Source organism: Plecotus auritus, assembly GCF_963455305.1.
Source record: "Plecotus auritus genome assembly, chromosome: 3".
Classification (NCBI taxonomy): domain Eukaryota; kingdom Metazoa; phylum Chordata; class Mammalia; order Chiroptera; family Vespertilionidae; genus Plecotus; species Plecotus auritus.
Window position 1 is genome coordinate 60,731,164 of NC_137772.1, and position 144,179 is coordinate 60,875,342.

A 144,179-nucleotide genomic window follows, 5' to 3' on the forward strand; every position below is an offset into this window, starting at 1 on the left:
ATTCATAATACAATGGAGATAATAGGACCTACATTATCAAAAAAGAAATAAATAAGTTAACATATGCTAAGTGCATAGCATAATACCTGACAGAATAATGAATCAATAAATAGTAAGTATAATTATTATTATACCCCCTTGAAGGTTATTTGGCCAAACATTTAAAATAAGCTTCCCTCTGTTACCAAGATTTCACTTTTTTTTTTCCTGAAAAACTAACATCCAGTCAAACTCAAGATCTCACCTTTGATTGATGGTCAGTCCTACAGGATAGAAGTTTATGATTGAAGCTGAGTCAGTGTGTTAATCATGATTTTTATTTTCTATATTTTAAGATGCTTTTGAGTTGGGGAGAAGGAGTCCTTGTGGATCTCATGAGGGACTGCCCCTCCCAGAGTTAGCTAATTCCTAGCACCTTTGATGTGCAAACCAACCAATTCAAAACACATAACTCTAACCATCTCTTTTGTTAACTCTCAAATGTCAAGCCAATATTTGCCCTGTCCTAAATCACCCCTGGGCCAAGTACAGGACAACTAGACCACTTCTGTAGCCTCAAGCCCACTGAAATTATTCAAAGTAGTCAATCCTAAACTATTTTCCTTGTTATGCCTTACCTTTCTTGCAGAAAGCGTGATGAAGGCTTGTGGCCATGCTTTTCTCTCACCCTTCCTGCCTCCAGGACAGACCTGGGTACTTCTCTATGTGGCTCTGTGGGCCATGCTTCCTGTTTCTAGGAAACTGTGAGTAAAAGCTTTTTCCTTCCTGTTGTCTCCTGATCTACGGGCCTCACCACACCTAATGATTAAAACAAACCCAGGCTCAGTCGGTGTGGCTCAGGGGTTGAGCATCGATCGATGAACCAAGAGGTCATGGTTCAATTCCTGGTCAGGGTACATGCCTGGGTTGCAGGCTTGATCCCCAATGTGGGGCATGCAGGAGGCAGCCAATCAATGATTCTATCATCATTGATGTTTCTATTTCTCTCTTCCTCTCCCTTCCTCTCTGAAGTCATTAAAATATATTTACAAAACAAATAAATAAATAATCTAGAATAAATTTTAATACTTAGCAAATTGGACCTGTGCCATATAATTTTTTTTTGGTTGATTACCCTCTTAAATGTGCATAGACCAAGTTGTCACCCTCAGAGTGGCACTGTATTTTTTACTAATAGACCCCTCCACATCTCCATCCAAATCTACTTGGTACTGGGTGTGAATATCCAGAATAACTAGTGAATTGACTTGGCTTCCCAAGGATAACTTCTAATTTTGAATACATCATCATGGAAAGTGGGGTGAGGTTCAGACCTACTTCTGGATTGCAGAAATAGGGTATTCGCTTCAGAGAATTTTTGAAAACAAGACCTCAATTATCTTACAACGATCCCTATATTTTCTTGGAGTCAATAACAATGCAGAACAAGCAGCATATAAAGAAGAAGAAGCCTGGCCACTGTTTTAAATACTAGGCCCAGGAGAGCAAAATTCATGTTTCCCTCATTTCCTGGGAAGAATTCATTTATCATTGCTTTCTGTGCTTTGATGATATTGAAAGTTCCTTTCAGTTCTTAAGTGATATGACTTTATGCCTATTGCCATCATTTTATTTTCTCACTAATTTTTATATAGTTCACAGAGATACCATTAGGACAAATGAATTGTTATTGTTAGCTAACAGATGAGACTGAACAAAACATGTGTATTTGTTCACAAAAAAATAACTGTGGTGTTCAAAAACGTAAAGCTTTGTTTCTGCCTATATCACTGACTCACCTAGGAAGTCTTCTTGGCCAAAATAAAAGTTCCGTGCAATCACTTAAAAAATTGCTCTCTCCAGAGGGACAAATCCCCCCATCCTCCATAGCCATTGAGGATGGTAAAATAGAGCACAGAATTTTAGTGGCTCTGAAATCCTCTCTTTCTTGATTTATTCTGGACATTGACCAGAATAACCTGCTGGGAGACCCCAATAAAAAGACTGCCTTTACAAACACTTTACCTTTTCCTTCATATATAATTGAGGTTGAGCTTGTCAATAAAGCTTTCCAAAGGCCATTCACCACAATACTCTTAGACAAGTATTTACATTCTTTCCTCCTCCCCTATCAAAAGCAAGACTATTTTTCGATACCTTAAAAAAAATGAATAGGAGTAGAAGGCAATTGGAAGTAGAGCTTAGCTTTTCTATCCTGGTATGGTTTTAAAAGATTCCCGCTCTAACAGAAATACATCTTGGACAATAAGAGCTTGTTCATGTTTTCCGCCTACTGCCGCTTTGTGATGTGGTCTATAGTAGTTTCTAAAATGGGGTCCTAAAGTTCTTTTGCTCCTTGCTTCTCCTGCTGCGGCTATTCTGTTGAGTATTCCAGGGTGCTTTTCTTGTTCTTTTTACTTTATTTTATTCTTTGTTCTTATTGGGTTTCTGTGCATGTGTTCACATTTATGAAAACGATCCTTTGTAGACATCTATAAAAAAATAAAAAGTGGCCCTAGATGGATTTGCTCAGTGGATAGAGCATCCGCCTGCAGACTGAAGGGTCCTGAGTTTGGTTCCAGCCAAGGGCACATGCTGGGTTGCAGGCTCAATCCTGATTGTGCAGGAGGCAGCCGATGATTCTCTCCCATCATTGATGTTTCTATCTCTCTCTCGCTCTCCCTTCCTCTCTGAAATCAATAAAAATATATTTTAAAAATAAATAAAATAAAAAGTGAAGTAAAATAAAACAGCTATACTAACAAGCACATTCCTGTCCTTGTCTTGTCAGTCATTATCATCGTTTCTCACTGCATGCTCAATCATCAGATACAGAAAGTAGCTCATAGTAATATTTACTTTATTTTACTTCACAACTTATGCAAATAAAGATTAATTGTACCCAGACTATGTAGATTATTTTTAATTAGCAGAGTCACTGTGTTTAGAGGTAGCAAAATGATTAATCCATCATAAAATTTTAAGTTCTTCACCCCTCAACATTTCAATTGAAGATGCTTTTATTCATTTGAACAACTCATCATTGCAGTAAAAGACAAAAAGGCAACTAATGTGAACTAACACCCCATATTTGCATTAGCATCAGTCAATGAAAGAAAACAACATAACCTATTTTAATTACATTCAAGGTGTTTGTCCTATTAAACTGAAAATTAAACATGCAAAAATGGATTTCATGATGATATATTCCTTTCCAGCATATTAGAAAAAGAAAGAAAATTATTGTAGATATAAAACAATGTGTGGTGAGCCCTTCTTGTAAACTCTTGCATGGTGGTTTCCCAGGAAACCACAAGTCTGCAGATGTACAAACTAAAATGCAGATGTGTGCATTTCAAAGAACTAAATCCGGTTTTCATTCCTAATGAAGCCAATTCATTGTCAGTGTTTTACACAGAATACTATGTTCCTCCAAATTGGGGTAAAAATCTGATCTCCTAAGCATGAACACTGAATACTATTTGAAGATTAACATTTATTTATTCAATCAAATTTGATTTTTCAACCCATACAATATATGATCTCCACAGACTGGCAACCAGTGAACCGGTAGGTAACCTTGTTCTTTGGTATCTCCCCAGGGGCCCTGCTGAATCATCACCTTGCAGGTTGTGTGCCAACTCTGGAACAAACACAAATATATATTTCCTCTCCAAATGCCCCACTTCTGCCAGGAAACTAACAGATGTACCAACAAATGTTGCAAGTCTGCGGGTTAAACGTGGAGCTCATTGAATTTCTATTGCATTTCTCCAACACAAGTGCATTTGGAGCAAAGAAGGAAATTAAAATGAAGTCAGGTGTCATTCAAGAAAATTACAGTCCCACAGAGGATAGTTTTGAGTTGCAGCTTTGAGTTGCCATGCTGTGCCTTTCACAGCTGCCTACAGTTCTTGTCATTAATAATCAGTAAATAAGATCTGCAGGTGGGCCTGGAAGGCACCCAAGCCAAGAAGATGATAGTTAGGGCTTCTGTCTCTAAGATGGGTGGCCAGGCTCATTTGCACAACCCAGCTTATGTTTCCACACAAAAGTGCAACCCTACTTAGCATAGCTTCAGGGAAGCTGCCACAATATAGGGAACGCTAATTACTGTAACCAACTGGCAACGATGCATCCAAAATTAAATGGCCTGTGACTGAGCAGATGAACAATTTTTATGGCCCAAAGATCAGGGAACAGGGATAGTTTGTTAAATTAACTGACAGCCTCTTTGGTCTAAGTAGGTGAGTTGAAGTCATTTGAAAGCTGTGTTTGCATGTAGTTACATACCAGAGTCTCTCCTGCGTAAGTACAGTTCCCCCTGCAGTTTTATGTGGGAGTGTGGCTACATTTAGTGCATAAAATTCAAAAAGTTCCCCAGTTCAATTCATAAATGACCAGGAGAAGCTATTCTGAATCCCTGTGGGATTGATTTTTCATACACGCAAGTTTGATCTTCTTAAATTTACCTGAAACTAATTTAAATAGGTGCATAGAGAGGTTTTTAGTAAACCAACAGAACCCTGCATGAACAAAAGCCTTTAACTTGTAATTTCCAACATTGATCACACTTAGAAACCAAGCCTTTTCACTAACCCATCAGAAGTTGCTGTTATTATAAGTTCATTCCCAACTCTTAATGAATTTGTAAGTCTTTCCCCAAAAATAAATCATATAGAGATGCGAGCACAGCCTTGAAATTTTCCAAAGCATTGGTTTCAGCAAACAATACTTTTCCCTACCACAATTTAAGCCATTATCAACATTTTGAACTGTGTAATTATTCGTTCCTGAGGAGGTGGAGTGGAGAGTGGAAGGGAAGACTGTCCTGTGTATTGTAAGATGTTTATCAACACCCCCCACCTCTACCTACTAGATGCCACTAGCAACCCCTTCCCCCAAATTGTGACAATCAAAAATATTTTCAGGCACTGTGAAATGAGACCTGGAGAACACAATCACCCCCTGGTCGAGAATCACTGGCCAACAGTTTAACAAACATTTATTGAATAGTTATACCAGACTCTTGTGTGAGGCAGCATAGGTAAGAGTTAGGTTGAGAAATAACCTGTGTCAAAACATGACATAGATGTGACCTGGAGGAGAGTATAGTTTAACAAGGGAGCACATAAACAGAACATTTCAACAACATATGACAAAGGCTAAAATAGAAGTGTGTTCAGAGGGCTCTGGAAATACAAGAAGAGAGGCGACTTGACTCCTGATGGTTCTGGTGATATTTCTTAGAGGAAATTGAGCTGGGGCTTGAAGAATGTGTTAAAGATGGCCAGATAAAGAAAGCTAGAGAGAGCATTTCAGAGGGCCCTGCTTGAGGGAAAACATAGAGGTGTGAAACAGCAGGGTATATGTGAGGAACTGACATTCAGTTCTAAGCAGTTCTATTCATTGATACTAGTTTTAAAAGCACATTAAAGATAAAAGAAAATAAAGAATATTGAGAGATAGGAGTGGAGTATATCATGTTTTTTTAAATATGTTTTTATTGATTTTAGAGAGAGAGGAAGGGAGAGGGAGAGAAAGATAGAAACATCAATGCATCAACTTTGATCGGCTGCCTCCTGCACGCCCCCTGCTGGGGATCAAACCCACAACCCAGGCATGTGACCTGACTGGGAACAGAACTGGGGACCACTGAGCCACACTGGCTGGGCTCATGTTACAAATAAGTACTTCCTAATCACTAATTCAATAAATATTAGCTTACTGTCTACCAGAAATTAAAAAATATATATGAGACTCCTTGCCATCTAGATGCTCAGCATCTGGTGAGACAGGAGAAATATAGGTATGACTCAGATATGTTCTAAACTGCATATCCTATCTAATAAAGAGGGAATATGCTAATTGACCATCACTCCATCACAAAGATGGCTGCACCCACAGCTGAGGCCAAGTTCTCTTAAGGAGCCTAAACGAGCAATCAGCAGGGACCTGAGGCCATGCCCTCCCCAGCCCCCTTGGGGCTTGACAGGGGACCTCAGGCCACGCCCCCTCTCTGTCAGGGTTTGACAGGAGACCTCAGGCTGTGGCCCCCACCTGGCAGGGCTAGACAGGGGACCTCAGGCCGTGCCCCCCCGCCCTGCCGTCAGGCTGGGGGACCTCAGGCCAAGCCTCCTGCCTTGGCACCAGGCTGGGGGACCTCAGGCCACGCCCTTCACCCAGCAGGGCTTGACGGGGACTTCAGGCCTCACCCCCTGCCCTGGTGCCAGGCCGGGGACCTCAGGCTGCAACCCCCGCCCCAGAGCCAGGACAGGGGACCTGAGGCCATGCCCCCTGCTTGGCGGGGCTTGACGGGGGACCTCAAGTTGCACTTCCCATCCTGGTGCTGGGTTAGGGGACCTCAGGCTGCTCCCCCCACCCCAGCACCAGGCCGGGGGACCTCAGGCTGAGCCCCCCACAAGGTGGGGCTTGACAGTGGACTTTAGGCCGTGACCCCCACCCAGGCACCAGGCCGGGGGACCTCAGGCTGCACCTCCCGCCCCAGGGGACCTGAGGTTGTGCCCCCCTGCCTGGCGGGGCTTGACAGGGGACCTCAGGCCATGCTCCCCACCCAGCGGGGCTTGACGGGGGACCTCAAGATGCACCCTCAGTGCTGGATTGGGGGAACTCAGGCCATGCCCCCTGCCCAGTGGGGCTTGACGGGGGACCTGAGGCTGCGCCCCCCTGCCTGGTGGGGCTTGACAGGGGACCTCAGGCCATGCCCCCCACCTGGCGGGGCTTGACAGGGAATCTCAAGCACGCCCTCCACCCCATCTGAGGGACCTCAGGCCACGTCCCCCATCCTGGCGCCAGGCCAGGGGACCTGAGGCTACGCCCCTGCCCGGTGGAGCTTGACAAGGGTGGGACTGGCCGGGTCTGGATCTAGCCCAATGCGGGGGGGCGGTTGGGTCTGGGTCTCATGCGATTTTGAGGTGCATGTGGGGGGGCGGGGACTTGACTCTGGGTCCCGTGGTGTGCCCCAGACTCTGACAGGAGGAAAGTTTTTATATACATTTTACTAATTTCCTTTCATCTCTGACACTTCTATAATAGAGAAAGGGCAAATAGGAATATTAAATTATTTCCTCTAATTAATCCCCTTTTAATGTGCACGAATTTCGTGCACCGGGCCACTAGTTAGAGTATAACTCTGTGTGTTACTACAGACTCTAGAATCTTCCCTTCATATATTGAATTTCACTAGGAAACATTCGAATTGCCAGATTTCTATGATAGCCTTATAGAGGAATGTGAAGAAGTTGAAGACATACAGCCTACAAGAAACTTAATCATTTGGTTGAGAAGATCAAACTCATAAAATGATCATGAATCATGCAAATTATGAAAAATGCCAAAAAGGTACAGACTGTTAGAGAAGCAGAAGAGGCAGAAATAATTGTAGACTTCCATGGTCAGGCAAGAACTAGAGAAAGATATGGAACTTATTCTGATCTTAAAATATGGTACTATTAAAATAGTAGAATGGGAAAAACATTTTAGAGAATGGGGAAAATGGCAAGTATAATGACACAGATGTTGGCCTATGCCTAGCATTGTGAAGACAGTGAGGAGACATACCTGGGAAAAGCAATGGTTCCTGCAGGAAGAAAGAGTTGCAACCAGAGATTAGCAAGATGTGGAGGACCTTCAAGCTGGACAAATGGGGCGGGGGATAGGGATGAGGTTAGACAATGCTTGATATGCATATCTACCATTGAGAGATGGATAGAATGTTGATAAGAGTTAGGGGAAAATACTTAGACAATGGCAAAGAGGTGGAAAATTACATGCAGTGTGTATCCCATATGGCTGCAAATTTCTCTCGGATTTAGTTGGTCTTAGGTGGTGGATGAAGGGGATGTCCCACTTGCCCACAGTTTTTTTGTATTTCAGATAAACATCATTTCTTTTTGAGCATTGTGTTAACATACTGATTACCATAAACAATTAAAAGAAGGTTTGCATTTTGTTAAAAAATATTAAAAGCCATGCTTCACTATGTATTATACCTCTGCAACTAAATGCCAAACCTCCAGGAAACAAGTTCTGCCATTCTCCTCCACTCATTCTGACTTCAATAAAATGACATCCACTTTTCTCAGCCCCACAGAATAGGCAGTGAATAATGCCTCCCAACCACAGAAGCCTCTGCCCCACGCCCCTTAGGGACTCTGTTGCCTGCAGCCAACAGACTTAGGTGCATTCCTGCCTAGAGCAGGTAATAATCCAACCATGCTAGTTAGCATCCTGCAAGTTAACTCCTTCTCTCCCAGAGGCAGGTTGGGAGGGAACCTCTTCCTGTTTTCCTTACATGCACTTCAGAAGCACATAATTTTGAATATAAGAGATAAGAGATTGGATATAAATGCTGCCTTCCTATGACTCTTTGACCCCAGCACAGAGGCCAGAATTCATAATATATAACTGACTGAAAATACAAGAAAATACATTTCTTCCTGTGGTTCTCAAATTTGAGAGTACATAATAATCAGGTAGAGACCTGCTGCCTAGAAATTGTGATTCAGTAAATATGGGGTTGGAAACAAATATCTGCTTTTACTCAGATGGTTCTGATATAGGAATACATTTTTAACAACCATTTTTAGAGAAGCATGAAGTAGAGTTTTTTAAAGAATATTTCAGATATCTTTCTGAAAGTTAAGACCAGTTGTTCTTAACTTTGACTTTTTATTCGGTCCATATAAACAAATACATTTATTAGACAAAAGGCAACCCTGCTGTCTCTGAAGTGTTTGGATGATAACGCAAATGTATCCGTAGTCAATACTTTTTTTTTTTTTTAAATACACTTCATTGATTTTTCACAGAGAGGAAAGGAGAAGGAGAGAGCCAGAAACATCGATGAGAGAGAAACATCGATTCAGCTGCCTCTTGCACACTCCCCACTGGGGATGTGCTTGCAACCAAGGTACATGCCCCTGACCGGAATTGAACCTGGGATCCCTGAGTCCACAGGCCGATACTCCATCCACTGAGCCAAACCGGTTAGGGTCGTAGTCAATACTTTTTAAAAAATATTTTTTAATTGATTTCAGAGAGGAAGGAAGAGGGAGAGAGAGATAGAAACATCCATGATGAGAGAGAATCATGGATTGGCTGCCTCCTGCAAGTCCCCCACTGGAGATTGAGCCCACAACTTGGGCATGTGCCCTTGACCGGAATCGAACCTGGGATCTTTCAGTTTGCAAGCCAATGCTCTATCCACTGAGCCAAACCAGCTAGGGCAGTAGTCAATACTTTAAAGTCACTTGAGGTGTCCCACAAGGAAATCTGCTACCTCAAATCACAAAGCTCAGAATCAAATCTTCCATTCCTACATTAGTCACGTTTTTCAAGAGATACAAGGGACTTCAAGGAAGTTTCTTATGTCAAACTCACGGCTGGCAGGCCGCATGCCTCATTTATTAAACTTCTCCACATTCCCCTATAAAGCTGTCATAGAAATCTGGCAATTCTAATGTTTCCTAGTGAAATTCAATACATGAAAGGAAGATTCTAGAGGCTAGAGTAACACAGAGGGTTATATTGTCAAGGAATCTGCTTTCACTGAATAGAAAATCCTCAAAATCCTTTAAAATGGGTTGAGTGTCATAGTAGGTGAACTGAAGATCTGATGAGAGCTCCCATAAAACTTGCTGAAACATTGGCCAAGGTAGGCCAAATATCTGCCTCACTCCTGCACTTGAAAGCATCAGAGATGTGGGAAGGAAAAAGGGAAAACTTTATCAAAATTAAAGACTTATGCTCTTAAAAGATACTGTTAAGAAACCAAAAAGAGAAGTCACAAATGGGGGGAAAATATTTACAAAGCATAAGTGTGACCAAAAAGTTGTATCTAGAAAAGAACTCTTACAACTAAAAAAGAAAACAAGCATCTAATTTTTAAAATGGGAAAAATATTTGAACAGACACTTCACCAAACAAGATATATGATGGCGAATAAGCAAGAAAAGAACCTTTAGAGAAATGCAAATTAATGCCATAATAGATTCCACTACCCACCTATTAGACTGACTAAACTTATAAAAGCCTAACCATACCAACTATTGGAGAGGAACCTGTAGCAACTGTGGTTCCCACACACTGCTGGTGGGAATGTGAAATGATAAACACTGTGGACAACATTTTGGCAATCTCTTAAACATACTAACAAACTAGAGTGTGTCAATTGCAAGAGGATTGCAATGTCATATAAGACCCTAGAAACTCAAAATGGAGCCTCTTTCTCTCTTTTTGAAGCAAGAAGGATAATCTGCTGTCTTTTTTCCTTCCTGGGCAGGTGAAATACAGTAAGTCAACCAGCAGAGAGGCCTGCCTTCTAATCTATGTCTCAGGATTGACTGCAAGGCCAATGCCCCAGTGCTTAGCCTTGCAGATTTCATGTCACTGCTCCTGGTACTGAGCACGCCTGTCACTCGTAGCAGCATGCCAGAGGAGGCTGTCAGTAGCAGCTGTTTCCCAGCTGCTTACAGCAGAGCTACATTGCTTCAGGCTGAGCTTCCGTGCTTTGTCCAACCACCTGGTCTGATTTCTTTCACCTATCCTCTATAAATCTAATGATGATCATTTAAGTTTTGATGCCAGTGGGAGTAGCGTAATGTCTGATATTCTCTTTCAGAGTTGAATTAGTTTCGTGGCCCCCAGAGCGGTGCCAGTCCTTCCTCTTGGCCTAAACTTGCCTTAAGATTAAGTCATGCAGCCCAGGAGGCATGCATGGCTCCTAATTTTGCATTCTGGGATTACTCCAGAATTTATGGAATTGAGCCCTTGGATTCACTTAGGGGACATTCCTATTTATTCACTTTGCTCTTCAAAAGGTACACATCATTTTTTCCTAAAATGACCAGAGTCCTGATGAGAGTGAATGTTACAATCCCATTGATCCTTATCCTCACCTACCAAAACCCCTTAGTAAATCCAGCCATTCTTCTAAGCCCATATGAAGTCATTCCTGCTCCAGGAAATCTTTCAGTATTCTAGCTTATTCCTGGCTGCATGCAGCATGTATAATATTCTGTCTTTTTATTCCACAATCCAATCTATTTTATACACGTTTGATAGGTCAGATTTTCTGAAGCATAACTCTGACCACACACCCCGTTGGTTAGAAATTTCCATTGGCTACCAAGAGCTCACAAAACAACGTCCAAAGTCCCGGGGAAGTCCATCACTGGCCTCAGCCCATCTGACCGGTCTTTCTCCTGCTGCCCTTACCCAGTTTATGCTCCACCTAAACTGAACTATGGGCTGTTCTTTAAAGCTTTCCTATTTCCATGATGTAACTTATGCTACCATCTCCACTGAGAATGTCCTTCCTCCTACTCCATATGACTACACATGACAAGCTCAAATCATGTTTTTCTATGAGGTCTTCTGTTTTATGCCCATTTTAAAAAAATATTTCCATCTACCAATTCCCATTGCCACTTATCTGAATCTCTTTTAACACTCTTGCCATTTCATTTCTTTTTAGGAGCTGTGTGTAAGTATTGCCCCCCTTTCCCCTACTGAACTACAAGTATTTTAAGAATAGCAGGGTCCATATTCCATTTATCTTTGTTCATAGTGTCTTTAATACAGTAAGAGATCAATAAACAATTCTTTCCAATACAAGCTCTATCTTGTCCTCCAAATGAGACAACTGGGCCAGAATTTGTGATAATTTGAGTCTTTGCTAATTCTGTGTCCTAGGGCAGTCACTTAGCATCAGTTTTCTCAGATGGGAAATAATAGCATCTTTCCAGTCTGCTCACTGGGTCATAATGATGAGCTAATCAGATAATGTGTTGGTAGAGCTTTAAAAACTGCAAAATTCTACACACGGTTTACATTCCCCAAAGTCAGCATCTGGCATGTACTTCTCCAGTGCATACATGTTTATACACTGCATCTAAAATTTTGGACATATAGAACCATTACAAAATTAGGGTAACTCAGTGGTATCACATCAGTACCTATAAGTCCAGAGAAGCTTGGGAACGTGCCCCTAAATAGTTAAAGAGACACAACTATAAGAATGCCTAACTCTCAGTCTTGGCCCATATCTGTTAAGCAGTGCATAGTAGACACTCAGAAATACTTGGGAAACCAAATAGATCCTGTAACATTTTGACTTAAAGTTTAAAAGGCAATATAGATTGAGATTCCCCTTAAAATTTACCTGACTGAGAAAATAATATTGGAACAGTAGTTAGGAGCATGCATCTGTGTCTCACCACACAATAACTATTCTTGATCAAGGTCTCAAAACCTTTCTGAGGCTCTGCCAAGTGTAAACTTTAGGTGGATGGGGACTTTGTGTCTATGTTATTCATTGCTGTGTACCCAAGCCTAGATCCATGCCTGCTACCTAGTATGTGCTCAGTCTGTATTTGTAAATGAATGAGTGAACCCCAGATTTCTCAAAAGTAAAAAGTAACATCTCATAGGGTCACATTACTGTGGATTAAGTGGACGGAAGCCCTAAAGCTCTTAAGACAGGAATCCAGTAAGTGGAATCCAGTAAACTGGCCATTATTACTATCCTGAAAACAAGTCATCATTTCTTTCAACTGGGGAAGGAGAGGGCTCCAAAAGACTGGGTTCTTTAATCTGAACACCCAGTCTTGGTTACTAGGGATTGCAAATCTAGTGAGAATTAAAAACATATTCTATCAAATGTTGATTGCCCGGAAATGCCTCTACCAAACTAAGCATTATCACTGAAGATCTGAACTTGGAACAACTAAAGATAAACAGAGCTACAGAACAAAAACACTAAACTAGAGAATAAAACAGCTCCCTGATGCCATATGCTAACACTACATGTTAATTTTTTTATGAACCAAAGAAACACCTTTTTTCTACCAAATACCTCAAAAATTAAATATAGACCCAAACATATAAATAAGGCAGTAGTAGGGCATGTAGGTTAGTCATATACTTTTTATATTAAAGGAATATTTTATTAAATGACACATTTATACCCCAGCTGACTACCAGTAATGAAATCAAATGTGCATGTTAAGTCACTTTTTCACAAATATTCACACATAGAAAATGAAAACATAGTTAATGAGCTAGTTAGGTCAAATGACAGCAACAATGCATCACACAGAGGGATAACCAATATTCAAATAATATAATACAATCTAACTAACAATAATATTGACCTTGACATAATTTAATGTATCCTTGAGGATCCCAGAGGCATTTCAAGATCCTTCAGAGTCACAGAATCATCAAGATTTTCAATTATAATTGTGTAGTATTGTTAATGGCTATCCAAGCTTTCTGGTTATTTGCATTCTTTATAATAGATACCTACTATACAAGTATATAAAAGCAGTATATGAAGGGGGCTGTGCATATACACATATAGCATAAATTCAGTATGAATATAGAATGTATACATTTCCTTAATGCCTTGCTTTACTTTTCCAGAACATTGCTTCCATGTTTCCATAAAAAGCACAACATATCCTAAATAAAACATTTTCACCATTTTAAAAAAGGGCTTTAGACAGTACTTTAAATTTTTTTCAGTTAGCATATGCTTTGACTCCTAAAAACTTTTGCTTTTGCATTTTTAAGAGTTTATTTTAAAACAAAAATGTTTTATCCCTTGCAGGTCCATTCAAATTATGGTTAAAATGACAAAATAATGACAGAGCTACTCAAACATGAATGAAGTCAAAATTTATTTTTAACAGCATCTTGTTATTATTTAACAAGGTTTCATTTCTGTTGATTCCCTGTCCACCTTCTGCTTTGGTTTCTCATCTATCTATATATATATATAAAAGCCTAAGTGACCATTACGACTGGATGACTGGAAGACCGGCCGGTAGTTATGACACTCAATGCAGGACCTGCCCCTTGGTGGTCAGTGCACTCCCATAGCCAACTTCCTGTGGCCAGTTAACCTCCCATGGTCCCTCCCTGAGCCGGCCCTAATCGGCCCCAATGGGCCCTGATAGGGACTGGGCAAGAAGGCCCTGATTGGCCCTGATCGCCAACCAGGCCGAGGGACCGCACCTATGCATGAATTCGTGCACTGGGCCTCTAGTATCTATATAAGCATGCTAAACCTGAACCCTCTTATTTCATTAATCATTTAGGTATAAATTTTAAATCAAGAGATAAGAGTCATTCATGGAAATGTTAGCATATGGAAGTATACCAAGATATATTCTGTTTTTCCAAAATAAATTCCTGCAAAAACAACAACAAACACATCTGCCCAAGCAGATGTGACTCAGTGATTGAGCATTGGCCCATGAACTATGAGGTCACCAGATTGATTCCTGGTCAGGGCACATGACTGGGTTGTAGGTTCAATCTCCAAGAGGGGGTGTGCAGGAGACAGCCGATTGATGTTTCTTTCTCATCGATGTTTCTATCTATTCCTCTTCCTCTCTCTCTAAAAATCAATAAAAAATATATATTTTAAAAAATCACCTGATTTTAATTGTCAGTTTTTTCCATAAGTTATTCATGAAAAATATAAACAGTTTAGAAAGTGTTCATCCTTCCAGGCAGAAAGTGTCTATGTTAAGATCACAATACTTATGAAATTCAGTAATTGCCTATTTATTCTACTACCACCACCCCTTGCTGCCCAAGCTAGGAATTCTGGAATATTCCTGCCTCCCACTCACCCATCAGATAGCCAAAGTCTTGTACCTATCTTAATAACAGAAGGCTCTCACTCACTCAGCCAGTTCCTCTCTACACACATGGTTTCCACTGTTCTGAGGGCCATTACTGTCCCCTTTGGCTGCTGAATATCCTAACTTCCTTTCCCAGGATGGAAAAACTTAGCTGATCCTTACCCTGAGGGAGTTTTCTCCTTAGGGTCTCCACAGCATAGTGTAGGCCTCCCAGCTAGCCCAGAATAAGCACCCCATAAGAGGTGGCTGCCATGGCTCTGTTATCTGACTGTATTTGACCAAGTTTTAAATGGACCTCTAGCCCCAGAGTGATTCAAGCCCCTTGAGGATAGACACCATGTCTTGCTCAGTTTAATATCCTCCAGGCATAATACATGGTTTTTTGAAACATAGAGTATTCTTGACAAATGATTGTTGAATGAACAGCCACTGAAACACGAGTTAGAAAATCCATTCATGGCATTTAATAGCTATGTAGTTTTGCTACCTCTCTGAAGCTCAATTTTCTAACTATAAAGCAAGAAGAATGGCAGGCTATCTAGACTGTTATGAGAAACACATAGTATGCGCTCCAGAGGTGTCTGCTGGGCTGGACCACTATTCCCTGGATTGCTTTTTACAGCTCTGCTTGAGGCACATGTCTGAGAAAGGGATTATCATAAAAGGCAGACCCTTTCCTTTTGCTTCCCTCAGTTTTTGCAAAGCCAGAGCAATAAGGTTGATATTATTTTTGAAAACATATCATGTTTAACTATATGCATTATATAGGGGTAAGAAGAAGAGGGAATGAGAACAGAGAAGGAAAGCATTCATCAAAGCCTCTTTGGTTAGTAACACCTTCTTGCTTAGGGTGGGTGGGTCAGGGAGGATAAGAAGATTCATTTGTCCCAATAAAAGTCTTACCTTTATGACCTGACTAAAATATTGCCTTTTAACATTATCTCGGAGAGAATGTAAATACTTCATGATAGACACACTGATGATATTAAAAGGAGACATCCATCATTCAGCCTAAATATGTATATTAGGATACTAGTTCTCAAGCTTTTTAATGTAAGCCTCAGTTAAAAAAATACTATTTTACATTATAACCCAGCATAAAGCAATATTTATCATTACCACAGTAATGTATTGTGTATTTGTGTGCAATTGAGAGTTTCCTAGAGTGTTGGCTGCAACCAGGACAGATGGAGGTAAAGGTGAGAAGACCAGATAAGTAGAGAAAGTCTGTATAAATTACCCAGGCCCTGTGGGCTAGAAGGGGCAAACACAAATTCTAAATAAAGATTTTCATCCAATTTGCCCTGGCTGGAGGGAGAGCAAGCTAAAGGAGTATTTCACACCTTGGTTGTCCTGCTCTTCACCCACTAATCGGTTTTATGGCATTAATGGGGGATGCGACCCATGTATTGAAAACAAAACAAAATTTTATAAGATAACACTGTCTATAGTGCCAGGAGATACTATTCCATGATGAATCCTGTAATTATTTTGGGTAACGTGAAAGTATATTGTATTGTATTTTTGTGCAAAATAAATGTGTTAAATGTGAATTTTTAAAATACAGAATATTTGTGAAACTATATTGGCATTTTCTCATTTTTATATACTGAAAAATATTAAAAAGAAATAAAAACAAACAAAAGCAAAGTGGCCCAGCCTCTTGACCTCTAGGAGGTCCTTCTTATACCCAATGACTTTAAACAAAGAAACTAAATCGTCCTCTGAAAATTAAACTTGCACAATTGACATGTCCACTAGAAGAAGGTAGATGGCCTCTGAGGCCCAGAAGAGCAAAGGTTGACTATAGCTAATTAGCAGTAATGGCACATTTACAGAACAAAATGAGGAAAGTGGGGAGCTACCAAGCCACAGAGACTCAGCAGCAGTATATTAGTATATGTGCATGCACACCCACCCCTTATTTTCTTTAAAGATACACATATTGCTGCAGGTTGAGTTCTCTGGGAAGAAGACTAAAACAGAGTTGAATATGCAGGAGATTTGTCAGGAGTTGCCCTTGTGATTAATACCTGTAGAAGGGAAAGGAGAGAGATAGGACTGGGCAAAGGAAAAAGTCGAGCTGGGATGCAGGCCCATCAACACCTCAGTAGATTCCAAGCTCTAGAGCTAAATGACCCAGCAGGGTTGTGCTTCATTGATCAGGCTTTTACATCCCTACCTTCATCATTTATCAGACGTAGGCCAACCTAGGAAGGATACAACCTAGGTTGAGACAGTTCTCTCTCTATAGCTGAGGCAAACCCTGAAGGGGTTATTGATCACAATGGCAGAGTAAAAGAGAGATCTCAACAACCTTGAACAGGCAACAAAATGCTTCAGCCAAAAAGAAACCCCCTTACTTCTACTTGCATCTTATTTGCCAAATTGGAACCAGAGCTTCACCACAGACCAGAGGGACAGGCAGGACAAAACAACCAGGTGCTCAGGGGGCAGGAAGTTGGACATCATTGTAAACTGTATTTATGACTACTATTATAGGTTGAATTGTGTCTTTCCCCCAAATTGATATTGAAGTCCTAACCTCCATTATCTAAGAATGTGACCTTTTTCAGAAATGAGGTCACTGCATATGTAATTAGTTAAGATGAGGTAGGGCACACCCCTAATCAAAGTGAAGTCATCCTTATAAAAAGTAGAACTCTGGATACAGACATGTATGCAAGGAGAGTGCCCACCATGTGAAGAGGAGGGCAGAGGTCAGAGTGATGCTTCTATAATCCAAGAAACGCCAAAGATGGCCATCAAACTACCAGATGTTCAGCAAGAAACACAGACCAGACTCTTCCTCACAGCTCTCAGAAGGAACTAACCCTGCTGACACCTTGATTTCAGACTTTCAGCCCCCAGAAGTGTGAGACAATAAATTTCTATTGTTTAAGCCACCCAATTTTTGGTAATTTGTCATGGCAGCCCTTGCACACAAATACAACTCCCATTGAATTCCATCTCAGTGAATAGTAATACTTGTCCACGGCAAGAAAAAAGGTGTCAGTTACTCTGCTAATTTTTAGTGAATTAGAGCCTGTTTGCTCATGCCCTTGTCCTCATTGAATATTATCTTCCCTAGTCACAAAGGTTGAACTGCGATAAAGCAGCATGCCTTCACTCTTAAGCCATGCTAAAGAAAGAGAGGACTCTAGATAAAGTGTTCCCAGATAACTATGATTTATATTATAACCATTGTATTACCACAACTTTAAGATTGTTTTGTGGCCTGGCTAGCGTGGCATAGTGGTTGTGTGTTGACCTATGAACCAGGAAGTCACAGTTTGATTCCAGGTTGGGGCCCAGGCCCAGGTTGTGGGCTTGATCCCCCATGTGGGGCATGCAGGAGGCAAACAATCAATGATTCTCTCTCATCATTGATGTTTCTATCTCTCTCTCCCTCTCCCTTCCTCTCTGAAATTAATATATATATATTTTAAAAGATTGTTTTGTGTATGTGACAGTTCTAAAATGATCACATAACTTCATGCCTTGTTTGAATGGTAATCAGACCCAGCTAATTAGAAGGAGTCCACTGGCCTTGTGGAGGTCTCTTCAAGTTTCTGGGAGTAGAAGGGCAGTGCTCTAAGAGAGAAGAATGAAGACAGTAGAAGTAATTGATGGAATAAGGGTGAAGGAAAGGCTTTTATACTATGATCCCCACAGATGTTTCTGAGAAAATATCATTCACTCTGCACTTTTCCCTCTAAGTTGAATTTAAATACTGTATAGCAGAAGGGGCCATTCCCCTGGCATATCCCCCAGGCTCTTGCCCATTGCCTTGCTATTCTGGATAGATCTGCCTATTTCTTGCATAGAAACATAAATTTGTTTAATGGTTTGAAAACATTCTTATGTAAGAATACACACACACACACACACACACACACACACACACACACACACTTGTTCTTTCAGATCCAAAAAAACAATTGCTCAAATAAACTAATATACATTCTAAAATGGTGATATGGAAAGAGAGATAGAAAGAGATAGAGAGAGCCTTCGCCGCCAAGTCTGATCTGCTCGCCTCTCCCACTGGTTCTCTCCCCCGCCGCGGCCTGCTGAGCTCACCCCCGCCCCACCCGCAGATATGTCCGAGGTCAAGAGCGGCGGCCTGAGTACGCCTCCTTCTTCGCGGTCATGGGCGCCTCGGCCGCCATGATCTTCAGCGCCTTGGGTGCTGCCTATGGTACCGCCAAGAGTGGCACCGGCATCGCGGCCATGTCTGTCATGCAACCAGAGCTGATCATGGAGTCCATCATCCCAGTGGTCATGGCTGGCATCATTGCCATCTATGGCCTGGTGGTGGCAGTCCTTATTGCCAACTCCCTGAATGAAGGCATCAGTCTCTACAGGAGTTTCCTCCAACTGGGTGCTGGCTTGAGTGTGGGCCTCAGTGGGCTGGCAGCTGGCTTTGCCATTGGCATTGTGGGGTGACGCCGGCATGCGGGGCACTGCCCAGCAGCCCCGACTATTCGTGGGCATGATCTTGATCCTCATTTTCGCCGAGGTGCTGGGTCTTTATGGTCTCATCGTCGCCCTCATCCTCTCCACAAAGTAGCTCCTCTAAGCCCACCAGCCACAGGATATGCTGTAAAGACCACCCCCTCCACATTCCAGAATGAACAGCCTGATACACGTGCACGGGGCAGCTGCCCCCTCTACCCGCAAGTAGTTGGTCTTGTAAATGCGCAGTGTCCTAGTGCCCATCGTCTGTTGCCCCCACCCGCCCCGTGCCGTGGACATCTGGGCCCACTCATTATCACCCATCCAGGTCCCCCGACCAGTAAGGATGGTGGCTTCTAGCCACCCCCACCCATTTACCTGCCCTAGAGTGCTCTGTGTATGGGGATGAATTCGAGTTGTCGTTTTCACTGGATGTTTATAAAGATTTGATCTGTTCGCACGTCTGTGGAGCAGCCCTGCAGTTTCCCAACTATAATAATCTTTAGAGTGTCGCTTTGTGGGGTTACCGTGTGCCCTGAGATTTTTTTGTATGGAACCACTGTCCTCCAGCCCTAGCTGCGGGGCCAGGAGCTGGGCCTGCCAGGCCCAGAGCCTGTCCAATAAAATTCTCGGATGTGAAAATAAAAAAAAAAGAAAGAGATAGAGACATAGAGTTAAAGAAAGACTAGAGTGCCAATCAGTTAGCCATTACCTGGTAAGGTTCACTGTGTGCTCTGCACCGTGCCACATGTGCCTAATGGACCTTCAGTCTAGTTAGGGAAAGATTTTTTTTTAAATGTAAAGTCTAATTGAGGCATCTGTGCCTCTGTGCCTCGATGAGGTAGGTGCTCTCTATTCCTGCAGGAATTATCTCACTATATAATTGGTGACTTAATAATACATTTGCCTTCCTGCACTTAGACTGAAAACTTTACCAGGATAGAGCTGAACCTGCCTTTCAACTTTTTAGCATTTGTCATAGTGCTTGACCCACAGTAGATGTTAAATAAGAGTTTATTGGAGAAATGCATTAGATAAAAAAGGGTTAATATAGATCATAAATGATAAAAAATTTGAAAGGCCAGGAGATTATGAGGAAGCTAGAGGAGACAGGAAAAGCATCATGAAAGAAATGACAATTGAGACTTAGTCATAATGAATGCTGTGCGGGGGAAAAAGAGAGAAAAATCATAGATCAAAAAGTTGAGGCTAGTGATGTGGGGAAATGAAGCCATATCTTAAATAACACTTGTAATAATAAATGACTCTGTTAAAACAATGACTGGGGATGTTGAGTGTGCAAAGGAGGTGTTGATGCCTTACCTACAAAAGGCAAAGCAACTAAGCAAGACTCCTGCCATCTACTGAAGATGCCATTGCCAAGTGCAAGATGCTTTTGTGGGAGACATGCCTTCAGATAGAATTACGAGTATTTATAGGGCTTCAGTAAATAGGATGAAAACAGGGTCCTGGCTTGGGGTTCCTATGGGATGCTCTCACCTTGGAAAGTCTGCTCATACCTAAATTAGGGCAGGAAGAAAAGGAATGTGCGCTATCAAAGACAAAAGCAGCCAGTAACTCAGAGCTGGGTTCCCTATGCTGCTCTTTGGCAAATCTCATAACCTATTTGTCTTTGTGGTTCCTATTAAGATAGTCCAGGAGATGATATTTCCTTCATTCATTTTCTAGCAATCAAGAAATATTTGTGAAGTACCACTGTCTTGGATGGTACTAAAACATCTTTTTAAAATTACCTAATGTAAAACAATCACCTGATTTGCAACATTTTTAAATATTTAAAATTGTAACTTGTTTTGTCACAATCGCAAGGGATAACTAACAATAAGAGCACCCAGAAGAGAAATTACTGTAGAAATAGGCATTTTATGGTGGATTGGAAGGGTTGGGTCATTTATAAAGTGGCTCATTAATCATAGAGTCTGGCATATCATTGGTAGTCAATAAAATATTTGTTGAATGAACAAACACAGGCAGGGACCTTGTCAGATTTACAGGTGTATATTCAACCCTTAGACCATTGCCTGGCACATAAAAACATTTATATTTCTGTGGAATAATAAGTAACTCATTATATCGTATTCACTTCTTCAGCAGCACTTACATTGTCATTTCCTACAAACTTGACGTGCAGATTCAGTATTAAAACCTCAACTGCTGCCCTGGCCAGTGTAGCTCAATTGGTTGGGCATCCGCCTGTGCACCAAAAGGTTGCTGTTTCAATTCCTTGTAAGGGCACATGCCCGGGTTTCAGGCTTGATCCCAGTAGGGGCCTGCCGGAGGCAGCCCATCGATCTTCCACTTTCACATGAATCTTTCTCTTTCTCTTTCCCTTCTTCCCTCTCTAAAAATCAATAAAAACATTAAAACAAACAAACAACAAAAGGTCGGGATTTGGTTCCAAGCCAGTGCAGCATAATAACTTTTCTACTAGAGTGTAAGCTGCATGAAACAAAACTTTGAGTTAGTTGTTCCTTACTGTCTTTAATAATAATACATTAAATAAATGGCTGCTAACTTCCAGCAGTCTATTCTTAAAAAATGTGCAAAGAAAAGCCAAGTTCCTCTGCTGTAATAACAAACATATTTTCAGACATGTTAGCTCATTTCCAGCCTGTGAGAAAATGGTACCATGTGAAGAAGACATCCATGCAACTGGGCCAGCACCTCTGATTAATTTTTAATACAACTTTTATGAGTTTTCTCAGTGTTAACCACAATCCAAGTGGGGGGGTATAAATTTTAAACAAAACAAAACAAAAAGATTGTCTTTCAGGAATGAAAAATAAATGTAACCTGAAATCAATATTTATGAAGTTGTGATTAATTGACTGATGACCAAATGATTACAAAACGTCTGTCTGAAACATCTACTCAAATTTATTAGCTTTGACCAAAAAAAATTAAAAAACAATCTGAACTGGGTCAATGAAAGAATAATGCATTCCTAATCAATTTTTAATAGCACTTAAGACTTTATATTTTTTTAAACTTGCTTTTAAATAATTTATCATAAAAATGATTCTGATTTAAACAAGGGGTAAAAGGTGTTCCATAGCTATTTGATGGTTTTCTTAGGAAATAAATTCAATTATGACTGACTTTTTATTACTGAATTACTTTATTAATAAAAATACATCTTGCACTTACTCAAAGGCATTGGGCCAACAATCTCAGAGTGTCCAAGTGAGATCTAGGATTTAGCTCCAATTCTACCATTACCTGCTGGTTTATTTTATTTGTGCCTCAATTTCCTCACCTGTGAAATGAAAGACCTACATTAAAAAAAACAACAACCCTAAGATCCTTTCTAGTTCTAAAAGTTTAGAGCTAAGGATTAAGGTTTTACCCCATCCCAGGTGCTTCGGCTGATAGAATCCTCAGGTCACAAGACTGTGCCCTCATGCTACTAAGAAGTTTAGAAAGAAATGAAGCAGAAAGTCAATAAGCCTGGCAACATTATTTAACAATTTTGGTCAAATGATGACTGTTTAACAGTAATTGTAAAAATATGTAGTAATAATAATAATAATAATAATAATGTTTTTTATAGAGCAGAGGGAAGACATAGTTCCTGGTCTTAACCATCTACATTATTAAAAGCAAAGCCTTGGAATTGGCTTGGTTTCAATCTGGACCCAGAGAGAGAGAGTCCTAATCATCTGGTGTTGCTAACAGTATTATTTAGATGTGTGTGTGTGTGTGTGTGTGTGTGTGTGTGTGTGTACTCATCCACAAAGCATTAGTGAACAAAGGAAGTATGATCCTATTTGTGCTTATGCACACAATAATATACGAATTAAAATGTTTGTAAGGATATGCTCTAGAATGTTAACAGTGATTACTACACAGGATAGAGAGGTGAGGCATGAGTGTAGAGGAACTTCCTCTTATTATTTTACATATATATTTAAATGGCTTAATTTTCTTACAATTAGCCTTATTATTTTTATATTTAGCAAAAAGCAATACAGTGTTCCATTATGAAGTGAAAAACAAGTAAAGACAATATTTAAAACAGTGTAGGTCTATTTTTTTAGAGGTAGTTTGTAGCTAAAGAAAATGTGGTTTGTAGAATAGTCATTTAATACCAGATACTAGATAAATCAGATACAAATCTGTGACCTCAAGAAACAATCTGTTGTAAGGGCAAACACATAAACAACCAGCTATAATGCAATGTGACCAGCACAAAAATAGGTATATGGACAGAGCACTGAAACAGCACTGAGAAGCTGTAACAATGATAGTAAACATGGAAAAAGATGTTGGAAATATTCTCCATCCTAACATTCTACTTAACACGTATGCTATGATTTTTAAAATTTATCTTTGTGACTGAGGGTAAACACCAGGATGACTAACAAGAAATGAACTTGTCCCAGTAGCAATGGAAAAGTCTTCTTTTAAAAACTTGTATTCAACACACCTTTCTGCTGCATTGTTTCCAGGGATGGGTACCAGGGGCAGAACGTTCTGAGTCCTACATCCCACTCAGAGGATGGGAATGAAAGCCCTAAAATACCACCTTAGATATCAGAAAGGTGAGAACTGGGAATGAGCAAGATGAGAATATGGAAGAACACAGAAATATGGGGAAAGGAACTAAGTAAGATGGGGAAACTGGAATGACAGTGGGTAATGATCTGCAGCTTTCTCATTCTGAAGCGTGAGGTCTGAAGCCAGGAATGGGAAAGATGCAATAGCAAACATGTGAATTACAGTCCCCATATAAATATGACTTCAAACAGCCAGGAAATAGGCAAACAGTGCTAGGCACTCTGAAAAAGTGACCATTAAACAGACAATCAATATGACTGTTTTGCCCAGTTCCCCAACTCCAAGTACATGGTAGTCTTCAATTCCTAGAAAATGAAGTTAGAGTTGTTTGGAAGAATTCTCACTGTCACCTGTGAGCCTATTTTGAACTGGACTTGGGCTTCTTCAAGTGAATGACTAGCTGCTTCAATCTCATTATTGTTCTTTTATAGACCTGAGAGCAAGCATACATTGACATCATTTCACACACACACACACACACACACACACACACACACACACAGTTTACCAGTGAGGAAACTAAGAAGCAGAGGTTAAATAAATTGTCTGCAGCCGGTAGAGCCAGGAAAATGTTCCTGCAAGGATTTATACCCTCACAGTCCAGATCCAGAGCCTCTTTCTTTTAACCACTAGGCTGCTTCTTGTCACTTACACTGTCTTTTTCAGGAATATTAGTCAAAGATATTCCATTGGATTTATTTCTAAATCGCTCTACTCATGGATTGTTTTTGTTTGCATAAATTGATCCCATTGGCTCTTCCTCACTTAAAGTTGCAGTTAAATTCCAAATCTGTTACAGTCAAGATACATTTGGGAACGATCAGAGTTTTTCTTTTTCATTGGAAGGAAATGGGAACTTACAACCTCCTTTGTAGTTCAACAGCTCCTTTTATTTCCAACTGTGCACCTGAAATGAAGTCTTTAAACAAGTGCTTTTGGGGAGTGTGCATGGCACACACGATTTGCAGCCTTCTCACCTTGCGGATGTACTAGGTGTACCGGTTAATAATGCGGATTTTTTCAACAGATGGAGTTACACATATGTTGATATATATGCGATTTGATATGTATGCTATTTTGTTGTATTGACAACAAGCTTCAAAACTTCACATGTCAGATTTTCTGAAGGTGTTAACACCGTAGATATTTTTACGCTTAAAAATGTCGAATTTTGTGCCCCCCCCCCCAAAAAAAAGAGCATTTGCAGGACGTTTTAATTCATTACTTTATTTTGAAGAAAAGTGCTGCTGAAAGTTATCGTACACTTCGGGAAGCTTATGGTGAACATGCTCCATCTCAAGATACTTGTGAATGCTGGTTTAAACGCTTTAAAAGTGATGATTTCGATGTGAAAGACAAAGAACATCCAGGTCAACCGAAAAAGTTTGAAGACCAACAATTACAAGCATTATTGGACGAAAATGCGTGTCAAACTCAAAAACAACTTGCAGAAAGATTAAACATTGCTCGGCAAACAATTTCTGATCATTTACAAGCAATGGGAAAGATTTTAAAGGAAGGAAAATGGGTGCCACATCAACTGAACTAAAGACAAATGGAAAACCGAAAAGTCATCAGTAAAATGTTGCTTCAACTGCATGAAAGGAAGTCTTTTTTTTGCATCAAATTGTGACTGGTGATGAAAAGTGGATTTATTTTGAGAATCCCAAACGCACAAAATCATGGGTTGATCCAGGTCAACCATCAACATTGACTGCAAGGAAAATCGCTTCGGAAAAAGACAATGTCCTGCGTTTGGTGGGATCAGGAAGATGTGGTGTCTTATGAGCTTCTAAAACCAGGTGAAACCATTAATACTGATCACTACTGACAACAAATAATAAATTTGAACCACGGTCAGAAGACACAGCAAAGTAATTTTGCTTCATGATGACACACCATCACACACTTCAAACCAGTAAAAGACACGTTAAAAGATCTTGCCTGGGAAGTATTAACCCACCTGTTATTGGTTAACAGTTAATCATCATTTTTAACCGGTTAAAGATTAATCTCCATTATTAACCGGTTAATGATTAATCTGCCTTTTTAATCCATTAATAGTTAATCCACATTTTAACAGATTAATAATTAATCTGCATTACTAACCGGTTAGTAATTAATCCACAATACTAACCAGTTAATGATGCAGATTAAATATTAACCAGTTAATGATGCAGATTAACTGTTAACCGATAAATAATGCGGATTTTGTAATCAAAGAAAACATGATAATTTCAAGAGAAAGATCAAAAGTGCTTTATTCAAGGTAATGTCCATCGCTAGCTACACATTTCCCCATTTTCAGGTAATTTGTGGATACCGTCCCAAAAGCCCAAAAGAACTTTTCTTGTTTTGAGGCAGACCATTTAGAGACCCAATTTTCCACTTCATGTATGTTTTGAAGTGCTGCTCAGAAAGTGGGTATGCCACTGATCAGAACAAGTGGTAATCTGGAGGAGCAAGGTCTGGTGAATACAGCGGTGGGTTAATATTTCCCAGGCAAGATCTTTTAAAGTGTCTTTAGCTCCGATCCTTAAACTTCATTTTAGATAAAAACCAGGGGCCCGCTGTGAAAGGTGTCTTCAGGGAAAGCCGCGATTCAATGTCTCCACAACAGTCCCAGAAACAGATAAAGAGGCAATCACAGTTGGTTGTTTTTAAGTGACATCACAGCATTTACGAATTACAAAGAGAGCTGAGAGTGGCAGAAAGTTGTTTTGAACAATTAAAACGTAGAGATCGCCTTTTCTCTTCCTGTTTTGACTGCACCGTGTATTTGCAGGCTGGTTAGGGTTTTTCTTTAGATGGAAAACTCTCCCCCCTTCCCCTCCCTCCGGTGAAGACTAGGGAATTGAATAGCTTTTCTCTTCCTCTCCTCTCACCACGATTACTCTTTCACTTAAACTTTCAAGATCCTCCATACGTGTAGTAAAACGGCTTCCTTTCCATTCTCAGGAATCTTGCAGTTCCCACACAGGGGAAAGCTTTTATTATATATATATTTTTAATGAAAGGAATGAAGAGGGAGGAAGGGGAAAGCCTTGGCGACCGCGTTTGCGAAGCGCGTTTCCTCTGTCTCCTCTCCGGCGGGCTGTGGCCCTGCCCGGCTGCCGTAGCGGCCTCGCACCGCCCCTGCTGCCGCCGGGCTCTGCGGTCGGCGGGACTTCCGTGTTGGCGGGATTCTGAACGCTGCCATGGCTCAGACCGTGCAGAACGTTACACTGTCCCTCACTCTGCCCATCACGTGCCACATTTGCTTGGGGAAGGTAATGGGTGATTCCGGGCACAGCTCCGAAACGGGTTGGGGCTGAAGTCGCTCGCGGGAGCCCGGCGCGGTCTCCGAGTGCTGCGGGGACGGGGCGTGAGGCGCCGAGCTGGATGCGGACGCCCACCCGTGTTCTCCGCCGGCGCCTGGAGGCCGCCTCCCCGGGGACGCAGGGAGCGCGCGGTGACGAATGGGTTCATTCGTGCACCTTTCGGAGGAGAAGGAGGATGACAGCGGCCTGGGGTCGGGAAGGAGGGCGGCGAGGGCTCCACCACCGCCGGCGGCCTCACAGGCCGACGACGCCGGCTGGAAGGAGGCTGGATCGGAAACGGGGCGAGCAGTGCTCCGCGCCCCTAACAGCCGGTCGAGCGCTTGGTGAAGTCTGGGAAAGGACATTCCTGGAGCCCTCCCCTTAAGGCTCCTCCGCCCCCTACACAGCGAGTGTTCATGCTCTTGGCCTACGGTGCTCCTTGGGGAGTCGTCCGTTTCCAAGGTCCTTCTTTGGCTTACCCGGCCTGGAGCGCCCTTCGCTCTGGGTTCAGCACTGGAGCAGTAAATAGCACGTGCCCCGCGTGGTGTTTAGAATGAGAGGTATGGTCTTTCATTCCCAGAAGGGGTTCGTCAGGACATACAATCCCCACTCTTTGTGATGCAAGCGGTGCCTGCAGTGTTTATAAAGCAAGGCGGAGAAAGTAAATCTGAATTCGATATTGGGTTTTGAATGTTCTGATGCATTCATCTATTTCCGTTTGTGCCTCCTCCTGTTTTTAAAAGAGCATCTCTTCACCGTGTAGGTAGATCCAGAAGGGAGAAGATACTGTGAACAATTAGATTTATTTTCCCAACCGAACTGTTTTCACGTCTGTGGTGTGTGTATGTACATGTGTGTGTTTACCCCCGAGTGCAGACTGAACCTACAGGTGCAGGATTAGAATTGAGAAGTATAATCTCATAGAGCAGATAGATATTTGAGTGCTAGCCAATATGATCATCTGCTTTAGGTGTTTGGGGTTCTGCGTGAATTTACTGAGTTCAAGAAGTAGTAGGAAGTCAGGCTGGGAGGCAACTAGTAACCCTTGATGCCAATCAGAATGAAATGCCAACAAAGTAGCAAATGTGCTGTGAGAGCATATAAGGGATGTCTTGATCGCTTCTGATTGGAGAGATGAAGGATGCTGTCTTGGAGGGTGGTATTTGAACTGGTATTTGCTACCAGTGCCTAGTACATGACTGGGAGGAGGAGGAGATGGTGTTTCTAATTTGATAAGTCTGCATTTGGACCTTGACATGAAGTTCCCACAAGTACGTGTTAAATTCTGAGTGGATTTCCTCCAACAGTAGTCTTAAAGGCTGATAAAAATACCCTTGGGATATATGTTTTACTTGGTCTTAGTTGTATGGTTATATCTAGTTTCCATTAGTTTATAGGCTATCTTTTGCAGTTGTGTTGAAAATGTGTTCTGCTTGGCTGCTACCTATGCTTCTTTCTGTGTTCAACAAAAATTATGCCTAATAGAACATAGTGATTTGCAGATTACAGGTTGCTTTTGCATGTGTTTGTTTCATTTACTCCTCTCACCAGGGCTGTGAGCTAGAGTGGACTGGTTTCCCTGTTTTTAAAAATAAGAAAATTAAGGCTTAGAGTCTCTGGGATTTGAACCTCTATTGCTGCCATTTGTCTTGAGTAGATTACTTCCTAAAAACTCACTTTAGCTCATCCATGACAACAGAAACTTTTGGTACCTCTTATTTCCCTGTATTAGTTAAGCTGTATTCTAAAATTACATCTATATATATGTGTGTGTGTGTGTATATATATATATATATATATATATATATATATATATATGAATATATATGCCAAAGCAACGGAACAACCAGTTGACCAGTCGCTATGATGCGCAGTGATCACCAGGGGGCAGACACTCAACGCATGAGCTGCCCCCTGGTGTCATTGCACTCCCACAGCCAGCTTCCCGTGGTCCCTCCCTCCCAGCCCGCTGCCTGATGACCCCAATGGGGGCTGGACAGCCAGCCTCCTGTTGTCCCTCCCCCCTGCCAGCCAACCTTCCTCGGCCCCTCCCTCCCCAGCCACTGGCCAACCTCCTGCGGCCCTGATCATCCTATCGCTGGCCAGGCCAAGGGACCCCACCCCTACACGAATTTGTGCACTAGGCCTTTAGTTTGGTAATAAAAGATTCATGATTTGTAAACAGGCATTTTCTTTTTTTCTGTCTACTATGGAGGCAAAAAAGTGTAGTGATTGAGGGCCTGAGTTCTATGTTCAGATTGCATGAGTTCTAATCTAGGCTCTTCCACTTATTAGTTATATGATCTTATATAGGACAAGTTGCTTAATCTCTTTCAGAGCAGTTACCTTATCTGTAAAATGGGAATGGTAATAGTATCAACACTCATGCTTGTGGTTATTGGAGAGGATTACATATAGTAATTCATATGAGGTGCTTAGCATAAAGTCTGTTGCATATTAATTAATATTCAATAAATGTTCATCTTTACTATGGCACAGAGGCAGGCCATCAAACTAAGGAAACCAGCCTTTTCTAGTAACTGGTTCTTCCCAGTTGCTTTGTGAGGTTAGCACTCACTAGATGATTTGCATTTCCAACAGAGTGGTACCTGTTTGTTCTGGAAATTGCCTCAGGATGTTCAGGGGTTTTAACTGGTTCCATAGCCTTTTGTATAGTTGAAGCAAATCTGATCTGCTTTTGCTACTCACCCTCCCATTCACACCCCTACTTGTGGGTTACTGGAGGCGACCTGGCCTGGAGTAGCACCTTATTCCCAGTGTCACTCCATCTTCCCTGACACTGCATCTCTAGCTGCCTCTGAGATCTGCCTTCAGGTCTGTCTTTTCCAGCTCTCTTCCAGATAAGCATTGTGCTACCCTCACCATTTGTCCCAAAATCTTGCCATTAGCAACCTTCTCTTTTGATTGTTCAACAGAATTAAGGGGCCATTATTTTTTGAGTGTCACTGAGGGGGGGGGGGGGAGGGCGGAGAAGGTGCATATTACCTTAAAGGAGATGGGGGTGTGGGAGACCTTAAATCTGAAGAGATAATATAGATGCTAATTGGGATGGGGGTGGGGAAGAATGTCCTGGAAAGCAGTAGTGGAGATAGCCTAAGTATGCAGGTGGGCAATGCATTGTCTTTTGAATACAAATGTAGTACTCAAAATTGGAAAGTTTAGACATTTTGCATTTACTACTTCTGTCTCTACCTTATTCTTAAAGGTGAATTCTCTCTGCCCAATAATGTTTAGCAACCCTGCCAATATTGTAAGTAAGAGCTCTATGTGTCTTGAGGAAGTTAGGTACCATCCTGTGGGATGATTTATGTATAACATATTTTCTTGCCTATTTCTCCTTAATTTTTTACCATGCCTTGAACTAGTGGACTGGCAGAAATATAGGAATGATCTAGCCCAGGATATCTGTTAAGTGACATCTGGATACTGCCACCAGAATGCTAAGACCAGATTATCTCTAGATAATTCCAGATATTTCTCTCTTCAGTTAGAATTCAAACTGTGAAGCCAAATCGTTGTTGCATGTAATATTTTTATTGACCTGACTTTGTGTTTTGCCACCAGGGACAGGCAAATGTGGCCCACAATTGTATTAGTAAAAGGTGAAAATTTACACCTTTATAGGGTTAATCATTCTGCACCTAGGACTGTCTCCCCTCAGGCCCATTCCAGTGGAATAGCCCACTTTCTTACCTTGGTTTATGTGTCTTCCTTCTCTTCCTCACTAGCTTCAGGGGCATTACCCTAGGATATCACTTCAATATGCGTACTGTACATGTGTTTGGAATTGTGCATTGTAACTTACCCTTGCCATTGTCATCTTGCGTTTTTATTTCGTACTAAGAGGCCTGGTGCATGAAATTCGTGCGGGGGGGGGGGGGGGTGTCCCTCAGCCCAGCCTGCACCCTCTCCAATCTGGGACCCCCCGAGGGATCTCCGACTGCCCGTTTAGGCCCGATCCTAGTAGGGCCTAAACGGGCAGTCAGACATCCCTCTCACAATCCAGGACTGCTGGCTCCCAACTGCTCACCTGCCTGCCTTCCTGATTGCCCCTAACCACTTCTGCCTGCCAGCCTGATTGATGCCTAACTGCTCCCCTGCCAGCCTGGTCACCCCTAACTGACTTCCCCGCAGGCCTGGTCACCCCTAACTGCCCTCCCCTGCAGGCCTGGTCACCCCCAACTGCTCTCCCCTGTAGGCCTGGGTCCCCCACAGCTGCCCTTCTCTGCAGGCCCAGTCGCCCCCAACTTCCCTCCTCTGCTGGCGTGGTCACCCCTAACTGCCCTCCCCTGCAGGCTTGATCACCCCCAACTTCCCTCCCTTGCAGGCCTGGTTCCTCCCAACTGCCCTCCCCTGCTGGCCTGATCGCCCACAACTGCCCTCCCCTGCTGGCCTGGTCACCCCTAACTGCCCTCCCCTGCCAGCCAGGTCACCCCCAACTGCCCTCCCCTGCTGGCCTGGTCACCCCTAACTGCCCTCCCCTGCCAGCCAGGTCACCCCTAACTGTCCTCCCCTGCAGGCCTGGTCACCCCCAACTGCCCTCTCCTGCTGGCCCAGTCACCCCTAACTTCCCTCCCTTCAGCCTGGTCGCTCCTAACTGCCCTCCCCTGCTGGCCTGATCTCCCACAACTGCCCTCCCCTGCCGGCCATCTTGTGTCCACATGGGGGCAGCCATCTTGTGTGTTGGAGTGATGATCACTTTGCATATTACCTCTTTATTAATAGGAGGAAGAGTACTGTTTTATTGCCAGAGACTTCATTTGAGATTAAATTAGATATAAACCTTAATAACATAGGCAAATTTTGACTATTTATGTATCTTGGGAAGATCTTATTAAAAAGCATTATCATGTGTTTTGGTGTTGTATATACAGAATCTGGATTGTGGTAGATGTGTGGACAGGAATTGAGGGAGGGATAGATTCTTTGTATTTTGCTCCTGTAGGTTATAGTCAAGTAAGCAGGGTACTATAATTTGGTTTAGTAATTCTTTCTCCTATATAGGTTTCTATACATCTAAGGTAAATTTAAATTCAGAAGTCATCATCTAATAATTACTTAGTCCAAATAAATGAATTAGTCAACTGTTTAAAAATCCAACACAATGACAGTGACAGTACTGTTTCTGGTGAGACAAGGAAAGATTTCAATCAAAAGACAAAGTGTAGAAAAACAAGCAAGAATTTACTGACCACAGTAAAAACATACTGGGACAGTGAAACAAGGACCATTGCCCCCTGGTTGCCTGTCTCACACGGTTCTTTACAGGTTAGGCGATATGTGCCTGTGGAGAAGGACAAGGGGACAAAGAGAAGGGAATGAATGGCACTGGGCCTTGCTCCCTGGAGGGAGAGCACCCTGGGACCTTCACTCTCAGGGGTTTTAAAGGCTGGGTGTTTAGGGGAGGTGTTAGGAGAGAATGGATAGAATATTCATCAGCTTTATGCTGATGTACCAAAATGAGATTTATTCTCTTAATTTTTCTGTCCTTGGGTGTGGTTGGCAAATGGCACTAACTGGATTTCTGTGATTTGTCTCCCTGAGTAGTGTAATTTAAACTATTTACCCTCTGGTTGGGGAGTAGTGCAGACCATTTACTCTTAAGTATCCTGTGTTTAGGAAAAATAGGATTTACTAGGTGGCTTCAAACTGCTATTTAGCTATCCATCTTAGTTTCCCTCTTCCACTTGTCCTGAAATTTTCCTGGCTTCTTCCTATTCTGTAACGGTACCAGATATTGAACAGTGAAAATGATTCTCCTGTAGGTGACATTGCTAAAGACTCTTAGCAGATAGTTAAGTAGTTTGACTGGTTGTTCTTGTGTATATTTTGATAAATTAAATGGAAAAATTAAAATTTTGCTTTTTCATAGTTTCACAGTGGCCATTGACCTTTGCTTCTTGAAATGCTTTTAGGGGCATTATCTCAGCCTTTCATTTTAATATATAAAAATTCATGTTTATTTTAGAGTATTTGAGGCATTGTATCAGGTGCTGTAGGTGAATACAAGGATGAGCAGGACATTGCCACTACTGCCAAAGATCCTGAAATCTAATATGGAATGAGGATGTAAACAATTTTCTAAGTACAGCACAACACAGAAAGAAGTGAACATTAAATCAGTACATAAGGGGGACCCTTATGAGGATCAGAAAAAGACTCAGGCACTTCTAAAAAGGATTAGTGAAGGCCTTGCAGAAGAAATAGCAGTTGATTTTCATATTCAAAGATGGGAGGGATTTTATTTTGATTGGGGAAACTGAAGACCAACAGGACACATCAAGATAAGAAATGAAAGCAAAATAAGTAGGGAGCCTCCACTATTGGTATTCTTTTTGGTGAACATTAAGTAGACCATGTGATGAATTGTAGGTTATGTCAAATATTAAAATAGCAAATCAAGGGAAATAGCTGTTAAAGAACCAGACAGATTATGTTGCTCTTGAATGCTATACTTAAAACTACGAGCAGAAAAAAACCATTGCTGTTTTGCAAAAGAACAGTGAAAGTTGCTGATCCATATTTTAGGAAGGTAGCTCTGGCATCAGTATGAAAGGTGGCCAGAAGTGAACATTTGGAAGCAAGGAAGCTTGGGAAGGGGTTACTACAATAGATCAGGGTAAAGAATGTGAACCTGAATTCATTATTAAGGTGATGATGGGAAAGAAGGGATAGATGATAGGCAAATAACATCTAGAGGCAGATTTAGTATATTTTAACTATTCTGAGATGTACTTTTATCCACCTGATTGTATCTTACAAGTGATGCCATCTTATAGTAATTAGCAGCATTTTTCCTTTATTTTGCTTATTGGTACATCTTAAAAACTCTGGCTTCTTAGACTTGATAAATGATACCAGGATTTGGTGACAGATTGGATGTTGAGGAGAAGTAAAAAGAGTGAGTCAGAGACAGCTCTGAGTATTCTAGCCCAAGTGGTGGTAGCAGAGGAGGGGGGTGAGGCAGGGTCCCCTTAACTTAGACAAGAGGGAATGTAAGAGGAGCGATTAGTGAAGGCCTTGCAAAGGAGATAGCATTTGACTTTCTCACCTTTTACATAGGAGTGTAGGAGCAGAGATTATGAGGAGGCCAAGTTTGGTTTTGGACATATTATGGTTGAGGCAGCTACAAGAACCTTACATGGAGTTGTCTTCTGGGCAAATGGATATAGCAATATTGTTACCTTTTCGTTCCTTCTTTTTTGTTTGTTTGTTTTGTTTGTTTGAGGTATTGCTAACACCTGAATGAAAAGTGTACTAGGTTAAACTACAGTTTCAGAGGCAGAAAGATGCCCCTTTTAACTAAAGGGCTTACCCAAGGTCAAATAGCTCGGAGACAGAACTGGAGTTAGCCCCAGGTTTATTTCTCAAGCTCTGCCACTTTACTGGGGTCTAGTTACAGAGGATTCTCAGAAGTTGTCACCATAGAAAATATGTTAACACTACCTGATACATGAGATTAAGAGAGAAATAGGACTATGTCAGATAAGATGGTTCAAGACAAAACAGAGAACGTAGCTTTACCACCTCTAGTATTTTGACTATAAGCATTTCAGTCTCTGATCCTCTTCCCATCATACCTACTCTCTAGCAGTATTTCAGCTTTACCCAGACCCATCCATTGACTTTATAATTCTCTCACTTTTTCACTGTCTTTACCATTCAAGAACTCATTTCCCTTATTAACCATGGTCATTTATTATCATCAGTCCCTTGTCTCTCTCTTTCTTCTTGGCAAAACTTCAACTCATTTACTTCCTGCCTGAACCTGAGTAGCTATAAGTTGGCAAGAAAATACACACCTATGTTAATTCATCTTTACAGTTAAAACCACAAATAGGAACTCAGTAGTGTTTGGCAATCCTGCTACATGTACCTAGTAAATTTACTTTCTCACTTTTAAAAATAACTGCTTTATTTTTCTATTTTCTCAAGTTGATGTCCTCCGTTTCTCACTTTCAGCAGGTAATCTCACCTCATATTTAATGACAAAATATAAGCAATTAGAACAGTTGCAGCATGAGTTCTGTAATCTTCTATCCATAGATTTTCCAAATGTTTTGTGTTAGTTCTCATACCCTAGGTCTTCCCTTTTCTTACAATGGAAGACAGATTCTCACTCCTATATAAGCCAAAATCTCCCCCTTGTGCTTTGGGTCTCATTCTTCTTACTTTTTAGGAACTTTGCTATCTGTGGCTCAGATCCCTCTCCCATGGGTAAAGAAAGGACTTAGTCCCACAAAGACTGCCCTCCACTTCTTCACAAGCCAGTCACAGTACAGAATGTTACCAGTACTTCTGAATGACTATAAATCAGAGCTTCCCATGACCCCCTCCATGGGTTTGATTAATCTGCTAGAACAGCTCACAGAACTCAAGAAAACCCTTTTCCCTGCTAGATTATCGATTTATTGCAAGGGATATTAAAGGATACAAATCAATGGCCAGATGAAGAGATATACAGGCTGAGGTCTGAAACAAAGGAGCTTCTGTCTGTCTTCTGGGAGCATGGGAACTCTCATGATGGCATGTGGAAGCACTCTGGTTCTCTGAAAAGGGGTTGGACAGGCCATTCTTTTGGGTATTTTAATTGAATTTATTGGGGTGACATTGGTTAATACAATTATAAAATTATATAGGTTTCATGTGTACAATTCTGTAACACATCTTTTGTATATTGTATAGTGTGTTCACCACCTCAAGTCAAGTCTCCTTCCATCTGTCCTTTTGTGTTTTTATGGAGGCTTAATTACTAGTCATGATTGACTGAGTCATTGGCCATTTTTGACTTACCAGCCTCAAGCCCTTTCCCTTCTCTGGAAAATAGGGGATAGGACTAAAAGTTCCATTCCTCTGTCCTCAAAGTTGGCTCCTACCAGCAACCAGCACCCACCTTTGGTTCAAAAAACACCTCATTAACATAATAAGAAATACCTTTGTTGCTCTCATCACTTAGAAAATTCCTAGGGGTTTGGGAGCTGTGGGCCAGGAGCTATGGATGAAGACCAAATATCTGAGAAATATATTTAGATTATCTGAATAACCAAAAATATATATTTCTAATAAATCACAACACCACACTCACTCCCAGATAAGCATTTACTCCTTGCTGTTGGTAGAGTATTCTGAAGGAAGAGTTTGAGTGCTTCATGGTCATTTATTTATTTTAATTAGTCCAATCAAATCAGTTGAACTGAATGAATTAGAATTGGTTTCTCTAAGAGGAAGCTTAAATCCATGGTGAAGATCTTCTCTTTAGTTTTCTTATGCTAGTGTTCATAATTAAGGGAGCATCTAAATTTTGGAAGCCAAACTAGAACCAGAAAGCACTTTGTAGTGAGACTTCAATTGATTTCCTGCCTGGCACAGATCACCATACATCCTGTGAATTCTCTTAGGATACGGACCCCTTTAAAATTGACACTCATATTCTGAATATTTATATATTGAGGTGGATAAGCAGTTTCTCTTTGGAAGGTGGTTTGTGGTGGTCTGTCCCTTCTTTCTTCCTCTACTTCCTCTGTTTTTCCTTGATCCTCCGGTCCCTAATGCTGGAGGACTCTACAATAGTATTGTTAATATTATTAGAACAAGAAAATATTGAAAATGGCTATAAAGTGTTTTGAGTCCTGCGGTAAAAGTGCCATGTAAATCAAGTGACAATCTAAGCATTTCTTTTTTGTTTTTATTGTTAAATTTGTGCTGGTTGAAGAATATTAAATCATTATTCCCTCTATCAAGTTCCCCAACTTGAGTTGAATGCCAAATACTATCTTAATAGCAATTACTTCATCCATCAAAACCTTTGTTGAGTACCTACTTGTATTAGGCTGTCTTTTAGACAGTAGGGATTTGGGAACGAATGAAACTAAGGAAGTTCTTGCTCTGATGGAGCCTCCATTCTAAAAGGGGAGATAGACAATAAATATGTAAACAAATATGTAATATCAGGTAGAAAAACTAAAGCAATTTCTCTCTTTTATCTTCCCTCTGGGGAGATAAATAATAAATATGTGAACAACCAAAGCATGATGTCAGATACAACTAAAGCAACTTTTCTCTCTATTTTCCCTCTGATAAAACAATTAAACACAGCCAAACTGCCTGGTTAACCCTAAGCAAAGCCACATGGGTTTCCTTATCTATAAAGTATATTTACTCTTTACCTCACAGGGTTGTTTAAAACAAAGCAAAACAAAAAGAGAGAGAAAGAGAAAATGTATGAGAAAGCCCTTTGTAAAATATATGACTATATAAATAAATGTAAAGGATTATTATATGTACTTGTTTAAGTGGAGTCAGAGATTTGTGTATTAGATGTATGCCAATATCTGTCATCATTGTTTGCTGTTTAGGTTATAAGCCACCTGAGAGTGGTACTCATGTTTTTTAGGGTTATTTTTTTTTTTTAATATATTTTATTGATATTTTACAGAGAGGAAGGGAGAGGGATAGAAAGCTAGAAACATCTATCAGCTGCCTCCTGCACACCTCCCACTGGGGATGTGCCCGCAACCAAGGTACATGCCCTTGACCGGAATCGAACCCGGAACCCTTCAGTCCGCAGGCCGACGCTCTATCCACTGAGCCAAACCGGTTTCGGCTTTTAGGGTTGTTTTAGCTTTCATGCCTTTGGTTTGGGAGACTTTCCAGTAAGATGCCAATGCTTAATTGTTAGTTGCTGTTGCTCTCTAATATAGTAGAATCGATTGAGGGAAGTATTCAAGTATCAGATGGGTGTTTGGACTAAATGATCTTTAAAGAACCTTCTATTCCTCATTTCATAATTCTAAAACAGAATAGTTGAAGGAAAATTGTCACAGCCTTTAGTGGAACAAAATGCATTTTCTTTTTGGACATGAGTGTGATTTGGAACAAAATAAAACCATTTCATAATACAGAATAGGACAAAAGTAGGTTTACAATTGTGAGTATGAGAATCTATATTATTATTTATTAATTATCGTATTTTCCAAATGAACAACTGTAAACATACTTTTGCCCCACCCTATATGTCAGATGTTTCAAATATCTCAGCTAGTATCTCTGTTAAACATAGATAAGAAACAATGTGGTAATAGAAGTAGCTACTCTGCTGTACTCTAGAGAAGCAATTTGATTGCTCTTAACCAAATCTATTGGGATTCTAGTTATGACTATTGCCCTGTACTAAAAGTAATGTTTCTTTTTTTTCAAAGGTACGCCAGCCTGTCATATGCATCAACAACCATGTATTTTGTTCAATTTGTATCGATTTGTGGTTGAAGAATAATAGCCAGTGTCCAGCTTGCAGAGTCCCCATCACTCCTGAAAATCCTTGCAAAGAGATTATCGGTAAGGGCCTATTTTCTGAGCACATAGAAATGGATTTGAAACAATCTCTAAGTAGTGTCTATTTGGAGGAAGACCAAAATAGACAACTTTCAATGATGTTATTTTGCCAATATCATACTGAATGGATTGGTCATTTGTATAATCTATAAGTGGAGCAACTGAAGAGCACAAAGCATTATGAGAAATCTTAGAACTTCATGGAACTTACATTCTGATAGGGGTTGTGCATGTAGACCAAAATATTAATAGTTTAAAGCAGCACATGAGAAAGGCCAGGAAAAGTCCTGGAGTGTTCAGGCAAGAAAGTTCACCTAGCAACATTGAGAAAGATTTCAAGAAGCAGGTGGCCTTTATGTTGGGATTTAAGGATTGATAAAATTTCACCTTGTAAAGATTAGAGAAGGTATTTTACGCAGAGGGAATAGCATGAACTAAAGTTTAAAGGTAGGAAAACAAAAAGCATGTTTTTGAAAATTAACAGTAGTTTGGGATTGACTACTGAAATAAGACTAAAAAGGTAAATTGAGACTTTAGTGACAAATTAAGTTAGGAACTTGCTCTCTGGGTAAGAAGAAGGGTGAAGTATGTATGATGGTTTTGAGCAAAGAAGTTGCATGATCCAAGTGCTTGAGGAAAATTACTCAGGTGATCATGTAGGTTGGGCTGTAGGGGAGAGACAGGATGTGAGATGGTCAGGTAGGAGGTTCTTGCCCAGGTGAGGGAGAATGTGAATCTGGATTAAGGGTAAAAAAGAACATTCAGTTCTGTACTAGTGCAGGTAAGAGGGAGGATAAAACTTGAACTAGAAGCCCTAACCGGTTTGGCTCAGTGGATAGAGCGTCAGCCTGCAGACTGAAGGATCCTAGGTTCGATTCTGGTCAAGGGCATGTACCTTGGTTGCGGGCACATCCCCAATAGGGGGTGTGCAGGAGGCAGCTGATCGATGTTTCTGATTCTATTCCTCTCCCTTCCTCTCTGTAAAAAAGTCAATAAAACATATTAAAAAAAAATTTGAACTAGAATACCCTTGAAAAATAAATCATTTAAAGAGTTGGATTTTTATTCTGCTTATATAAGTTATTTCTGTTAGATTGTAGAAATTAAAATGATTTTTATTTGTTTTTGCTTCAGGAAAAATTGAAAGTGAATATATCATTATCTTTGTGTGGGAGACACCTTTCAGAAACCTTAAGAAGTCATTGTGTTAGTCCCAAATTAGTGAAAATAGACTTAAATAAGATTTTTACAATGGAAATGGAAAAGAAGATATAAGCTAGAATACAAAAACTAGTAGGACTTTGGAACTAAGAGATCTGAAAGAGGAATCGGAGATGGCTTCAAGGTTTCTTCCTTGGATACCTGGGTGAAGTCTGATAGAGGAATATTTCTCTGCTGTGCTGCATACTGTAGTATTAACCTTTCTGCCTCTAGTTTTTTACCTGTACTGAACTTCACCAAGGAGTCAAGTTTTTTCTTGCAAAATATGAGGTTAGATTATTAAAATAATTTAAATGTTTTTTTTCTAGCAGCTTCTCTTCATGTCTCTTCTCCTGGCTTCTTTCATTCATATGTAAGAAATATTTCATAAATTCTCTCAAGTAAAATAGTTCTATAGCATTTGGATAAAATATCCTGAAAAAGAACATCTGTAAAATGCCTTTGCTATCATGATGCTAAGAACAAAGAAGATAACCACAGCTTAAGTGAAAAGCTCTTGGGAAGAATTTATTTAGAATGTATTTGTAACGAGTCATTATTAGCATACAATAATGCTATGATTTATTATACATTGTAACTAGGTTGTTAAAATCAGTGAAATGGCACATTATTCTTTTTAGGGTGTTACCAGTGATTAGGTATGTTGGAATGAATAAATTGATTATATAATATACATTATAATGTATATGTATTATATATTATATATTATATATGGATAATATATGTATAATTATATATTAAGTATATAGATAACATTATATAATTTATTGGTTAAATATAAGTATAATCATTGATTTATCATTATTTAAGAATTGTCTGGTAGTACAAATGTGATAATTAATAAAATATAGCATTTACCTTTAATGAGTTTACTATAATAAGATACTCAGATAAATGAACTCAACTTAAGTTTTTTCTTATGGGTTTTCATTTTTTTTGCATTTAACTTTTTTTTTTAATCTTTATTGTTGAGAGTATCACAGATGTCCCCCGTTTTATCCCCATTGCCCCCCTCCACCCAGTTCCCACCCCACCCCAGGCCATCACCACCCTATTTTCTATGTCCATAGGTAATGCATATATGCATATAAGGTCTTTGATTGATCTCTTCCCGTCCCTCCCACCTCCACCCCCTTTTCTCTGAGATTCTTCAGTATGTTCCATGTTTCTATTTTATTAATTAATTTTGTTCATTAGAATTCTTATTTATTTTGAGTTTTAGATTCAATTGTTGATAGATATGAATTTATTGCCATTTTGTTGTTCATATTTTTATCTCTTCTTCTTCTTCTCCTTCTACCTCTTCCTCTTCTTCTTCTTCCTTTTCTTAAAGAAAACCCTTCAACATTTCATATAATGCTAGTTTGGTGGTGCTGAACTCCTTTAGCTTTTTCCTGTCTTTGAAGCTCTTTATCTGGCCTTCATTTCTAAATGATAGCTTTGCTGGATAGAGTAATCTTGGTTGTAGATCCTTGCTGTTCATCACTTTGAATATTTCTTGCCACTCCTTTCTGGCCTGCAAAGTTTCTTTTGAGAAATCAGCTGACAGTTGACAGAGCACTCCCTTGGAGGTAACTAACTGCTTTTAAGATTCTCTTTAATTTTTTTAAAAAATATATTTTATTGATTTTTTACAGAGAGGAAGGGAGAGGGATAGAGAGTTAGAAACATCAATGAGAGAGAAACATCGATCAGCTGCCTCCTGCACACCCCCCACTGGGGATGTGCCCGCAACCAAGGTACATGCCCTTGACCGGAATCGAACCTGGGACCTTTCAGTCCGCAGGCCGACGCTCTATCTACTGAGCCAAACCGGTTTCAGCAAGATTCTCTTTAATTTTTGGCATTTTAATTATGATGTGTCTTGGTGTGGGCCTCTTTGGGTTCCTCTTGTTTGAGACTCTGCACTTCCTGGACTTGTAAGTCTGTTTCTTTCACCAGGTAGGGGAAGTTTTCTGTCATTATTTCTTCAAATAGGTTTTCAATATCTTGCTCTCTTTCTTCTCCTCTGGCACCCCCATAATGTGTATGTTGGTACACTTGAAGTTGTCCCAGAGGCTCCTTATACTATCTTCATATTTTTGGATTCTTTTTTCTTTTTGCTCTTCTGGTTGGGTGTTTTTTGTTTCCTCATATTCCAAATCCTTGATTTGATTCTCAGCATCTTCTACTTTACTGTTGAATCCCTGTAAATTATTCTTTATTTCAGTTAGTGTATGCTTAATTTCTGAATGGTCCTTTTTCATGTGTTTGAAATTCTCATTAAGATTCTTGTAAGTTTTGCCCTAACCAGTTTGGCTCAGTGGATAGAGCATTGGCCTGCGGACTCAAGGGGCCCAGGTTCGATTCTAGTCAAGGCCATGTACCTTGGTTGCGGGCACATACCCAGTAGTGAGTGTACAGGAGGCAGCTGATCAATGTTTCTTTCTCATCGATGTTTCTAATTCTCTATCCCTGTCCCTTCCTCTCTGTAAAAAATCAATAAAGTATATTTTTAAAAAAAGAAAAAAGATTCTTGTAAGTTTCAGTAAGTCCCTTGAAGCTCTCATTAAGATCCTTGAGCAACCTTATAACCATTGTTTTGAACTCTGTATCCAGTAGTTTGCTTGCTTCCATTTCTTTCATTTGTGACATGTTTCTTTGTTTCCACATTTTGGCTACTTTCCTGTGTTTATTTCTATGTATTAGGTAGATCTGGTATGTCTCCTGGACTTGTCTCAATACACTTTCTTTACTTCTGTAGTTGCAGAACTTCCATTCAGCCAGATTTCAAGCAGTTCTGAATGATGGTTGTTCTGTATTTTAGTGGTAATTTTCATGTGGTTGTGGGAGGCGGCAAGTATCGGTGTTTACCTACACTGCCATTTTGTTTCTCTCTTAAGGTATTATTTGATATTTATCTTTTCTCCAGTTTAAGATAGAGAAAAGGCCAAGATGGCAGCCCCAAATATGTATATAAGTAAAAGTTAACTAGGAAACTATATAAAACAATAAGAAAAAGGTTCATTTTCATTCTGCCCAAATTAGAGTGAAAAGTTAGGTATGTTTTTTTTTCACGTAGGAGGGACAAGTGAAAGTGAACCTATGCTAAGCCATACAGTCCGGAAGCACCTTCGGAAAACTAGACTTGAGTTACTCCACAAAGAATATGAGGTAAATAATAATTAAAATTTAAAATGATGATAGCATTGAATTCAAGGTAAAACTGAGCTATCTTGGGCCCTGGACTTCTTAGAGTAAACATCCAATGAAATCTTATTTAAATGCCAATTTAAAAATGTCTTATTCGATGAGTTCTTTTTTCCTTTCCTATTTCAAATCGAGGAAAGGAATAGATAGAAGCATTTCCTTTGTTTTAATTTAAAATCTGTCCTCAGCAGACACATCATTTTGTAAGTATTTGCTCTCTAAGAAATTGGAAAATAAAAGAAACCCTCTTATGAAAGTCAGTCTTCCAACCCCCACAAGGCATTATGCATGCTCTGGCAATTCTATAGTCCTCATTCTGTTTTTGTTTCTTCCAATAAATTCACTGGTATGTTCATTCATATATGTGTGTTTCTGCTTATATTTGTTTATTCATTAATATATTAATTCAAACTAAGTGATTTTCTTATTTTATAATGCTATTTAACATGAAATGTATTGTGATTTAAAATATTAAATAGTACTGTGTTAATTCTAAAATGTATTCTCACATACTTAATGAATATTTATCATACTTAGGTACTCATCAAATTAATCCTCTAGGAGATCACTGGCATATTGAGCTACTTGGAGTTTATTTTCTAACAGCAGAATTTCTCATGGTCTTAGTTTAAGAAGGGTACCTGTTTTAGATGAATAAATGGTATTACAGAAAAGAGTTCTAGTCCAAATGTTTAACAATTGGATTTAAGATTATAAGCAGTTCCAGATGTTGAAATCTAATACTTAGTCACAGTGGTTATTGAAGAACCAGAATGTAGAAAATAAAAATTAACTACAGATTTTATTCTGAAATGGAAAGTGGGAGGAAATAGCTTATGGTTTCAACTCCTACTTCAAATACAGAAGCAAAAATACAATCATCAAACAAAACTATAATAGATCACCTTCATCAATACTGTATTTTTTTTAATTTCCCTTAGTAAAGCAATTAAACATGCCTTAGAATTTTCTTCTGAGAAATCTATTTCCTTGTTGAATTCATGTGACTTTTGTTTCCTGGATATCTTAAATAAAATAAAAGATTTGACATTTTTATTTTTTAAAACCACAAACTATCATTGAATCTAAATGAAATCAGTGGAAATACCAGTTGTTGTTGTTTTTTATTGGAATGCCAGTTTTTATCTAAGTCGAAATACATTTTGAGAATTTCAGCTGTAATATTCTGCATCCATAATTATTCTGATACATAAAGAATTCGTGTATCTACAGAATTCTGAGTATAAAGTGTAAAAACCCATTGGCCTCAAGTTAGTATATGTATGTGCTAATGGCTATGCAATGCTTTTTCAGGATGAAATAGATTGTCTGCAGAAAGAGGTAGAAGAGCTTAAGAATAAAAATCTCAGCTTGGAGTCACAGATCAAGACTATTCTAGATCCTTTAACCTTGATGCAGGGCAATCAAAATGAAGACAAACATCCAGTTGCAGATAATTCAAGTAAAATTGACCCAGAAACTGTAGCAGAGTGGAAGAAAAAACTTAGAACAGCTAATGAAATCTATGAAAAAGTGAAAGATGATGTGGATAAGTTAAAGGAGGTAAGTTGTGATTTTTTAAAAATTTTAATATATGTAGCTTTTAAATTTCTATTATAGTTTTCATTTAAATTCTATAATATTGTAAGTACCTTCAGAAGTATAAATAGTAAAATGTTATCTTGACTCATCATTAGATGGTTTGTGGGGAAAGGACAAAAATCCCTGAATTAGCATTAATAAGGAATAGGAAAACTTTTTCTCTTAAAATGTTATTAGCTGCCAAGAAATATAAGGTGGTTCCATTTGTGACTATAATTGGAGACTCTAGTGCTTTTATATGAGTTTGCATCTTCTTGTAGGAGAGTGACATCAGTTTAAAGGATGTGTTTCTATTTCCCCTCTTTGTGGTTTACTTTAACTTTTTTAAAGCTTATGTCAGTGACTGCCCTGTATGCATAAAAACAAACACATATCCATTCCCCTACCTATAAAATGAAAGACTTGGATTATATCTTTTCTAGCACTACCATTCTCTGATATTTAATATTGTAAATAGTTAAAGGCATAATGACTAATATCAAGAGAGCTCTGAGTAGCCTCTTTAGACTACTTTATGCAAAAGAATATTGTGCCTTATGAGGCAGGTTCATTTTTTTCAAATTATCATTCCATCCATCTAACAAGATAGAGAAAGCATAGGTGAAAAAGCCAAACCTCTAGGATTTTCCAGTCTAGGAAAGGAGATGAGATGCATGCAGTCATCACTAGAGATTATAATCAAGTGCTGTTGAGCTTTGTTGGTCAAAGGGACTATCCTTTAGCTTGACTTCAAGTTTATCCACAGTGGAGTCCTTTGTGCTGAATGGAGATGGTTTTGTGATATCCAGATCCATAGCCACCCATTTAAAGTATCTACATTCCCTTAAAATACTGTTACTGTGCTGAATTACCAAATCCCACTTCCTAAAATCATCAATGGGCTCTATATGATATTTTAAAGTAGTACCACATACCCGTCCTCAGATCCTTAGTGAGGTTAAGTAGCAGAAAAATATCTGCAGCTTAGTGTAAATACTAAGCTATTTTCACACACACACCACACACACACACACACACACACACACACACACACACACACACACACACAGACACACACACACACACGAAATTTTATTTGGGTTCAGCAAAGGCCCAAATAAGAGAAAGAAGAGAACTCAATGCTTTTAGAGAAAAAAATAAACTACTACATAATGGCACTGAGTTTATTATAAGCTTAGGAGAAGTGTGTAGTTTCTTTGGAATTGATAGCTAACATTATTAGCATGTTGATTTGTCTAAGAAGAGGACACAAAAAGGAAAGACAACTGGGAAGTTAGACTATTTATCAATCTACCATGTCTCCTTTAACTTCCCTTCCTCTTCTTGAGCCATCAGTAAGTTCTGTATGATCTCATTTATATTTATTAAACTTTATTTAAGTTTTTGGCAATCAGTGTTTCTTAGATCATGAGGCTTGGTATGAAAAGTTTACTCGGGGCTCCTAAGCTTGGTGTAGGGCCGTGGTCAGCAAACTGCGGCTCACGAGCCACATGTGGCTCTTTGGCCCCTTGAGTGTGGCTCTTCCACAAAATACCACGGCCTGGGCGAGTCTATTTTGAAGAAGTGGCGTTAGAAGAAGTTTAAGTTTAAAAAATGTGGCTCTCAAAAGAAATTTCAATCGTTGTACTATTGATATTTGGCTCTGTTGACTAATGAGTTTGCCGACCAATGGTGTAGGGGATGTATGTAAAAGAAATTTACATAAAACACAGTTTTTCTTTGCTTTTTAAAGGCCACATGTTAATTCAATACTCAAAGCTATCCTGAGACCTCAGAATTATGTGGGATATTTAGTAAGCCCATTTTGGATGCTTAGTGATGGTATTAGGTAGTACTAGGCAATAACCTGGGGCATAAATGAATCTAAAAACATGGACTACAGGGGAAAAACTTGAATGTGAAGTATAAAATTATATACTATAAATCAAAAACAGGGGTACAAAAGATTCAGAATAAAGGTCTATTTAGAATGAGTGAAATGGCCCCCCCCCTTTTTTTTTTGATGTTTTTAGGACAGAGTGAGTTTTGAACCTTTATGAAGCTAGTTTCATTATCCAGTCAGTGTTGAGAATACAAAATAGCTAAAGACTTCATTACTCTCTTAGATGCAAAAAATAGGAAAACTTTACCCTGTGTAATCTTTACCCTCCTAACCCTTCTGAACTTGAAAATATCTCCTGATTTTTGAGGAACTAGCCAGCCCATAAAGAGAGCCATATGCTGGCGAGAGACCTTAAAATATAATGATACAATACAGAGGGGATGGAGAAAAGAAATCTCAAATGAGTTTCTAATTTAAGCTTATCAACATCATCAAAAAGCATTCACTAAGTGCCTCCTCCTCTTATGGTGCTGTGCTTGAGAGCTTAATTCATTGTCTGTGTCTATGAGGAAGTAAATGACTTTCCTTATATCTTCAGAGAGGCAGTAATGGTGTTTATCAGTCACTTAAAGAATTAACCCTCCACAGTCCTTGTTGTTTTACAACCATAAAGACAAGCAGTTGCTCAGAGTCCAAAAGGAACCTGGATGAACCTAAGAGAGTTAGGCTTGTGCCCAACAGAATGTCCTCTGCCTTGATTCTCTTATCATTCTCTTAGGATATTTATTTGTATGTGGGTAGGCAAGTAATACAGTCAGAAGTTCTGGAAACTGGTCAAAAACATTGGTCAAATTTTTGAAATCTGTTTTTAAGTCTTCCTAGTTTAAACCTTTTTGTTGACAACAGTTCTTGTGACCTGTTCACTTTGAATGTGAATGTTCCAGTCTAACAAAGAATTTCTCCTGCCAGCTTCATGAGGTTGGTTTCTACTCCAGGGAGTCTTATTTTTCTATGGAATTAATAAATGCAATGACTAGGGAATTTAAAGGAGTAACTTTTAAGAAACCTCTACAATCTAGGCACATTTCATTTTAGGCTGTCCAGAATCAATATTGGGCCTCTAGATCAAGCATGTCAAACTCAAAGGCTAACACAGGCCAAATAAACAAGGTTTAAGTTTATGTGAGCCGCAAAAAAACAAAAGCTTCAATTTTCATAAAAACGTAGGGTTATTTTGATAGGGACATGCTGAATACAAAGGGCTGAAATAAATGAGTAATCGTTAACATAAAATAATAAAACATTTTAATAAAAAATTAATATTTTTTCTTGAACATTAACTTACCAGACACTGAATAACTGCACAAATTAATAAGCATAACACAAATAAACCTATTTTTCTTGTTCTCCAAAAGCAAAATATTTTCTGTTGCACACACCAAACAAGTCAGTACAAGACTAATGATGTGGTAATCAGCTGCTAAAATATTTGCTGCTAGTATTAGTGGAGAGAAATGGTGCACCTGTGCGGTAAGGCATATAGGGGAAATGAATGCAACATGATTATAGTAATCAGTCATTAGCTAACATTGTAGTTCATTATTAATAATTATGTATAACAGGATACTGTAAAAATTAAGTTATGAAATTTTTATTAAAACATTTCTTACGCATCATTATATTGGCTGGGCCACAAAAATATTCATTGTGGTTTGCATGCGGCCCATGGGCCATGAGTTTGACATGCTTGCTCTAGATTTTCTAGCAATTAATGTTTTGTTAAGCAATTTTTAGGTATCAGAATTAAAAAAAAAAAAAAAGAAAACCGTACTTGGGGTTTTTTTTATTATTTAATCAAGAGATCCATAGAATTTATTAGAAAATATTAACTCAATTTTGAGAGTCTCAGAAGTTGTGAGCCAGGGCATTTGGGGAAGCCTTTTGAAGAAAGAAAGCAAATCTAATCAGATTAGATTTGTTACCACTAAAAAACTATTGTGAAGTAGCAACCAAAAATCAATATTATAGCTCAAGAATTAACTCTTAGCATTAGTTTTGTGAATAATTGCATATGGTATAATGTTACCATGCTTAGAATATTCACTTATGTGAAAAAGGAAAAAAAAAAATCACCATTACTATAGTCCTTTAATGACCCGTAACTAACATAGCTTCGTTTATTTCCCTGGATAGGAGATTTGCAAAGTGCTTGGGGAATATGGATTTAAAATGCTTGGTTGTATTCACAATTTCATAAGTCATTCCCTGTGGTGATTTTAAGTTTCTGAAGGCCATATTCCAGCATTCAGTTTTCTGCTATTATCACTCTAAAAAATACTGGTGGCTCATGTTATAAATTTTACAAGGCACTTTTATTTTAGCTTATACTTAATTATTTTTAATTTTTTTTAAGGCAAATAAAAAACTAAAATTGGAAAATGGTGGCCTAGTGAGGGAGAATTTACGACTGAAGGCTGAAGTTGATAACAGATCACCACAGAAGTATGTATTTTGTTCACAGAGCAATGTTTCAAATTATGTAAATGTTTTAGAATAAGCTGTTATTGTCTGTCAAATGTGTTTTTCATTGAAACATATAGGTTTAAGTAGAATGTCTTGCATCTAAAAGTCAAGTGTATGGTTATGTTATTGGTAAAATCTTAGTTTCAGTTAAAGCTAATTTTGAAGAAAGGATTTCATTTTTATCCTTTTTCCTTATGTGATTAGCAAAAGGGTTGTTTTGTGACCTAAAACCGATGAACTTTTACTTGGTTTTACATATAACTGTTTAATAGAACTAACAAAGAATAGGGAGATAACATAATGTCCTTCAGAAGTTTTCTGAACTATTCTTAATAATAGTAAATATTCATATAGCGCTTTCTCTTTGCGAGGTACAATAACCTATGATGTACAACTGATATTATTCTCCTTTTATGGATGAAGAAACAGAGGCATAAAGATGGTAAATTAATTTATCTAAACCTGCACAGCTAGTATGTTATTTAAATAGGATTTGAACCCAGGTAGTCCAGCCCCAGAGTCCATGCTCTGTTCCATTACTTGAAAACCATTACACTTTTGCATTACCTATTACACTAAAAATCTATCTGAAATAGAATTTAAGGTATTAATAGTTGGATTTTGGACTGATTTGAACTATACAATTAAGTGATTTCATTCTTCCTTTGTGATGGGATAGTTTTCATTCCATTCCACAATCTCAGAGATGGCAAGTGTTGACCCACTTAACCCTTAGTTTGTCTGTTTAAAATGATAAGAAAGAGTTGAGACTTACGAGTTAAAGAGGGAGAAAAAGATGGGGGATACAGCACTTAGGTTTTTCTTCTTCTAGAAAAAAAAAGACAAGTGAGAAGAGAATATGGCCCCATCCCTCTCTGAGGTATGGCATATCAGAACTCCATACTTTCTTCCTGTCTAACCACTAGACTTCCTTTCTTCCTAGTGGAAAAAGACAAGGCAGAATGAAAATTTTTCCTACCAGAAATAGTTCTCTGCTTGTCATTTGAAAAGGAGAAAATGTTGCCTTCAGTAAAACAAAATGTAATATCAGGAAATGGTAGAAGTAAACCATAATTGCTCAAAACAGAGATAACTAACCAATAGAAAAGAAACATAGCTTTTACTTTTAAATAGTTCCTTCCCCTGTGCTCTGCAACCTCATTTTGCTTTCATTTCAGATAATGACAAATTAGTGAAATAAGCTTAGGAAGTGTTGCTGGTATGTGGTGGTTTTGAGTCTCTGCTCCTCTCATTTATTGGCAGCTCGCCTTGCCAGTCATAGTAATTCTTGTCCATTAGCCATTTCCCACAGCATGCTGAATGGAACTAAAGCTATTTTGTTTGTAGCTTTTATTTCTTGAAAGGTTGCCCACCAGATTTCAGATTTAATGCCAGGCACCAAGATGTGTGTTTTTAAATATCCATGGCTCCATCCTGGTAAGTAACTGAAGAATCTCACCGGAAGAAACCTGGACTCAATTCTAATAAGCAGCCATACTTCTGAATCCCATATAACTCTGGATTTGCTATCTTTAACTTCCATTCCATCCCTTCAGGGTAAGGGGCCACTTTCACTTTAAAAACGATTTGAACTAACCCCTATTCCAGATCAATTTACAATGCATTGAGGTATTAAATGCATTGCATTTGATTTATAGCCTTGTTTACTCTGCATCACCAAACCCTAGTGGGATTCAGAGAGAAGCTGACCACAGCTGAAAATATCCAGATCTGGTTCACCTGAGGAGAGCTTCTATTTATATTGAAAATAATATGAAAATTCAAGAGTTTAAAACTACCTGCAAGCAAATAAAAACCATCCATTCCATTTTGTTCCCTTGATTAGGAAGCACCTTGACCAGTTATTTTTCTCTTGTCTACTTGGTTAGATGCCAGTATAAATTTAGAAAATGGAGGTGGGTTGTAGTAATGAGCGTCTTTATCAAAGAAGCAGGACTTGAGCTGAGCTTTGAAGGATGGAGATTTCAGTGAGGAGGAGAACATTTTGGGTCAGAGAAAACATCTTGAGCTGAGAGGAGCACTATGTGGTCCCTTCAGCTCTAGAACCTTCTCTCCAGTAGCAGCCAAACATCATGCTCAAGAAAAGTGATAGCCTCCCTCTCGAACTCATCAGAGCAGAAGTCTTTTATGTCATTTACACATCTGTTCATTGTGACCGTCATCACCCTAGTAAATAGCTGATTAGCACGACCCTTCTACATCCACCACTCTGCTCTAAGCAGAAAGGCCTGGTCTCAGCCTCTTATGTAGTGTGGAGTGCCAAGAGTGTTACAACTCCACATGGTAAGAAACAACAAGAATGATGAGAGGAAGTTGAAGGGAAGACTGAAAGTATTGCATTTCTTATACCACTGAATTTTCTTGGCTTCAATTACTATTCCTAAACTGTGCCAAGAAATGGGATGTATTTGTCTTTGATAGAGTTAGGAGTTCCTTGGTGACTTTTTAGCTTGAAGAGGTATGAAGAATTGACTTGTAAAGTATTTAAAAGTTCCATGCCTTCTCTCTGTGTTCTCTGTTTAGTTGTGCCATTTTTATGTTCTAGGTGTGCTAAGCAGGGTTTGTGCCATGTTGCCAGCTATTATGAGGCTTTAGCAGAGCAGCTATTTTTGCTGTCAGCTATTAACTCACCTTAATAGCATAGGGTATAAAGATCTATATATAAAACTTCACAGGTCATTTATATCAAACTTGGTTATAATTGGATTAATGGCTTACTTTCTATAAATATGGATTCAGGAATGTTATGTTCTTTTAATTGTGTCTTTAGTGAGATCTATGGGTTTGATAATGACTCCTTGCATGCAGCAGCTCTTTTATTGCATAGCAACCCCAAGACTGTCAATATGAACCAATCTTCTTCACCCAACTCCTGAGGGAAGATAAAGGCTACAGATACCCTTTAGACAGTGAGCAGTATTTCCTGTTTTTAGTATATGAAAAGAAGTGCTCTAAAGAGGAATGAATGAATAGACTTCACAGATTACAATCTGTGCTTTTCTTCCATTTATGCTGTATTTATGTTTACTATATTTATGTTCCATGTGTAGTCTCATCTATTCCCATGGCTTTAATGATATCTACCATATGTGAGAGGTTACAAAATAAAATTTATATCTTTGGCCTTGCCCATTCTTCTGAACTTTGGATTCTTGTTTCTATCTGTCTACTTTATACTTTCACCTGAATTCCTATACCTTAAATTTAGAGCAATTGTAACATTGTAGCTATTGTAACATTGGAATGGTAACACATTACTCATGTTTGTGGTGATACTAGTGTAAACAAACCCACTGTGCTGTCAGTTGTATAAAAGTATAGCACATACAATTACAGTAGTGGGCTATACCATCTAGGTTTGTGTAAGTGCACCTAATGATGCATTTCTCAGAGCATATATTCATCATTAAGTAGAAAATGACACTTTGGTAGTCCCCTCTTATTCACGGTTTTGCTTTCTGTGGTTTCACTTTCCACAGTTTTAGTTACCCCTATGGTCAGTAGCATTCCAGAAATATTAAATGGAAAGTTCCAGAAATAAACAGTTCATAAGTTTTAAATTGGGCACTGTTCTTAGTAGCATGATGAAATCTCATTCTGTCTGCTTCCTCCTACCCAGGATGTGAATCATCCTTTTGTCCAGTGTATCCATGCTGCATATGCTACCTGCCCCTTACTCACTTAGCCATCTCAATTATCAGATCAACTGTGGCAGTGTAACAATGCTTGCATTCAAGTAACCCTTATTTTATTTGATAGTGGCCCCAAAGCCATTCACATATATTTTATTACAGTATATTGTTATAACTGTTTCATTTTATTAGTAGTTATTGTTTATCTCTTACTGTGCCTAATTTATAAATTAAACTTTATCATAAGTATTTATGTATGGGAAAAATAGTATATATAGGGTTTGGTACTATCCTCGGTTTCAGGCATCCACTAGGGGTCTTGGAACCTATCCCTCGTGGATAAGGGGGGTACTACTGTAAATGTTTAGCACTGGAGACAGACTACCTATATTCATTTTCCTGCTTTCACTCTGCCCCTTCTTCCCCTACCCAATTCATTTTCACCATACTCAAAATTGTCTTTTTATAAAATATAAATCAAATTATTTAAATCTCCTACCTAAAACTATTCAGTGCTTTCCTAAAATAAAATTCAGATCATGTACAAGCTAGTCTATATTTACCTGTTTCACTTCATCTTATTTTTATTTCCCCAGCTTATCCTGCTCCAGCCATAATGGCCTTCTGTTTCTAAAACATGCTGGACTTTTGTTCTCTGCTTAGAATGTTCGGCTTCCACATCTTTATGTGTGTGGCTCTCTCTTCTGTTATCAGATTCAGAAAGGCCTTTCCTGATCATTCAGTCAAAAGCAGCCCTCTGCTTCAGCACCTTCTACTTCCTTACTCAGTCTTATATTGATAATAGCAATAATCATGGCGTGGGGTAGCAGTATAGTATGTGATTATGAACTCCAGAGCAGGCTCCCTAGGAATGAACTCATTGTTTACTTACTAGCTCTGGGACGTGGGGGAAGATATTTAACCTTTCTGCACTTCAGTTTTTATCTTCTGTGAAGTGGGAACAGTAACTTCTTAGTTGTAATGAGAGTTAAATGAATTTAAACTTGAAATGCACTTAAAGCCCATGATTAATGCTCAACCAGTGTTATAGTATTATTTATTGTCTTCTTTGTCCTTACCACTGTCTGAAATTATCTTGTTCATTTAATTGCTTGGCCTGTTTGTTGTTTGCCTCCTCCATTCTAAGTTTTAAGCTCCATAGGGTAAGGACCTGGCTGCCAACTCCTTCCCTTGTAAAACCCCAGCACTTGAAAGGCAGCTGATAAGTATTTGTTGAGTTATTAAATGAATAGATAAATAACATTTGATAAATTATTTAAACTCTTGGAGCCATCATTTTCTTTATGTAAAATGGGATAATTTGATATTGCAAGGATTAAAATAAATTATTTTATATCTTTGGCATAATATGTAGCACAAAGAACTGGTAGAGGTGTGTGTGTGTAAATAATTGTACCCAAGATTGTTTATTCTCTTGCTTTGTTCCTATTCTCTTTAATGACTTTACTACCCATCTTCTTGCCTAAGGTAAAAACTCCAGTTTCCCTGACCAGGAATCGAACCGTGACTTCCTGGTTCATAGATGGACACTCAGCCACTGAGCCATGCTGGCCGGGCTTGCTTTGCCCATTTTAACAACCTTCCCACTGCTTGCTCTTCTTTTCCACTCTGAACCCTTGAGCATCTGCTTTATTGTTGCCTGAATTCTAGAATATAAATTTGACCATCTCACTCCCCTGCTTAATAAACTTTGGTGATTCCTAATTGCCCACAAATTGAAACCCAGATTTCTTAGCATACTATGTGAGAATCCTTAACTGTATGTCCTCAGCTTAGCCTTCTAGTCTCCTCTCCTGCCTCCCCCTTCCTGTACTCTGCTTTGGCCATGCTGAATTTCTCACTGGCCCCAGACTTGCCATGTGGTGACATGTCTTTGTACACTTGCTCATGCCTTTTCCTTAGCCTTCCCTGGTCCTCTCCATTAGCTTCTCCTTTTTATTCTGCCTGGTTATTTCCTACCCATCCTTTGAGATCTGTAAGGCCCTCAGTGATTTCCTTAGACAGAGGAAACACTTTCCTCATGTTCTTCCCATTGTTCTTCTATTGTATTGTTTTAAAGATCACATTGTATACTGATCAGTTCCATGACTGTAACACCCAGTTAATCTATCAGCTCCTTGGAGCTAAGACATTTTTAAAAATGCATCTGTGTTGGTGTGTACATATTTATATGACAGGTGTGTGCATGCATGTATCTTCACTGGGTCCTGGCAAAGGGAAGGTGTCCTTATATTCTAATACTCTATATTGCTACTTGGAGGGAACTGACCAAGAATTAAGATTTTGAGCTTTCTTGAAAGTTAAAGTATAAAGGGTTTAAGAGGGCAGGGAATCAGATTTCTGGCATTTTCGCCACATGAGGAGAGCAGAAGGACTTCCTGAAATTTTCATACACTGTACTAAAGAGTGGGAGTTACAAAGGGAAAAGAAGAGGCAGCCTTAGAGCTCGCCTGGCTCCTAGATAAGGTTTCCTATCTGAGTCTCCTTTCTTGAACCAGGTTTTCCTGCACTTACCAAGCTATGGCCCATTCTAGTTCACAGGTCTGTTCTTCCTAAACTGTTTTAAGACATGCTTGTATCACTGTCACTACTTCTGGCTCTTGTTTTTTTCAGCAGCACTTCTGGTCTTGCTGGCCTTGGCTGTTCTCCCTTCTTGACCTGTGCTGGCCTTTTTTGTTTCTCATGATTCTGCTCTGACAAACCATGATTCCTGGTATTTGACCCCAGCCTGATCCAATGAGTGATTCTGCTTGCCCTTTGGTTTTCCCGGAAGGGGAACTTGTAGACTGTCAGGGGAGCCTGATGATACCCTGGGGCCAGACTGTGACAGCCAGGTGTGCTCAGGCCCCTCAGCCGCCTGAGGGGCCCTTCTCTGGATATTCAGCTAATTGGGGATGGACAGTTACTGCAGTTTTCTGTCAACTTGTCTTTATTGTATTGATAAGATATTTTAGGAGCCTGCAATGCATGCTAATGACTAAGCAATAAGCTTGTCAGAAAGATTATGAACTGCACGAGAACAAGGATAATGTCTTCTACTCCTTTTGTTTTCCTTCCTCATAGCCCCTCGGCATACCTTAGTCCTCAATAACTGTCATCTCAGTAATAATTACAGGATGTCTGGATCACAGTTTTTTGTTTTCTTTTATTTTGTTTCAGGTTGTTCCTCATGCTAAGAGAGATTGATTTAACTATAGGGAAAAATGTATACATAGTTATTAGTCCAGAGATTTTAAAGTTTGCTTTTTTCATTCAACAACAGTTATACTCTTTTATTTATAATATTAATATTTTGTTGTTAAGGATATTTGAATTTTGAGAAAAAGTATTCATCTTAGAATTATAAAAAAATATGAAATAGCATGTCTTAAAGTTTTCTCCTTCCATGAATGATTAGTATTCCCACTGATGTCATGTAAACTTCAAGGCTGATCTTCTTAGGCAGAAAATTAGGGCATTTCTGCATGGAATTGTAATGATATATATTTATCAAATAGAATGAAATTTATTCAATAGTAAAAGAGTAATCCACGCTCATAGGCAGTGAGTGTGTATATATGGATCAGCTCTTTTTGGAGATTTACCCCAAAGGGGAATCTTTTCCTCTTCAATTTACATATGCTGCCTAACACTCCAGTTGTTTCTGTTAAGAATTTCTAGATATCTCAGCAAGAATTTTCAACACTACAATTTTTGACTACAAATGCCTGGTTAGTTTAATAAAATACACACAAATCTTTCCTTAAAATTGTGTTAATAATATGAGCTATTTTTAAACTCTGCTCTCCATTTTCTACTAAAGCAAATTCTACCTTAAGTTTTTTAAAATATGTTTTTATTGATTTGAGAGAGAGAAAGGGAGAGGGATAGAGAGATAGAAACATCAGAGAGAGAAACATCAATCAGCTGCCTCCTCTGCACCCTCTACTGGGGATGAAGCCTGCAACCTAGGCATGTGCCCTGGCGGGGAATTGAACCAGTAATCTCTTGGATTATAGGATCATCACTCAGCCACTGTGCCATACCAGCGAGGCTCTACCTTAATTTTTAAATAAAATTTTTGGGAGGTAGAAGAAGAATGTCTCCAAGGGCCTCAATTCTTTTCTAGTTCCATTGTCCATGTGACCTTTGTCTTTAAGGGGGAAATTGTGGCTTTTTAAAATTCTTATAACTATTGAAGCACTTTATATTTTGTGAATAAACCAAGATGCAACATAACATAGCTTGTATTTTTTTTTAATTCCTCAATATTAGGCCCTAAAACAAGTACCTATGTGATGTTTAAGCACTAAAATTTTGTATTTAAATTTTTCTTTATTTCACATAAGTAGCATTGTTTCCTTTTAGTTGAAGATGCCTGCTGATTTGTGCATGAGTTAGACAAGATGATCATATATACTTTTTATATTTAGTACACTAAAAATAGAGCTTTTGGTTTATAGTTCTGGTTCAAATTTAGCTTTCATGTCTCTGGTTAAAACAGACACTCTCTTTGTTTGGCATTTGCCAGGATGATCTGTCTGGTCTATAGTTTCCTGCAAGGCTACTTTACCTTGAAAAATGATCTTTGGAAGTTTCAAAATACTCTTGAGCTTGTGTCTAAAACATACTAGTTGGGCCAAAACCGGTTTGGCTCCGTGGATAGGGCGTTGGCCTGCAGACTGAAGGGTCCCGGGTTCGATTCTGGTCAAGGGCATGTACCTTGGTTGCGGGCACATCCCTAGTGGGAGGTGTGCAGGAGGCAGCTGATTGATGTTTCTCTCTCATCGATGTTTCTAGCTATCTATCCCTCTCCCTTCCTCTCTGTAAAAAATCAATAAAATATTTAAAAAAAAAATAAAAAATAAAAAATAAAAAAAAATAAAACATACTAGTTGGTGTTTGATAAATATCCATTTTGTGTATTCATGTCTTGTTTTCCCACATCTTGTGTTTTTTTTTTTTAATTTTCTCTCCATGTTTCTCTTAGCAAATGTATGTATTAATAAATATCACAACAATGCTAGTCCCTTGACTGTTTAAACAGACTGTGCTCAGTAAACCTAGCTTGCATTCTACACTATTCCCTAATATAAATAGGTACTGATATTACTTAAGAAAGGACCTCATGTTCATACTGCATAACCTTGAACAAGAGACAACCTTTAAAACTTCTCATTTCTCATCTTTAAAATAACAGATTTTGCCTAGTTGGTGTGGCTCAGTGGTTGAGCGTCAGCCTATGAACCAGGAGTTCATGGTTCCATTCCCAGTCAGGGCACAATCCTGGGTTGAGGGCTTGATCCCCAATAGGGGGTGTGCAAGAAGCAGCTGATCAATGATTCTCTCTCCTTATTGATGTCTCTCTCTCTCTCTCTCTCTCTCTTCCCCTTCCTCTCTGAAATCAATGAAAAATATTTTTTTTAAATAAGAGCAGATTTTGCTTTATAAAGTTAATATGATGATTAAATTAAGTAAGATATATGTCAAGCTTATGGCAATGTACTTGATGTAAGTAAACATTCAGTAAGTTGTGGCTGCTGCTGTTGTTACTGTCATCATCATTGTCAATAGTTGCCTCACTGCTGTTAAAGGTTTATCTTTACACATACTCTTGGTTCCATTGCAAAAGTTCACTTTCCTTTTTTTTTTATAGGCCAGGGGATAAAAACTTTGTCTTGCATCTTCAGGAGGGAAGACTGTAAGAATTTCTTCCTGTTCTCTTTCAGTATGCCTCATATTATTTAATACTAGAGACCCAGTGCATGAATTCGTGCACAGGTGGGGTCCCTCGGCGTGGCCTGCAGGGATTGGGGCGAAACTGGCAGTCCAATGCCTCCTGCCGCTCCTGCCTGCCGCTCCTGCTTATCCCGGCCCCGCTGTGCCTGCCATGGGCTCGCGCCCAGTCAGAAGAGGCGAGCACCAGCCATAAGGCCTGTCTCGGTGCCTGTCCGAATGCAAGCTAGGTTTACTGAGCACAAAGTCTGTTTAAATAGTCAAGGGGGGCGGGGATTGGACCTGCAGGACTACTAGGGAGTGAGTGACTGTCGCCGGACTGGTGCACCATAGGGACGTTGGGCCGCAGGGACAGGTCAGTCAGCTAAGCGGCACTCCCACTGTGGGAGCGTACTGACCACCAGGGGACATCTCCTGCGTTGAGCATCTGCCCCCTTGTGGTCAGTGTGCATCATAGCGACCGGTCATTTGGTCGCTTAGGCTTTTATATATATATATATATATATATATATTTTTTTTTTTTTTTTTTTTTTTTTTTTTTTGTGGAACCAACGTATGTGACTAGGATTGGTCATAGACAGTACATTTATGATTTAAAAATTCTCTAGAAATGTAGCATTTGTATAACTGAATTCTTAATTTTAAAAGAGAAAACCCTCTTGAAGAAACACTGGCAAGTCATATAGGTCAGCAGTGGGTAAAAATGTATAGGCCACTTCTTAAAGTTTCCTAGTAGTTTAAAGACAGATGCCCCCCTTCTCCAGCACATGCACAAGGATGAAATAGATGTGGATAATGTACAAACAACTCTTTGGATTCAGGTGAGAGAGAAAGGTCACCACCAAATACAGTTTTGAGCTCCCTACAGTCCTGGTCCTCTCTGTCCTCTTTTCCTAAAATATGCCCCCCCCCACCCCCCGTTCACCCTATACACAATGCACAAGGCAGAGCACAGCACTGGACCTCTCCCTTTCCTTCCCACTTCTGTCCTGAAGAGCTCATTTACAGGCTACTCACTTAAGTCAGGTATAATTAAAAAGACGAGTTTGTACATTTAAGGAATCTCTAACTGGTGGATTATACTTTAGGAGAAAATTCTTAGAAAAGTGAAAAGAACAGTGGAAATTTTCTTTCCCTCTGAAACTCTACTTCTCTTCCATGTTTAAAATAAAGAACATGCTTTTCTAATATCTCTGAAAGTTGGGGAATGAGAAGATAGACATCTACAGCTATTTAGACAAGCAACTCTACAATAAAATCCCACTCTGTGAATGGGTCATTCTCTCTTAGGGTAAGTGTGGCAATTCTTTAAAAAAATATTTGAGAGTTACATAACTTTACTTGGTTTTCTCACATACTAGCCATTGCTTTAGGTAATCCTGTGCTTGCTTTGGCAGCACATATACATGATATTGTTAATCCTCACTTTACATCCTTATAAAGGACCATAAAAATGGTATTTCAAGCTAAAACCATGCAAAGCAATAATGGAAAAATCTCATTGTTCTATAACCTTTAACAATTTTTGTCAAAACATTACATCTCTTATTATTATTTACTAGAGGCCCGGTGCATGAAATTCGTGCACGGGGGGGGGGGGGGGGTGTGTCTCTCAGCCCAGCCTGCACCCTCTCCAATCTGGGACCCCTCGAGGGATCTCCAACTGCCCGTTTATCAGGCCTAAATGGGCAGTTGGACATCCCTCTCACAATCCAGGACTGCTGGCTCCCAACTGCTCGCCTGCCTGCCTGCCTGATTGCCCCTAACCGCTTCTGCCTGCCAGCCTGATCACCCCCTAACCACCACCCTGCCAGCCTGATTGATGCCTAACTGCTCCCCTGCCAGCCTCTTTGCCCCTAACTGCCCTCCCCTGCAGGTCTGGTCACCCCTAATAGCCCTCCCCTGCAGACCTGGTCCCCTCCAACTGCTCTCCCCTGCAGGCCCGGTCGCCCCCAACTTCCCTCCTCTGCCAACCTGGTCACCCCTAACTGCCCTCCCCTGCAGGCTTGATTGCCCCCAACTTCCCTCCCTTGCAGGCCTGGTCCCTTGCAACTGCCCTCCCCTGCTGGCCATCTTGTGGTGGCCATCTTGTGTCCACATGGGGGCAGCCATTGTTGACCACATAGGGGCAGCCATCTTGTGTGTTGGAGTGATGGTCAATTTGCATATTACTCTATTAGGATAAATGTATATGGAAATGAAAAAAAAATAAAACTAATATTTAGTAAGTTAATGTTTATTTCTTTGTAAAAAACTTACGGAGAATAATCAATAGTGCTTGCCACCTTATGGAATAACTTATATATGGAGCATCTTTTCTAACACCTTAACCAACTGTCCTACTCCTTTTCTGACACCTTAACAAACTGTCCTACTCCTAAGTTTGCATCAGCTTCTAGCACTTTATCCTTTGTGCTTTCAATGTCATGAAATATTTCCATTTTGCTTTAATGTGAAGGTTTTTGCTAGCCTGTTACTTCCTCTAGACATCTTTATTCTTTTCATCACAACCAATTTTCTCATTTATGTCTATAAGTTTGCCTCTCCCAAATTCCTTGAGCATATCTAGAGGCTCTCGAATGGTGACAGGTTCAACATTCCCATGATCAGCTATTCTTCTATACTTACATTTATATTTGATTCTAATTTCACTTCTAGTGTTAAATCACCTTTCATTTCTTTGCTGCTCCTTCAACTTTGTAGGCTAATTCTGCCTTTTGATTATCCATTTCTGTAAAATGTCACGTAGCAGCACAACTACATGGTTTGCTGTTCGTGTGTGAACTGAGTATCAGATCAGTGACCAGTCACTTTCAGACTTTGAAAACAGTGATCTGATTGGTCACTTATTATAATACACATCTGCCATTTATTGGTGTTTTGTAAACTGAAAGCTAGCAGTGAAAATTTTACTTTAATTTGAACCATGTTGTTAAGTGACTGGTGTTATTTAATTAAACTGTGCCAGCTGAAATTTGTGCATATCAGAACCGTGTACAGCAAGGACATCAGCAGTGAAAATCTATCAGGCTAGATCACAAAGCTGGTCCAGAACCAAAGGTTTCTTTCACTTTGTCTCACAATTGCTTTAGCTAGCAAGGGAGGAAAAGATATAAAATCGAAGCATGGGAGGCAGTTAGCTCACTTTGCCAGTGTCCCCTTTGTCCCTCAAGATGATGTTTCTAAAGTTTGGTGGTCTCAGTACCAGCTGTGCTTGCTGTATTTTCCTTTGGTTGGGGATGCCTTTGAGAACTAGAGAGGAAAATAAATTCTGGCATTTGTTCTTTTACTACATTTGCTTTCTTCTGACCTCCTTCAAACATAACCTGTTCCTCCTGTGTGATGGTCTATAAGTAAATGTGGTCATGGGAACTTTTCTTTGTTGGAGGTGCCCTTGAAGTAGTTATAACACCTCAAAGGTGAAACCAGTAGGACTTTAATTTCTTTTCCTGTAGGGACAGGAATAATCTTATATTTCTGTAGATTTTTGGACAAGGGGACCCTCAACCAGAACGTACGTACACATCAGTTAGCATTGCAAGATGAGAAATCCTTTGAGCTTCTCCTGGATTCTAGCAGAACACACTTCTGATATCAGTTGCAGTTCCCATTCTGCTCTCCGATGTTTTCTCTAACATAATGAAGCCTTTGGCCATCACTGCTACTTTGAAAATCAAAGCCTTTTGGTCTCTAATGGAATGTTTATGAAAATACTCCATTTTGAAATTTGCTCAGGAAAAGGAAGTATGGTAAATGATGTTAGAAATCCCTCCGGCTTGCCTTGGCATTGATTCATTTAATGAGATGTACTCTGGAAATATCTGGAATTACTGTGAATAAGAGAGTATTAAAACCCAAAGGTAAATAAGCTCTTATCTTCATTGTTTTCTTCCTTGGAAGTTTAGCATCATATATACATTCCTAATTGTTATTTCTATGTGATCAAGTAAATTGCTCTTTGCCAAATTAATATAGGTATCTAGGGTAAGCTAAAAATCTCTAAAGCCTATGTCAAAAGTCTCATCTGTTTAGCTAAGGTGAAAGTAGGAGGTTTTCTTTGGATGGAGCATTGTAGAATGGCAAGCCTGTAGTGGGAAGAAAAAAAAAAGCTATACTGTTATATGCCATGCTTTGTTGCTTTTCTTGGTGTGGGTGAAAAAAACAGCAGTCATATGTATGAAACATTTAGTTTAGTAATATGGTGACTCATAAATCTTACATGTAAAAGAGGCCTAAGGACCTTTGGCTTATCCTGTGGTGTTGGCCCTATCTTGACGTAAGACATTGATGTGTCTTAAAATAATAAAATAACATTAATTCAAGAAATATTTAATGAAGAATTGCTATATACCGGGAATTGTTCTAGGGATCTAGCAGTAAATATAAGATGGTCAAACTCCTTGCTTCCCTAGATTCTAATGGGGAAGAAAGAGACAGAAAACAAGTAAATTACATAGATTAATTTATCAGTACCTTGGCTTTCATTATGCATTTCTGTTCATTTGTCCATCAGCATAGGTCCCTCAGTAACATGGTAAAATGGTCTGATCACTCCAAGTATTATAGACTTGTAAAGTATTGAAATGGAATTGAGGGCAGTGACCTTTTAGAAAACAGCTCCATCAGTGACTTCTGCTTGCTTGTTCTTCTCTCATGTGTGCTCCCTTGCTGGCCTTTGTTGTTTGTTCTCATGGCACTTCAGCTTTCTTTTAGAAGTCACACAAAAAATATGGTTAGGGCTATCATTTTGACTTCAACTCAGAACCATTTTTTAACTTCTTTTAAAAACTTGTGGGGGCAGCTCTGGCCAGGTAGCTCAGTTGGTCAGAGTCTCGTCCAAATACACCAAGGTTGCAAGTTCGATCCCCAGTCAGGGCACATACAAGAATCAACCAATGAATGCATAAATAAGTAGAACAACAAATTAATGTTTCTCTCTTTCTCTCACTTACCCTCCCTTCCTCTCTCAAAAATTAATTAATTAATTAATTAAAAAACCACATATAGGTGCAAATATGGCCTCTTACAATGACATTATGTGTGAAAATGTCAAACAAAACTTGGAATAAGAAGCTTCTGATATTTTGAGAAATGTTCCTTATTTGTCAGTATAAGCCTCTGAGTTCCCATGGACATTCCTTTCATAACAGACACTATTTAGTAACAATATTTGATTTTAAATCGTTAGATATTTTTCATCTGAGGATAGCTTTATCATAAAAATTACACTTAAGAAAAAACAAATTTTATCTTAGCAGACAAATTTAAGGCTGTCACTTTGCCGTGTACATTAAATAGACATGCTACACAATTTTTCCATTTAAAAATATGTAGATTATTTTATTATGCCAGAGTACTTACAGTCAGGAACTTACATTGTTGCTGAAGGCATTAAAGATCTTTGTCACTTTTTAAAATTGTCTTACAGAAACTACAGCTTTGTCAAATACAACATTTATAAACCAACATTTTTTTTAAAAAAAAAAAGATGGAAACACTTCCATTTTTTTTCATTTAACCAAATACTCATCATGGTTAGCTTGATCTTTAAAACAGGAAGGCTTATTATTTTAGTTGCTTTTGTTTTCATTATACCTATGTTTTTTTGCTTTTCTTTTTAGAGGTTGAAGGGAGTATGCTCTTTCTGAGAGTTCAGTTAATTGCAGTGAGTAGATCAATATTCAGCAACAAGTCTTTTAAGGCCCTTTTTAACCTTGCGATTTTATGAATCTATATTTACCTTTGCCCCTGCTTTTTTCCCTTGATGACAAGAGCCAGGATCATATCAAAGGTAAACTGGAGAGAGAATTGAGCTAGTGTAGGAGGACGTGATAGAGCATGTAGTAGTGACTCTAAGAGGTGCAGTTACTATTGGTTTCTTCTCTTTTATAGTTTTTTTTAAATACTTCATACATTGTATTCATTGTAATTATTTTTATTATGGTGGGGGGAGAAAAAGATAAACCCATAGATAAAAAACATTTGTAAAAAGTCACCTTCTTAAGAAATTCCTCCAAGGAGACGACCCCTGAATTCTTCATGGTTCAATATATAATTAATAAAAGCAATGATTAAGAAAATAGCTTTTGTGGAGAAAAGTTATTTTTTATGGGGTTAGGATATAAGGCTTAAGTGTATTGACTCACAGAAGCAGTTTTTTTTTAAGAGAATTTTCCTTGGTGGCCAGATGGAATTTAAGGTAGACATTTTATGTCCCTTAAGGTGGGACAGTCTATTGATTTTTGTATCCTCAGCTCCAAATATATCACTAGCCCAGACTAGGTGCTCAAAACTGGGCTGAACCCAATACCCATTTTTCTTCTTCTTCTTCTTTTTTTTTTAAATCCTTACCAGAGGATTAAGTAACTTCCTAATTTTTCCATTGCTTTCCTGGAGCTTATACTCTAAAGGGGAAAGAGAGACAGAAAACAAATAAATTACATGGATTAATTTATCAGTTCCTATCTTTTCCATTGATTCTCAAAGAGAGTGGAAGGGAGAGGGAGAGAAAGAAAGAAACATCGATGTGAGAGAGATACACGGACTGGTTGCCTCCCCCAGGTGCCCTGACCAGGCTGGGGATTGAGCCATTGAGCCTGCAATTGAGGTATGTGCCTTTGACCAGATCGAACCTGGGACCCTTCAGTCTGAGGGTCAATGCTCTATCCACTGAGCCAAACCGGCAAAGGCCCAATCAATACCCATTCTTAAGGCAATTGAAAATAAGATAAGCCCAAGTAAAAGGAGAGAATTTTTGATGTGTTCTTTTTCAGTTACTCTCCAAAGTATTCCTTTTCAGAAAGTGTGAAAATGTTTTTATGCATAATATATTGTAACCACAAGCACTGACTTTATATTTCAGAGTTGGAGAAAATGAGATTGATGTTTCACATAATTGTAAAATGCCAAAAATAAGTAGAACTGAAATGAGTTAAAGCCCAGTGTTCAGAAAGGCCAAGTAAAAGCTTCAGATCAACGGTGGCTATAATTGAAAGGATCCAAATAAGTATTTAAAACCATCCCTGCTGGGACTGCTAAGATTTCTGAATTTCAAATTGGCATTTTATGTTTGACAAGGTGACATTGTATAAGAAATGTATTATAAAACACTGCTGTACGATAGGAAAATGATTGAATGTAAATATTTCAAGATGTGGACCACTGTTCAAATGTTATCATAAATCTTTGCCATTGTTTTAGGGGATAACTCTTCATGCATATATGAGATGAATTGATAGAGCTAGTTCTTAGAAGGGAAATCTTCAGCGAGTTTCTGCCTTTTCTACCACTAGTCTGATTTGACCACAAAACTATTCTTTAAATCTTTGTCATATTATTATATGCTTATTGTTAAATAAGTGGGGAAAACCTTTTTCTTTTCTTTTTTTAATACATCTGGCATTGCTTTGTCCTCTTCAGTAAGTGGTCTGAACTATCACATGTGAAATTAGAATGGGCTAAGACAATTGGCACTCTTAAACTTTGAAAAGTAAGGCTAACTGTCCTTCCATTCCTTGCAGGTTTGGAAGGTTTACAGTAGCTGCTCTTCAGTCCAAAGTAGAACAGTATGAACGTGAAACCAATCGCCTCAAGAAAGCCCTGGAACGAAGTGATAAGTATATAGAGGAACTAGAATCTCAAATTGCACAGCTAAAAAATTCAAGTGAAGAGAAGGAAGCTATGAATTCCATTTGCCAGAGAGCACTTTCTACAGATGGCAAGGGGTGCAAAGGCAGCGATGAGGATATAGCATCAACAAATCAAGGTGATGGTGCCAGAAAGCAGCTTAGCTCTTCAACCCCAAGTTCCCACCTGACACAGCCTTCTAACAGTTCTGCCCGGCAGGAAAGCACCAGCAAAACAGAACTAAATTGTTCTAAGAACAAAGACCTATATCAAAAACAGGTGGAAATAATGTTAGGTGTAACTGATGCCACTATGGATACTTATTTGGAAGGAGAATGGGGTAATAAGCCAACTGACAGTACACCCTACAAAGATGAACTTTATGATCTTCCAGCTCCTTGCACTCCTTTGTCCCTTAGTTGCCTTCAGCTCAGTACTCCAGAAAATAGAGAAAGCTCTATGGTCAAAGCAGGAAGTTCCAAAAAGCACTCAAACCATCTCAGAAAATTGGTGTTTGATGATTTTTGTGATTCTACAAATGTTTGTAATAAAGATTCTTCAGAAGATGATAAAAGTGAAAATGAAAAGAAATCAGAACGTTTTACTTCCCCAAAGACTGGGTTTTGGGGTTGTTGTTCCACAAGCTATGCCCAAAGCTTGGATTTTGAAAACGCAGAGGGGAACACGATAGCAAATTCTGTTGGAGAGATTTCTTCAAAACTGAGTGAGAAATCGGGCTCATGTTTATCTAAGAGGTTGAATTCTATTCGCTCTTTTGAAATGAATCGGACAAGAACATCCAGCGAAGCCTCAATGGACGCAGCTTACCTTGACAAAATCTCTGAGCTGGATTCAATGATGTCTGAGTCAGACAACAGTAAGAGCCCTTGTAATAACGGTTTTAAGTCAGTGGATTTGGATGGGTTATCCAAGTCATCTCAAGGCAGTGAATTTCTTGAGGAAACAGATAAATTGGAAGAAAGAACTAAGCCAAACCTTTCCAAAGGTTCTCTAACTTCTGATCAGTTAGAAAATGGAAATGAATGGAAATCATCTTCTTTTTTCCTCCTCTCTCCATCTGACCAAGAAATGAGTGAAGAATTTTCGGTCCATCCCAGTTCTAACTCAGGAACTAATGAACTCAAACCCCCAAGCTGTTTATTTCAAACCGAGTTTTCCCAGGGTGTTTTGTTAAGCAGTTCTCATAGGCTTTTTGAAGATCAAAGGTTTGGGTCATCTTTGTTTAAGATGTCCTCAGAGATGCATGGTCTTCCTAACCACCTTCAGTCTCCTTGGTCTACTTCTTTTGTGCCTGAAAAGAAGAATAAAAATGTGAATCAATCAACAAAAAGAAAAATCCAGAGCAGCCTTTCCAATGCTAGCCCCTCAAAAGCAACTAAAAGTTGACTCATTAGGAAGGTGCCATTTATGTTTTTGTCCAGAAAGGAATACAAGTTTTTAAAGTTACTTTTTCCCCCCTCATAAAAGTTCTGTACAATCTTTAGTCAACTGTCAAGTCAGAATGGTAGATTAGCCTATACCCAGAATACTTTTGAAGAGTTTCTTCATTTTCAAATGGGAATATTTTTTACCAGAAGGTAGGCAGAAGGTTTCTTTTAAATGAATATTAAATGTATCTGGTTTGGGTATATTTTATTTTGAATCTTGATTTAACTGTTAGATACAATGGCCTATTAATGAGCCTCAGTTATCTTCAGAACTAGGATTTTTTAAGTAAAACTGTGTTGTCTCACACTGCTCATGACACTTGAGTTTCTTTAAAGATTTTTCTAGGGTGGACATTATTTTGCCCCCTTTTATTTATGTCTAGTAGTGGCCTTTTATGCAAGGCCATCATGGAGAAATAGCACTCTAACCTTAGACCAATATTAAATTACTTTTTTTTTTAGATTTTATGTGTATGCATTTTTAATATTGTGTTTCGTTCAGTTTTTGTAAAAACATTTTGCTAGTATGAAAGAATACATTTCTATATGAAAATATTTGTTTTATGCCAGATAACTTTCCTTTGTTCATCTTTTTGTGTGTAGTGAAAAATCAAAAAAAAAAAATTGAGCCTACTTTGGAAAGAAGGCATGGAACAGTTGGGTTTGGAGGAGCCTAAACATGGTAGCCTCATTGTTCCTGATAGACAGGTGCAAAAGCACTCACAAGTTCTTGATCCACTCATGTGGATAGGAAAATGATTGAAAAGCTGCCAGGGAAGCTTTTTTGGAATGATCAAGTTGTTTGCATGGTACTGTTCTTTGTAAAAACTCTATGCATGGTAGCATTCTTGCTTGCACTGTTTTTCTTAAGAAAAAGGCGTTTCAGTTGGCTAATGGAATATCTTCTAGTAGGACATTTTATTATTTTTTTTAATGAAGAGTGTTAGGGTGAGAATGGGTGAGCTAAAGCACAATTTATAATTTAGGGTCTGAAAAAGTTTGCTCTCAACATGTTTGGTATAGCTATATAGGCTTTTAAAAATGGTTTAATATGCTAGTGACTTGCTTAGCTAATGTGCACTGAACATTTTACATTGATATCATACTATTTTATGTTAATTCTGCATGCTTTTCTATGTGAATTGAATAAAGTTGCCATAGCATTGTAATCCTTGATATTGTCTCAGATATTGAATTAGTCTATAAAGATCAGTCAAACTTGTCATTTTTAATGGATCTTACAATATAAGGGTTGATAAACTATGACCCGTGGACCAAATCTGGCCTGCACCTGTTTTTGTGAAAGGCCTATGAACTAAAAGGAGTTTTTATATTTTTTAATGTTTTTTTTTAAATGCAAGGAATATTCCATAACACAGAAAAGTAATAAGTAATTCGAATTCTGGTGTTTCTGTATAAAGTCTTACTAGAACACAACTACTCATTTGTTTACATATTGTCTATGGCTGCTTTTGCACTGCAGTGGCAGAATGGAGTAGTTGCAACAGAGACCGTATGTCTCACAAAGCCTAAAATACAGAAAAACTTGCTGACCCCTGTCATTAAGACTCAGGATTCAACGAAACCATAAAAGTAAAACAAATCGCTTTTATGACTTGGAGAATCATGCCCTCCATTTTTAGAAGTAATAAGCCAAAATAAAAATTTTAAAGAGTTAATATAAAGCATTTTTTAGTTTTATCATCCATATTTCCCAAAAAAGTATTTATGTATCATTTTGTCTTTCAGATATGTTAAAAGCTAATGGATACTTTCAGAGATATTAGCAATGTAAATACCTTTGACAATGTGGTTATACATTTGAAATTTTATTAAATGTAGAAATCTAAATGTTTTCTGAATAGAATAAATTTGGGGGTAAGCCTCTTATTCTGTCTGTAACTTTTCTGTGTCATGAATGTATCAGTTTTCAATCCAAATATATACTGACACTGTGCAATGGAATCCAGTGTGTAAACTGATTAACTAATGCCTATCTACAGTGAGAGTGTCTATATTGGACCAGAGTATTTCCCAGCCACTTTAGAAACACTGCTCCATCCTTCCCAAAACAATATTTCATATATTAAATTAATCAAATCTCTAAATTTCTCAGTTGAAGGGTTTTATTTTAAATACAGTCTCATTTGTCCTCTTTACCATAATCTATGTCATGACAAATATGGTGGTCTCATATTTTTTAATGTATTTGTTATGTACACAAACTAAAAAACAACAACCATCTTTTATTGAATCCAAGTAATTTGCTAACCTATCTTATAATCCTCTTTTCAAATTCTGTGAGCCAACTGTTATCCCCAGTTCACAAATAAGTGAATTGAGGATTAGTGGTCATATGCATCTGGAATGGGATAGAACTGTTTTGCAGCTGAACCTCTAACTCCAGAGCTTGTACTCTTCCTCCCTTATGCATGGGAGTTCACATTTCTAGGCCAAAGAATGAATGGATATTAAATTTCCAAGGATCCTTTTAAACATGTTTTAGAAGTATTAGTGTTTCTTTTTCAAATAAAATTTAATTCCTGCCTCTGTTCCTGGATCTGACTCTGCTACTAAGTGGAAGCTCAATGATGGGAGTGTGTATGTGCCACTTTTAAGTTTATAAACATTCACATTAACTCTTGACACTTATATGAATTTAAAAATAGCATTAAAGCTATGTTAGAAAAAGATGCACTAGTGATTAAGGAAGCAGACACTTATTAGTTCATGTCTTTATAAAAGCATCTGTTGACTGCTCATCTTTCTAAAATGCTATACAGTGTGACATGCTAGATTTTTTCTTTACATGACTTTAGCTTTCATCTTTTAATTTTCAAAATCTACATCCCATCCAAAGCAAGTCTTTTTCCTGTTTTAATGGATCAACTGAGACCAAAACTCAAAATGGTAGAGCCTTAATTTCAAATCTGCTTTGTTTTCCTCTAATCTCTTTTTCATTTACCTTGGTTTGAAACAACTATAGGTAACACTGAAAAAGGGAAGAACTTTGATCTTGAACCCTAAGATTTTTCAGGAACTTGTTTCTATGTAATTCAATGCTTTCAGTTTTTAAAATATATACACTAGATTTTTTTTTCCCTTTGCTTTTGACCCTGTGAATATTTGAGAACATCAGATTAACAGTTTAACTTTATTGAATGTAGCCTATTGGATTAGAGGGGTTTCCCAAAGCCTCCTAAGAAGGTCTTTCATTCCTATTTGTGGGAGTCCTACGACATAGTCTTCGCCCATCATGATGTAACCTGATCCTTATAATACTTGGCAGAGAGAAAACCTTTTAAGCAATGATCTCAGAGTGCACAGTGAACATTTATTGCCTAATTCTCGGAACCCTACTCTGAGCGAGGAAGCATCTGTTAAATGCAGATTTCTTTTGAGAACTCATCTGGAACTCAGGCTAGGGAGATTTTGTTTCATATGACAGGCAGGCTAGAATACCTTGAATTGAAGCTACACTTCTTGAAAGATGGGAGGTTCCTGGGTCTGCTGTGTTTGAACAGGGAGCAGACCTCCTCTAGTAAATGTTAGTTGGATTAGGCAAGTGTGTAGAATCATGGGCCATCCGTGACACTTATAATTTGGGGGTGGAAAGATCCAATCTCTAAGGACAAGAATTTTACATAGGCATTTACTGAGACTTTCTGTGAGGAGGGAGGACCTAGTTCTGCTCCATTATAATTCTTACAACATATCCATTGGTGAATGGAAAAGTGCTCCTGTTGGAGAAAGCGTGGAGCAGAGAGGAAACCAGATGGCTTCACGTTGGTACTCTTTGTACTGGGTCTTTAAGGATGAATAATAGTTAAGTGTGGAAGAGGGCATTTCCTGCGTGGCCGCTATGCTGGATGGGACGCCTATTTAGCCTACTCCTAGAAGAGGTTCAGAAGGAACCATTCTCTAAGGTCAGGGTTCCCGATTGAAAAAGGTTTCCAGATGCTCCAGCCTGATCTTGCAAGTTTGTCTTTGCCCCGCCTTCTCCCTCTGAGCATCCCCGGAGACTCCAGGCTTGCCCTCGCCGCGAGGGCCGGCGGCCGCCTGATGGCGAGACAGTGACTCCCTGGGCGCTGAAAGGCTCAGGAGGTGGCTGGACTGGCCCATCATCTGTCCATTAAGCCGAGGCTTAGCGCTCCGAAGGCCGGAAGGCGCGACCTCGCTTCACTCACAGGGTCATCTTTGTGCTGGGGTGGGGGTGGGTGTAGGCGGGTGAGAGCTGGCTCTCCGACCGGGCCCTGAGCCGTCTTTCCTCCCCGTGGTCCCAGCGAACCCAGCCTTCCCGGATTCCCGCATCCAGTACCGCTTCCCCCCTCCTCCGAACTAGTCTACCGGGAGCACAGACACGCCCGGTGCCCCTCAGGCCGGAGTTTCCAGCGCTTTTGAGGGCGCTCTCAGTTGGTCCCGCCCCGTCCCCACCCGAAGAAATGACTGGCTCTGCGGTTTCCTTTAATTTTATTACCACTCACGGACCTGGCGATTAAGACGCCAAACCAACAAAGAGTTTTCTTTCCACCTTAACCTTGCACACAATCCTTTAACAAATTAATTAATCCTAATGAATTAACACTTCATTTATTTAAACGCGCTACAGTCCATGAATTAAATTTTCATGCAGTGATTAAAGGCTGTTAAAATATGCATGATTTCGTTAAAATTTTATAATAAATCAGGGCAATGTGTTACATGACAAGGCAACTATTTCCCAGTCCCTCGCAAGGGGCTTTGATTTGTGCGGGCGGCGGGGAGGAGGGGCGGCTGGCGGCGGCGCCGGCGAGCGTTGGAGCCGGGCGACGGGACCCAGCTCCTCACTCCGGCGTGTGGACTCGCGGCTTCGCGCTTTCCTCCGCCGCCTCTGAACCCTTTGGGGGATCCTGCTCCTGCAGGCTGAGCTGTGCCTGCGGAGGACAACGCAGCCCGCCTCTCGGCCCCGGGAACGGCACTAGTGGGTGGGCTGGGAGTCCTCTGCTGTTTATTTGCGCCAGCGGAGCTCCCGCTAACCAGGGAGCGCGTGCGTCCGGGTCGCTGCTGCGGGCGTGGCGGCGGTCAAGGGAAAGGGAACTTAGATCTTCTCGCCTGGGGTCCTGGGCGGGCGTGTCTGTTGCAGAGTTGGTTTGTTCGTTGTTTTTATCCAGAGGAACTCGAAACCCTTTCTCTAACCTGCGCGCTCTTGCAGTTTTGAAGCTGCCTGGTCGAGGCAGGGGCGGCTCTGCGTCTCTTGGGGCCTGAACCACAGGGTCCTGTGGCCATACTTAGTGCTACAGCATTGCTCACTTGGGAAACCAAACTGGTTCTGGCAACTAGCGGGCGGCGAAGGCGTGCCCCTGTTGGGACAGAGATGTAGCTGTCTTGTATCACCCCTAGGGCTTTCACAACGTGGGTGGGTTTTAAGGCCACAGAGAGATTAGGCTGGAGATACATACAGGGGTGGGCAAAACTGGTTTACAGTTGTTCGTATAAAAATAATACAATAATTAATAAATAAAAATACAAGGATAAACTCTGTTTCACGTACTCACAACTGTAAACCTACATTTGCCCAGCCCTGCACAGAGATCTCTACTTATGTAGCGTTGAGTGATAATGACCCGCAGTGAAGTTTACTGGGCGCATCATCATTCGTGCTGCAAGAGCATCATGGACATCTCTGGGTGGGTGGTCAACATCCATGAAAATGTTCCCAACGGAAGTTGCATTTGAATTAAACGGACAGAAGAAACAAAATAGTGGATTTTCCACTGGATTACTCCAAAACATATACCGCAAATCCCAGCTGGAACCCAGTCTGGATGCGGGGCTGAGAGCCTTCCTGGAGATCACCACTGGTCCCAATAACTCATCCCCTCGCCCCTGACCTTGGGGACCGACCGAAACCCGCGGCCCCGGGTGCGGACCGGGAGGGGGAGAAAGGAAGGACAGAGGCCTCCAGGAAGCCTCCATCCCCAGCCGGCAAGAACGCGACTCTTTCTGGCCGCGCGCCTTGGGCTGAGTTGGGCCCTGCGGGTGGCAGAGGTGGGCGCCCAGGCCTTGCGGGCGGTGGTGGGCAGTCCGAGGGCCCTTGGCAGGGCCGGTGAGGTGCCCAGTCTTCTTGCCAGGGTAGGGACCGAGTCGGAATGCGGGAGGGTAGCGCTGAGAGCCGAAGGATCAAAAACAGCCCAGACGTGGCCCTGAGAAGGCGAACCAGAGTCGAAGTGGAAAGTACCTTACCAGTCCCTCCTCTAGCTCACCCTTCAGACAGTGTCCGAGCTGGGGCGTGGGAGGACCGCCCTAGTGCCACCCCTCTTTCGAGAAACACGCCACCCCCACCACAGGCCGGCTCCTCTATGCCTGCCTCTTCCCACTGCCTGAAACAACCCAAGGCTCATCTAAAACCGGCTGACCCTGGACTCTGGGCGCTTCCCCTGCACGCGGTGAATGCCTAGTTTCAACCTGTACAACTGCCGGAGGGACACCTGGGGTCCCGAGTCTCGAAGGAGCAGAGGTCCCCCTTGGGCCACCGGAACCTGAGGTGGACCAGCCTGCGGGTAGGGCCCGATCCCCGGGTTTGGACAAGAGCGTGGGTCCGCATCCCCTTCTCCTGTGCCCACACAACCTCCGCGCACTTAAGTGAACATTCCAAACGGCCAAAAAACTGCCTGAATCAGGACACATAACTGCAACGAATGGAGGGAGAGGGGGGTATGCAGGTAGCGGTTCCTGAGTCCAGCGCTAACTTCCCCCAAGCCCCTTTGGAAGGAGAAAGGCAGCCGCAGCGAGCGGAGCTGTCAGGCACGCTCTCCTGAACTTGGAGTGTGTGTGTGTGTGGGGGGGGGGGTGAGTGTGGTGTGTGTGGGGGTGGGGGGACGAGGGGGAAGCGGACGCGTAGGACAGTCAAAGGCGAGGAGATGTCACCCCCAACAGTGCGGGATCCCACACAGCGCCTCTGTCTCGGGTCCTCACTCGAACCAAGGAATGTCTGCTCCCTGAGCTTGGGAAAGAGGCTCTGCCAAAGGAAATGTTAAGTGGGGCCTGCCAAAGGAGGAGGAGAAAATTAATTAATGAGGGAAAGAAATGTGTCTCTGATCCAGATGATAGACTCCCTATCCCTGGGGGGCGGAAATTCCTTGGAAATCAATAGCTGTGCATTCATTATCCGCCCCTTGATAAAATGCAAAGCTATGAGATGGGGGAGGGGTAGTCTGTGTTGGTCATTAAACAAGAAGAAGGAGGTGGGGCGGGGGGGGGGGGGGGGACCTGCTCGGGAATCTATGCCGAGGCTTAGCCCCATGTGGACATCGTGAGTACATGCAGGGGGCAACTAGTGACTGCACTTGCCAAACTGGGGAAACAGTGATGTATTCCTGGGCTGAGCCCTGGTCCACCACCCTTTCCTTTCACTGCCTTGGGGTAAGTAGGGAAAGGCTTGATAAGGTCTAAGGCACACCTGCCTCTAGATCCACCGCTGTGCCCTACTCTCTAGCCTGGGGCTAATGCCCAGCAGGGATATGGCAGGATAATTCTCCAGCCATCACCCCCACCCTCCACCCGGTATTTCTCTACAACTACCTCACATTGCACCTGTCACACCTGTGCCATAAACACCTCTTCACCTGTAGCTGCCTCACTGTCAGACATTGCCACCTCCTGGAGGGCAGATGCCCATATTTTACAACTCATTTGATCTCCAGTGTCTTGTCTTGGCCCAGACTGGTGCCCAGCGAGCATTTGAGGAAGGAAGGTAAGGTCGAAAATAAACGAGAGAGGGATGAAATAATTGATTTTGGAAATAGAACGTCTAAAGTCAAGATGTACAAGCTCTGTGTGAGGACAGCACACCCCTCTGGCCAGTCTCCATCTCCTATTCAGGGAAAAAAAGAGACCTGTCCGTGATCTTCCTGCTTGCCCCCCAGTAGCCCTGGCTTGTTGAAGCCTCTCTGGCTTTAAGCCTGGCCTTCCCCATCTGCCTTCTCTTCCCTCCTATTCACGTGTATTGTTGTATGGGGCATTTTTACTCTGTTCAAGCACCTTGCTAAGTGCCATGGTGGACAAAGATGTGCCTTAAATGGACTTCCAACCAATTGGTTGGGGAGTGGGTTGAGAACTGTGACCACAGCCCTCTTATTTCTAGCCCCTGGAAAAGCAAGATATTCTGGGCAAAGGTCTGACCCGTCCCCCACACCACCCCCCAAGGTAAGAAGGGATCCAGTGTCCAAAGAGGTAAGCTAAAAGTGGTCTCCACAAGGCAGTGAATTCCTGACCTTAATCCAGGTGCCTCTCTGCTCACTAGGCTTACTGGTGCCCTCCAAGCTTTGGATGGTAAATCAAGATGAGCTTTGGGTACTCTGGGGTTCGCCTTGCTCTCTGGAGGTCCACCTGGGCCCAAATCTATGCGTTTCTGTCTCCCTGAACCCTTCACGGCCCCTAAAGGCCAGCGTTTCCCTTGGGTGGGTGCTAGTATCCCAGCGCTCGCCCGCAGCGGGGCCCTTCTTTCCCTTGAGGGAGAGCTCAGAGAACCGCCGCGAAGGGTGTCAGAAGGGATTAGGTTAAACCTGGACACCCGCTGCGACCACTGCGTGGGACTCTCCTGCTCCCTCCAGCGCTGTCCTGCTCATCGTCCATTTCTCGTAGAGATAGAGTTACATTTAGCACTCCCAGGGGGACCGTGTAATGGATGGAAACGCGGCTCCTTCTCGCACCAGCAAATGAACATCCCTCTTACTCCCTTCTTGGGCTGCAAGGGGCAGGTTGGAGGTGGGGGTGGGCAGAGAGAAAATGAAAGAAAAAGAAAGAAAGAAAGAAAGAAAGAAAGAAAGAAAGAAAGAAAGAAAGAAAGAAAGAAAGAAAGAAAGAAAGAGAGAGGGGGGGAGGGAGGGAGGGAGGGAGGAAGGAAGGAAGGAAGGAAGGAAGGAAGGAAGGAAGGAAGGAAGGAAGGAAGGGAAGAAAGAGAGAGCCACTGTGACGCCTGTGGGCTCCTCTTAGAATTTGATTAGTGAGTATGCTAAATACACAGACTATTGTCCAAAGAAAAGATAAAATCAAACGGGAATGCAAATTTAGGTTTATAAAAATGAGATGTGCTCATTGGTGGAAATACAGATCCCTTTGGTGTGGGAGAGACCAGGAAAATTATTTATCTGATCTCTGCCTCCCATAAGCAGCCCTTTGCGGCTCTCCAGCTCTCTCGCCCCAGATGTGATAACATCTGGGCTATTATCACTCCAGGCTAGTGCTGCTCCTTGGGGACTCAGGCACCTGAACTGTGGTCCCTGTGAGGCCCTGGATTTGCCCACCACGAAAAGGCCATACAATAGGTTGGGTAATTGATTTATTCTCTTTTTAGGCTTTGATTTTACAGTAACAAAAATAAATACTGTAAAAGCCAGGTCAGAGCTTGGGCCCGTTCTTTCAAATTGGTTTGGGTTAATATTTTAATTATGTTTTTTAATAAACTGGCTTAATCCTGTCTCCTATTGAAGAAAAAATATGCATGGCAAAGAAGCCAAAACATGGGAGGAAAAGAAAGTTCTCTTTCCAACATCTTATTCCCTTTTCTCTGAAGTGATTTTCTTTTCCTGGAGTTTCCAGGATAAAGTGTGTGTGTGTGTGTGTGTGTGTGTGTGTGTGTGTGTGTGTATGTTGAGGGAAGGAAAGGATCCCAACTACACCCTGTTAACTATTTTTCCTTTTGTTTACTAGAAGCCTCAGATCACCCGGAGCTTGTTTGAAATGTGGGTTTGTACACAGTTAAAGGAGACAAACAATAAGAGAAAGGCACAATTTCATTTCAACAGCCATTCCCCGAGTAGAAAGTACACGCTCCTTGTGGCTTCTAAGTGGCTGTCACTGTCGGTGCCTGACACAGTTATATTCACAAAAACAACAACAAAAGTATGCGGAGGAAATTAAATTATATGGAAATCAATAGCGTCTGACTGCTTCAAACAAATGTCTGTCACCGCGATTGTTCTCCAGGAACCTATTTATAAACCTTGAAAGAAGCAGGTTCTTGCAGCACAGGACAGCACCTTCTGCATTTCTGTGTTGTTATTTATACTGTATAAAGAGGAATGCGCGGGCATAATTTAACATACAAATGCCCAGCTCTATACATTATATAACAGCTTGTTAGACATCCCAGCGAGGAGGTGTGCCTAAGTAATGCGCATATATTCAGGGCTTGCGCGGGGGCGGGGGTTGGGAGAAGAGGGGAAACCTTGGGCAGGAGTGAATGAACACGGTGGCTTTCTCTCCTAAAAGGTGCGTACCCTCAGACAATTGCTGGCCCTTTTGATCTTTTCAGACCAGAGGTGGGAAAGGTGAGGTGTGCAGTGCGCATGCCTGGTCAGCTACAGGTACAACACCTGCGCTGTCCTTGCTGGTGGTCACTATAAGAGTGGCTCCCACGCGCCGGTCCCTGCCCGGCGAGCGCGCGCGCGCGCAGTCGCACCGCGCCGCGGAATAGGAGAGCGCGCGTCAGACAGACCGAGGCAGCTGATGACTGTCAGCGCGGCGGGGCCGCGAGCTCTCGCGAGAGCTCCCCGGGCCGGCCGCGAGAAGTGGGGCTCAGGTGTAAGAGGAGTGCATCCCGTCCGCGCGCGGGGCTAGAGCTCTTGGAGAAGTAGGCTCGGCGCGCGGCGCTCTGCGTGGTCAAAGGGAGCGCCAGGCGGCAGCGGCGACCGCAGGAGCAGCAGCAGCCCCCCGCGTGGCCGCCGCCTCCGCGCCGCCAGCCGCCGAGGCTGCAGCATCCGAAGGGAGGCCAGGGGAACCGGCGTGCGGACTTTCCCGCGGACTTTCGGAGTGTTTGTGGATTTACATGCCAAGCCATCAAGATGATGTCCATGAACAGCAAGCAGCCTCACTTTGCCATGCATCCCACCCTCCCTGAGCACAAGTACCCATCGCTGCACTCCAGCTCCGAGGCCATCCGGCGGGCCTGCCTGCCCACGCCGCCGGTAAGCGCCCCACGCCCGCGGTCCCAGCCCGCGCACTCGTCCCCTCCCCGCCTCCGAGACGCTGCATGTCGGGTGCTGGTGTGTGCAAAGGTCCCGGTGCGGGGATTTGAGGCAGGGATTTTTAGAGAAATCCCGTTGCTTGGTACATTTTGTACAGTGGCACTTAATGTCATGTTTCTGTCGCCCCTGCCTTCATGTCGGGCGCTTGCGATCAGAGTGGGGATCGGTGGGGCCAGGACTCTCGACTTTGCTCCACTGTCTCTGTTAATGTCATGCCTCGGAAAGGCGATCTCTGCGTGTTCGGTGCGCTACACGGGTCCCAGCTGCGAGTTACATCTCCGTTTCTTCTTCTTTCCCCTCTCCTTTTTCGTCTCTCACTCTCTTTCCCGCAATGTGCTCCTGTGTTCTCCTCTCCCTACATCTGTTCGCTTCCCTACACTCTGACCCTTCTCCTCCGTTCCTGGTCCCATCTCGAACACGTCCCCATTCTGTTTTTCCCGGTCTCCACTATCCCCACCCCGTTGTTGTTATTTTGGTTGCTTTGTGTTTGTTCTTTGCTTGTTGTGCTTTCTGGTTTGTGTGTGGTTTTGTTTTGTTTTGTGTTTTGCTTTTTTGGTTTGGTTTGTGTCGCCTGCAGCTGCAGAGCAACCTCTTCGCCAGCCTAGACGAAACGCTGCTGGCGCGGGCCGAGGCGCTGGCGGCTGTGGACATCGCCGTGTCCCAGGGCAAGAGCCACCCGTTCAAGCCGGACGCCACTTACCACACGATGAACAGCGTGCCATGCACGTCCACGTCCACCGTGCCGCTGGCGCACCACCACCACCACCACCACCACCACCAGGCACTCGAGCCCGGAGACCTGCTGGACCACATCTCCTCCCCCTCGCTTGCGCTCATGGCCGGCGCGGGCGGCGCGGGCTCGGCGGGCGGCGGTGGTGGCGCCCACGACGGTCCGGGGGGCGGCGGTCCGGGGGGCGGCGGCGGCCCAGGCGGCGGCGGCCCCGGTGGCGGCGGCGGCGGCGGCCCGGGGGGCGGGGGCGGCGGCCCGGGCGGCGGGCTGTTGGGCGGCTCCGCACACCCGCACCCGCACATGCACGGCCTGGGCCACCTGTCGCACCCAGCGGCTGCGGCCGCCATGAACATGCCGTCGGGGCTGCCGCACCCCGGGCTGGTGGCGGCGGCGGCGCACCACGGCGCTGCGGCGGCGGCAGCGGCGGCGGCGGCGGGGCAGGTGGCGGCAGCGTCAGCGGCCGCAGCCGTGGTGGGCGCGGCCGGCCTGGCGTCCATCTGCGACTCGGACACGGACCCGCGCGAGCTCGAGGCGTTCGCGGAGCGCTTCAAGCAGCGGCGCATCAAGCTGGGCGTGACGCAGGCCGACGTGGGCTCGGCGCTGGCCAACCTCAAGATCCCGGGCGTGGGCTCGCTCAGCCAGAGCACCATCTGCAGGTTCGAGTCGCTCACGCTCTCTCACAACAACATGATTGCGCTCAAGCCCATCCTCCAGGCGTGGCTCGAGGAGGCTGAGGGCGCGCAGCGCGAGAAAATGAACAAGCCCGAGCTCTTCAACGGAGGCGAGAAGAAGCGCAAGCGGACTTCCATCGCCGCGCCCGAGAAGCGCTCCCTCGAGGCCTACTTCGCAGTACAACCGCGGCCCTCCTCGGAGAAGATCGCCGCCATCGCCGAGAAACTGGACCTCAAAAAGAACGTGGTGCGGGTGTGGTTTTGCAACCAGAGACAGAAGCAGAAGCGGATGAAATTCTCCGCCACTTACTGAGGGGGGTGGGGTGGGTGGGAGCTGGAGGTGGGGCAGAGCCGGGAGCTGAAGGGGCCTTTCGGGGCTTTTCCCGGACGCTTCCCCCCGGATTTGGAGTGTCCGTTATCCTGCCTGCATTTGGCGAATCCGTCCTCCAGCGCTCTCTTTCGCCCCCCTCCTTCCCTTGTGCTCTCCTTGACCTCACTTTCTCCCAGCCCGAGGACTGGGGTGCTGGGTGTGGACGTCGGAGAGGGAGCATTTGGGTGAGCTGGTAGTCGAGGGCAAAAGAAAGCAGAGCCTGGAGGAGGGGTTTTGAGGAGCAGGATGGTTCTGGGGGTTAGGGTGGGGGGAGACTGGAAGGGTAGAGAAATGGACTGTTTTGGACCAGAGACATTTATCAAAATCTCCTGGGGACCAAGGAACTATGTACAAAAACAAATCTACCAACCACCAAAAACGAAACAAATAAAAGCAAACTAAAACAAAGCAGAACAAAAGCAAATAAAATATGCGTTAGAAATTTAACTCCAGGGAGCCATATTCTGCAGCTTCAATCTCCCCCCCCCCACCCCCCAAGGAAGAGAAAAAAAGCACCACCATTATTACCACTGACCCAACCCTTCACAAATGAACTGAAAAATGAAAACCAAATGAACTGGAAGGTGAGATTGTGGGTAGCTAAGCTAGTTGTTCTGTGTATTTAATTTTTCCTTCTCAGTCTCACCTCTACCCCACCCACGTTCTCTTTATTTTTTTGCGTTCCAAAGAGACTGGATGGCTGCTCTCCATTGCCAGAAAGTGAGAAGGGGGAACAGCTGAATGGGGGCGGGGGTATTATGGCCTGTTTAGGTGGAGTCCAAGTTTTCCACTGACCTAGCCTATATTCCTGTGGCCTGGGCCCATTGGGGTGGGGGTATTTAGGGAGCGAGAGGTAGTATTTGAGCTGACTAATAGGCAGAATTTATGGAACTCCGAAATATTTTATTCTAGAAGAATAAAACAATTTTAACAAGTTCTTTTCCTCTTCGTTTTTGTTCTTATATCTAAGATCTAGAAACAGACTATTTCAAGATCAGTGCCACCCCCCCTCCATAGAACTTGCTTGCCCATTCACTGTCACTTATTTTTCTGAGTGTAGTTTATTTAAAACTACCTGAATTTTATTTCCTATTGATTCAAATAGATTAATGGGATGGAAAACAATAGGAGAGATACTCTGTCCCTTTTACTCCACAGAACAAGACTCATCTAGCTCTTCTAGGTACCCTTTCCTTCTCTCTTGGAGAACATGAAATGGTTGAAATATTGAGAAGTTTTTGCTTTCAGTTGGAGCAGGACTTGGCTGTGGGGAAAAAATCAGCTAAATCCCAAATGAGAGGAAGACAGAGTTAAAGTCCTCCATTTGTTTCAAAAGGGTCTGCATGTTGGGAGGGAGGGAAGCAGAACAACTGTGTTTCATTATTATTATTATTATTCAAAAGTAATTTATTGCTGGGGATAAATGTTGGGTAGCAAGAACTTTAATTTGCACTACCAGTCTCCCAAATAGAAAACCGTGTATAGTATTTCATAGTTATAATCAAGGTACTTTATGAACTGCTGATGGATTAAAAAATGAGAAAGACAGTTGAAGGTGGTTAGGTAAAACGCTTGCTTGGTGCACAAGATACTCTTTTGATCTCATGTGGGGATGGTTTATTACTATCCTTAATATGAACTTAAAAAATTGAAAACAAATGTGGAAAGAAAAGAAAAGAAACCCTGCCATTTAACAAGACTGAAATCATGCATGATCTGAAAAGTGCAGAAAGAAACACAATTAGGTCTCACTCTGGTTAGGCATTATTTATTTAATTACATTGTATATCATTGTTTGCAGCGCAAACATTCTATGCATTTGAAACTGAGCACTAAACTGGGCTAGCTTTCTGATAGACCGTTTTGTGGATAGTGTGATTTCACAGTCTACTGCCTGTTTTCACCGAAAACACAGCATTCTTGTCATATTCTTGTATTTAGAAAAAAAAGGTAAAACAGGAAGATTATTGTAAATATTTTCTTTAATGCACACACTCACACAGTGGTTACAGACTGCCAGTGTTATACTTGTCCATGTGTGTCTGCTGAGCTTTCTCCTTGGTTATGTCTGCTCTATTACCGTTTCTCCTTCCCACTTCTATCAGAACCATTTATGTGCGCCAAAATACAACAGGGGGATGTGTCCCAGTACACAAATAAAACATAACTGAAAGAAGAGCAGTTTTATGATTTGGGTGCATTTTTGTGTCTATACTAGGCCAAATCCTGGTAGAGCTGGTCAGCAAATGAAACTCAATTCAACCAAAAATACAGGGGAAAGGGTGAGAATGATGTATTTTTCTGATGAATCAGAATTCACTTTCAGACAACTCATGTGAAAAGTGGTGCTCTGAATAAAATGAATTCTACATTAGTTGCCTGTGTTTATCAAAGTTTTCTTTAACTACAGAAATTCTTAAACCACAGCTCCCCCACCCCCTTCACAGTGGTGGAAGCTAATAAATATCCAAGCACCCCCAAATATTTAAATCAAGGTTCAGGCACAGAGGCATTGAAGGTTTATATGTTTTGTTCTAGCCTAAAAACATTTATTTAAAAGTATTGTAACTAAATGACCTTTTCTTTTGTAAGCTAATACAAAAACCATCCACTAATCTGTCCCACCCTCATGACAAATGCCTCTGTTCATTTGGAACATTTAGTGTGCCACCTACTGCTCCAGAGGAAGCAGAGATTCTTTATTTTTTGGTGACCTGGGACTAGATCAGATGCCAAATGTACAAAGTTTCTTAATAGCTGGGGTTATATCTTCTGAAGTCATCCTACTTTAGCCAAATCTTTTTAATTTCACCGGCAAATCTGTGAAACAAAGCATTTGATGTTCAACAAAGAATAGTACATTAAAAAAGCTGTGATTTTAAAGTTGTTAATGTTTAAAAAAAAAGCACTTAGAGGTATTTTTAAAAATAGATCTCTTCCATCAAAACTGATTTTTTCTGTTATTGACTTGAAATGTCATCAAAGTTTTTAATAAAGTGCATTTGTAAAGAAAACATGTTATTTTATAGAAAAGTATGACCGATTTCATTGTTGGAGAACCAGGAATGAACAGATGAAAAGATTTACAAAGGCTGCTTTAAAAAAATCTGCCCCGAACGAAATGTTGCAAATACATTTGTATTATATAATGATGACCAATGTATGTAATAAGAACTTAAGCATTTTTTGTATTAAGTAAAACCCTCACCAAATGAAAAGACAATATTATGTTAATAAAACAGATTATGAAAATACATGCTTTGCAGAGTTTCCTATTTTCTGTAGTAGGAAACTGTGCAAAACAAGATATGCTTTGCTATCTGGCGAGTGAATCTGTGTACCGCCGGCAGGAATAATAACACCATTCTAAGACAAGTTTAACTGTCATTTCGTGAAGAAACAAACAAACGAGCAAACAAACACCTGTACACCTGAAGGAAATGCGAAGGTTTGGCACTCAGCAATAGTTGGTCTTTCGAAGTTTTCTAGTTCTGAAGAGCGGAATTTTACTCTAAGCGCATTCAAGGCACCAGTCAGGTGGAAATACTTCGGTTCTTCTAAAGAACAATCTCTAAATAAGTTGGAGAGAGTGGGAAATTGTTCTGTGTTTGGATTCCCAGGAAATCCAGGTGGTGGAGGAGTGGGAAAGGCAAAAGAAAAGTAAGCACAAAATGCACCTGCCATGTCTGTGCCATCCATTCGTTTGGAATTTTCTCTCTTCCCCAGTCCTAGCTCCGGGTCCTGTTCCTTTCCTTCTGTAGGTCTAAGAAATGATGTCCTCAAGACACATCAACTAACTTCTGAATAGATTTCTGTTTAATGCGTGTTCTGAAATTGCTCTCAATTTCTATTACACTCTCATAATTAAACCGTAGGCAACCGCTGCCGTGATTGTATCGATTTTTACTTTCTTGAGAAAAACTACTTCGGTCCTGTTCCTACAAGTGGCTATGCCTAGAGAGGACAGGGCGCCCTCACTATAGGACTCACCTGACCAGCTCCCGCCCGTGGCCCCAGGCTCTGTCGCCCCGGCCTCTCCCGCCAACCCTGCAGCGAAGCATCCCTGCTCCATCTTTCACGTGGACCGGTTTTTATAATCTAGGCTGTGAAGTTGGAATTGTGACTTCTGACCCTGGCTAAAGCAGCGTTCCCCACCCCATTCAAAGGGCCTTGGTGGCCAGCGGGATGGTAAAGGTGATGCCAACAATTATTATCTGGTATGGTTCTGCTTGTCTGTGTTATTGCTGCAGCAGTCTCAGCCCCAGGATGAGAGCCACTCCGTCCTCGAGGGCGGTTTCAGAAGAGACCGCAAGCTTAATTGATTTTTTAAAAATAGCAGTCAAATTCTTATTCTCACGGGGGTTGGGCACTCTTTCCACCTGCGAGATAAGCCTTGTCTCAATAATTACGTTATTTAATATTTGATCAAACCTTAGCGCCACCGTGGTTGGCGGCGCAGGGCTGGCTCACCCCTCGGGGCAGCGGGCGAGCAGCGGCCCAAGCCGGCCGGGCACCTGCAGCGGGGGCGCGCGCGGCCGCAGCCCTTGGCGCTGGTTTGCTTTTGAATAATTCATGGCCTGAGACTTCTGGAAATTAATATAATGAATGATAACAAGAAGCTAACTAAAAACTTTCCTAATTGTTTCCAAGTCAGCTTGATGGGGCACAGGCTGCCCTCCCTTTCCCCCACCCCGAAATCTGGTGGACCTACAGGGCTGGGCTCTGGCTGGGAAGGGTCTGGGAAACTCAGCGGCCCAGCGCTCCTCTGACTCCGGGAGCTATTGCGGAGGCAGCCTCGTGGGGCTGCTGCTTCCCTCCTGCCGCTGCCGTCCGTAGTCAGCCCCTCTCCCCAGCGCGACTTCGGGCGTAGGGGCGGTTGGGTTGGCGGGTGCCTTTTCAAACCACCGGCAGAGCTGATTGGGTCAGAATTTGCAGCCAGGAGGGGACCCGCCCTCCCTCAACCCGTGCAGGGTGCTTTCTTTGCCGTGGGGAACACCCACCCATTCGGGGCCGTCTACGCAGGGAATCCCAGATCCCAAGAGCTCGAGCCGTGGACCAGCGACAGCGGTGTGCTCGGTTTGCGCCCCTCCGCCGTCGCCCCGAGATTCGCGGCCCGGCGGAGGCTTATAGCTGCCGCAGGCTGCAGCTCCTCACAGCTGGCGAGACGGCCACAGGCGTGCCGGCTCCGGCCGGGACTTGACCTGGCCACGGAGGACCCGAGCTGGTCAACAGCCCGAGGCCCGGCTTTCCGGGCGCGTGCGCAGGTGTGGAAGGCGGGGCGTGGGCCGCGGGGAGCGTGGGGCGGATGGGGCGCGCACGGAGAGTGGGGAGCGCGCCGAGCCCGCACATGCGCGTTACGTGCGCCGAATCCCGTCGGTCGGAGAGGAGAGCGGGGTTCCGCGGCTGGTAAGGAGGCGCTCCCGGAGATCCTCGCCCAACCTGCAAGTGCCTCTGAGTACGTCCTGAAAAGGGAAGGGACCAGTGTCGCACAGAGGTTAAAAATATTCGCCTCCCCACAGTTTGCCTAAGCAAACAGACGCCTTAAACACCACAAAACTTTCAGAACTGGTTTACATTTTTCAAAAAGAATTGGGAGCAATAATATCTTGGCTTTTGTTTTGTTAAGGTGCACACCACCAACGCCCTGTTATGGATGTGAATTTATTAGGCAAGGATTTTACTCGGGACGGGAGGAGGGCTGAGCACAGGGCTTTCCTCCCGAAGATGTCAATAGAATGCTGGATTGCAAAACCGAGACTGAAAATCTGGGTCGCAGAGAAGCTAGCAAAGCAGAGGTAGTGAGAGACCAGGGTCCTGCTCCTGCAAACGCAAGGGTGGGCGAAGAGCTCCCGCCTCCATTTCCTGCCCCAAGCCCGAAGGCACTGCAAGTTGCAAAGAAAGGGGATAGGAAGAGAAGGGAAGCTGAAAGAGTGCCGGGAAAGAGAAGTGGAAAAAGGGGGGACGGGGGAGGAAGAGAAACAGATTCCTTGCATTGATTAGGCGAAACGAATTGCAAACAAAAGTTTGATAACTGACTCCTGACTTCAATGCAGCATAACGTAAACAAACTTTTGTGGGTACGGATTTGAATTAAACAAAGTGTTGACAATTTCCAGCCGTGGAAATTCACTTACACCAGTCTCTGCCCCCCCCCCCTCCGCCCCCCAGTGTTGACAATAAACATTTAATGAAGGCAGGGACTTGGATGTCTCCAGTCAGTGTCAGAATACTTGTTCCACTTCAAACATAGCGCGCGCGCTAACTCCAACATTATATAAAAAATACAAAGTGTGAGACAAATAATAGGGTTATACAGATATCTTAAGTGGTCTGCAGTAGTTCTCATACCCCCTATTCTTAATAACAGAAACAAACTCATTGTAGCTTATTCGCGCTTAAAAATGTTAAATACAGTTAATGCAATATTAATCGCCCTTTGGTGATATAAAATGCAATATTTTCAGGCAGCTATCGAGCTTTTCTAGAGGAAGAGCTGATGAAAAGAGTCACAGCTGAACGGTGGAGAGGAAAAGCCCGGTATTTATTGCTTTTGTTTGGCTTTTGGCTACAGAGACAGGAACCTTCTAATGGGGTAAGGACATTTATTTTATCTGCAATCTATTGCTGCGAGAGCTGGGGCGGCAGATGGGGCTGGTGCGATATTCACAGTGTAATTTAGAGCAATCCTAATAACTAATAATGATTTATGTTAATTTTGATCACTTATGCGACTTTCCCAAAGCGTTCTGATGGAAAGGGAAAGAAAGAGAAGCAGAATGTGACAAGGAGCTCTGAGGCTGAGATTGGAGCTCAACTATCCTACTTAAAATGTGTTTTATGAGTTAGCAATGGAAATACAGGCATTTTTAAAAAGCAGGTAGGATCCGTTTGACGCTAGGCAGAGGTATCTCCCCGGGTCTTCCATTTCTTCTGAAAATACACCTACGTGAGAGGAACCTTGACGCCTTTGAGCAGGAGACTCATCCCAATTTTAAAGAAAACACTTAGGTTTCAATTGCTTACATTACACTAAGGGGGTGGGAGGGTAGGGTGATGGGTGGGTGGCTGGATGGGTGGGCGGGGTGGGTTGGGGGTTTCCAGTGTGTGCGAGGCAGGAGTGCGCGCCACAGTCTTCCCTCCAAAGGTGTAACCTGAGCCTGAGGTTTAAAACCAGCCTTGAGTTTCGGAGCAGGCTCTCTCTTACCGCCGCCACGCCTTATGCAAAAGTTTTATTACTGGCTGCTTAAACAAGTGGCCATTTCTTAATCTTCACTTCCCATCTGATGTTTGTTTGTCTGGAATAAACTTTTTGGCACCTTTGCCTTTTCTACCTTCCATCTTTACCCTTCCCCAGGGAATCCCAGGGCTTTACACTTAAAAGTGCGTCCTCTCTCCTCCTCCCCCTGGTAACGTGGCACCGGTTCAGTACCCCAGAGGCTGCCAAGGGAACTTAGTTCTGCACAGGAACAGGCCATTTCGGCTGCCACGCAGTGCACTGCAGAGGGTCGGAGGGATTTTGAAAGGGAGGGTGCGCCTTGCTCGTGGCAGTTTACTTTTTCGCTTACCTTTTGCGCGTTTTAACGCCTGGAGGCTATAGTTTGAAAGTAAAACAGCATCAAAGCACCTCCTTATTAGCTCTGTATTTGAGAAATCCGAAGATGAAACTACCTAAAAGGTTTAATAGGGCGGAACAGCATTTATTTGCCAAGCAAACAGCCGGAGTACAGTTCAAAAGGAGGTACAGTGGTTTATCAGCAGGAGGCTAGAAGAGAAGGACGTTGGGCAAAACGAATTTCAAGCTCCAGTTACGACGTTCGAGTGAACTAAATAAGCTCCAAGTGGAATGTCTGCTTTGATTTTGAATTATTATTTCTCTCTCCAAAATTTTATACATACATACATGTACATATTATATGTCTATATAGACATATATGCACATACTAGAGGCTTTCCCCACCTTTTTGAGTTGTTGTTAGACTTTTATTTGTTTGTAAACTTTCAGGTTTTGTAGAACAAGAATAGTTACCTCTCCAGGGATTTGATCTGTCAATGTATCTAAAATGTGATTAAATCTTTTAAACTTAAACTTTTCTTCCTCTTTTTTTCCTTATTTTAAGGCTACTGATGTAAACATACACTTAATTTCTTTTATTAGGGAAAAGCAATATGATTCAGAGTAGTTTCTTAAATGTTATGCTATATATATATATGCTTTTGAATAATCTTTATCAGTAACTGTACTGTTAGTATTCCCTGCATAAAGAGGACTTCAAAACAAAATACAATTTTAAACAAAATCTAGGCAGCTGACATTAGGCTGTTTACCAATAATACTTAGAAGCTGGTGCATGTTTGTGAGCTTGAAGGTGTGCCTCCATATACAAATAGATGTAAGCACAATTTTTACTATTGCTGGTGAATGTAACTGAGTCTTTTTCAACTTTATTCTGGTTCTGTTCCAGTGTTTCAGTACCAGAAGCAACTCCCTTAAAATTGAAGAGTGGTGCATTATTGAAACTCTCTATCAAACAGCTCTGGGGTGCAGCCTTTCTGAAAATGCAGGCTCTGGATGAGGTCTGTCTGACTGCACATAAGCCCCTAATATGTTAATGGCCGTAGGGGATGCCTAAGGTACTATCTCAAGCTGCTTCGCACACCATATGTCAGGCCGTTAGCCACATGGATATATTAATCAAAAAGAGCTGGAGAGGGAGAAGAAGGTCTTAGAAAGGGGGAGAAGGAGAGTAATGGGGAAGGAGGAGGGAGAAAGAAAAAACATTTTAAATCCCCATCATTCTCACTTCTTTTATTCAAAAAATGAAGAAAAATAGCTAAAGAGACTCAAACAATACAGGTTTCCTTTCTGTCAAGTTAAAGACTGTTCATAAATCTCTACTACAAAAATGGAATAATATCTGGTTCTATTAAAATAGAGGAAAATTTTACCTGTAGGGTCCTGTTTAGGGTTCCTTTATTGCAAAACTTTTATAAGCAAGATTCTTTGACACACAAAAAAACTAGTTTTTGTAATGTAGGTTGTTTGTCGATGAGCTTTATTAAAAGTCATGGGGGAGGAAGAATGGGGCAAGTGTATTTTTAGAGGATTTAAGGGGGGGCTGGAGGATTTGTAATGAATATGTAATTTATTAATATAGGTCTACATAGATAGTAGAGTTTTCAGCACTTTCAGATCTTCTGATAGTAAATATAAAGTGCTTATATTCTTATCCTTTTCTTAAAGCTGGCTTTGTAATAAACCACACTGCAGAGTCTACAGGCACAAAAGGTATTTAATTCTTTTAGGAGGAGAGGAAATGAGAAAACATTAAAAACCTTAATTTTTCTCATTTCTGTTTTGTTTAGAAGTATTTCTTGCCCTTCCATGAATGTTCAAAAAATATTCCATTAGATAACAGTTTAGAAAGTTTGCATAACCTTAGAAGTAATTATGTGTACAACATGGAGATGGTATAAGTAAGTACATTAAGTTTATAAGAAAAAAATTTAGATTATTTCTTGAAATGCTGAATATATTTGTTATGTGCCTTAAACTCATCATTTTTAGGGAAATAAAATGAAAGTACTGATTTTAAAATGTCAGAAACTCTCAGAAACAAAGGAAGGAAAATATATAGGCATTAGATTTTAAAGTTGTATTCTTTTCTTGTGTGATGCTACCTGGGGAGAGAGAAAATATGAAATTAATGTCAATTCAGGTTTATTGTTGTTTTAATTAGTACTCAGTGATGATGAACCATATAAAGACTTAATTTCTGGATTATCAATGTTCAGTTTAAAGTCTAACATTAATGATAACATTTAGAAAATTTGAAGATGATATTATATTAGGCATGATTTTAATAGTGTCATGATTAATAGGCTTATTCCACAGTAGCTAATTTATAGGATAAAGGAATGACTGAAGTTTATTAATGTTAGGTTTTTAAAAATATATGCAAATGATTAACTACTTATGTATATTTGAGAGCACAGATTATTCAACCACACCACAAACCGTCTGTCATTAACATAGATTCACAGTACTCTATTATGTTGGACTTGTAAAAGAGACTTCAGAATGTTCTTATTTATGATTTAAAAATACATTAAAGAAAATAAACCAAAAAACTTATATACTTATATGCATAGCCCATGGATGCAGGAATAGAGGGGTGAAGACCTGGGGCTGGGTGGGTAGAGGCTGGGGGGGGGGGGAAGGGGGCAGGGAAGGGGAGACATCTGTAATACTATTAAAAAAAGAATATCATTGTGAAACTGTGCTCAATGATAAACAAAATTTATATAACTGACATTTGTTACATTATTTATAGTATATAAGTGGTGTACTTTGTACTGTACATTAGATTAGTTGTATTAAATATTCTTTCATTTCACAAAAACATCTATTTGTGTTTATATAGAAGTTCTCAGTTACAAGGAAAGGTTAACTTTTATAGGTACCTGTAATTAAAAACATCAGTACATTAGATTATTTGGTTTGGATAGAAGATCATCTGACACTCTTTTAGTAATGCAAAATGCTTTTTAAAAATAGAGAACTATACTGTATTGTGGAGAACTGCAGTCAATCTATAAATATGAGGGATCCTAATGCACTATATTTCATCCAGGAGATGATGAATGCATAAAGACAGGATCATCCTGAATTTCAAGAGTAGCTGGGTAAAGAGAAACACTTATTATCTTTAAATTTTTGTGCATGCCACACACTGGCCTTCATTTCTTCCCCTGTAGTTAAAAGGTAGCCCATATATCTGTCGCTTTGGGTTTCCAAAGACTCGTAACTTAATTCCTTCAGGCTATTCATCAGCACAGTAATTAAACTAGCAAATGGATGTAAATAAAGTGAAATTGGTTTCATGACAGATGAGGCAAAGAGGCCTCTGACATGAAACAAGGCAGGACAATAATGATTTCGGCAGCATCGGGCTATGGAAGGAACCCCAGCTGGATTTATTAGGTGCTGCGAGTGATTTGCTGGAAGCGGGCAAGACCTGAACACTCTTTAATTTGACAGGAATTTTGCATCCTAAAGAGCATACTGAAATATAAATCCAGAAACAAATTTAGGCAAACTGTAAACAGATGCATTGTTGGACTGAGAGTACTATTCAATATTTTAAAAGGAAGAGGAATAGAGGACTACACCTCTGTCCCTGGTAGAAGGGCTTCAATTGCACAACTTATTGTTTAATCCTGGGGAGTGGCAAAATAATTATGAAACATCCCTTTCTACTTACGAATTATATTGTTTATTTTAAGGTTAGCAATTTTGTATTTTCAGGTTTATTTACTCGGGGAAACAACTAATACAATGGATGATTTAAAAACCAGCATGATGAAAACATCTATAGACATTATGGGTATATGCATACATAAGAGGGGAATATGAGAAATTGGGAGGGAAGCTGGGATGGGCAACTTATTTTAGAGTGCAATTATACTACATTTAAATAAAATCTGGGAAAAAATCTAGTACCAGTTTATTGCCTCTAGTGGTCTGTGTCTGGAAACCCAGAAAGTAAATTTCTAGCTACAAAGAGAAATTGTCACAAGCCCTTGATAGGGCAAAGCCTTAAAATCAAATATATAGATTTGTCCTTGCAAAATAAATATTTTCATAAACTAGGGGCGACTAAACTGTAGCTGAAAATAGGGGAATAAGAGAAGAACGTGGAAGGAATGAGTTCTTGGCTAGTTCAAAAAGACAAATGGAAATTGAGTCACCAATTCCACTACAATAAGGAAGTCACACAGAATAAATAAAGGCACACTAGGAGCAGATTAGCCCCTTTATCCACGAAAAGATGAGAAATGAACTGCTTTGTGCTTAAATGTAATCTCAATTATTTAAGCCCCCACTTACGAGGAGCCAAAGTCTCTATGAGTGGTGCCCTCCCTTCCTAAAAGATCACGCTGGGTTTTCAGCACCAAGGCCAGCTCCGCAGAGGGTGGATGGGGTGGCGCAGTGGGAGGAGCGTAGCCTGTGACCCAGGAAAGGTGAAATCTAAATATTTCTGAAATTTTATGTGCGGTTTAATTATTTAACAGTGGATCCGCATCCGCGAGTGGGATCCTAAGTTGGCCAAAAGTCCTCAAATCTTTTAGAAAGTCCTCAACTCTTTCCTTTAAAGGAAAGGAGGGAAAGGTAAGAGAGTAAGTTATCAAAAACTCTTAATGAAAGTAAGATCTTTAAAAAACTAAACTAAACTAAACACCCACTGTAGGCTCCCTCCCTTAATAGTGGATGACTTTCAGGCCACGAAGGAATTTATAATGAAACTCAATTGGCTTTCTCCCTGAGCATGTCCTTAAAAAAATTACAAAAACACACAGAGAAAAATATGCTTAATTATTTTAAAGTTCCTTTCCAATCATAAGGCATAGGCAAATCTTTAATTATAATACAGTCTGAATAGGGGGAGCATATGGAGGAGAATGTCAAGAAGAGGGTGCCAGGGGCAGATCCTCAGAAATCTGTATTCATTTCTGGCTCTTATTTGTTCAGTAATCTCTACCATCATAACTAAATCTTGAAGCACTGCTGTAGTTCGAGTTGTTGTTGACTTAACGTCAAAATTCAATCACTGGGGGTTTTGCATCAGCCGGGCTACTTATTTGTCTAATAAATCCGTCATTTTGTAAGAAAAATATTTGAGCAGCCGTACTTGACCTCTTGGTATCCACAAGTCACATTTATTTCTCCCAGTTTACAAATGCAAAATTGAGATGATCATCTAATGCCTGGAGGAACTGTGTTGATTTCTGATTGGATTTTAGATGGAAATGTCTATTTTAAATACCTTGTGATTAAATTGTACATATAATACAATCCATTCATTTTAAGCTGGTTCCTGCTTGGAAACTTAACAACCTGAACTGCAAGTCATGAGAGAAAAGAAACAAAACAAAGCACACACACACACACACACACACACACACACACACACACAAACAAAAACAACACCCACAAAATACCAAACCTACTCTTTCAAAATAAACACTTAAATCCAGCCTCAGTTGTAAGACTTTATTAAAACCAGTCTCTCTCTCTCTTTTTTTAATCTTAAAAAAGTCCTTTATGGATGAATCTCCTGGTCCCCCCAATGTCCTAGTTTCTGGAGGGTAGAGCTTTTTACCTAAATCCCAGGGACAACACACCCCAGAGAAATCATTGCTGGCAGTTCAATTTCAAGACTGTAGTGTTGAGTCTACTGCCAAACTGTAACTCAAGTCCAAGGAAATCCATATCACCATTCTGAGTATTCCTAGTTAAGGAAAATAATGTGTTGAGTTTGAGTGAATTAGTTTTATTCTCTAGTATAGCAGTGTGATTGGAGATTACTTGAAGCTCTTTGTTCTACACTTCTTGTCCCCTTTTCTTCCAGAACCTTTTAGTGTAAAGATCCTTTCACCACTCAAGACTCTTTCTGAAGTCTTTGGCTAAGGAATCGTCCATTTGAGAGTTTCTCTGTGTAGTGTTGGGGAGAATGAAACACCACAGGGACCCCCATCTGCTGTGGCAAGTGCTTGACTAAAAAGAGACATTTTCAGAAGTCAAACTGGAGAACTAATTTTGCCAGTGGGTGATGTGACTGGGCTAACTGAGGCCTCAGTAAGCTAAACAACTGAAAGTGTGCATTTATCTATAAGATGTGTCCTATGGATGCAGTCCCTCCCACCTGGTGGAGTGGGTGGGGTGTAGACAGCAACTCAGCTGAGGGAGGAGCAGGGCCTGGCAGTCCACTTAAATTTGGACCCCTCCCTCCTTTATCCCTTACTTTTATTTTCTTGCTGGAGAAAGTGTGTGTGTGTGTGTGTGTACTATGTGTAGAGAAAGTGTGTGTGTGTGTACTATGTGTAGAGAAAGTGTGTGTGTGTGTGTGTACTATGTGTAGAGAAAGTGTGTGTGTGTGTACTATGTGTAGAGAAAGTGTGTGTGTGTACTATGTGTAGAGAGAGTGTGTGTGTGTGTACTATGTGTAGAGAAAGTGTGTGTGTGTGTGTGTGTACTATGTGTAGAGAAAGTGTGTGTGTGTGTGTACTATGTGTAGAGAAAGTGTGTGTGTGTGTACTATGTGTAGAGAAAGTGTGTGTGTGTGTGTACTATGTGTAGAGAATGTGTGTGTGTGTACTATGTGTAAAGTGTGTGTGTGTGTACTATGTGTAGAGAAAGTGTGTGTGTGTGTGTGTGTGTGTGTGTGTGTGTACTATGTGTAGAGAAAGTGTGGCTCAAGCTTGTTTGTACCTGAAACCATCGCGGTGGTTCGACCTCAGATACAAGAGATGTCAAGCCAGTGGTAGCCAATATAGGGGGAAGACCCCTAAGCCCCCCACATCCACGCCTCACTCTGCTGGGTTTCATTCCCTCCGAGAGCCCCACGTCAGTTCCACTGAAGTTTGGCGTTCCTTTGTTTTTCCTCTCCTGCTCAGTTTATGATCCGGATGCCCGAAACTGGATTCTTTATGATGGTAATGAGAGGGGTGCTCTCTCCGCACTCCCCTGCCTGGACTGCCCCGGAGCTCTATCCCTGAGTGGGGCTCTGGTGCGGGGTCTATGCAGGGCTCGGCTGGTAGCTTGCGGTGCTCAGTGAAGGGACGTGGGGTTGGGGTAGCCCTCAGAAAGAAGTTCTGCTCCTTGCGGGGGCGGGGACAGGGGTGGGGGATGTCCAAGATGCACTTCTGCATCAGCTCGTTTCCCCCCGAGACCTGTAGGGGTCGCTAATGAGCAGCAAACTTCGCTGGCTGCAAAGGCTCCTGAGGGTTTAGACTGAGTTCTGCCTCAACTTGGTGTGAGCTTGCTCTCCTTAAATTTAGTAGGTGGCTGTTAGTGACCAATCCCACCCGCAGGCTGCGGAATCTGGGAAACTACCCATAAAATTCATTTCTGAGCCGTTCTCATAAACATTTCACTTCCACTTCCAATCTGTCCCTTCCAAATTGCATTACTTCATTTACCTTCATAGGACCTAACGATATTACCCCCTTTTATATCGAGTTTATTGGGGTGATACTGGTTAACAAAATTATACAGGTTTCAGGTGCCCAATTCCACAACACATCATCTGTACACTGTAGTGTGTTTTCACCACCCAAAATCAAGTGTCCTTTCATCACCAATTATCCCCCAGACCTTAAGACATTTAATACATTCAATGAAAGGCACTGGAAAAGAACCCTCAACTCTAGGCCCACCCTTCTGTGTGAGAACAGCAATCCAGAGGACAGTTACTTATAGTTCCAAGGTTTATGGAGGGCAGAAGGACCAGATTATGCCTCTTTGTGGTTTATGCCATGGATCTGGCTGGATTTCCAGTTCAAGTATGAGGAGGTGGAAGAATACTTTAGTATGTGACAAAACCAGTTAGACTGAATTTGCAAATTTGCCCAATATTTATTTCTGTAACGAAAACATACTGATGGAGCTTTTAGAGTCATTAATCCAACTTGTTCTCTTGTCTCACTGTTCTCCCCCCAAGTTTCCCTTCAGTTCTTGAGAGAAGCAGGGGAAGGACAGGTTCCTAGATTTCTTGGACTTTCTACTAATCCATTCTCCACTTTTGCCGTCAGATGTAGAGATTTCTGAGGGAACTTTGTTCCTTGAATGTGGTTAGGGTGAGGAGGGAAGGGAATTGTTTGGGGAGATCCAACTCTATGAGCTTTGTTACCAGGCAAAGTTTGCTTGGGCCTTCCCATGGCTTTAGGACTCTTCTTCATCCCCCTGTAATGTTGAGGAAGGGACTTTTGCATTTACATGGCTTTGCTGGAGTCAGTCACTTGATTGGAAGCTGGTGTTATGTGCCAGGAAGGCAGTTGTGGCAGGTGGGATAATTAGGACATGGAGGAGGGCAAGGAGTTTCAGAGATAGAAATATTTTTAAATGTAGATAGTCGTGAATATCCAAATTATTAGACATTATTTCTTGGAGACACCTTATCTAAACACTCAAAACTTCCATCGATAAGGTTTAGAAGTTAGTCTTCACCTGCATAAAGTAGTCACAAGTTTATGAACTTTTAAATGAGGACAAAAGGAGTAAAAAGAAGGAAGTGGTTTGGCAGTTTAAAAATATTAATGTTAGCTCCTGGAAATAGATGCACTACACTGAATTTATTAACAACTTATAAAATCTTAAATCAATACAAATTAATTTAATTATGATTTGCAATTGCATTATGCATGATCAATTTTAAACACTACATTAGAGATAATTAGAACTGGGTGCCATCACTCCTCACTCCCCTAATAGCTTAATGAAAAGAAATATCATGTACTACCTTTAGGTTAAACCTATAAATTAGGATAAATGCTTGTTTTTCAATAAAAATGTGATAAGATAATTATACACTTAATAGACACTTTTATGGCTCAATTGTGAATGTGTAATAGATTATTTTGGGGGAACTGTATTATTATTTTTTCCATGGACCTGGTTAAGTATTTATTAGGGTTGATTGAACTGTCAGTGTGTTTTTCAGGATCAGACCTCGAGGATTTGAATGAAGACTCACTTTTATGTAAAAATATCATGCTGTCCTCGAAGCTTGTGCCAAGAGGTCACTGCAGATGGAGGTCCTAACTTAGCATAATGGGTTTAACATTTCCATGACATCATCAGGGAATCTGAAAGGAGTCTAAGGATAATCAGAGTGGTCATTCAGAAGAACAGTAAATATTTTATGAGGATATATAGGAGACAGGAAAGATGGTCAGAAAGGTGATTCTAAGCTCCTTAGAGTTCTGTGAAAGAGGCGTCTCAGTTACAGTTAAAAGAGCCACTGCCTATTGCTATATTAGTGAGACACCTTCCAGGCGCTCAGAATAGGACCCAGAATAGCACTCAGATTAGGTGTTAGTTTGTATACGATCATTTTGTTTTCCGAACTCTTCATATTTTCTCTAGGCACCTGCATTTCTCCCTTATATGCTTGCAAACAGGGATACACATTCATTATTCCTGGGACTAATTTAGTTTGTTGATTTTCAGTATTACCTAGTACTGCATGACAGGTTCTTTACTTTTAAGATGATAATTGAAACCAGGAGCATATCAGAAGTGCTTGTGAATTAAATGAATTCAGTAAGCTCTATGAATTGTTTGTTTTATTTTCTACCCTTTATTAAATAATACTTGAGATTTTATATTACTACAAGTGTTTCGCTGAGACTCACTTTTATCCACCACCAAATTTCCACCTCCATCCCCAGGCAGGAATTGAAATATATATATGAAATTTACTAAACTGCATGATTCAGAGTTTTAAACATTTTCTCTAAATTATGATTGTTTTTGTTTCCAGCCAGATTTTACATGGACATCAATAAAATTATTTTGTAATTTAAAAGTAAACTTTTTTTGAGAATATTTTTACACTTGCTCAGGTTTATTGTTTTCTAATTTTATCTCACTTTGTATTAATTGCATTAAATGCATGAAATTAACAATTAAAGTAGATATTTAGACTCAATTTCAAAAATGCTAGCTGGAACGAGCATTGAGTCTTCCTTTTTATTATTATAAAAACTTTTTGACACTTCTGAAAGTAAAAGAACTTTTACCATTCTCTGCAGAGGCCAGAAAATATATTAAATATTGGGAAGTGTTGATAAAACATTTTAAACTGTAAAACTTTAATAATCTTTTCTCTACCAATCTTGACCTTTCAACATCTTGCCCATCCTTAGAAGTCTTGATGTTGCCATGCCATGAAACATCCTGGCTGCCAGACAGGAGGAAATCTACTTGTGAAATCTTAGGCATGTTCTTCCTTTCCTTTGTCAATTGCCTCACATTGTCTTCTATTGTAAAGACATGCTTGTACTCCTGCCTTCTACTATAGCAAAGGCTTCTCAAGAGATTTTATTTGTCAGTCTTTACATTTCCCAGAATGTCTAACACATATAGCAGATATAAAACTTCATGAATAGATGAACTAAGGAATGCACAAAGTTTTTACCCCTGATTATCATATTGAATGCCTATGTAAATAATGCAGTTTCTTGCTTCTCTTTTGTGTAGTCACATTTTACCCTGGTGACTTCTCATGTCGCTAGACAAATGGCAACACTGACCTTTTCAAGCTGAAGTTATTCTCATCTTTATATTTTTTGTTAAAAGTATGTTGTATTAATTAGAATTCAGTCCCAGAAAAAGTCATTACAGTTTTATTTTAAAGCAATTTAAAAGAAGTTCATATTTTAAATGTTGTAATTGTCTTTATATAATTTCTGGGGGGGAAATTATGTGCAATTGCTTTGTATCAATGAAATGGGTTATGGACTATTTTCATAAGATCGAAAGCCCTGCTCCTTTGCTTAAATCCCCAGAATATCCCATTATTTCCCCCATCATGGGCAGATTTTGCCTCAAAACTTGGCATTTTATGGTCACCAGATATGAACTTGAAAATGTCTCTGCATGATTTATCCTTTCTTTCTCCTATGCACAGTCACTGAATATTGCAATGCAATGATTTCTGCAAGTGGACCAGTCAAAAGTCAAATAAATCATTCCTTTATAAGATGCAAAGTTTAAAGCACCATTTTTACTTCTTATAATGGGGCTCAGCAAAATTTACTTTCTGACACATTTTATAACCCTTCAGCGTAGGTGCGGTAATTACAAATGACTCTATCACTACAACACTTCGTTGGTGCCAGGGTCTGTTCTATATATCTCTGAGAATGCTTTTGATTGCAACTGAGTAATTTTTAATGATGGATAGTGAGATTTGATCAGTGCATATTACAGTGTTATTTTACAGGACTCTGATACTTATTGGTTTCCAATATTGGAAGGAATTATTAATGCTATTAACAAAAAGAAGGGTGCTAAAAGTGGGTCTTAGTAAAGAAACATAAGTGAGGTTGCCCATTTCTGATTTTAAATATCAAATCGATCCTGCATTTGAAGGCACCAAAGAGATTTTATTTGCAACATTGTTTTAATTCTAGCTCCTGAACTGAGAGAATATCTCTCAGCTCCAAGTTTTTCTTTGTCTACAGAGACAAGAAAACACAACATTTCTAGGTCCAATTCTTTTTACATTAAACAAACCCCAAAAGGGAAAATGTATCAGTTCTGGGTCTGTATATTACATGTCAGGAATTGTTGCCAAAGAGAACAAATATTTTGTTTATCACCATGCATATTTTCTTCATGTTTCGAGCTGATTGCCAAACAAAGAGAAGGCAAAACTTCACACTTATACATTTCTACATTAAATGTAAAAATATTTAAAAAATTAGATTAGGAAATAGATGACTATAATGACCTTACTCTCAATCATAAGCTGCCAGCTAAGTGTTTGAGGCTGAAAAATTGCACTAATGAAGCTATTTGAAGGCTTTTGTGGACAACTGCTTCCTCTTTGAAGATTAAATGAATAATGTTGATGTGATTAATCTTAGTACAGGGAGTGATGCAGCAGCTAGAAAATACCTTGGTGATTTTCATAATTAAACTGAATCAACATTTCAAAGAAATGCCAGTGTTATCACTTGTATATTAGAATTACATTCATTAGACGGAAGAAACAAATAATTTGAGCAAACAAGATTTTCCTTTTGGTGTACTGAGACTTCTGTCATGTCTCAGAGTATCTTACTATAAATCATCATTACTGTTTAATTTTGTCTTTGCTTTTTTAGCTGTTTTTGTATCTCTGTTTACATGTGTAGTGTTGTTAATGATTTGAAGTATCTTGTTCTGCTTTACTTATTTTCAAACCTTTGAATTTCATTTTCGTAATCCCACCTCTAAGGTAGCTGTCTGCTCTCTGTGAACTTAGATAACACTTAAGAAATCTGATTTCTAATAAAGTAAGGCCTTTTGGAATTGCTTTGATTACCTTGCAAAGAATTGAGGAAATCATAGTTCTGGAATCTCCACTTATCTTTGATGTATTTAGATCTCACAGTGCAGTATTATTTTGATCCATTTATTTATTGTAAATAATCTCTAAAACATTGTTTTCCCTTTTTTCATAGAAGAGTAATTTCAGCAAAGAGTCAAAATATTTAGTGCTTTGTGGATAATTTAAGAAAAAATCATCAGCACCATTCCCAATCAATCAAACTATGGGAAATTGTCTTGATAAATCAACTAGAAACAGCTCTACTGACTTCTTCATGCAAGTACAAGTTAGGTTCAAGGGTTAGGTTCTCCTGCGTCAATAGAAACACAGTGTTACTTGTTCTATCACCATTTTAAATTATTTTAAAGGTTTCTGGGTGACCCTGGGTGACCCCGGTATTTGCAGTGCTCTCCCAGCTGTTGCACGGTTTGTCCTTTTATGGTTGTTTAACAGAAATAAAAAACACTTCCTTTCACGGACCGAATAAAGGACCAGTCTTTTTCTTCAGGGTCCCCAATTTGAGTTTAACCTACAATGTTAAGTGAAATGAGTTTGATAACTATCACCAAGTCAGTGAAAATACCGAGCTCCACGCTTGTTTTTCCTTTGACTTTGTAATGCAGAAAATGCTGGAATGATCAAGTGTCCAGCAGCTCTGGAACAAAGCTTCTAAAAGAAGTACAGCAATGTGCCAAAATTGATCTAAGATGCTGGTTCATATCCCCTGGGAGAAGAACTCAGCTAGAACCCAATGGTCTATAATCTGTTGGCATTCTTCATGTAATGTATGCTGGAGTGTGTCAGACGGTCACCCTATGCCTGGCAGTGGATGAAAAACAAGACCAGCTTACCACAATTGGGACCATAGGGTGTTCATCGGAAACAGACATTGCTGCACTCTTAGCCTACCCAAATAAAATCTAAGTAATTACTGAACCAAAAGCACAGGTTTTTCTTGGATCCTTCCTCTCATGCTTGTCAGTGGTAACCACAGAAGTCACAAAAAGCAGGAGCACGTGGAGACTGGGGATGCTGGGGTGCAAATAGACCTACTAGAGGAGGAGAGCCCAGGAAATCTCTCTTTTGCAGGATATTTTCAAATAGGGAAGCCATCAGAGCATGGCTGGAGGAGGAGAGAGGGAAGACGTAGCAGCACATGAAGGAGCCGATTTGCTCAGGCAGCAGACAGTGAAGGACTGGTGTTAAGAAATAACGGGAGATGAGAAAAGGGAGAGATGACTGGATAAAAAGCCAAGGGGTAAACATAATGATGTAGTGACAAGTGCAGTAAACAAACCAAAATCAGTGGGGAATGAGCAAGGACCGAGAAAAGGACATAAAAGGGAAAGTTAAAATTACAGAAACTGTGAGAAGGTAGAGCTGCCTCATGACTGCCTGGAAACTCGAGCATCCTTGAGAGGAAGCTCTTCCGCACAACTCCACAAATATAATTCACCAGACTTGTCTCCTCTCCAGTTCCAGAGAGCTGAGGGCGGAAAGACGTAATTGCTCAATAAATCATTCTTATCAAGCACACTTTCTCTTTTCTGGAACATTGTAAGGAGATGGGAAGATTAAGAGGTTATGAAATTGCTCCCTGTTTTCCTTCCAATATTCTTGCCATGCTCCTGAGCTAGCCTACTCCACCCACTTTCTTAACTTTTCTGGTGACACATTTAGACACCCTGACTTCTCTAGTTTCTCTGTTTTTGGCCAGCTCATCCTTAGTATCACATTTTCCCCAAGAGAAGATTCAGACTCATTGCCTCTCCCTCATCTCCTTTCTGCTTTTTGCATGCAGGACAAAATTACTCCACCTCTAAGCTGATTTTTCTTTAAGAATCTTCCAAAGAGATCGTCCAAGGAGAAGATGGCACTGAGAAAATTCCCCACAGTCTGCTTTTCCTCCCAGCAGGCCTCATGGCTGTAACCACATTTCAGCTTAAATGCCATCTTGATATATAGTAGACAGAGATCACAAACACCGAGTCCAAATCAAAACGGACTGTCAGTCAGCACTAAAAACTCTGGCTCTTTCGCTACCATTCTCCGGTGCTACCTAAAAATAAACATTGATCTTGACCTCACAGTCAGTATTTTGCCCTGCTCCAATTTGCCAATAGTGAGACAATGACTTAGAGACCTCTACACCTCCAGAGAAGCTTTGTTTCTGTTGGAATATAATAAAATACATCTATGAGGTAATGTCTTTTAACCTAATTTTAACTTTACCCTGTTAGGAACTCAGTTTTCACTAGAAATGTTCTGGAGTCCCATAATCTTCCTTGTCCTAATTATCTCATCTAATTTCTCCTCATTCCCATCTACTTTGGCCAGATTGGCTTCCTTGTTCCCCCATGGGCACTCCATGCTCATGGTTCATCTTTTTGCTACAATTCCTTGCACCTTGCTTGACCATGGTTTCTTCATTTGCCAAGTTCCAAGTCCATTACACTTTCTCCATGAAGCCTACCTTCTCAGCCCTTTCCAGCTCTCATTATCTACTTAGTAAAAATTAAATTTTCTGTAAATTCATATAGCACTGAACATGTTGGTAGAGCATAGACTTGGGAAATCAGAGTGCCTGGGTTTAAATTCTGGCTGTGTAACCATGGGGAAGTTATATAAATTGCCTGTGTTTCACTTTCCCCATTGGTAAAGCGGAGATAATACATTCTACTTCATTGGATGGTGGAAAAATTTAATGGATTAATATAATTAAAACACTTAGTGCAGTACATATATAGAAGAAGTACTATGTGCTTGTCATAATTTGTGTTTTGTATTTTTGTTTAGTTATATTTTAAACACAAGGAAAGCAGAGGTCGTCTTTATTCTCTTTAGCTACCCCAACAGTGCCCAAAGAGAACTAAGACAGATGCATTTAACCACTTGCTTATGGATCAATTATGACAATTAAATTAAAATTTATCCTCTAATATACTAAGTGGCTAGAAAAATTCACCATGAATGTCAGCCCAAGATTTAGACGAAGAAGGGTGTATTTGAATCTTATGAACATCCCTAAGCCCTATACAGAAATCAAGAGGAAAATGAGCACCTGCACAACTCATGGTTTCACAGACTTAGACCTTTTATCTATAACTCACATTGTGGCTGCCAGATAAGTGATGCAGCACCCACTTATCTGTGATTTTTTTCTTTGGGTTTTCTTCTTATTACCAAAGAAAAGAAAGTAATTTGTGTACTACGTAAACAAAGGTGTAAACTAGAAACAGAAAAGGGGGTTGCAATAAAAGTAAGAAAATCTCAGCTTTGGTGTTCCATGGGAGTCTTTTCTTTTTTTCTCTTTGTTCATTTTCTCTTAAATATTCAGAGATTTTGTAGTCCTTAACTTTGTATTTAAATTATAAAAATTTCATACTTTGATGTTTGATATGATATGATGTATTTTTGGTTGCCACTCTTTTATAAAAATTTCAAATGAAAACTAAGTTGTTATCCCCATTATAAAAAAGAGGCATAAGCAACTCTTCCTGATTATTATTTTTAAGTCATAATTTTTATATTTGAATGATACATTAAATGATTTCTTAACTTTCTGAATTCCATGGCTTCAAACACAGGAGTAGAATTGTGTGTACATGTGTAATCACATTTTTTTTTAAAATATATTTTATTGATATTTCACAGAGAGGAAGGGAGAGGGATAGAGAGCTAGAAAAATCGATGAGAGAGAAACATCGATCAGCTGCCTCCTGCACACCTCCCACTGGGGATGTGCCCGCAACCAAGGTACATGCCCTTGACCGGAATCGAACCCGGGACCTTTCAGTCCGCAGGCCGACGCTCTATCCACTGAGCCAAACCGGTTTCGGCTGTAATCACATTTTTATTATTCTCACAACAGGCCACTTTGACCATAATAGTAACATTTTGAAATCATGATGTTTCTCTTTAGTGTGCTTGTCAGAAATAGGAAGAAATAATCTAGACTGAGATTAGTGTATGGATCTCCCTTTGTAGGAGGCTCAATTCTTTGGAGTTAATATCTAATCATCAGCAAACCATCCTTAATCAGGACCTCCTAAAAATGGGAGAATGGGTGAAAGTCTGAGTTGATCATCGTTGTCTATTAATGAGACGTTGCATGGATCTTATGTGGGGACAACTGATGTCATTTTCTCATTTTCTTCATGATGGGATTAGACAGGATTGGAGGGTAGGAGTGATATAGACTCTAGAAATACAATAATCTTGTAGTCCTTGAAAGATTTTTTGAAGCCAAGTATAGTCAAGAAGGTGATATGGCCTGGAGTGAGGAGTATATGCATCTGAGGCAAGTTTTGGCAGAGCAAATAGTAGTGACAAGGGAGTGATAAACTGGGGTGAAGGAAAAGAGATGGAAATTTGGTAACATAGCTACTAGCATAGTTGTTTAAATAATTCTGTTTTCTGAAGACAGCTATTATCACAATTCCCTTCTATATAGGAGTAGCAAGATTACACCTCGGATACAGGTTGAGTTTGCATAGGATTCTACCCCTATGTTTTTTTTTTTTCTCACTGAATAATCAAATATAATTTTGATTTTATGTGTGTATATATGTATATATGGAAAATATTATATAGAATGGGTAGTAAATATAAAAAAACACAAATATAAATAATAAATATTAGCATATATTATATCAATCAATCAATAAAATTTATATATCTAAAGAAATCTCAGTCACTCCAGTATGGCTTAAGTTTTTATTGACTAGATCAATTTTTATAGCTTTATGTGGATATTAGATAAAGGAAGGCTAGATAGAAGAATTAAAATTACTTATCTAAGAAAGTTTAACTGCATGGCTGATATAAAACAAGCCTTATTTAAGAAAATCATACTGCTGTATGATATATTGAATTCAGTTTGAAAAACAATTTATTTGCTATAGTCAATGTTGTGGTACTCTCAAATACTGAAACATTTTCAGAGTAACTTTATTTAGATTTGGATTTTTTATATTAGTTTAGCTGTGGTTCAGAGCTAATCTCATTTCTCTTTTAGAAAGTACATATCAAGACAATTTTCTATTGAAACAGCTTCTAGGGGTCACACAACAAATTCTGTTTCTGCTCTTTCTCTCCTTGTTCAACCTTATTCCTTGACCTAAATACACTCCTGTTGGACTCTAAGTTTCAGAACAACTGTCTACAACCTTTTGCAGATTCCTCTGGAGGCCCAGTTTTGCTCTTTAGAGCATATTGCTAACCACAGTAGAAGCCATGAACACATCGAGTTTCCCTACAGGTCCCAGATCTCCTGGTTGTCTGCAGTGACAGCGATTTCTGCTCTTATGACCACTCACTGCTATAACACATTTAGATTTTATGTTATTAATTCATGGTTCCAGTCATGTTTATGTAATTGAATTGAGTGAGCAACTATTTTTGCTTTATTATTCTTTCTTCAGAGATCTTTTACATTTTAAGTTTTCAGAGTTCCAGATCCCTGAGACTTCTAATGCTTGTGATGCTTGCTTATTCATATGGATAAGACCCAATATGTCAGAGGCTTAGGCAGATGTGCTATCACACACCAGAAATGCATCTTGTATGGGTATTTTTAATCACCGTGAAAATGTTGAATAAATAGCACTATCAGTGGAGTAGTACTCTTGAACTCTTTGCTTTGCAACCTTCACTTCCTCAGACTAAAATGTGATAGAAACATCACTGAAATCAGTCTTGTGTAGGTGGATTGTCAGTACATCATGTTATAATTCTCCTTAAATTATTTTAAAGAGCCAACTCTGACTTAGGACTCCGGTGTCTTGCCTCACTGACTTTGTTTGCAGACTCTCCCATTATCTGACTTCAGACAGGTAAACAACACCATCAGGAGACAGTGGAAATTCTAATGTGAATGGTTGGAGTAGGAATGATTTGGCTTGGTGCATGCAGATGGAGCTCAAAGTCCAAAGCCAAGCTGATTACAAGCCCACTAAAGAACAGGGATTTCAAAGAGCAAAAGCACATGTGGATTTTTAAAGATGGGCTCAAAGACTTAGGGTAAAGCACAGTGTGTTTGGAATGGAAAGAAGGAGTGTGGAGCAACTATGTGGTACGATATTTAAATGCTTTAGTGCAAGGACAAGGGCAGGAAAAAGCTGAAGGGGTTAATAGTAATAGAATTGTAGAGTACAGTGGTTTTTGTCTATAAACCCAACAATAAAGAGTTGAAATAGAAAGAATGAAGTACATAAGTAGGTTTGTGAAATTAATACTGATTCTAAACTGCCTTGTTGATCACAAAGAAATGCAATAATCCCCGGTGAATAGGAAAATGGAGAGATACTCGGGTAAGATGGATTCTTTTATTTCACGATCTATTCTTACCTTTGAGGCATAGGACAGGCAACCTGATGTCACTTTGTATAACTGTAAACTGAGTCTCCACCCATTTATTTAGGGAGTCTAAAGTCCCTGGAGCTCTTCGGAAGGACACATTTAAGTGCATGTTCATTTAGTAGGATGTTGTTCCTTATTTCAGCAAAACCAAGCCAAACCCAAATAACTGAAACATTTAATGGAATTTTCAAAGACCTGGAAATAAAAAAACAAAAAAACAAAACAGAGTTCAAAACTAAAAGCCTCCTGAAGGCAGGGGCTGTCTCTCTCTGTGCAGTCATCACTGAGCCCAGTGCCTGACACATCTTAGGCACTCTGTACTGTCAGGGATTTGATGAGAAACCATTTTGAAAATGACTAAATTAGGTTCTTCTGGGAAAAAATTGGATTAATTAGAGGCATTTTGTGAGTGGAATTAGTCATGCTGAACATGTTCACTTTGTTTCATCTAATCAGAAATAAAATCATCTGTCACTGTTCTGTGTTTCTTAGAGTGATTTGTCTGATATGCTATTTAAGCCCCTTGGGTGTGGGATGGACCTAGAGACTTGTATCTCATAAATAGAATATGGCGAGAGTACTGGGATGTCATTTCTGAGATTAGGTTACAAAAGACTGTGACCTCCTTTTTCGGTTCTGCCTTGAACACTCGCAGAGATCACTTGTCCTAAAGGAAGCGCCCTGCCATGCTGGGAGCAGTCCTATGGAGAGACCCACGTGGCATGGTGTGTAGCCAGAATCTTGAGCCTGGCTGCACAATGTGAGTGACTTCAAAGCTAATCCTTCAGCACAAGTTGGGATTTGGGATGGCCATAAATAATACCAGTGGACAATTGGATTGCAACCTCAGATGAGACCTTGTGTCTGAGGGACCCAGCTGAACCATACCTACATGCCTGACCCACAGAAACTATGAAATAATATATGTTTGTTATATTAAGAAGTCAAGTTGTGGGGTGATTTGTTATGTACAATAGATAACAAAGACACCGTTAAATAAAAGGAAAAAAATGCTTAGGTAAAATGTTTGAAAAACATTGAGTTGCTTTTTCCCTAACAGTTTTTTTTAATTGATTTTTTATAGGGAGGAAGGGAGAGGGATAGAGAGTTAGAAACATCGATGAGAGAAACATCGATCAGCTCCCTCCTGCACACCTCCCACTGGGGATGTGCCCGCAACCAAGGTACAAGCCCTTGACCGGAATCAAACCTGGGACCCTTGAGTCCGCAGGCCGACGCTCTATCCACTGAGACAAACCAGTTAGGGCTCCCTAACAGTTTGTTTTTTATCATTCTTATTGTTAAGGGCCCTAAAGACAGAGAGAGTGAAGGGGGTGGGTGGAGTAAAGAGAAGAGGGAAAAGAGAATGTGACTCTCTTTCTACTCCATTAGGATTCTAACTTTGTATCTTCCCTGTTTCCTAAGATAGCAGTCTTGGGAAGTGGAATTTAGTGCATATTTGCTTCCAAATATGTCTTTAGATATATGAAGACTGGGTATATAGAATAATAGAAAATTATTTAAAAATGATTGTATCCTAAATAAAAAATAGATCGCACATGAATATTTTCAATAGTGTTCAGAAAAATGTAAAAATAAATTTTAAGAAAGTGAGGCAAAGACCATATTTATATTGTTATAAAATGTATTATATATGATTTGATATTATTCACTTTACTATTTTAATTTTCTTAAACTGATAATTACAAATATTTGCTAATATATGTAAACTTGTTTCATGGCTATATTTTGTTGCATTTCACCTGCCTGTACCCCATTTATTATATTTTGTATTTCATCATAGTAAACTAGAGGCCCAGCGCACGATTAAATCATGCGGGTAGGGTCCCTAGGCCTAGCTTCTTGCGATCAGGGCCATCTTCTGCCCATTCGCCAGTCCCCAGGCCGAGCACCACCTCTGCCGCCCGGCTGTCAGGCTGTTGGGATCACCAGCTCATCCCCGGCTGCTCCAGGGCTCAGGCCTGTGGGAAAGTGGGCGCGGGAGACTTCACCTCCATGCGCCTGTGCTGGGCCGGCCACTGATGGAACACGCTGCCTGCTCGGGGCTGCTCACACGGGCACCACCGCCACCGCCGCCACTGCTACCGCTGCCATTGCTGCTGGGGCTTGAGGTGCTGACGGAGGCTGCGGGGCGCGCCTGTGACCTACCCACCCCAGCATGAGTGGCCCCGAGCAGGCAGCACGTTCCACCAGCGGCCCGCCTGACACCTGTGCATGGAGGTGAAGTCGCTGGCGCCGGCTTTCCCCGCAGGCCTGAACCCCTGAGCAGCCGGGGATGAGCTGGTGTTCCCAACAGTCTGACAGCCAGCTGGTCCTCCCCCCACCCACCCTGATTCCCCGTTCACCACTGCTGATCCATCAGAGCCTGGGGGCGGGGGGGTGGGGAGGGACCAAGAAGTCAGCCGTTCAGCCTGCCCTCAGTCCTGCCCTCAGTCGCCAGTCCTGCCCCGCCCCCGCTCGCAGGCCGGGGGGAAGGGGAGGGACCAAGAAGTGGTCAATGCCACCTCATGGTGACCAGTCGTTTGGTCGTTCTGGTCATTAGGATCACAGGCTTTTATATATATATATATATATATATATAGATATATATATATATATATCTATATATATATATATATATATATATATACACACACACACACACACATATATATGTGTATATATATATATATATATATATATATATATACACACACAGATACACACACAGATAGATAGATAGATAGATAGATAGATAGATAGATAGATAGATAGTATTCTTCAGGCTTTGGTGATACCAGGGAGTTAAATATCTTCAAAATGATATTCTATTTGTATGTCCTGACTGAGAATATATTGAATTTTATTAACTATGAAACCTCTGAAACTTCTTGGGATGGAGAGAAATTTTGTGTTTTGTTCTTTATTCTTGCCACATATGGGTAATTTTATGAACCCATTATTTTTATAGCATTCCATTTAAATATGAATATTGCAAAGATCATAAATGTGATAGCTATGAAAAGCACAATGAAGCCAGTTAAATCTTTTTCATCAAAGTTGGAATCTGAACAAAATAGTTTTTTCTTACTCTCCTCATAATAATCAATACATATTTCTTATTACCTATAGGCACTGTACTAATATCTGCTTACCCTTTTTATTCATTCAATGAAGGGTTTCCAAATTCACTTATTCCATGAAGATTTAATAGAAGCAATCATCATCATCATTCCTGTACTTTGTAGAGTGCTTTATAATTCACAGAATGTTTTCACACACATTGTCCCATTAATGCCTCACAATGACCCTGTAGGAAGGACATTTATTATTATTCTCATTTATAGAGGAGATAATTCAAGCTGAGAATTAAAACATTCAGGCTAAGACAATTTAAGTGATTCTATAAATCAAGAGGTTAGAATGTGGGCTACTTGGGTCCTGAATTTATGTACTAACTCCTAGTCCAGTGCTCATTCTAGAGGTTGATTTTATTTATAAATTTCTGACAGGTAAAATCACACCAGGTGATTAATAATAGGTGTTGAAATGTTGAATGACTCAGATAAGTGCATTTACTCTTGAATGCTCAGATTTAGTGTGAAAGAAAATATAACCATTTAATCTAAGATTGCATGTTGTTCTCTACATGCAATTATTAATTAAAGATAGTAAAAATATGCAAGTCCAATCAAGGGGATATATTCCTGGCACATATTTCCACTTGAATTTATGATCCAACTTATTCAACAAGTGATAAGGGAAGCACCTCTGGTTTCAGCTCTAAGTCTATTTAGTACTTTAGGAATTGCCCTTTTTACCCTAACCTGGGAAGTGTCCAATTAAAATCCAATCCAGTGTTTGATGATTGCTTTTTATTCATTTCAATAACTCTTTATTGTTCAGATTATTACAATTGTTCCTCTTTTTCCCCCCCATAGCTCTCCTCCACCCAGTTCCCACCCCACCTCTGCCCTTACCACCCCCACTATCTTCATCCATGGGTGTACGATTTTTGTCCAGTCTCTTCCTGTACCCCCCACACTCCTTTCTCCCCAAGAATTGTCAGTCCACTCCCCTTCTATGCCCCTGATTCTATTATATTCACCAGTTGATTCTGTTCATCAGATTTTTCATTCACTTGATTTTTAGATTCACTTGATAGATATGTATTTGTTGTTCATAATTTTTATCTTTACCTTTTTCTTCTTCCTTTTCTTAAAGAATACCTTTCAGCATTTCATATAATCATGGTTTGGCAGTGATAAGCTCCTTTAGCTTTTTCTTATCTGTGAAGCTCTTTATCTGACCTTCAATTCTGAATTATAGCTTTGCTGGGTAGAGTAATCTTGGTTGTAGGTTCTTGCTATTCATCACTTTGAATATTTCTTGCCACTCCCATCTGGCCTGCATAGTTTCTGTTGAAAAATCAGCTGACAATCATATGGATGCTCCCTTGTAGGTAACTAACTGCTTTTCTCTTGCTGCTTTTAATATTCTCTCTTTGTCTTTTGCTCTTGGCATTTTAATTATGATGTGTCTTGGTGTGGTCCTCTTTGGATTCCTTTTGTTTGGGGTTCTCTGTGCTTCCTGGACTTGTAAGTCTATTTCTTTCACCAGGTGGGGGAAGTTTTCTGTCATTTCTTCAAATAGGTTTTCAGTATCTTGCTCTCTCTCTTCTTCTGGCACCCCCATAATTCAGATGTTGGTATGCTTGAAGTTGTCCCAGAGGCTCCTTACACTACCTTCATATTTTTGGATTCTTTTTTCTTTATGCTTTTCCGGTTCAGTGTTTTTTGCTTCTTTGCATTTCAAATCTTTGAGTTGATTCTTGGGATCCTCTAGTCTGCTGTTGGATCTCTGTATATTATTTTTTATTTCGGTCAGTGTATGCTTAATTTCTAGTTGGTGCTTTTTCATATCCTCGAGGGTCTCACTAAATTTATTGGCCTTTTCTATAAAATTCTTGAAAAACCTTATAACTGTGGTTTTGAGCTCTATATCTAGTCATTTGCTTTCCTCCATTTCTTTCATTTGTGACCTATTTCTTTGTCTCTGCATTTTGGTTGCTTCCCTGAGTTGATAGAGTGGCTTTGTGTGCTAGGTGTCCTATAGGGCCCAGTGGCTCAGCCTCCCCAGTTACCTGAGGTGGACACTCTTGGTGCACCCCTTTGTGGGCTGTGTGCACAGTCTTGTTGTAGTTAAGCCTTGATTGTTGTTGGTATCAGTGGGAGGAATTGACCTAAAGGCCTCAAACTGTTGTGCGAGGCAGCAGTTCGGGTGAGGATCAGCTGTGTCTACGATGGGAGAACTTCTGTGCTGGAGACATCCTTATGAGGTAAGACTTGCTTCAGTGGGGCTTTGGTGCTCACTGAGTCTGCCCCCTGAGTGTGTCCCTTATGGATATGAGGAGTTGTAATCTGGATGGTCCTACTTTGACACCTGGGTACACTGGCTCTTGGATCTCCAAGGAGGTGCTAATTTAGCCTCTGCCTGAGGCCACCCAGCAGGAGCTATGGAGAGATCTGCAGATTCCTCTTCTTTGTTTGGGTTTTGGAGGTGCCCAGATGAGGCCCAGCTGTGAAGCAATGCAAGCTGCTGCAGAACCATGGGCCTTCTTTTGGATGTTCTGGGTCTCACTGACTCAGCTGCAGTTTGTTAGGTAAGTTTAGTTTTCAAAGGACCAGGCCATTCTTATGCAAAAGCCTCTGCACACAGCTGGGGTGGGGTGGAGTCTCAGGGCTGAGCCAACAGCAATGGCTTCCCATCAGCCCTGCCTTAAGAGGCCCCTGGGTCTCAGTGTCCCGTGGTAATCGCTGCAAGCACCTCTGAGAGAAAGCCACCCTTGAGTTCCGCCCGATGCCAGAGAGTCCAGTTTCTCCCCATATGAGTCTGGGTCCCCAGAGTCTTGCCCGGAACTGGAGTTCAAAGCAGTCGGGAGCTTTTGTCTCCCTCCCACTTGACAAAACCAGCCGTGTACTCAGTTGCCAGCTCTCTCCGCGCGCACGTGTGTGCACGCCCCTCCGTACCTCTGCCTTTACTTCTGCAGCTCCTCTGAGTCTCAGTGTGCTTTTCTCTTTCCTTCTAGTTGTAGAATTTCCACTTAGCCAGCCTTCCTGTGCTTCTGGATAATGTCCGTTTTGTCTTTTAGTTGTAGTTTTGAAGTTGTTGTGTGAGGCAGCAGTTTGGGTGTTTACCTATGCTGCCATCTTGGTTTCTCTCGATGATTGCTTTATTTGTACCAATAAGTCATTTTTTTCCCCAAAGATGTGCTTGACACTAATCACTTGAGAGATATGAGGACGAGGCAAGTTCAGGCACCCAACTGGAGACTTGAGTGTTTGTGCAGCCCCATTCTGGCCACCACCTGGCCCTTGTAGGACATTGGATATGTCTGTAAGATGACCACCTGGCTTTGAGAGGAGTTTAATTTTCTAGTGAGGTTCATTGGCCCATTGCACATTGATCTTATTGCTACAGGATCTTATTGCTACTGACTGAGCTGTAATGAATTTAGTTCTAATGTGCACATTTTAAGTGGTCAGCAAATATTTGTTAAAAATAAATTAATAAATACATATTTCAGTAGTTGAAAACTTTTACAAATTCAGAGAAAATGTGGTCCACACATCCCCAGGGTTGGTCCTGTTATTTTCTTTATCAGAATTTCCTTGGAGTTGAAGTGTCTGTTCAGCATGAGGTTGAATCTCCTTCACATTCAGGGTCCTGTGTCTAGATTAGTGGTAGAACAGCAGCTGCAGTGTGGTGACAGGGGCATGAATGGGCTCCCTGTGGGTCTCTGGAGGAGCCATGTTTTGTGCGGGAGTTTAATTCCGGGCTCAGAAACTCCTGGGTCAGCCAATGGTTTTGATCATTTACCCAGGAGGGAGTGATTGAGTGAGAAGCACCAAGGTTAATTTGTTGATTAAAATTTTAATTCAGCATTTACATTTTCAAAGTGCTTTATGATTGCTAATGAGCTGTTCCTCCAAGTGGGCCTGGGAGGAAGGTCAGCATCTCCATCCCCATGTACAATTGAGGACTGAGACAGGAGATGATAAGTGACTCACTCGAGGTCGCACAGCCAGTTCACTGAGGAGGAGGCTTGCTTGCAATTAGAAAGTATTAGGATGGTGGGTGGCTTCCCCAAAGGAGTCCGCTCATCCTGAGTTCTGTTGTCTAAATGTGAGTTGATGTGGATCTGAGATTTAATGAAATAAGCCCAACATTTCTCTCTCCTCTAGAATGTCAAGTAAATGTGGTACTGATGGCTGGCAATGCACTACTCTGGCCTGTCCTGGGCTGTGATGGTGCAAATTTTGCTCATAAAGATAATTTCCAGGGTCCCAGAGCCTTTGTTCTCGCTTTCCAACAAGTCTCCCAAGAAAACTTTTCCTATAAGCCTACTCTTTGAGATCAGTTCATATTCATATTAATCCTCATTTTAGAATTTTATTTAATAAAAATAAACAAAATACCACCCTTGCTGGTTTGGCTCAGTGGATAGAGCGTCAGCCTGTGGACTCAAGGGTCCTGGGTTTAATTCCTGTCAAGGGCACATGCCCAGGTTGTGGGTTCAGTCCCCAGTAGGGGGCATGCAGGAGGCAGCCAATCAATGATTCCTTCTCATCGATGTTTCTATCTCTCTTCCTCTCCCTTCCTCTCTGAAATCAATAAAAATATATATTAAAAAAAATAAACAAAATACCATACACTTTTTTTCTTGTTACAAGGAAATGAAACAACTGTTCACCACTAATCAGTGTTTGTGGGAGACACACACACCTTCACAAGCTCTTTGAGTCAATGTGCTGAGGATATTTCTTCCTCTGAGTTCCCCAAGCCACTAGGCAGACCTTTATTTTTTCATTTATAACATTATATAACAGATGCTTTCTTTAGCACTTTCTAGGAAAAATTTTACTACTTTGTTTCTAAGAGATCTTGCAGCATACTTGTCTTATCACAAGCAGTTAGTAGGAAATGCTTGTTTATTAAAGAATAAATTAAGTCACAGTTTTTTATAAGTGGACAAACTTTTTGCTTCTTTTCAGGAAGGAATAATAGCTGTAAAATGAGAAAGAAGAGAAAAGCAGAAAAGGAATTGAAGAGGAGTAGTGCCAGAATACTATGTGGAAACTATTATATGCACTATCTTATATAACCTCGCATGCTTTTATTAATAACTATTTTATAGATGAAAAATAAGAGGCAGATTAAAGGAGGGGGAAGAAATAAGTAGATGGAGACTATACACATTTTTCAGGTATAAATATGTCCAATAATTGTAGTTTTAATTATAATAAAACAAAATTAACTTTATGTTGAATAAATTATCTTTTCCCCAGCCAAACTCTGACAAGGTCAATGCCAATAAAGAAGTTATCTGGAAATCGTCTAATTGCTGATTTCAGGAGATTTGATTTAAAAACTGTAGATGAGTCGATAGCCCATGTCTGCCCCCCCACCGCCGCCACACACACACACACACACACACACACTCAGGAGCTTCCTAGATTTTTCAGTGTTTTTTTTTTGTTTTGGTTTTTTTTGTTTGTTTGTTTATTTTTTTTAGCTACTGGAGTATGGAGTGAGAAATGTCATCCTAATTCCTGGCCAGCACATTCCCTATTTTCCACTTTTCATTTATAATAGCCCAAACCCTGAAACCTATGCTGGGAACATTTAGATATTGGTTCCTGGAATTTTCTAACAGGAGGCTTAGTCACAATTTTACAGCAGAGGTACTTCAGGAAGAAAACCATTGGTAACTGAGGGGTTGTGCATATGCCTCATATTGATTGAGGGTGTACATTATGTGGTAACTATGATATATTGGCCACTGTATAGAAATATGAGTTACAGATCTGAATTCCACATCTGTTTCTGCCACTTACTAGCATGCTGAGCAAGTTACTGAACTTCTTGTGCTTTGGTGTTCACTTATAAAATAGGATGATACTATTTACATTAGAGAAGTTATGAGGATTAAGTATAAAATATTAAAAATAATCATCAAATTATGGAGGAAGGAAAAACAAAACAAAATAGAGCAAGATTCTTCTTTAGGGAAAAATATCAACTAATAAATGTAAAAGGAATGATAAAATTAGGAAATCACCATTTTATAGTCCGCAATGTACTAATTGGGTACTAAAGCCATTGAGTGAAAGGATGTTGGGGAACAGGATATTTATGGCCTAAGTGAAATGGGAAAGAAGTAAGTTTACAGTGGACAGGTCAGGTGGCCACCACCTTTTCTGACTCTTACAGGGACAAATGTAAATCTAATCAAACCTTTAATCTGATTTTCAAACCTTTAATCTGACTTTTAATTTAAGGAATATAGGACATGGGGGGGGTACAAGTTAAAGTGCACTATGAGAAAACAACTAGTTAAATCCAGAAAGTAGTATATTCTATATGAGAAAATTGGACCCAAATGCTTAAAAAACTTCAATATCATGAAAAAAAAAAAAAAGGCAAGGAAAGGGTCTGATCTGGATTAAAAGACAACAAGGAGCTATCACAGCTCCTTGAAATATAGTATAAAATAGCACAATATCAATGGCAAACAAGCTATAAGATAACATTTCTGTAGGGCTCAGGACTATTAGGAAAATATGAATATTAACTCGATATTGGTGATATTTATGCAATAATTTTTATTTCATAAAAATTCATAATAATTTTTAAATTTTCTTAGGTATAATAATGATGTGATATATTTGAGAATGTTTTTAGGCATATAGATGTAGAGAATAATAAAGCAAATATGAAAAAACACTAACAATTATTGATTCCAAATGGAAGGTATATGAGTATTTATTGTATTATTTTTTCAAGTTAGTATGGTCTTTGGAATTTTTTCTAAGTTAGGAAAAAAATATCTGTAAGGTACTCAAATTATAAATCTATGAAAAAATAAGCTATTGTTAATATATCAGTAGTATCTATATCCTATCTAATAAAAGAGTAATATGCAAATTGACCATCACTCCAACACCCAAGATGGCTGCCCCATGTGGTCAAAGATGGCTGCCCCAATGTAGACACAAGATGGCCACCACAAGATGGCTGGCAGGGGAGGGTAGTTGTGGGCGATCAGGCCAGCAGGGGAGGGCAGTTGGGGGAGACCAGGCCTGCAAGGGAGGACAGTTGTGGGGGGACTTAAGCCAGCAGGGAGGGCAGTTGGGGGAGACCAGACCTGCAGGGGAGGGCAGTTGGGGGACCAGGCCTGCAGGGGAGGGCAGTTGTGCGCTATCAGGCCAGCAGGGGAGGGCAGTTAGGGGTGACCAGGCTGGCAGATGAGGGCACTTGGGTGAGACCAGGCCAGCAGGGGAGGGCATTTGGGAGGGACCAGGCCTGCAAGGGAGGACAGTTGACGGAGAGGACCCAGGCTTGCAGGGGAGGGCAGTTGTGGGTGATCAGGCCAGCTGGGGAGGGCATTTGGGGGGCACCAGGCCTGCAAAGGAGGGCTTGTTGGGGCGGACCAGGCCTGCAGGAGAGGGCAGTTGGGGGGTATGAGGCCTGCAGGGGAGGTCAGTTGTGGGCGATCAGGCCAGCAGGGAGGGCAGTTAGGGGAGACCAGGCCTGAAGGGGAGGGCAGTTAGGGGCAATTGGGCTGGCAGGGGAGCAGTTAGGCATCGATCAGGCTGGTAGGGAGTGGTTAGGGGGTGATCAGGCTGGCTGGCAGAAGCGGTTAGGGGCAATCAGGCAGGCAGGCGAGTGGTTGGGAGTCAGCAGTCCTGGATTGTGAGAGGGATGTCCAACTGCCCATTTAGACCTGATGGGATCGGGTCTAAACGGGCAGTCGACATCCCTCAACGGGTCCCAGATTGGAGAGGGTCCAGGCTTGGGCTGAGGGACACCCCTCCCCATGCACGAATTTCATGCACCAGGCCTCTAGTATAGACCAATAAAATGGAATAACTAGTCCAAAAATAAACTTTCATGTATATGGTCAAATGATTTTGACAAGGGTGTGAAGGCCATTCAATACAGGAAAAAACATATTTTCAACAAGTTGCTGAAAAGTGGATATCCATATGGAAGAGAATTAATTCAAAATGGATCCATGACCAAAATGTACATAAGACAAAGGCTTCATGACATTGGATTTAGCAGTGATTTCTTGGACCTAACACCAAAGGTATAGGAATCAAAAGGAAAAATAGGTTAGACTTCATGAAAACCTTAAAATTTTATGTATTAAAATACCATCTACAGAGTAAAATGGCAACCCACAGAATAGGAGAAAACATTTGCAAATCATCCTAATATATAAAAACCCTGGGTCCATCTTGACCGGAGGCTCGACTAACCAGAAGTCAGTCCTGCAGTCAGCTCTGGGTTGCCATGGAGACCCAGCACTGACTGCCATGGCAGCAGGTGTAGTGACCCAGCACTGACTGCTGAGGTGGCTGCGAATCAGGCCTATAGAGAGGCCTGAAGAGAGAAGAAGGGTCTGATCCGTAGCCTGTGTGGCAGCTGTTGATCAGCACTTGCCTCTCTCTTTCTCTTCAGGCCTGGCCAGCAACCATGCCTCCATTTCTCTCCAGGCCTCCACCGGGGCTGCAGATAAGCCCCGCCTTTCTGATCAGGCCCCGTTGATAGGCCCACAGATGCTGACTGTCATAAAAACCGACCAATCAGAAGCAAATTTGGGTGAAGTGTGAGGAGCCAATGGCTGCCTTGGAGGCAGAGCTTTTGATGCTGACTGGTATAGAAACCGACCAATCAGAACCAAATCTGGGTGAAGTGCCAGGAGCCAATGGCTGCCTAGGAGGTGGAGCTTTTGACACCGACTGGCATAGAAACTGACCAATCAGAACCAAATTGGCCAGCAGAGTAGGGTTGTTGAGGGTGAGATCAGGCCGGCAGGGGAGGGCAGTCAGGGGTGATCAGACTGGCAGGGAAGGGCAGTTGGGGGTGAGATCAGTCCACCAGGGGAGGGCAGTTGGGGGCAACCAGGCCTGCAGAAGAGGGCAGTTGGGGACCATCAGGCTGGCAGGGGAGGGCAGTTGGGGGCAAACAGGCCCGGAGAGGAGGTCAGTTGGGGACCATCAGGCCAGCAGTGGGGGAGGGCAGTTGGGGGCGAGATCAGGCCAGCAGGGGAGGGAAATTGGGGGTGAGATCAGGCCAGCAGGGGAGGGAAGTTGGGGGCGAGATCAGGTTGGCAGGGGAGGGCAGTTGGGGGTGACCAGGCCAGCAGGGGAGGGCAGTTTGGGGTGATCGGGCTGGCAGGGGAGCAGTTAGGTGTTAATTAGGCCAGCAGGGGAGTGGTTAGGGGGTGATCAGGCTGGCAGGCTGAAGCAGTTAGGGACAATCAGGCAGGCAGTCAGCTCTGGGTTGCCATGGAGACCCAGCACTGACTGCTGAGAGGGCTGCAAATCAGGCCCATAGAGAGACCTGAAGAGAGAAGCAGCGTCTGATCCGTAGCCTCTGTGGCAGCTGTTGATCAGCACTTGCCTCTCTCTTTCTCTCCAGGCCTGGCCAGCAGGTGAACGGTTAAGAGCCAGCAGTCCCAGATTGTGAGAGGGATGTCTGACTGCCAGTTTAGGCCTGATCTCAGACATCCCTCGAAGGGTCTCAGATTGGAGAGGGTGCAGGCTGGGCTGAGAGACACCCCCTCCCACCCCCCAGTGCACCAATTTCTATAATAGCATAAGACATTGTTGACTAATGTGTTGATATTTGAGGACAGGAATAAAATTTACCCCAAAAGGAAATAGGATTCACAGAGAAAAATACTTCAAAGACTGTCAAACACCTAGGAAATATATATAATAGTTGTCTTTTTTCTTCTTGTTTTTGTTAGACTTATAAATTGGTCTGTCATTCTCCTGGTCTGAAGACAAATCTAAATAATGATTCTTTGGGGCAAACTCAGGAACATCATATAATAATACATTCCTTATTTCCTTAATCTGAATGCACAGACAGTGCATTCCCACCAAAATATCCAATCACCTGACTATATTCACATATTAATTCTGGGAGGCAAATAAGTCAAGGATTTTTGTCTTATTATATTAACCAAGAACCTTAGTCAATGATGGTACATGGGTTACAAATGAGGAACTAGAACCAATTATTACTCCCCACTCAAGTGAATGAAGGAAATTTTTGTATCAGATTAACTGGACAAAAATACCTTGGAAAAGTGATAAAATCTTTTGTATCATTACTAAGATATTTTGAAATTTTTTATGCTCATAATTTTAAAAAAGGCAACTTGAATTTAAAAGTTATTAGTTATGGTGTCCCAGTAGACTATGTTAGTGTGATGTCACTCCATTAAAGTTGATGTATTGCCTCTATAAAAAAAATGTAATAGACATGGACTTAAAGCATAAATCTAGGCTCTTCTTCTCACTGAAAATAAAGAAAAGGGGAAATTGAGAAGATTGGCAATATTTGAACAGAAATCCAAACATTTATTAAGCCTTTTGTTACCATTTATTGAAAAATTAAAGGGTTGGCAATATTTTAAAACATTGAATAGATAATTAAACCTCAGGGTTTTGCTCAATTTTGATTTTACTTATTTTTCTTTCTTTCTTTTGTTCCTCTCTTGTTTCTTATTTTCTTTTCTATTAGTTTTGTATAATGCAGGGGAAAAGGTGCATTTTGGCTATGTCTATGGAATAAATTTTTATGTTTTCTTTATTAAAATTTAAGAAGTAATAAGTGAAATGTAAATATCCTATATAATAAAAGCCTAATATACAAATTGTCCCCTTGATCAGGCTTTCAACCAAGGAGTGGGGCTGGCAGGCTGCCACCCCCACCACCCCTCCCCTCAGCTGTCCCCGCCCCCAATCGGCTCCCCCACCCCGATTGGGGGCAGGGCTGGCCGGCCAACTGCTGGTGGCCCCTCTCTCCAGCTGGCCTGGCCCGATTGGCTCCGATTGGGGTGGCCCAGCTGGACCCCACCCATGCACGAATTCATACAGTAGACCTCTAGTATCTATGCTAATAATAGAGGAATATGCAAATTGTCCGGGACGCCCTCACACGTAACAACCAGAACAGCAGGCTGCGTGCGCAGCAGTCATGGGTGGATGGGGAGTTGTGGCAGCGGGGACAGAGGCGGGGGTAGGGCGGCCTGTACTCCCCACATGGTGGTGGTGGCTGTGAGCAATGCCAAGTGGAGCCTGTGGGCCGAGCTGAAGCAGAGTCTGTGGGCCATCAGCGCTGAGGAGCGGCTGTGCCGCCTCCTGGCCCAGAAGGTGTGTGATCACAGAGACAGCCACCGTGGCGGGCCAGATTGACATCCTCCTGGCCACGCCGCACGGGTTTGCGGATCTGCGCATCTGTGCAGGCGCAGGCCTCTGGTGCACTCATCCTCTCCCCTGCCCCCTCGCGTGTGAACGTCTCCCAGCACACTGTCACCCATGCACGCCCGCAACAGTCCCAGACCGCGGTGTGTAAATGTTCTCCCCACCCCTCCGCTGCACTTCTGTCAACCCGGCATGCTTATGTCCCCCACACATGCATGCATGTCCCCTCCGGCACGCTCACATCCTTTGTAGCATGTCTGGGTGCTCTGGGTGCTCGGGGTGGGTTCCTGTGAGATGACAGTGAGAGGGCGGAGTGGTGATGCCCTGTTCCCATGGAGGCCAGTGCGGCAACGAGATCGCCTCCGTGGGGCTAATGCAGGTGCTGAGGCGGGAGCAGGTGCGGACAGACACACCTGGTAGTCACGGGGCGGACCTCACTGAGGTGCCTTCAGTCAGCGTTTGAGATTGGGAAACCAGAGGAGGCAAGAGGGTCCATCCTGTCAGTGAAACAGTGGGAGAGTTGGGGCAATTGCAGAGGAGGAATGTGCACTTGGGATGCCGGCGCCCATGAGCAAAGGCCACCCTGACTGAGCCTCGCTCGCTTGGGGCCTGGCGCACTCCTGCCAGGCAGCGGGTGACAGGACGTGCTTTTCTGAGTTAATGAGAGAAAACACTGATTCTCCTGCTGCCCAGGAAGGTGGAAAGTGGAGTGGGGAGACATGAGGGGAGTGAGCGAGGTTCCCTGTCTGGAGGTTCCAAACCTGCCATTGGTTCCTTTCACCACTGACTGGAGATATACAGGATGTCCCCCCAAAATGTATACACACTTTGAATACCTGCTCATTCCAATGGGTTTAAGCATGAAAAGAAAGAAACAAAAGTGGAGCTGTCATCTGTTAAAAGTGCGGGCATAAACCGGCAGTCAGACATTCCCTGAAGGGTCCCGGATTGGAGAGGGTGCAGGTCGGGCTGAGGGACCTCCCTCCTCCCTGCCCCATGCACTGGGCCTCTAGTTAAAAATAAACCACTAAGCAAATCTAAAATACATCACTATTTGCACACATCTTTCTTTTTCTGTATCTTTCTCACTCAAAAGAATACATTTTATTTTTCACTAAAACTTGCCAATTAGTACTACTACAATGCTTTAGAAAATCATTAATCTAAGAGCCAGAAATGCCCAAATCCAAACACTTTCAAATAATTATCATCAGAAATACCATCTTAAAAAATGAAGGATGACCACATTTATCTAAAATTGTCAGGCATGAGTACTATCACAGATAAATTTTTCAGAAAGACATTTGAGTGGCCTGAACTTTTAAAGCAGATTACCAATTTAAATGGAATGCTTTAAATTTTTTTATGTACTTCCTTTTATATAAAAATTCAATATGTAGAATATAAGCTAATATTTATTAACTAGTGGCCTGGTGCATGAAATTTATGCATGGGTAGGGTCCCTAGGCCTGGCCAGCGATGAGGGCCAATCTGTGGGGTGTTCAGGGGGGCCCTCACTGGCACCCGCCTTGTCTGGCCTGGGGCCTGTGGGCTGGGGGCAGCTCCTGCATTGAGCATCTGCCCCCTGGTGGTCAGTGTGCATTATGGCAACCAGTTGTTCCACTGGCCATTCTGCTGTTTGGTCAATTTGCATATTAGGTTTTTATTATATTGGACTAGAGGCCCGGTGCATGAAAATTCATGCACTGGAGGGGAGTTCCCTCAGCCCAGCCTGCCCCCTCTCACAGTCTGGGAGCCCTCAGAGTTGGGAGGCGACCTGGTGATCAGGGGAAGCGATGCCCCCATCACACCTCTACTGCTGCCACTGCCGGCAGAGCACGCCTTGGAAAGCCTTGGTTACCTGAGCCTCAGGTGGCCATGGGCGGCTGGGCAGCCGCCATCCAAGGCTTGCCTGCACCTTGGGCCAGCCATGGGTACCTGGGCAGCTGCCATCCGAGGCTTGCCTGCACTTCGGGCTGGCCCTGGGCATCTGGGGGGCTGAGGGGACTGGGGGACTCTGGAGGCAGGCACGTGGAGCAGTCGGACCCACCTGGGGGTGGGCCCGGCTATGCCTGCCACCCTGGCGGGGCTGAGGGGACTGGGAGCCACCATCTTGTGGCTGTGGGTGCCGCCATCTTTGAGGTCATGGCAATCAATTAGCATATTTCCTCTTTATTAGATAGGATGATTCAAGGTTACTGTTATGAACAGGATGTGTTTAATCCACCTAACACCTAGTAGTTTAGAGCATATTCAGATATATACCTTCTCATTTAATCACTGTTATATTATTAGTGGGGTAGGTATCAATATTCCTGTTTTACAGAAGAGGGAACTGAGGCTCAGGGGCTCAGTGACTTCCTCAAGGATCTCTCACAAGTGTCAGAACAAGAAAGCAAACAAGAGACCTCTGGCTTCAAGCCGATGCTCCTTCCCTTAAACAGCATTGCCTCTCTGGACCAGTGATTACACAGCTGTCTTTGCAAAGATAATGAACTGGTAACAGGGACCATTTTTCTTTACTTGAGAAAACCTCAGACTCCTAAGGTTTTATGTTCTTGCATTTGCTTTTTATAGTTTTAACTGCACAGTGCCTGGCATATAAAAAGCACTTAGCCATTGTTCTTGTGAATCTGTCAGCTAGCTGGTGGTCACTAAGAGGCTTATCTTCTTATTAATAGTCATTCATTCATTCATTCATTCATTTAATCAGACATTCAACAGATACTTATTGAGAATGTACTATGTGCCAGGCCACTGAACTAGATGTGGGCATAAATGCTGAATCTATAAAAACCTTGAAGTTTAGGAGCTTATATCAATGATGTCACTCAAATGCCAGACTTCTCTTCCCCCTCAAACAAAGCTACTTTAAAGAAAACGACAATGAGTGTATATATCAGTTTGCTACGGGATGAATGCTACCACTTAGATAGCCCATAACAAATACCATCAGACTGGGTTGCTTAAGCATTTTCTCACAGTTCTAGAGTCTAGAAGTCCAAGATCAAGGTGTGGCAGATTTTTTAATTTTTTTTTTGGAGGCCTCTCTCTTTGGCTTGAAGATGGCTGCCTTCATCCTGCTTCTTTACAAAGAGGCTTCATTGCATGTACGCCCTTGAAGTGTCTACATTTCCTCTTCTATAAGGACACAAGTCATATGGAGTTAGGACCCCCACATATGACCTCATATTACCTTAATAGCCCTAACTCCTAATACAGTCACACTCTCAGGTACTGGAGTTGAGGGGTTTAGCATGTGAATTTTGATGAAGGGGAATGAGGGAAACACAATTCAGCTCATAACATTATACTAATTATTTTATGTGGGGAGCCTATTATGTGTTAGCACTTTATAGCTATTTCCATTAACACTAATTCTAACAACAGCCCTATATGTTAGAGTACAGTTGAAGGCAGGCTCAAAGTAGTGAAGTATCTTGAACCATAACTCGTATGTGGCAGTGCCTGGCTCTGAGTCCTGCCAGTATGACTTGACATTTTAAAATATTTACTTGATAGTGTAAAAGTCTTTTCTTATTCTAGTTCTTGCCCTTCTTGATAACCAAGCTCCCCGGACATTTGATTTCCAGGTAAGAGTTATGCTGTAGGACAGTAATATATTAGTATGCACTTACTGCAATTGTCAATCTCACTTTTTATTTTTAAAATTCTGTTAGAATATATTTTTTCAGTCAGCAAGTATTTATTGTGTGCATATCATGTGCCCAGCAAGGTATGTGATCTTTTATAGGCAATGACAGTGCAGATTTGCTTATTTCCTGTACTAAGGATTGTTAGTTGATTGGCTATCTGGATTTAGTGTCTTTATTGCTATGATGACTGAAGCAATCCTTTACAATCTATAATTTTATCCTCATTCCTGGCGTCCAGGAAAAGAAAGCAAAGTGTGGGAAGGATCAATCATGTTTGTGGCATGAATTATGATCACAATAGGCAGATTTCCCATTTTATTTTATTAGCATATATAGTCTTGTTATATTTTGTATGGTGTATTTGTGGAGTTTTGTCTAGAGCCTTAGTGTATCATTATAGTCACTAGAACTATGGTTTTAAAGCCAAAAGATGGAGATTTCATTGGAATGTGAAAGAGGAAACATAAGTTTAGCTCAATTAGTAATATTATTTGAGCACATTCAATGTACCAGGAATTAGACCAGATATTGGAGATACAAAGATGTCCCTGGCCTCACCTAGTTCAATCCCCTATCAATTCTTCACCAGACTGTTGCACTAGTCTCTTGACTAGACTTCCTCCCTCAGGTCTTGCCCCTCTTTAAGCAGTCGGCCACACTACAGCAAGCAGCCTATCTAAAATGTAAAGAAATTCCAAATTCTCTAGCATCACAGTTAAGACCATCAGACACAGCCTCCCTCTCTTTGTTTTCTATCACTCTTCACTTTGACATGTATGCAGAACTTTTTTCTTGTTTATTTTATATAACACTAGAGGCTCGGTGCACAGATTCATGCACGAGTGGGGTCCCTCAGCCTGGCCTGCAGACATCTCCCGAGGGGTCCCAAGATTGCAAAAGGACAACAGGCCAGGCAGAAGGATCCCACCCGTGCACAATTGGGGCCAGGGAGGGACTGCGGGAGGGCTCCAGGGTGTGTCCGACCTGTCTTGCCCGGTCCCAATCGACTGGGCCCCAGCAGCAAGCTAACCTGCAGGTTGGAGCATCTGCCCCCTGGTGATCAGTGTGCATCATAGTGACTGGTCGAATGGTCGAATGAATGGTCAGACACTTAGCATATTAGGCTTTTATTATATAGGATTGGACCTCATCTTAGTTACCAGATGCCACAGAGTCATTCACAGATTCCTTTCAACTTGATATGACTATCAGACATGCTCCCATTAAAAATTTTTTTGATTCTATGAATAACCATAGTATTTAAAAAACATAAATATTTTATACCTAAGTTTGGTTGACTTGTTCCACCTCAGTTCATACCATACATTCAGACAACAAAGAAATATTTTGGACAAAATAGTCTGTGATGTGAACAGAAATAGCTTGAAATGTTTATTTTATACTACTTAATGCAAATGTAACCTAGTTAAATTATCTAAGATTTTAAAAAATCAATAAACATTTTGAATTCAGGGAGAACATTAATACATCATTTTGTGTTGCTGGATAATGTGAAATCTAATATGCTTGGTCAATTCCAGGAATTTCTCCCTGGGTTCCCCTAAAGGAGCTTGATTATTCTAGTCTGATGGGTAGACCTGAAGCAGTATTTTAATTGGCCAATGGCCAGTTAACTTCCTCAACCATCCTCCACTCCTCAAAAGCATTTCTCCAACAAACTACCTAGTAAGTAGAAACTCATTGTCCATCATACTAAAAGATGTCTTCTCAAGGAACATTTTGGACCCTCCTCTCTCTTCCCTCTTTCTATCTTGATATTGATTTGTAGATTACTGGATTTTAATAGGGGCCTAGAGATAGTTGAACTTCTCTGGTAACTAGCTAGACATTTTCTTAATTGTTATAGTAAATCATCTTGTGAAACACTATAGTATAGTGACACTTAAGTAAGCTGCAATGTTCAGGGAATGGTTCATTGATTGAACCTGTAGTAAAACAGAGCCACCACTGCCCCTTTAAAAATATCTCTGGCTTAACATTGTGTTTAAAATATTTTGTATCACTTTCTCATTTATCATTAATATAATAAATTAATAGTAGTTATATATAGTACACACATCCTATCTAATAAAGAGGGAATATGCTAATTGACCCTCACACCGTTGCAAAGATGGAGGCGCCCACAGCCAATAAGGAGGGAATATGCTAATTGACTGCCACGCCCTCAAAGATGGTGGCGTCCACAGCCACAAGATGATGGCACCCAGTCCCCGCAGCCCAGCTGGGGCAGCAGGCATACAGCACAGCTGGGCCTGCCCCCAGGTGGGTTCGGCTACTCCACGTGCCTGCCTCCGGAGTCCCCCAGTCCCCTCAACCCCCCAGTCACCCAAGGCCAGCCTAAAGTGCAGGCAAGCCTTGGATGGTGGCTTCCCAGCCACCCAGCGCTGGCCCGAAGTGCAGGCAAGCCTTGGATGGTGGCTGCCCAGCTGCCCAGGGCCACCCAAAGCTCAGGTAACCAGGGCCGGCTGAGGCTTGCGCTGCCGGCAGTGGCAGCAGCAGAGGTGTGATGGGGCGTTGCCTTCCCCTGATCACCAGGTTGCGTCCTGCCCCTGAGGGCTCCTGGACTGTGACAGGGGGCAGGCCGTGCTGAGGGACCCCGCCTCCAGTGCATGAATTTTCATGCACCAGACCTCTAGTAGCATATAATAGAGTATGACAAATGTGACTTGTCTCTTCAGGATCTTTGTCTAAACATAAATCCTTAATAAATTTCTGTGGGCTGACCAATGGAATAAATGAATGAAAAACAGATAATAATACAGATGACTTTTATACTGTTCTGAGAACACAGGTTAGATGTATTTAATTTATTTTCATTAATTTATTCATTTAAAAATACTTGATATATTTTATTGATTTTAGAGAGAGAAAGCGAAAGAAGAGAGAGAGAGAGAGAGAGAGAGAGAGAGAGAGATATTGATCAGTTGCCTGCCTCCTGCACTTGCCCTAGGGGTCAAACCTGCAACCTGGGTATGTGCTCTGACCAGAATCAAACCTGTCACCTTTTGGTGTATGGGATGACCGCTAAACAACTGAGTCATACTGGCCAGGGCACATACCTGTTATCTTATGAATTGGGTTTTCTTTCTAATATCTATAATAATAAAAGGGTAATGCTAATTAGACCAGACAGCCGAACGACCTTTCGGACATCATTTCGGATGAAGCTGTGGTGGCGGGGACTGAGGCAGAGGCGGCTAGGGGGCGATCAGGCAGGCAGGCAGGCGAGCAGTTAGGGGTAATCAGGCAGGCTGGCAGAGGGGTTAGGGGTGATCAGCCAGACAGGCGAGTGGTTAGGGGTGATCAGGCAGGCAGGCAGGCAAGTGGTTAGGAGCCAGCGGTCCTGGATTGTGAGAGAGATGTCCAACTGTTGGTTTAAGCCCGATCCCCCATCGAGGGGTCCTGGATTGCAAGAGGATGCAGGCCAGGCTGAGGGATCCTCTCACCCCCTGCTTGAATTTTGTGCACCGGGCCTCTAGTAAGAAGATATCAGGAAAAAATTAGGTTGATTGAATAGTCAGTTATTTGGACTTAGATGGTATCTGAGATTAGACATTGGAATCATATTGGCCTGAATTACAGTTTTGCCACACACTGTAAAAGCTTGGGTAAATTACATAACTTCGAAACCTTCTTTTATTTATTGTTAAAATGGGTATAAAAATGCTACCTAACAATAGGGTTCCTGTAAAGAGTAAATGAGGTAATACAATTAGAGGTCTTAACTGGATACTGTAGATAAATGGCAGCTATGTTGTCACTGTGCTCAAATGACACTTGCAGTAGAATTTAGAAGATTTAGTTAGTCCTGTTTTGTTTCCTTCTTTGATGAACACTGACTGGCATCCTGGTAAAGGCTGCTCATGCTCCTTTCTCCTGGGCCAGACCCAGGGGGACTGAGCTGCTTCCCCTGACTCCCCCACTTCCTGTAGACAAGGGATGTTGACTGAGGAGACATGCTCGCTTTAAATCATTCTAGTAGCTCAGGAACTTGACACATATGTAGTTTTCCCAGTGGCAAAGGGGTAAAAGTATGAAGTTACTTGTATTCCTCTCGCTGTAACTTAAGCTTATACTCCTACTTTGACTGAAAGAAAAATGGAGAAAAGATTTGACAGTATTTTCCTTATGATTAATTACATAAAATCCAGAGAGTACTTTTTATAGTCTCAGGTTTTTTCTCCTCCAGATTAAATTACCCAGTTTCTCAGCAGTTTTGGTTTTAATTCCTCACTTGTGCTGCCCTCCTGCCCTCCCTCAAGTTGGCTCTCCAGTTAAAGATACTGGAATCTTAAATATCTGAGTCTTCTAAGGTAAGGGAGACTCTCTTGTGCTGGCCATAAACACAATGCTTTCAATGAGATTAAGTCTAAACTAGACTAAATCATAAATACAGGGGAAAAAATCAAAGTTGAACATATAGCCCCTACACAAGTATCATATTTCCTTAGGGCTTTCTTCTTAGATCACATACAGAAAAGCCAGGACACAGAGAGGACTGGCCAAGGCGCTCAGCTCTCTTTATCACTAGGAGTACTTTGTGACTGGGGATCAGGGAGGCAAGGCAATCGATTTTTTTTTAAAAAAAATTTTAACCTCCTGTTATTAACTCCATTATGTCACTGGATCCAAATTCTGGCCCATTAGGATTTTAGTTGTTTCAGTTTCTTGACATATGTAAGGAATGACAATAAAGTGTGATCTCCACACACAAAAAAATGGATTTTGGAATAAAAAAGACTAGGGTATGAATATTAACACCTATTATTAATTTCCATTTCTTCATCTGTGAAACATGCTTAACAACAGTGCTTACTGTAGAGGATTGTGAGAATTAAATAAAACAATGCTTAGGCATATTAAGTCCATCCATCCATCCTTCTATTTATACAATCAATCTTTATGACAATTCCCTTTCACCTGGCCTTGCATTTCTGCAATTAAAATCCAAAAGGTAGTCAGAGAAATGAAACTTCTGACCCTGGAATAATGAACAATGCTCTAACCTGAATCTCTGCTTTTTTGCTGGGCCCTAGCCTCTGACAGTCCTGGGCAGGTTTGACAAGCCTTTCTGGTTTTATTCACAGGAATTGAACATTTCATGTTATAAAAAATCCTCCCTCTCCCCAAACCACCATAATCCACATGAGGACCAGGGATGGAAGTGTAATTGAATGGTACACCAGCAGATCTTCTGATGTTTACCCAGAGGGATGAGTCTGGGGAATTAAGCACGTGACCCCCGGGTGAGCTGATGATAGTGGGGGAGGAGCTGTGCAAAAGCCTGAAGCTTTTAGACAAATCTGGCCTCAGGCAAAATATGAATCCGACTGAGTTGTCTTCTACCTGCTGGCCTCTGAGCTAGGGACCTTCCTTCCTCCCATAATGTCCACTTTTTCACAACGTGGCGCCTGACATCCTTTGTGGTGCCCAGAGAAACTAAAATTGCTTCCTCTCATAAGCACTGTGCATTTTAAAATAGGCATCAAAGTTGTAGTTAAGGAAAATTTCATCTTGGAAATGGTTTGCAGGGCAGGGCAGCCTCTACTCTGGGCCTGCTTAAAACCCAACCTGTGTACAGAGGCTACTGTCAAAGAAGCTAGAAGAAGTGAGACTGGGAGGACAGCGCGCTTTCCCCCCTTCCCTCCGATCTCCGCATACGGAGTGGCACAGTTTAATCCTGAGCTGGAATTTACATCCCCTCCTTTTGGGACTCATTCATCCATTCCAAACAGTGGTGGCAGCAGCCCCGACCCTCTTATAGGTCTGCATTTCCACCTTTTGGGGAACAGTGAAACAGAAAAGCAGAATAAATGCTACTCCTGGACCTGGAAAGGCTGTCTGTGCAAAATACCAACTGAACCATCATTTTATCACCCCAGAGCACATTTACCTTTTCTTCTATATCTGAAACAAATCATTTTGTGAAATTCCATCGGTAGAACATTTAACGAGATATACCAAATTCCTATGAGATCATTCAAGAGCTTCTCTCAAACCATCCCTCCGCTACATTAAGAGCAAGATGGTATTTGACTCTGTACTTTGGGAGGAAGGGACGCTCCAAAAGGCCAATAGCTGTAGGTTTTACTACCGTAGTATATCTCCCTCACTGTGCTGTGTAATGTCAGTGTGTGATGGTGACTTCCCCGTAAATGAATTTTATTAAAACAGATTATTAGTTAAAAAAAAAAGAGAGACTAAAAAAAGGACATATATTTTTGACAACCCACTTGCAGGTTGGAAGTGTGTTTTCAGTGGTAAGATCACAGTAAGTAATTCAGCTGAAGTGTAATAATTGGGTTCCAAGTTTTATGATTGATACATTTCATTGAAAATAGCACCCTGAGGTTTTTCCAAATTAAAGATGAAATCTAAATAAAACCTTAAATAACCCATGTGGAAATGCTTTATTGTAGTTAATAACCAAGCAAAAATATGCTTGTTTTGTCTGTAGACTTGTTTCAACAGATTGTACCTATTGTTGCTTCCATTTGAAAAGCATCACACTTGGCTTATGTAAAAATAATAGCATTCCTAACTATTAATAGCAAATCAGAGAGACATTTATGGACATTCATACATCATTTATAAATGACCCTTATGAATAAAGTGTTACAATGATTTCCATTAGCATAAGTTCCACAATTATGGACTGCATAAGAGATACATTTTTCTTTCTTGAATGCACATATAAAAAGCTGTCATTTACTTTGTGAAATTTTATCCATAATACTTCAATTTATTTCTATACTGCTAAATGATTATACACCTAAATTTATAGGCAGGGATGTATCCTGTGGGTATATGGAGATCCATGGAGCCTTGAAGAAAAAGTCCCTCTTCTGGACCCAGGGCACATGACCATGTTTGCCCCTCAAATTGGGTGGTTATAAATGAGCTCAGGCTTCCAGTTATTTCTGGGATGTTAGAGCTCCTGATAAGGACCTTGGTCTTCTTTTTCTTTCCCTGGCATCTCTCAATCTAGGATCTCCGGTACTAGCTTCTCCCTTTGTAAGGATGTCCAACTTTGGAGTAACTTCTAGTGGAAGAGCAAACCAAGAAGAGAAATAACTGTAAGTTTTATATTCCCCTCACTGTGCCAGGTAGATTCAGTGTATGATGGTGGTACCTTTCCCTTAAACAAATTTGATTAAAACAGATTATTAGTTTAAAAAGTCTGGAAAAGGACATCTACTTATATATAAAGCCAGCGACCAGAATGCCGTAATGACCAGAATGACCAGTTGCTATGATGCCCACTGTGGCCAGCAAACCAGCCAGATCAGGGGTGGGGCTGGCTGGCCAACCTCCTGCAGCCCCTCCCCCCAGCCAGCCCCGCCCCCAATCACCCACCCCACCCTGATCTGCCCACAGACCCTCCCCCTGGCTGGCCCCACCACCAATGGGCCCCCACCACCTCCAACGGCCCACGGCCCCTCCCCCCAGCCAGCTCCGCTCCTGATCAGCCCACTCCACACCAATCAGGGGTGGGGCTGGCCGGCCAACCTCCCCCGGCCTCTCCCCTGGCTGCTGACCCCCAATCGGCCCTCCCATCCCAATTGGGGGCAGGACCTGCTGGCCAATTGCCCACGGCCCCTCCCCCAGCCAGCCCAGCCCTGAACAGGCCCTGATAGGGGTGGGCCGGCTGGCCAACCTCCCACCATCTCCTCCTCCTGACAGACCCAGCCCTGATCCACTGATTGGGGCCGGTTCGGCCAGACCCCACCCGTGCACGAATTCATGCACTGGACCTCTAGTCTATATATATATATAAAAGGCTAAGCAACTGGCCGACAGGCCAACCAGCCGACTGGCCGACTGGCCAGTAGCTGTGATGTGCACTGACCACCAGGGGGCAGATGCTCAACATAGGAGCTGCTGAGCTGTGGTGACTTGGCAGCTGCAGTTCTCAGGTCATGCACCCGGAACCAGAGAGGAGGGAGCCTGATTCCAGGGTGCATCACCCAAGAACCACCCTCTCACAATCTGGGACCCCTCAGGGGATGTTGGAGAGCCTCTAGTCTTTTTATAACAATTCACTTGCGGTTTTGAAGTGTGCTCTACATAGTATGATCACAGCAAGTAATTTAGCTGAAGTGTAATAAATAGAGTTTCAGTTAAGACTGATACATTTCATTGAAAATAGCAACCTGAGTTTTTTTTTTTCAAATTAAAATGAAATTTAAATACAACTTTAAATATTCACATTTTAAATACTCAAAGACTCCAACTTCCTTAGTGACCTAGTGAGAGAAGCATCTCTCTGTGACAGGAATGCAAATCATGAGAAGTGATCATTACAGAACCCCTGCTTTGCGACAGCCACTGTATACTCAGTATCTTGCTGATTCCTCATAATGACACTATGTCGGTGCACCTTTGGATGATGTATTGATGAGGTATGTTTTGTTAAACATTTTGTCTAAATGAGGAGACCAGAGATCAAAGAAATGACATACATTTCCCAAGTCCTCACAGAACATGGCAGAAAGGGTTTGACTCAAACCTATGCCTCACACAATATACATCTCCTGACCCTATGATTCTGCCTGAGATCAAGGTACCAGGTCTCCTGAGCTTCCCCATTAACTCTCTGAAGACCTGGAGCCACTTTGAACGGAGGTGCTCTTTATGTAGGGCATACTCATTAATTTAGTTTCACAATGCCAGGAGACTGTCTGGGCTATGAGTTTGAAAGCTTGACCCAAGGACAAAGTAGGAAAGTTATAGTGAAACATGTCCTCCAGCAATTGATTTACCATTTACTGTTATTCTGCATCATTGTCCTGTATCTCCATAGCAAGGCCATATTTTTCCAGTACATGGAAGGTCCCATTATTATTATTATTTTTTCTTGGTCCAATTAAGTCCATACAGCTAGTCAGTAGCACTTTTGGCCCTGGCTCTGGAACCCAGGCCTCCTTACACAGACCAACTATTTTTTCTTTGTTTTTTCAACCCCAAACAGATCTATAATTTTCATATCAACATTGATATCATCTTTTAATGTCAACCTATGAAATGCTTTCAGCTGATCAAGAAGAACAGGCTAAAAGCATTATATTACTAATTTTGGCTTTATTAAATAATTCTAGTGTTGCTTTGCAGTAGACTGTTTGCCACTTTACTATCAACTATATATCAATATTCAATCCACTCTGGCAAATGTCTCTTGCTACATATATTACCAACCATTAACCAAGAAAAGGAATCAGTTTCTTCATTCTGGTCTTCATTTTCATGCAACAGGTCCGCTTGATTCATCACATAATTCTCTAAGAGTTGATCACTCCAAATTGTACCTTTCCCTTTGAGAACAAGAGCAAAGCAGATGACTTGTTTTGATGAAAACAATTGGAGCATGTGTACTGATGTAATTTGCAGTAGAAGATCCTTGCTGATATTTACAAAATAAGTCCAACTTCACAAATAATTTATTTTGGCTTTTTTTGGATTATTAGCCTGAACCTTTAAAATTTAGTTCAAGGAAATTGTATTTTTTAATGAGAGTAATTTTTTTCTCCATGAATTTTGTTGATGAAAAAAATAAGATGGTGAACAAAGAATCACTGTTTTCCTCCATAAAATATAATGATAATGTAATTCTTTAATGTCTTCAAAAAACCCTTAACACTAGTGAATCCTAAAGCCAAAATACTTCTTTTGAAAAAAAGCAAAACCAGGAATTAGAATAAAATTTTAAGGTTAACTGTGTTTATATGCATGAGCGATATTGTGTAGAGATATTAATAATAAATTACAGAGATTTATAAATAAGTTATCTATGGTAAACTAAACCAGGACTTCTAATTTCCTCTTTTACTTTGCATACATTGAGCTATTATTTAACTATAAGTTATAGCAATTAACTATAGATGTTTTTGCAATTTTAATGGATTTCCTCCAAAGATAAGCAAAACAGGGTGTCTATTGTAGAAATATTAATTCCACAATCTTTATTATAAAACCAACAATTCTTTAGGGATTGCTTGGTTGTTTTTTAAAGTTAGGAATATCTATTTATGACAAACAGGCATATAATTACATTCAAACACTTGAATCGAGTTGTGGGGATCTTATTTTTAAAAGATCAAGGCAAACTGCATGTAAATCACAACAGACCTTCAAATAGTTTTCAAAAACCATCAGACCCGAAAAAGACCATCTACTGAACGTAATTGAAATTGAACTGCTCCGGTTAACCTGAGCCTCCCTTTTCCTCCCTTGTTCTGATCTCAATATCCCTGGGAGAATGCAAAAGCTCACCTGCTTCTAGGATCTCCCCTTAAATCGGGATTTTATGAAAATGTCTTAATAGATGGAATATACTATGCAAAATACTATAATCATTTAAGTCCAGCAACCTGATACTTACTAGGTCTACTATGACTATATTAGTCATATTATCCAGAAGCGCCAATATTTATTGCTATACTCGGATTCCTTTATTAGATAGAGAGTTGCCAATTTTGTAGTCAATTGAGTGTGTCAAAGATTTGGATAGGGGCCAGCATCAAAGCAGGCACATAAAATGTGTTCTTACCGCAGGTGAGAGGGGACTAGACAAACCTGCACTGTTTCTGTCAGCTCTCTGATAATTAATTTCAACCACATTATCTGAATTAAAATGTGACATTTATTCCCTGGACTAATTTCCTGGAAGCTTTCCAATTTTCTTACCCTATTTTGGAAAAAAACTTGGCTAAAATATGAACAAATCATTAAGAATTGATGCCTTCATGACATACCTATTCATAAAAAAGATGACACTTCAAACATGATTTTTAAACATTAGTAGGAAAGAAAATGTATATGGGAATGGACCCTAACTCTCCCTGGCCCAGCGGGAGTGCCCTGTGATGAAATGTACAGAGCAGACCTTGTGGGCTGGAGGTATGGATCTCCGTTCCTCACACAGACCCCTGTCAGCTCATTTGCTGATAGCTGTGATTGACTGTGGGTCGCATTATCCCCCACTGATCCCTCTCCCTCACTTCTGGGGATATCAACAGCAGGAATCGTCAGTCAGGGTTCAATTGATTATCCTCAAAATTTGCTCCTGCTATTGACCATAATGGGGGGAAAATTGTGCCTCTGAATTATTCAGAATGAAAACATACACAGAAGAAATCGATACAGCACATCTGATATTAAAGACAAATTAAAACAGGCAGTAAAAGGGAGCTTGAGGCAGCTTGGACGTACAAAGAGGAAGGCAGTTTGGAGATAAAGGAAAAGTGTTTTTGTTTTTTGAAAAGATGTTACAGCTTTCAAAGCTTTTCAAAATTAATGGAGGCATTAGGACTTCCTGGACAAGTAGTTCCTTATAACTGTTGTAATTGTACTTGAGATGCCAGTTCTGTAATTTCTTCCTCATAATCCCAGTCTTTTTAACTTCACTGTAGCATGCCATGCTGGAGGGGTAAAATTATGGTGTAATGCTCAGGTCAAAACCAGGATACTAACAAATAACTAGGGCCTGACACTAAGAGAAATTACATAAACAAAGGAAAATGGGCCCTTCTCTCTATCACAATTGTGAGAAACCCATGTACTTTGCATCACAGACAGAAAGAGCCAGGCTCCCAAAGGCTGTTATAAGCAGGTGGGGGAGGGGGACGTGTAGGGAATCTCTGGGGTAGAAATTTTATCTAATTTAATCTGGATTTCTGAGGAGAGAGGAATTTATTCAGTTATTTCAGTGGCATTGAAGTGGACAAGTTACAATTATCTGGGTATTTGATTCCCTTAGCACATTCTACAGAACTTCAAATCCTCCTTTTCCTTCATTAACAGGTATGTTTAGTTCAAATTACCCACCTCACCCTGACTCTGAGGTTTTAGTCTTGGTTATTTTATTCTTCTGTTCTCTGCAGGAGACACATTTCGCCAGTAGCCCAGGAAACTTGGGACCTGCCCCCATCCTATACCCCCAGGGGTCAGGGACCAGCTTGAAGAATAAGGAGCTTTATTAGGTAGGCAGTAACAATCTCCCTTGACTCTTGGTTGAAATGTCACTCAATTAGGAGTCTTCCCCTGGACTACTGAGTGGAAATAGGCAATTCTCCTGGGATGCTTCCCTTTTCCAACCCTACTTCTGAGGTGAGACCTGCTAGTTGGGGAAACATACCCTTCCTGTGAAATTAGCAGGGGCACAGTATCACAGGGCAGTGCTTAGTGGACTAAAGAGGAAACTTTTCAATTCTTTTTTCTAGCTCTCCTCTTAAATAATAACATTACTTTAAAGCATTATATACTTTCAAAGTATAAAATTAAATGCATGTATCTGTGAAGTGTAACATGATCAGATCTAACTGGGATCATGTGGTGTGATCTGACTTTTGCTTCATAGCAATAGAGGTAGTTCTGAAGGCAAGTTGAGGTAGTTCATCAGGTGTGTGAAGATTTTTGCAACGTTTTTTCGCACTACTTCATCTACAGAGGTGGGCTGTGCCATTGCCTCTGGCACTTTCTTTGGTGTGGTCTGTCAATTGGAATTACTACTAAAGTTAATGATGAGAAGAAAGAAGAGTAGAAAGTTAACTGTGTCACCCCTGCACTCCCAGCCTTTCTTCCCTATATGCATGCTAATGACTGTCCAGCATCTCAGATGCTACCACCGATTCCCTTTCCCACTTTCTAGGGAACTATCCCCTCCTTTACTCTCTCTCTCTTCAAAACCCCACCCTCCTGCCTCTAGCCTCACCTTCATCTGTGGCCTTGCCCCTCCTTCAGTGAGGAATTGGAAGCAATCAGACAGCATTTGCACATCTACCTGAATGCAGTAGCAGCATGCTTCCACTTGCCCTCATGGAACAGGCAGAGTACTCTCTCTTCAAGGACATTGCTCCAGTAATACTGTTCTCTTTCCTGTACCATTACTTTTTTTTATCTTTCTACCAGATGATTCCCATTGGCATACAAACATGGTAGCTAGCTTAAAAGAAACAAACAAAAACCAAACCAAACAACCCAAAACCTTTTGACCCCATTTTCTCCTCAAAATATAATCCTTTTTTTTTCTCTTACTTTTTCAGGAAAACTCCATGAAAACGTTGCCTATACTACTGCTTCCAATTATTTCTTCCTATGTACTATTTTCAACTTTTTATTCTGAAACAATTATAGATTTATAGGAAAGTTGCAAAAATAATACAGATAACCTCCATATGCCCTCCACTTAGCTTCCCTTAATATCAACATCTTACATCAAAACTCCCATTAACTCTTTTTAAAAAAAAATATTTTTTATTTATTTTAGAGAAGAAGGATAAGGGAGAGAGATAGAAACATCAATGATGAGAGAGAATCATTGATCAGCTGCCTCCTGCACACTGCACACTGGGGATCGAGCCTGCAACCCAGGCATATGCCCCGACTGGGAAACAAAAGGTGACCTGGTTCACAGGTCGATGCTCAACCACTGAGCCATGCCAGGTGGGCTCCCATTAACTCTTGATCTCACTCCAATTGTGCTTTCTTTCTTGCCTCCAAATGAAGATGCAGTGACTTCCACATCCCTAAATCTAAAACTCAGTTCTCAGACCTTAGCTTATGGGACTTACCAACAACATTTCATATATTTGATAATTCCCTCCTCCGCAATACACTTTCTCCCCTTGGGTTCAAAGTCACTACTACCACACTCCCTTTCTTTTGCTTCATTCTCAACCCTTGCCTCTTCTTTATGTTCTTTGCTAGTTTCTCTTTGTCTTTTCTACCTCTTAACATCGGAATATCCCAGAGTGGACTCCTTGGAGACCTTTTCTCTTTCTCTACTGTTCACATGCACTTTGTGACTAATCAACTCTCATTGCTTTAAATACTATCTGTATACTCATAACTTACATGCTTTCTATCTTCAGTTTGGATATCCACTCCAAACTCTAGGCTCATATGTCCAGTTATCTACTTTTAACTTTCACTTGGATGTTTAACAGGCTTTTCAAACATAACTTTCCAGAACTGAGCTTCTGCTCATCCCTATCCCTCCAGATTATTTCTTATATTGTATTCCCTGTGTCATTAAATAACAACTTTACCTCTCCAATTGTTAAGACAAAAAATTTGGAAAGAAATGTTTCTTTTTCCCCCCCATATATCACATCTAATCTCCCAGACAATTCTATTGGCTATGCCTTCAAAATATATCTTGATTCCAGTCATTTTTATATACCTTCTCTGCCATATCCTGTCTCAAGGCATGTTGATCTCTTCCTTAGGTTATTTCAATAGCTAAGTCACTGATCTCCTTCCCTCTGCCTTTGTCCCTTGTCTAGTCTCTACCTATAATAATCTTATTAAAATAGAAAACAGATCGCCCAGCTGGAGTGGCTCAGTTGATTGAGCGTTGTCCTGTGCACTGAAAGGTTGCCAATTTGATTCCTGGTCATGGCACATCCCTGGGTTGTGGTTTGATCCAAGGTTGGGGCACATATGGAAGGCAACAGATCAATGTTTCTTTCTCACATTAATGCATGTCTTCAGGTGAGGATATATTTAAAAGCCTAAGTGACTGAATGACCAAACGACCAGTCGACTGCTCGCTATGATGCACATTGACTACCAGGGGGCAGATGCTCAATGCAGGAGCTGCCTCCTGGTGGTCAGTGCACTCTCAAAGCCAGCCTACCATGTTCCCTCCCCCCGGCCAACCTCCCACAGCCCCAGTTGGCCCCAATTGCTGGCCAGACCGAGGGACCCCACCTGTGCACAAATTTGTGCACCAGGCCTCTAATATATATATTGATGGGTGAGGATAAAGTATTTAGAGGTCAAATAACTTGTCCACAGAAAATGAGAAGTCTGGAATGAGAGACTAGTTTGCCCAACTCCAAGTTCCTAGGCATTTCACTACATGAAACAGGAGAGGATAACCATCCAAAGATCTTGATGAACTTTGGTAGTCAAGGTTGTAAGAATAGGCATAGGGCAGAGACATGCACTAGTCATTGGTGGTCAGCCAGTCAAATTCTTTGGACCTCAACTTCTTTTCACAAGAGAAGAATTCCAAGTAAGCTTTCACTGCAGAGTGACAAGAAGGAACATTAATCTGCCTGAGCAGCTGTTTGCTTTTATAAAATACATCAGTCTTCATAATAATGGAAAATCCAAGAGGCAGCTTTGCTGATTGAATTGAAAGTCAATGGGAATCAAGGAATTGTCCATGTTGAATTATTAAGTAACTATTTCTAAATTAAGCCTTTTGAATGAACAGCAAACTGGACTGCGGCTTGCACAAATGTATGTTTTCCTCACTCCCCTATTAGAAGAAGTTACATTAGATGTATGCCAACACATCAATCAAAGACCCCAAAACAGGTGTGTGAAATGAGCATCCATCAAATGGGATCTCTGGCCCCTCCACAGCAAAGTGCTTTGGAACTCGTTCAATGGATAATGCACAGGAAAAGGGAGAGGCTGTGCAGAGCTATTAGTTGAAATAAAAAGAGCAGGGAAAATACAAATTGATGCTGGAACAAAATCAGAAAGTATACTCAGCAGTTTGCTTACTCTGATTTAGACTGCCAGATTGAGAAATGGGAGAAATAATTCAGGCATGTGTGGAGATTGCCTATTTTTAAAAATAAACTTTTTATTTTAGAATACTTTTACATCTACAGAAAATTTGCAAAGGTACTACAGAGAGTTCCCTTATACCCCATCCCCATTTCTCCCATTATGAACATCCTACATTAGTACAGTACATTTGTCACAATCAATGAGCCAATGTGGGCACATTATTATTTATTAAAGTCTATATTTTATTCATAGTTCCTTAGTTTTTACTTAATGTCTCTTTTCTGTTGCAGGATCCTACCCAGATACCATATTACATTTAGTTACCATGTCTTCTTAGGCTCCCCTTGGCTGAGAAAGTTTCTCAGGTTTTCCTGGTTTTTGATGACTTTGAAAATTTTGAGGCACACTGGTCAGGTGTTCTGTAAAATGTCCCTCAATTATGATTTTTCATGATTAAAGTAGGCCAATGTGTTTTTGGGAGGGAGACCATAGAGATAAAGTACCCTTCTCATCATACGTCAAGGGTACATGCTATCATCATGACTTATTATTGTTAATGCTAACTTGATCACCTGGCTGAGGGAATATTTGTCAGCTTTCTCAATTATAAAGTTACTTTTTACCCTCCTTTCCATGCTTACACTTTGGAAGGAGGTCTTTAAGTGCAGCCTCCAGTTAAAGTCTGGGAAGTTACACTTCACCTCCTTGAGAGTGGAGTATCGATGTAAATTATGTGGGATTTTTCTGTGTGGAAGACTTGTCTCTTTTTCCTCACTTATTTATTTATTCAGTATGCACTCAGATATATTTACTATATACTCTGGATTATAATCCAATGCTACATGATTCTTTTATTTTTTAGTGTTTCCTTGCTTTTCATTAGTGTCTTTACCATTTCTATAGTTTGATTTTTTTGATAGTGTCATCTAATTGAAATCATACAGTATATAGTCTGAAAGACTGCTTACTTCACTTTGAAATATGCATTTAATATTTGTTCATGTCTTTATGTGGTTTGGTAACTCATTGCTTTCTTTAACTGCTGAATAGTATTCCGTTGTGTGGGTGTACCACAATTTGTTTACCCATTCATCTGTTAAAGACATGTTGGTTGTTTCTAGTTTTGGGTGATTATGATAAAAGCTGATGTAAACATTTGTTTGCAGGCTTTTATATGGATATAAGTTTTTAAATCAGTTCAGTAAATACCTAAGAGTGTGATTGCTGGCTCCTATGTTAAGATTATGCTTAGCTTTGTGAGAAACTGCCAGGCCCTCTTCCAAAGTGGCTGTACCATTTTGCATTCCCATCAGCCATAAATGAGAATTCCTGTTGCATGATATCCTCATCAGCAATCCGTTTCTTGGATTTCAGCCATCCTGAAAAAGGTATGTAGTGATATCTCATTGTTGCTTTAATTTGCATTTCCCTAATGACAAATCATGTTGAGCATCTTTTTACATGCTTATCAGGAAAGGGCATCTTTTTAAGGATCCCCAGCCTCTTACTTGAATGTGAATTGGCTTTCCTGTGCCTGGAGTTTATCACTATTCAGTCTAAACTTCTAGAAATTCAGAGAAGGGAATCTTTCAATCAAGTTTTCTCTCATAATTTCAAAATGGCTAAAAATACATCTGGCATTATTAAAAAATGAATCATTAGGCTATGTTAAAATTCTTACAGACAATGAGTTTATTCTTTGCATAATTGTTTAAAATAAAGTTGATTTGCATTTCACATAGTACATGTATATTTTATTAAGTTTTAATAAAATATATCCAGGCTAATTTTACCTGTTTTTTTATTTTTTTAAAAAATATAAGGCCACTAGAACATTTAAAATTACACCCTGGGCTCACATTGCATTTCTATTGCCAGTCGGTCATGTCACGCTTCTTTTTGGCCTCAGGGCCTTTGTACTTGTTCTTCTCTCTGTGTAGAGTGCTTTCTTTCAGCATGACTTTCTCGTGTCTTGTTAAGCAGATCACAGTACAAGTTTCTCACACCTGACTATACAACAGTACCCTTCCATCTTCCTTCCACCATATTATCCAGTTTTATTGTCTTGGTAGCACTTTACACTCTTTTCTATATCATTTTTACTGTCCCCAGTCCCTCTTCATCCTTAGAATGTAAGGTCCTTGAGAACTGAGACCTTGAACATTCTGGTCACTGTGGATTCCTCCTTGCCCAAAGTAAATATTTGTGGAATGAATGTTGAGAGGGTAGGGATAGGTAGGGGTGGGGGATCCTTCAAGTGCCTTTGTTTGCCTTCAAGATGGCCAAAGCCAAAATTCTAGTTTGTGTGCCTGCAACAGACATTCTCACAGGTCCTTTGTTTTGCCTTTTCTTCTTGCTTATCCTGGGAAGTGCAAAAGCAAATGTGAATTTGCATGTGGTAATGGTCCTCTCTTTTATTGGTTTGAATTTGAGCTCCCAGGTTAAGAATTCAAGCTTTAGTTACAAGGGTTTCTATTCTTGGTTCTGCCAATCAGTCCTGTGACTCTGGATAGGTCACTGTCCCACATAAAAATATTTTTTAAAATTTAAGTAAAGAATATGACTTTTTATTGACTTCCCCCAAATGTTTTAAAAAACTCTGCTGCACCTCTGATTATTTTTTATGTCTAATTAAAGAGCACTGGACAATTGCAAGGACCACCTCATAGACTTTCAATGCTTCTGGCTTTAATATTCTGTGCTAGATTCACAGAACTCTTTTACAGATGCTAAGCATTCAATCCTGAAGGCTCCACTTCATCATCAGGTAATTAGTATTTTCATTAACTTGCTTATTGTCAAGGAAAATGAGCCTTGATCATCTAATTTTTCCTCAATGAGTTGAATATTGTAATATATCTATAATTAATGTGCTTTATGCCACAAACGTGTAATGGAGTGGAAATCTGAGGCTGCTCCCAGCAGTCACTGTCAGTAAATGTTTGATGAATAAACAGAGACTTTCTAATGGGAAATGGTGGCGACTTTTATAAGCAGACACAATAAAGACTTTATTAACATACTTAAGAAGCATTCTGGGAAATAGAATTGAATGCATTATTACTGTAGGCTCCTTTTGTGAAAAGTAAATTTTACTGTCCCCATAACAAATGTTTACTTGTTTGATGCAAGTTGTAGTATCAGTATTTTATGGTGTATTCTACAATTTAATACAACAAAGCTTAAATTAGCTACATATTCCTCATGGATTTGAGATTGTGAAAAAATGTATCCAATAATTCCGTCTGTTAATTATTTGCATAGGAAGGAAACTGTACCTATTTCAAGTTTTTTTAAGAGCTCAAAGACAAATTTCAAAGTATTTATACTAGCTAATAAATAGAAGTCAATATGGGTGTGTGTTTAGTTCCACACATAAAAATGCAGTTTTAAATGGTAGATCCAAAAGTAAAAAGGGCAAATTTTAAATTTTATATATATCTGCATGCTTTAATGCAGAATCCAGACTTGTGAATTTCCGTATATCAAGACATTTTTCTTTGCCTGTGGACCCATATGGTGGTTTGTCTAAGAATTACACTTTCTTCATTATTTGTCCAATGGAATCAGAAGGGCATAAGAGAGTCTCTTCATTGTTCTGCCTTCATTCTGAAGATGAGACATCTGCAGTGGGAAGCTTTTCAATAATTTTCCCATGGTTTTATAGCCAGAAAGTGGCAGCCAGGGAACCAGAACCCAAGTGACCTCACTTTTCTCATTGCACACACTCAGCCAGTCATGGATTTATAAGTAGTAAACCCTTCCATCTTTTTCACTTGAACAACTCTCACAAAGCTGCCCCCAGTACCCGGGGGTTGGCAGCCTGCATATTATATGGGCATACAAGAGTCATTTCCCAGTCTACTGTAGCTCAGCCCAAACCTGATTTTCAGCATTCTGCAAAGATGAAGAGAAGAGAAAATCAATTTGGGCAAAGAGCAGCAAAGGGTAAATCCATGACAAGAGAGGAGCCAATCCTGTCCTTCACATTGGAAATAAAATGGGTTTCCCAAGATGAAAATTGGATTCTGTCCTCTTACTGCTCAAATCACAGTGGCTTCCCATTGTTCTTGGTTTAAAGGCTCAATTTTTTACAAGGCCTATAACCTCTGCTTACATCTCCAGTATCATCACATAGCAAGCCCTCCCTTTCACTCCTGTGCATAGCTACCAGCCTATCTCAGTTCCTTTATGCATCATGTTCCCTCTCACCACAGAGACTTTTGCCTCCTGGTCTTCTTCATCCTGGGGAATTTGGTTTGAATATTAACTTTCATGGGCAAACCTCTAGAACAGCTTCTTTTCTTCTATGTCCTCATAGAACTGTAAACTTCATCTTCTTAGACCACCTGATTTCATCTGTGTGGTTAGTTGAGTGAGGTCTGTCTCCTCCTCTACTGGAAAGCTCTTTGAGCTGGATTTGTGTTTATTTTTGCTTACTATTATAATCCCAGCACCTAACACAGTGCCTGGTGCATAATAAGCACTCAGGAACGTATCTTTTAAATAAATAGTAA

General features: G+C 40.9%; 2 protein-coding genes and 1 pseudogene across 4 annotated transcripts; all 3 read left to right on the forward strand.

Moving 5' to 3' along the window:
• Positions 1-18,756: 18,756 nt before the first annotated feature.
• LOC308243673 (V-type proton ATPase 16 kDa proteolipid subunit c-like) lies at positions 18,757-19,291 on the forward strand (annotated as a pseudogene). The gene has a single exon. The product of its transcript is annotated as a V-type proton ATPase 16 kDa proteolipid subunit c-like (transcript).
• A 7,525-nt stretch (positions 19,292-26,816) lies between these two features.
• Positions 26,817-69,708, forward strand: OBI1 (ORC ubiquitin ligase 1). 2 transcript variants are annotated; one of them, XM_080662081.1, is made up of 6 exons: positions 26,817-26,959; positions 38,209-38,344; positions 42,624-42,715; positions 44,066-44,314; positions 48,589-48,677; positions 65,608-69,708. In XM_080662081.1, exons 1-6 carry the CDS (start codon positions 26,888-26,890, stop codon positions 67,118-67,120), a joined length of 2,151 nt encoding a protein of 716 aa, XP_080518207.1. In that variant the 5' UTR covers positions 26,817-26,887; the 3' UTR covers positions 67,121-69,708. The 2 variants fall into 2 exon arrangements, with proteins under 2 accessions (XP_080518207.1, XP_080518208.1); XM_080662082.1 differs by lacking the exons at positions 26,817-26,959; positions 42,624-42,715 and having other exon boundaries at positions 38,244-38,344.
• Positions 69,709-77,773: 8,065 nt separating this feature from the next.
• POU4F1 (POU class 4 homeobox 1) lies at positions 77,774-79,881 on the forward strand (the record flags this gene model as incomplete). Its single annotated transcript, XM_080659280.1, has 2 exons — positions 77,774-78,107; positions 78,745-79,881. The coding sequence occupies exons 1-2, from the start codon at positions 77,985-77,987 to the stop codon at positions 79,879-79,881; spliced, it is 1,260 nt and encodes a 419-aa protein (XP_080515406.1). The 5' UTR covers positions 77,774-77,984.
• Positions 79,882-144,179: the final 64,298 nt, after the last annotated feature.

Excerpts from the sequence above, each read along its gene's own strand:
- OBI1 (XM_080662081.1), top strand. The coding sequence starts at position 26,888 with ATGGCTCAGACCGTGCAGAACGTTACACTGTCCCTCACTCTGCCCATC. Across the intron at positions 38,345-42,623 it reads TCCTTGCAAAGAGATTATCG|GAGGGACAAGTGAAAGTGAA; the intron begins GTAAGGGCCTAT and ends TTTTTCACGTAG. Across the intron at positions 42,716-44,065 it reads TACTCCACAAAGAATATGAG|GATGAAATAGATTGTCTGCA; the intron begins GTAAATAATAAT and ends ATGCTTTTTCAG.